Here is a 128,353-nt window from a genome sequence, read left to right on the forward strand (position 1 = left end):
ATTGTATATCGTCTAATTTAATCAATTGATGCACGAATGTAAACAATTTCAAACCGGTTTCAGTCGCGTGAAAACAATAAAGCTGTATAGTACCACCTGATAATTAAGATTTAATATAAAATCTAATAGTGCGTCTAATAATTTGGCCTAATTATTATAATATACTAATATAATACCTGATATAATAAAGACTCTCTCTATATATAAAATATACCGTCTGATTTATCCTAACGTCGTATTTGTATTGTATATCGTCTAATTTAATCAATTGATGCACGAATGTAAACAATTTCAAACCGGTTTCAGTCGCGTGAAAACAATAAAGCTGTATAGTACCACCTGATAATTAAGATTTAATATAAAATCTAATAGTGCGTCTAATAATTTGGCCTAATTATTATAATATACTAATATAATACCTGATATAATAAAGACTCTCTCTATATATAAAATATACCGTCTGATTTATCCTAACGTCGTATTTGTATTGTATATCGTCTAATTTAATCAATTGATGCACGAATGTAAACAATTTCAAACCGGTTTCAGTCGCGTGAAAACAATAAAGCTGTATAGTACCACCTGATAATTAAGATTTAATATAAAATCTAATAGTGCGTCTAATAATTTGGCCTAATTATTATAATATACTAATATAATACCTGATATAATAAAGACTCTCTCTATATATAAAATATACCGTCTGATTTATCCTAACGTCGTATTTGTATTGTATATCGTCTAATTTAATCAATTGATGCACGAATGTAAACAATTTCAAACCGGTTTCAGTCGCGTGAAAACAATAAAGCTGTATAGTACCACCTGATAATTAAGATTTAATATAAAATCTAATAGTGCGTCTAATAATTTGGCCTAATTATTATAATATACTAATATAATACCTGATATAATAAAGACTCTCTCTATATATAAAATATACCGTCTGATTTATCCTAACGTCGTATTTGTATTGTATATCGTCTAATTTAATCAATTGATGCACGAATGTAAACAATTTCAAACCGGTTTCAGTCGCGTGAAAACAATAAAGCTGTATAGTACCACCTGATAATTAAGATTTAATATAAAATCTAATAGTGCGTCTAATAATTTGGCCTAATTATTATAATATACTAATATAATACCTGATATAATAAAGACTCTCTCTATATATAAAATATACCGTCTGATTTATCCTAACGTCGTATTTGTATTGTATATCGTCTAATTTAATCAATTGATGCACGAATGTAAACAATTTCAAACCGGTTTCAGTCGCGTGAAAACAATAAAGCTGTATAGTACCACCTGATAATTAAGATTTAATATAAAATCTAATAGTGCGTCTAATAATTTGGCCTAATTATTATAATATACTAATATAATACCTGATATAATAAAGACTCTCTCTATATATAAAATATACCGTCTGATTTATCCTAACGTCGTATTTGTATTGTATATCGTCTAATTTAATCAATTGATGCACGAATGTAAACAATTTCAAACCGGTTTCAGTCGCGTGAAAACAATAAAGCTGTATAGTACCACCTGATAATTAAGATTTAATATAAAATCTAATAGTGCGTCTAATAATTTGGCCTAATTATTATAATATACTAATATAATACCTGATATAATAAAGACTCTCTCTATATATAAAAATATACCGTCTGATTTATCCTAACGTCGTATTTGTATTGTATATCGTCTAATTTAATCAATTGATGCACGAATGTAAACAATTTCAAACCGGTTTCAGTCGCGTGAAAACAATAAAGCTGTATAGTACCACCTGATAATTAAGATTTAATATAAAATCTAATAGTGCGTCTAATAATTTGGCCTAATTATTATAATATACTAATATAATACCTGATATAATAAAGACTCTCTCTATATATAAAATATACCGTCTGATTTATCCTAACGTCGTATTTGTATTGTATATCGTCTAATTTAATCAATTGATGCACGAATGTAAACAATTTCAAACCGGTTTCAGTCGCGTGAAAACAATAAAGCTGTATAGTACCACCTGATAATTAAGATTTAATATAAAATCTAATAGTGCGTCTAATAATTTGGCCTAATTATTATAATATACTAATATAATACCTGATATAATAAAGACTCTCTCTATATATAAAATATACCGTCTGATTTATCCTAACGTCGTATTTGTATTGTATATCGTCTAATTTAATCAATTGATGCACGAATGTAAACAATTTCAAACCGGTTTCAGTCGCGTGAAAACAATAAAGCTGTATAGTACCACCTGATAATTAAGATTTAATATAAAATCTAATAGTGCGTCTAATAATTTGGCCTAATTATTATAATATACTAATATAATACCTGATATAATAAAGACTCTCTCTATATATAAAATATACCGTCTGATTTATCCTAACGTCGTATTTGTATTGTATATCGTCTAATTTAATCAATTGATGCACGAATGTAAACAATTTCAAACCGGTTTCAGTCGCGTGAAAACAATAAAGCTGTATAGTACCACCTGATAATTAAGATTTAATATAAAATCTAATAGTGCGTCTAATAATTTGGCCTAATTATTATAATATACTAATATAATACCTGATATAATAAAGACTCTCTCTATATATAAAATATACCGTCTGATTTATCCTGACGTCGTATTTGTATTGTATATCGTCTAATTTAATCAATTGATGCACGAATGTAAACAATTTCAAACCGGTTTCAGTCGCGTGAAAACAATAAAGCTGTATAGTACCACCTGATAATTAAGATTTAATATAAAATCTAATAGTGCGTCTAATAATTTGGCCTAATTATTATAATATACTAATATAATACCTGATATAATAAAGACTCTCTCTATATATAAAATATACCGTCTGATTTATCCTGACGTCGTATTTGTATTGTATATCGTCTAATTTAATCAATTGATGCACGAACGTAAACAATTTCAAACCGGTTTCAGTCGCGTGAAAACAATAAGCTTGTATAGTACCACCTGATAATTAAGATTTAATATAAAATCTAATAGTGCGTCTAATAATTTGGCCTAATTATTATAATATACTAATATAATACCTGATATAATAAAGACTCTCTCTATATATAAAATATACCGTCTGATTTATCCTGACGTCGTATTTGTATTGTATATCGTCTAATTTAATCAATTGATGCACGAATGTAAACAATTTCAAACCGGTTTCAGTCGCGTGAAAACAATAAAGCTGTATAGTACCACCTGATAATTAAGATTTAATATAAAATCTAATAGTGCGTCTAATAATTTGGCCTAATTATTATAATATACTAATATAATACCTGATATAATAAAGACTCTCTCTATATATAAAATATACCGTCTGATTTATCCTCACGTCGTATTTGTATTGTATATCGTCTAATTTAATCAATTGATGCACGAACGTAAACAATTTCAAACCGGTTTCAGTCGCGTGAAAACAATAAGGTTGTATAGTACCACCTGATAATTAAGATTTAATATAAAATCTAATAGTGCGTCTAATAATTTGGCCTAATTATTATAATATACTAATATAATAACTGATATAATAAAGACTCTCTCTATATATAAAATATACCGTCTGATTTATCCTGACGTCGTATTTGTATTGTATATCGTCTAATTTAATCAATTGATGCACGAACGTAAACAATTTCAAACCGGTTTCAGTCGCGTGAAAACAATAAGGTTGTATAGTACCACCTGATAATTAAGATTTAATATAAAATCTAATAGTGCGTCTAATAATTTGGCCTAATTATTATAATATACTAATATAATACCTGATATAATAAAGACTCTCTCTATATATAAAATATACCGTCTGATTTATCCTGACGTCGTATTTGTATTGTATATCGTCTAATTTAATCAATTGATGCACGAATGTAAACAATTTCAAACCGGTTTCAGTCGCGTGAAAACAATAAAGCTGTATAGTACCACCTGATAATTAAGATTTAATATAAAATCTAATAGTGCGTCTAATAATTTGGCCTAATTATTATAATATACTAATATAATACCTGATATAATAAAGACTCTCTCTATATATAAAATATACCGTCTGATTTATCCTAACGTCGTATTTGTATTGTATATCGTCTAATTTAATCAATTGATGCACGAACGTAAACAATTTCAAACCGGTTTCAGTCGCGTGAAAACAATAAGGTTGTATAGTACCACCTGATAATTAAGATTTAATATAAAATCTAATAGTGCGTCTAATAATTTGGCCTAATTATTATAATATACTAATATAATAACTGATATAATAAAGACTCTCTCTATATATAAAATATACCGTCTGATTTATCCTGACGTCGTATTTGTATTGTATATCGTCTAATTTAATCAATTGATGCACGAATGTAAACAATTTCAAACCGGTTTCAGTCGCGTGAAAACAATAAAGCTGTATAGTACCACCTGATAATTAAGATTTAATATAAAATCTAATAGTGCGTCTAATAATTTGGCCTAATTATTATAATATACTAATATAATACCTGATATAATAAAGACTCTCTCTATATATAAAATATACCGTCTGATTTATCCTAACGTCGTATTTGTATTGTATATCGTCTAATTTAATCAATTGATGCACGAACGTAAACAATTTCAAACCGGTTTCAGTCGCGTGAAAACAATAAGGTTGTATAGTACCACCTGATAATTAAGATTTAATATAAAATCTAATAGTGCGTCTAATAATTTGGCCTAATTATTATAATATACTAATATAATAACTGATATAATAAAGACTCTCTCTATATATAAAATATACCGTCTGATTTATCCTGACGTCGTATTTGTATTGTATATCGTCTAATTTAATCAATTGATGCACGAATGTAAACAATTTCAAACCGGTTTCAGTCGCGTGAAAACAATAAAGCTGTATAGTACCACCTGATAATTAAGATTTAATATAAAATCTAATAGTGCGTCTAATAATTTGGCCTAATTATTATAATATACTAATATAATACCTGATATAATAAAGACTCTCTCTATATATAAAATATACCGTCTGATTTATCCTAACGTCGTATTTGTATTGTATATCGTCTAATTTAATCAATTGATGCACGAACGTAAACAATTTCAAACCGGTTTCAGTCGCGTGAAAACAATAAGGTTGTATAGTACCACCTGATAATTAAGATTTAATATAAAATCTAATAGTGCGTCTAATAATTTGGCCTAATTATTATAATATACTAATATAATAACTGATATAATAAAGACTCTCTCTATATATAAAATATACCGTCTGATTTATCCTGACGTCGTATTTGTATTGTATATCGTCTAATTTAATCAATTGATGCACGAATGTAAACAATTTCAAACCGGTTTCAGTCGCGTGAAAACAATAAAGCTGTATAGTACCACCTGATAATTAAGATTTAATATAAAATCTAATAGTGCGTCTAATAATTTGGCCTAATTATTATAATATACTAATATAATACCTGATATAATAAAGACTCTCTCTATATATAAAATATACCGTCTGATTTATCCTAACGTCGTATTTGTATTGTATATCGTCTAATTTAATCAATTGATGCACGAACGTAAACAATTTCAAACCGGTTTCAGTCGCGTGAAAACAATAAGGTTGTATAGTACCACCTGATAATTAAGATTTAATATAAAATCTAATAGTGCGTCTAATAATTTGGCCTAATTATTATAATATACTAATATAATAACTGATATAATAAAGACTCTCTCTATATATAAAATATACCGTCTGATTTATCCTGACGTCGTATTTGTATTGTATATCGTCTAATTTAATCAATTGATGCACGAATGTAAACAATTTCAAACCGGTTTCAGTCGCGTGAAAACAATAAAGCTGTATAGTACCACCTGATAATTAAGATTTAATATAAAATCTAATAGTGCGTCTAATAATTTGGCCTAATTATTATAATATACTAATATAATACCTGATATAATAAAGACTCTCTCTATATATAAAATATACCGTCTGATTTATCCTAACGTCGTATTTGTATTGTATATCGTCTAATTTAATCAATTGATGCACGAACGTAAACAATTTCAAACCGGTTTCAGTCGCGTGAAAACAATAAGGTTGTATAGTACCACCTGATAATTAAGATTTAATATAAAATCTAATAGTGCGTCTAATAATTTGGCCTAATTATTATAATATACTAATATAATAACTGATATAATAAAGACTCTCTCTATATATAAAATATACCGTCTGATTTATCCTGACGTCGTATTTGTATTGTATATCGTCTAATTTAATCAATTGATGCACGAATGTAAACAATTTCAAACCGGTTTCAGTCGCGTGAAAACAATAAAGCTGTATAGTACCACCTGATAATTAAGATTTAATATAAAATCTAATAGTGCGTCTAATAATTTGGCCTAATTATTATAATATACTAATATAATACCTGATATAATAAAGACTCTCTCTATATATAAAATATACCGTCTGATTTATCCTAACGTCGTATTTGTATTGTATATCGTCTAATTTAATCAATTGATGCACGAACGTAAACAATTTCAAACCGGTTTCAGTCGCGTGAAAACAATAAGGTTGTATAGTACCACCTGATAATTAAGATTTAATATAAAATCTAATAGTGCGTCTAATAATTTGGCCTAATTATTATAATATACTAATATAATACCTGATATAATAAAGACTCTCTCTATATATAAAATATACCGTCTGATTTATCCTGACGTCGTATTTGTATTGTATATCGTCTAATTTAATCAATTGATGCACGAATGTAAACAATTTCAAACCGGTTTCAGTCGCGTGAAAACAATAAAGCTGTATAGTACCACCTGATAATTAAGATTTAATATAAAATCTAATAGTGCGTCTAATAATTTGGCCTAATTATTATAATATACTAATATAATACCTGATATAATAAAGACTCTCTCTATATATAAAATATACCGTCTGATTTATCCTAACGTCGTATTTGTATTGTATATCGTCTAATTTAATCAATTGATGCACGAACGTAAACAATTTCAAACCGGTTTCAGTCGCGTGAAAACAATAAGGTTGTATAGTACCACCTGATAATTAAGATTTAATATAAAATCTAATAGTGCGTCTAATAATTTGGCCTAATTATTATAATATACTAATATAACAACTGATATAATAAAGACTCTCTCTATATATAAAATATACCGTCTGATTTATCCTGACGTCGTATTTGTATTGTATATCGTCTAATTTAATCAATTGATGCACGAATGTAAACAATTTCAAACCGGTTTCAGTCGCGTGAAAACAATAAAGCTGTATAGTACCACCTGATAATTAAGATTTAATATAAAATCTAATAGTGCGTCTAATAATTTGGCCTAATTATTATAATATACTAATATAATACCTGATATAATAAAGACTCTCTCTATATATAAAATATACCGTCTGATTTATCCTAACGTCGTATTTGTATTGTATATCGTCTAATTTAATCAATTGATGCACGAACGTAAACAATTTCAAACCGGTTTCAGTCGCGTGAAAACAATAAGGTTGTATAGTACCACCTGATAATTAAGATTTAATATAAAATCTAATAGTGCGTCTAATAATTTGGCCTAATTATTATAATATACTAATATAATAACTGATATAATAAAGACTCTCTCTATATATAAAATATACCGTCTGATTTATCCTGACGTCGTATTTGTATTGTATATCGTCTAATTTAATCAATTGATGCACGAATGTAAACAATTTCAAACCGGTTTCAGTCGCGTGAAAACAATAAAGCTGTATAGTACCACCTGATAATTAAGATTTAATATAAAATCTAATAGTGCGTCTAATAATTTGGCCTAATTATTATAATATACTAATATAATACCTGATATAATAAAGACTCTCTCTATATATAAAATATACCGTCTGATTTATCCTAACGTCGTATTTGTATTGTATATCGTCTAATTTAATCAATTGATGCACGAACGTAAACAATTTCAAACCGGTTTCAGTCGCGTGAAAACAATAAGGTTGTATAGTACCACCTGATAATTAAGATTTAATATAAAATCTAATAGTGCGTCTAATAATTTGGCCTAATTATTATAATATACTAATATAATAACTAATATAATAAAAACTCTCTCTATATATAAAATATACCGTCTGATTTATCCTGACGTCGTATTTGTATTGTATATCGTCTAATTTAATCAATTGATGCACGAATGTAAACAATTTCAAACCGGTTTCAGTCGCGTGAAAACAATAAAGCTGTATAGTACCACCTGATAATTAAGATTTAATATAAAATCTAATAGTGCGTCTAATAATTTGGCCTAATTATTATAATATACTAATATAATACCTGATATAATAAAGACTCTCTCTATATATAAAATATACCGTCTGATTTATCCTCACGTCGTATTTGTATTGTATATCGTCTAATTTAATCAATTGATGCACGAACGTAAACAATTTCAAACCGGTTTCAGTCGCGTGAAAACAATAAGGTTGTATAGTACCACCTGATAATTAAGATTTAATATAAAATCTAATAGTGCGTCTAATAATTTGGCCTAATTATTATAATATACTAATATAATACCTGATATAATAAAGACTCTCTCTATATATAAAATATACCGTCTGATTTATCCTAACGTCGTATTTGTATTGTATATCGTCTAATTTAATCAATTGATGCACGAACGTAAACAATTTCAAACCGGTTTCAGTCGCGTGAAAACAATAAAGCTGTATAGTACCACCTTATAATTAAGATTTAATATAAAATCTAATAGTGCGTCTAATAATTTGGCCTAATTATTATAATATACTAATATAATACCTGATATAATAAAGACTCTCTCTATATATAAAATATACCGTCTGATTTATCCTAACGTCGTATTTGTATTGTATATCGTCTAATTTAATCAATTGATGCACGAACGTAAACAATTTCAAACCGGTTTCAGTCGCGTGAAAACAATAAAGCTGTATAGTACCACCTGATAATTAAGATTTAATATAAAATCTAATAGTGCGTCTAATAATTTGGCCTAATTATTATAATATACTAATATAATACCTGATATAATAAAGACTCTCTCTATATATAAAATATACCGTCTGATTTATCCTCACGTCGTATTTGTATTGTATATCGTCTAATTTAATCAATTGATGCACGAACGTAAACAATTTCAAACCGGTTTCAGTCGCGTGAAAACAATAAGGTTGTATAGTACCACCTGATAATTAAGATTTAATATAAAATCTAATAGTGCGTCTAATAATTTGGCCTAATTATTATAATATACTAATATAATACCTGATATAATAAAGACTCTCTCTATATATAAAATATACCGTCTGATTTATCCTCACGTCGTATTTGTATTGTATATCGTCTAATTTAATCAATTGATGCACGAACGTAAACAATTTCAAACCGGTTTCAGTCGCGTGAAAACAATAAGGTTGTATAGTACCACCTGATAATTAAGATTTAATATAAAATCTAATAGTGCGTCTAATAATTTGGCCTAATTATTATAATATACTAATATAATACCTGATATAATAAAGACTCTCTCTATATATAAAATATACCGTCTGATTTATCCTAACGTCGTATTTGTATTGTATATCGTCTAATTTAATCAATTGATGCACGAACGTAAACAATTTCAAACCGGTTTCAGTCGCGTGAAAACAATAAAGCTGTATAGTACCACCTGATAATTAAGATTTAATATAAAATCTAATAGTGCGTCTAATAATTTGGCCTAATTATTATAATATACTAATATAATACCTGATATAATAAAGACTCTCTCTATATATAAAATATACCGTCTGATTTATCCTAACGTCGTATTTGTATTGTATATCGTCTAATTTAATCAATTGATGCACGAACGTAAACAATTTCAAACCGGTTTCAGTCGCGTGAAAACAATAAAGCTGTATAGTACCACCTGATAATTAAGATTTAATATAAAATCTAATAGTGCGTCTAATAATTTGGCCTAATTATTATAATATACTAATATAATACCTGATATAATAAAGACTCTCTCTATATATAAAATATACCGTCTGATTTATCCTAACGTCGTATTTGTATTGTATATCGTCTAATTTAATCAATTGATGCACGAACGTAAACAATTTCAAACCGGTTTCAGTCGCGTGAAAACAATAAAGCTGTATAGTACCACCTGATAATTAAGATTTAATATAAAATCTAATAGTGCGTCTAATAATTTGGCCTAATTATTATAATATACTAATATAATACCTGATATAATAAAGACTCTCTCTATATATAAAATATACCGTCTGATTTATCCTAACGTCGTATTTGTATTGTATATCGTCTAATTTAATCAATTGATGCACGAACGTAAACAATTTCAAACCGGTTTCAGTCGCGTGAAAACAATAAAGCTGTATAGTACCACCTGATAATTAAGATTTAATATAAAATCTAATAGTGCGTCTAATAATTTGGCCTAATTATTATAATATACTAATATAATACCTGATATAATAAAGACTCTCTCTATATATAAAATATACCGTCTGATTTATCCTAACGTCGTATTTGTATTGTATATCGTCTAATTTAATCAATTGATGCACGAACGTAAACAATTTCAAACCGGTTTCAGTCGCGTGAAAACAATAAAGCTGTATAGTACCACCTGATAATTAAGATTTAATATAAAATCTAATAGTGCGTCTAATAATTTGGCCTAATTATTATAATATACTAATATAATACCTGATATAATAAAGACTCTCTCTATATATAAAATATACCGTCTGATTTATCCTAACGTCGTATTTGTATTGTATATCGTCTAATTTAATCAATTGATGCACGAACGTAAACAATTTCAAACCGGTTTCAGTCGCGTGAAAACAATAAAGCTGTATAGTACCACCTGATAATTAAGATTTAATATAAAATCTAATAGTGCGTCTAATAATTTGGCCTAATTATTATAATATACTAATATAATACCTGATATAATAAAGACTCTCTCTATATATAAAATATACCGTCTGATTTATCCTAACGTCGTATTTGTATTGTATATCGTCTAATTTAATCAATTGATGCACGAATGTAAACAATTTCAAACCGGTTTCAGTCGCGTGAAAACAATAAAGCTGTATAGTACCACCTGATAATTAAGATTTAATATAAAATCTAATAGTGCGTCTAATAATTTGGCCTAATTATTATAATATACTAATATAATACCTGATATCATAAAGACTCTCTCTATATATAAAATATACCGTCTGATTTATCCTGACGTCGTATTTGTATTGTATATCATCTAATTTAATCAATTGATGCACGAATGTAAACAATTTCAAACCGGTTTCAGTCGCGTGAAAACAATAAAGCTGTATAGTACCACCTGATAATTAATATTTAATATAAAATCTAATAGTGCGTCTAATAATTTGGCCTAATTATTATAATATACTAATATAATACCTGATATAATAAAGACTCTCTCTATATATAAAATATACCGTCTGATTTATCCTAACGTCGTATTTGTATTGTATATCGTCTAATTTAATCAATTGATGCACGAACGTAAACAATTTCAAACCGGTTTCAGTCGCGTGAAAACAATAAAGCTGTATAGTACCACCTGATAATTAAGATTTAATATAAAATCTAATAGTGCGTCTAATAATTTGGCCTAATTATTATAATATACTAATATAATACCTGATATAATAAAGACTCTCTCTATATATAAAATATACCGTCTGATTTATCCTAACGTCGTATTTGTATTGTATATCGTCTAATTTAATCAATTGATGCACGAACGTAAACAATTTCAAACCGGTTTCAGTCGCGTGAAAACAATAAAGCTGTATAGTACCACCTGATAATTAAGATTTAATATAAAATCTAATAGTGCGTCTAATAATTTGGCCTAATTATTATAATATACTAATATAATACCTGATATAATAAAGACTCTCTCTATATATAAAATATACCGTCTGATTTATCCTAACGTCGTATTTGTATTGTATATCGTCTAATTTAATCAATTGATGCACGAATGTAAACAATTTCAAACCGGTTTCAGTCGCGTGAAAACAATAAAGCTGTATAGTACCACCTGATAATTAATATTTAATATAAAATCTAATAGTGCGTCTAATAATTTGGCCTAATTATTATAATATACTAATATAATACCTGATATCATAAAGACTCTCTCTATATATAAAATATACCGTCTGATTTATCCTGACGTCGTATTTGTATTGTATATCATCTAATTTAATCAATTGATGCACGAATGTAAACAATTTCAAACCGGTTTCAGTCGCGTGAAAACAATAAAGCTGTATAGTACCACCTGATAATTAATATTTAATATAAAATCTAATAGTGCGTCTAATAATTTGGCCTAATTATTATAATATACTAATATAATACCTGATATAATAAAGACTCTCTCTATATATAAAATATACCGTCTGATTTATCCTAACGTCGTATTTGTATTGTATATCGTCTAATTTAATCAATTGATGCACGAACGTAAACAATTTCAAACCGGTTTCAGTCGCGTGAAAACAATAAAGCTGTATAGTACCACCTGATAATTAAGATTTAATATAAAATCTAATAGTGCGTCTAATAATTTGGCCTAATTATTATAATATACTAATATAATACCTGATATAATAAAGACTCTCTCTATATATAAAATATACCGTCTGATTTATCCTCACGTCGTATTTGTATTGTATATCGTCTAATTTAATCAATTGATGCACGAACGTAAACAATTTCAAACCGGTTTCAGTCGCGTGAAAACAATAAGGTTGTATAGTACCACCTGATAATTAAGATTTAATATAAAATCTAATAGTGCGTCTAATAATTTGGCCTAATTATTATAATATACTAATATAATACCTGATATAATAAAGACTCTCTCTATATATAAAATATACCGTCTGATTTATCCTAACGTCGTATTTGTATTGTATATCGTCTAATTTAATCAATTGATGCACGAACGTAAACAATTTCAAACCGGTTTCAGTCGCGTGAAAACAATAAAGCTGTATAGTACCACCTGATAATTAAGATTTAATATAAAATCTAATAGTGCGTCTAATAATTTGGCCTAATTATTATAATATACTAATATAATACCTGATATAATAAAGACTCTCTCTATATATAAAATATACCGTCTGATTTATCCTAACGTCGTATTTGTATTGTATATCGTCTAATTTAATCAATTGATGCACGAATGTAAACAATTTCAAACCGGTTTCAGTCGCGTGAAAACAATAAAGCTGTATAGTACCACCTGATAATTAATATTTAATATAAAATCTAATAGTGCGTCTAATAATTTGGCCTAATTATTATAATATACTAATATAATACCTGATATAATAAAGACTCTCTCTATATATAAAATATACCGTCTGATTTATCCTAACGTCGTATTTGTATTGTATATCGTCTAATTTAATCAATTGATGCACGAACGTAAACAATTTCAAACCGGTTTCAGTCGCGTGAAAACAATAAAGCTGTATAGTACCACCTGATAATTAAGATTTAATATAAAATCTAATAGTGCGTCTAATAATTTGGCCTAATTATTATAATATACTAATATAATACCTGATATAATAAAGACTCTCTCTATATATAAAATATACCGTCTGATTTATCCTAACGTCGTATTTGTATTGTATATCGTCTAATTTAATCAATTGATGCACGAACGTAAACAATTTCAAACCGGTTTCAGTCGCGTGAAAACAATAAAGCTGTATAGTACCACCTGATAATTAAGATTTAATATAAAATCTAATAGTGCGTCTAATAATTTGGCCTAATTATTATAATATACTAATATAATACCTGATATAATAAAGACTCTCTCTATATATAAAATATACCGTCTGATTTATCCTAACGTCGTATTTGTATTGTATATCGTCTAATTTAATCAATTGATGCACGAATGTAAACAATTTCAAACCGGTTTCAGTCGCGTGAAAACAATAAAGCTGTATAGTACCACCTGATAATTAATATTTAATATAAAATCTAATAGTGCGTCTAATAATTTGGCCTAATTATTATAATATACTAATATAATACCTGATATAATAAAGACTCTCTCTATATATAAAATATACCGTCTGATTTATCCTAACGTCGTATTTGTATTGTATATCGTCTAATTTAATCAATTGATGCACGAACGTAAACAATTTCAAACCGGTTTCAGTCGCGTGAAAACAATAAAGCTGTATAGTACCACCTGATAATTAAGATTTAATATAAAATCTAATAGTGCGTCTAATAATTTGGCCTAATTATTATAATATACTAATATAATACCTGATATAATAAAGACTCTCTCTATATATAAAATATACCGTCTGATTTATCCTAACGTCGTATTTGTATTGTATATCGTCTAATTTAATCAATTGATGCACGAACGTAAACAATTTCAAACCGGTTTCAGTCGCGTGAAAACAATAAAGCTGTATAGTACCACCTGATAATTAAGATTTAATATAAAATCTAATAGTGCGTCTAATAATTTGGCCTAATTATTATAATATACTAATATAATACCTGATATAATAAAGACTCTCTCTATATATAAAATATACCGTCTGATTTATCCTAACGTCGTATTTGTATTGTATATCGTCTAATTTAATCAATTGATGCACGAATGTAAACAATTTCAAACCGGTTTCAGTCGCGTGAAAACAATAAAGCTGTATAGTACCACCTGATAATTAATATTTAATATAAAATCTAATAGTGCGTCTAATAATTTGGCCTAATTATTATAATATACTAATATAATACCTGATATCATAAAGACTCTCTCTATATATAAAATATACCGTCTGATTTATCCTGACGTCGTATTTGTATTGTATATCATCTAATTTAATCAATTGATGCACGAATGTAAACAATTTCAAACCGGTTTCAGTCGCGTGAAAACAATAAAGCTGTATAGTACCACCTGATAATTAATATTTAATATAAAATCTAATAGTGCGTCTAATAATTTGGCCTAATTATTATAATATACTAATATAATACCTGATATAATAAAGACTCTCTCTATATATAAAATATACCGTCTGATTTATCCTGACGTCGTATTTGTATTGTATATCGTCTAATTTAATCAATTGATGCACGAACGCAAACAATTTCAAACCGGTTTCAGTCGCGTGAAAACAATAAAGCTGTATAGTACCACCTGATAATTAATATTTAATATAAAATCTAATAGTGCGTCTAATAATTTGGCCTAATTATTATAATATACTAATATAATACCTGATATAATAAAGACTCTCTCTATATATAAAATATACCGTCTGATTTATCCTAACGTCGTATTTGTATTGTATATCGTCTAATTTAATCAATTGATGCACGAACGTAAACAATTTCAAACCGGTTTCAGTCGCGTGAAAACAATAAAGCTGTATAGTACCACCTGATAATTAAGATTTAATATAAAATCTAATAGTGCGTCTAATAATTTGGCCTAATTATTATAATATACTAATATAATACCTGATATAATAAAGACTCTCTCTATATATAAAATATACCGTCTGATTTATCCTAACGTCGTATTTGTATTGTATATCGTCTAATTTAATCAATTGATGCACGAACGTAAACAATTTCAAACCGGTTTCAGTCGCGTGAAAACAATAAAGCTGTATAGTACCACCTGATAATTAAGATTTAATATAAAATCTAATAGTGCGTCTAATAATTTGGCCTAATTATTATAATATACTAATATAATACCTGATATAATAAAGACTCTCTCTATATATAAAATATACCGTCTGATTTATCCTAACGTCGTATTTGTATTGTATATCGTCTAATTTAATCAATTGATGCACGAACGTAAACAATTTCAAACCGGTTTCAGTCGCGTGAAAACAATAAAGCTGTATAGTACCACCTGATAATTAAGATTTAATATAAAATCTAATAGTGCGTCTAATAATTTGGCCTAATTATTATAATATACTAATATAATACCTGATATAATAAAGACTCTCTCTATATATAAAATATACCGTCTGATTTATCCTAACGTCGTATTTGTATTGTATATCATCTAATTTAATCAATTGATGCACGAACGCAAACAATTTCAAACCGGTTTCAGTCGCGTGAAAACAATAAAGCTGTATAGTACCACCTGATAATTAATATTTAATATAAAATCTAATAGTGCGTCTAATAATTTGGCCTAATTATTATAATATACTAATATAATACCTGATATAATAAAGACTCTCTCTATATATAAAATATACCGTCTGATTTATCCTAACGTCGTATTTGTATTGTATATCGTCTAATTTAATCAATTGATGCACGAACGTAAACAATTTCAAACCGGTTTCAGTCGCGTGAAAACAATAAAGCTGTATAGTACCACCTGATAATTAATATTTAATATAAAATCTAATAGTGCGTCTAATAATTTGGCCTAATTATTATAATATACTAATATAATACCTGATATAATAAAGACTCTCTCTATATATAAAATATACCGTCTGATTTATCCTAACGTCGTATTTGTATTGTATATCGTCTAATTTAATCAATTGATGCACGAACGTAAACAATTTCAAACCGGTTTCAGTCGCGTGAAAACAATAAAGCTGTATAGTACCACCTGATAATTAAGATTTAATATAAAATCTAATAGTGCGTCTAATAATTTGGCCTAATTATTATAATATACTAATATAATACCTGATATAATAAAGACTCTCTCTATATATAAAATATACCGTCTGATTTATCCTAACGTCGTATTTGTATTGTATATCGTCTAATTTAATCAATTGATGCACGAATGTAAACAATTTCAAACCGGTTTCAGTCGCGTGAAAACAATAAAGCTGTATAGTACCACCTGATAATTAATATTTAATATAAAATCTAATAGTGCGTCTAATAATTTGGCCTAATTATTATAATATACTAATATAATACCTGATATCATAAAGACTCTCTCTATATATAAAATATACCGTCTGATTTATCCTGACGTCGTATTTGTATTGTATATCATCTAATTTAATCAATTGATGCACGAATGTAAACAATTTCAAACCGGTTTCAGTCGCGTGAAAACAATAAAGCTGTATAGTACCACCTGATAATTAATATTTAATATAAAATCTAATAGTGCGTCTAATAATTTGGCCTAATTATTATAATATACTAATATAATACCTGATATAATAAAGACTCTCTCTATATATAAAATATACCGTCTGATTTATCCTGACGTCGTATTTGTATTGTATATCGTCTAATTTAATCAATTGATGCACGAACGCAAACAATTTCAAACCGGTTTCAGTCGCGTGAAAACAATAAAGCTGTATAGTACCACCTGATAATTAATATTTAATATAAAATCTAATAGTGCGTCTAATAATTTGGCCTAATTATTATAATATACTAATATAATACCTGATATAATAAAGACTCTCTCTATATATAAAATATACCGTCTGATTTATCCTAACGTCGTATTTGTATTGTATATCGTCTAATTTAATCAATTGATGCACGAACGTAAACAATTTCAAACCGGTTTCAGTCGCGTGAAAACAATAAAGCTGTATAGTACCACCTGATAATTAAGATTTAATATAAAATCTAATAGTGCGTCTAATAATTTGGCCTAATTATTATAATATACTAATATAATACCTGATATAATAAAGACTCTCTCTATATATAAAATATACCGTCTGATTTATCCTAACGTCGTATTTGTATTGTACAGTGAACTCTCGCTACTACGATATCCGATACAACAATAACTCCCTCTATTGCGATAATGTTTTGTGGTCCCGACGATTTTTCATATCAATTAATGTTATTCTAATCTCAATATTATGATATTCTCTGAAGCAATAAACCTCTGTAAAAGATTTTTTTTTCGAATTTTAACCTCATTTTCTCCATTCATTATTGGTTCTCAAATGAAGTTAAAAATCTTATTTCATCATCTTTTACCGTTTTTCTATTTTTTTCTGTCAAAAGAAGATACTGCAGATGTAACATTCCTATCTGATTTCATTTACTTCATGTTAAAAGCTGATCATTTTATGGGTCACAAATGACCACAAGCATCACATTAACACCTGAAAGAGAACTTTTTCCAAAGAGGGTGGGTGTAGCACTATCCATAAACGAAAATCATTTCGTACTTTGTACTCAATGCATACTTGTTGGTTGACTTAACAGTCAGAAAAATGAATAAATAAACAAAAATATCAGATAATTTCCAATAAAAACGATTTTCAGGTATGTTTCTGATCTTATTTTAGTTTTCATTTGTTATTAATATTTAACAATAATTAACTCTCTGCAAATTAATTTTTTATATAATATATATAATTACAGTTAATATATATATAACATTAAAATTTAAACAAAAATCTTATAGTGTCCCCAAAGTATGTAAGCACTCGATATAACAATATATCCCTCTACAACAATAAATTTATTTGGTCCCAAAAATATTGTTGTAGTGAGGTTTTACGTCTAATTTAATCAATTGATGCACGAATGTAAACAATTTCAAACCGGTTTCAGTCGCGTGAAAACAATAAAGCTGTATAGTACCACCTGATAATTAAGATTTAATATAAAATCTAATAGTGCGTCTAATAATTTGGCCTAATTATTATAATATACTAATATAATACCTGATATAATAAAGACTCTCTCTATATATAAAATATACCGTCTGATTTATCCTAACGTCGTATTTGTATTGTATATCGTCTAATTTAATCAATTGATGCACGAACGTAAACAATTTCAAACCGGTTTCAGTCGCGTGAAAACAATAAAGCTGTATAGTACCACCTGATAATTAAGATTTAATATAAAATCTAATAGTGCGTCTAATAATTTGGCCTAATTATTATAATATACTAATATAATACCTGATATAATAAAGACTCTCTCTATATATAAAATATACCGTCTGATTTATCCTAACGTCGTATTTGTATTGTATATCATCTAATTTAATCAATTGATGCACGAATGTAAACAATTTCAAACCGGTTTCAGTCGCGTGAAAACAATAAGGTTGTATAGTACCACCTGATAATTAAGATTTAATATAAAATCTAATAGTGCGTCTAATAATTTGGCCTAATTATTATAATATACTAATATAATACCTGATATAATAAAGACTCTCTCTATATATAAAATATACCGTCTGATTTATCCTAACGTCGTATTTGTATTGTATATCATCTAATTTAATCAATTGATGCACGAACGTAAACAATTTCAAACCGGTTTCAGTCGCGTGAAAACAATAAGGTTGTATAGTACCACCTGATAATTAAGATTTAATATAAAATCTTATAGTGCGTCTAATAATTTGGCCTAATTATTATAATATACTAATATAATACCTGATATAATAAAGACTCTCTCTATATATAAAATATACCGTCTGATTTATCCTAACGTCGTATTTGTATTGTATATCATCTAATTTAATCAATTGATGCACGAACGTAAACAATTTCAAACCGGTTTCAGTCGCGTGAAAACAATAAAGCTGTATAGTACCACCTGATAATTAAGATTTAATATAAAATCTAATAGTGCGTCTAATAATTTGGCCTAATTATTATAATATACTAATATAATACCTGATATAATAAAGACTCTCTCTATATATAAAATATACCGTCTGATTTATCCTAACGTCGTATTTGTATTGTATATCATCTAATTTAATCAATTGATGCACGAATGTAAACAATTTCAAACCGGTTTCAGTCGCGTGAAAACAATAAGGTTGTATAGTACCACCTGATAATTAAGATTTAATATAAAATCTAATAGTGCGTCTAATAATTTGGCCTAATTATTATAATATACTAATATAATACCTGATATAATAAAGACTCTCTCTATATATAAAATATACCGTCTGATTTATCCTAACGTCGTATTTGTATTGTATATCATCTAATTTAATCAATTGATGCACGAACGTAAACAATTTCAAACCGGTTTCAGTCGCGTGAAAACAATAAGGTTGTATAGTACCACCTGATAATTAAGATTTAATATAAAATCTTATAGTGCGTCTAATAATTTGACCAGGGAGAGTAAATGTTTTATCATCTTGATATTTTCAGATGACGAAATTTTCTACCTTTACAAATCACGCCTTTTTTTTTTCATTCATGACACACAGCACCGCCTCATTTACTAGAAAACATTCTCACTGCTTAACTCAGGAATATGAACCAATCAAATCTTTCTTCCTTAAAAAAAGGGGGAGAGTTCTTTACATCAACCTGCATGCAATGATAAAAAGTTCGACTTTTGGAACTATGAGATTTCTGCTACCCCTATCAGTTGTACAAATTTTCTGAGTTTGAGAAAAAGTCAACGCCATAAGTTTCTTTCGTTATATCAATTTTTTATTATACTTATTATTTATATTTTTAAAAAACACTTTTTAAACCCAATAAATTATTTTCTTTTTATTTGAATGCTGTTATTTTTCTTTTTCTTTAAAAATTTTGATAAAAGTTAAAATTTTATTTTAAATTTCGCAAAATTTTCCCCATATTTTCTTTTGAAGGAATTTTAATTAAAACGTTAAGTAAACAGCTGGAGTCAAATTTATGAAAAAGATTTAATTAAATTCAGTCATAACTAAACTTCTTTTATAATTTTTTTTACCCTAGATAATTACTAAGAATTAGTTATATTAATAATTATTCAAAATTTCGTTAAAGTTCTCCCATTTCGTCAACCAATGTGTACTGGTTTAAAAGAACGTTTTTAAGTTTAAAGCACAAATGAAAAATTAGATTAATACAGTGGATTTAATTTAATAAAACCAAAAGTATATTTCCTTTAAAACTTTCTTACCTTTTATAATTATTTAGATTTAATAATATTTCAACCATTCTTAAAATTTGTCTCATTTCATTGTTTTAATGAATTTTAATTTAAGCATAGCGTTCTGTGCATAAAGTCTACGGTAATAATCAAACTAATGAAACGGATTCAACGAAATTAATTTAAATAAGCAAATAAATTAATTTCATTTGAAACTTTCTAACCTTAGTCAACTATTTCAAATTAACAAAAAATGAATGCTTTTTGTATTGAAGAAGATGAGACAGTTTCAGTTCGTCAAGAAAACGTGGCAGTTATTTCGGATTCTTCTTTTTATTTATCCGAGAATGTCCCACAGTGTATCCAAGTATTTGATAACTACATGAAAGATGCAACTACGTATACTGAACTCCAATCCCCGGATCCGTATATTCACCCGACTACCTCCGGATTGTGGTTTAAGGAACCAAGAAACGTTCGATTGTCTACCGTCACGAGCAGAAGAACAAGGGGTCGAGGATTTTTGTCAAGATATACCAGTTTTAAATCAAAAGGTTGGTACATGTCTTTTAAAATTAAGAAAATATTTCGTTGTTTTTCATATTTATTTGTTCTTAATTACAGCCAAATTATTTTATGCACCATTAAATTCTATGTAAAATCTTAATCATCAGGTGGATACTATGCAGCTGTATTGTTTTTTATGTGATTGAAACCGGTTTGCATTTGTTTACGCTTCTGTATCAATGGGTAAACATTGTAATGCAATACGTTAAAGATAAATACAAATGGGAAGTATATAAAAAATCTCCTGAATAAAAACCCATTACATGCATGTTTAAATATAAAAGTACTGCATACAAACTCGTTCAAAACATATAATTATTAAAACACTACAGTGCGCATAATAATTTGACCTAATTATCAAAATATACTAATGTATCTGATATTCTATATTCATGTAATATATCGTCTAATTTAACCCATTGATACACGAACGTAAACAAGTGCAAACCGGTTTCAGTCGCATAAAAACAATAAAGCTGTATAGTACCACCTGATAATTAAGATTTTCAGTAGAATCTTATAGTGCGTAAAATAATTTCGCCAGGGACTGCACGTATTTATTTTGTTAGTGGTTTTACTCCATTTCATTTGTTCTTATATTTGCTAATGTGAATGGCCGAAATTGGTGGTTGTTGACTTTCACCGGTAAATGTTGCATAGTTGCCAACTCTACTGGATTTTGCCAGTTTCTTCTGGTTTATTGGTTTAGTAAAAATTCTCCTCGTTTTTTAACATTTTGACAAAATCCCTAAAATTGAGTAAGTTTTCTAAAAAAATTTCCAATTGAAATAAATTTTTTGCACAGACTATTGCCTGCTGGACTATTTAAATAGGTATATATATAATGAAGCGATCCTCATTTTTAGAAATTAGTTTATTATTTTTTTTCTAAAATGTTCCAAATAATCATTTTTTTAAATTTATTCAGAATTCCTTTTGTAAACAAATTAAGAATTCTTTTAACCATTTTTGATAAATTAAATGGCTATTACTATTCAAAATTATGAGTAAACATAATACAAAACATTTCTGGCAAATTTAATGTCAATCATATAACTGGAAAATATTGCAGTTTTTCTGTTTTGAGGACTATAAAAATCCTGAAAATTCCCTACGCGTAAAACATTTAATACATAAAGCAGCAATTATCAGGCAATTCATATTATTTCGTAAAATTTATTGGAATTTTTCCTATGCATGTTGCAGCTATAAAGTTGACAATCCCATAGTCACTTTGGTAAATGTCCGAAATATTAGGTCTTGTTAATTGCCACTGTCCGGTGTGCATTTGCCCGGTATACCGTACAGTTTTTTTTTCTCTCAATCTACAAATACAAATTTTTTTAAAGATAGATTCTAACTTTTCCTATTTCATCCGGAAGATTTTATATTTAAAGTGGTAGTTATGCTTTGATATATTAATTTTTATTCAGTGATTTTAAAACGTACTTGATGGTAGTTATACTAGATTAATTTAAACTTCTGCAAACTAATTAATAAGCGTTGTTGTGGTTTAGGTATTTATGAAATTTAAGAATTTACTGCAACTTTTATTTCATTAACACTACAAGAGATCTTAAAGAAGTGAAGCTAGGAAAAAAATATGAATTATCTAATACAATATTAATAAATAATCTTATTTTTAAAAATCTAATTTGCAATAAATTCAACAACTGACCGCTGATATAATTTGCTATGAGCAAATTAAATTAAATTTTATGTATAAAATTGAACAGTACTATTAATAATTTAATTTAGTTATTGCTTGAAAAACTATAAATTTTTTGCGTAGCTCAACAAACGTGACCGAATAATCAATATAAAATTTATTGAAATTTTTTAAAATACATTAATTTGTTGAATTGGAAAAAGTAAGGTACCCTTTAACATTTGGAAAATAAGATGCATATAATTCATTTATTTCATTCACGTAATTCATTCATGTAATTAATTTGCTTCACTAAAAGAATTAAACTATTTTGTTACAAATATTTTCACATCATATTAATATTTCCAACAATATGTTACAAATTTAAAACTTATATACTTATATATTCTAGTCACTTCCATGCCTAATTATTCTAGTCAAGAGAATAAAGTTATTAATGAACCATTAGATAAAGAAATACTATATAAAAACGTATTATTTTCTGATTGGCAAATATCGTCAAATATCTCACGGAAATCGAATATTTTGGTAATAATAAATTTTTGCCAATCTGGTAAATAATTATAAATAATTTTAATATCTAGTTATAAATTTTTGAATTCGAGTAAGAAGTTCTAGAGATACGGAGAAATACGGAAAAAGTAATTTTAGCATTAAAGGGTCCAAAATTTCGATCGCTCGCCTGACCAATCTATGAGGACTTATTTCCCAAACTGCAGCAACCCCCTTTAGTTTGCGGGTGAAGAATCGTATATTCATGGAAAAATTTGTCTGTTTATTCGGAGAAAGTACATTTTTGTATATGATTTCAAAACTTTAAGTATCACCTGCACTAACTAATTAACATATCTTAAAATATTCTTCATTTTCTGCAGAATTGCGTTTCTGACTTTTTAAATCAACATAATTTAAGTCACCCCCTCCCTTGAACCATTAAGTCCTAGTGTATAGAAATACGGGAATTAGATCAAAAATTGTTCAAGGTAGTTTGCTTATTTTTTTTTTTGCACACTTTGCATTACTTTAGTTCTACTATAACCTTTCACAAGATGTTTAAAAATTACATTGAAAACTTGTAGGTAGGTACTTTATTTACGGCGCACTAGAGCTGCACAATGGGCTATTGGCGACGGTCAGAGAAATATCCCGGAGGATGATCCGAAGACATGCCGTCACAATTTTGATTTTCTGTCGAGGGGATAGCTCCCCATATTTGGTAGCCCGTGCTCAGTAACTCGTTTCTTATGCATAAATTTCCTTATGAAAAAAGCTTCCTATCTTTTTAGGCTCGACCGTTTTGCTTTATAGAACTAAAAAGGGGGTCGATTTCGTAAACTTTATTAATTAGCAATTCCACGAAAGTGTCAACTTTTAAGTGAAGTTAAGACATTGGCAAGTTAGATATAAAACCTCTTCAGAGACAACCTAATTTTCAAATTGCTGAAATTTTAACTGATTCTTACATAAATATTAATTCTGTTTATCTGTTACATTCTGTTTAAAATTTACATATTAATAAAACATTTTTTAAATGAAGACTTTCTTCCACTAAACTTTTTGTCATTCCGTCACGGTCATTCCGTCACAGCAAATAGATGTTAATAACTGCTAGCCAACCTGAGGTTAATTTTCGAAATTCACATTTTACATTGCTTACACATTATACTAAAAGTAATAACTAGTTCAGAAAAATAATACTTGCAAAATTTACAGAAGCTACCAGTTCTAAGCGGCATGCCAAAAGCTTGGTTGTCAAAATGTCATTCCGTCACACAAGTAAAAAGTTCATAAAGTTAAAAATAAAAAAAATACAAAATCCTTTTTTTTTAGTTTATGAATCTCATTATACCAATAATAATGATATGCAAGAGAAAAAATAATGTTTATTTGAAATTAAATGAATAGAAACTTCAATTAATTGTTATTTTGCAAGTCAAAATGTCATTCCGTCACATATGGAATTGCCCTAATACGACTATATAATAAAATATTTACCGATTAGTATCAATGGATAAATATTTTATGCAATTTTATATAATATTATAAAATATATATCTTCAAATATATCTACAAATATATATCTACTATGAAAAACTCACCAACCGTTGCTGCGAGTTAATTTTGTTGTTTTTGGCTTACGTGATATGATAAACTATTAGATATATCATTACGTGATAAACTATAAGCTAATGACAAATTATTGGGGCCATATATATTTCCGATTTTCTACCCTCGATAATTTTGGGGGGTCAAAAACGTCAATTTTTGAAACGATGGGGTATGCTTATTCGCAGCAAAAAAAAAAAAAAAAAAAATCACGTATGTTTTCTGATTTTGTAATAATTAGTATATTTGAGATCATACTTCGAACCATTGAGTCCTAGTACATGCATACCCAATTTTATAAGTTATTTAAGGTGTTTTGCTTTAGTGAATTATTTATTTTTTGCTCACAGTACATTTTCAAAATATGAGTCTTCAACATTGCCCCCACCCCCATAAAAGTTGAGTTGAATCGCAGAGAGGGAAGAGGTATTCTTAAAGTGTTCGGCGAAATTATTATTTCACTAACAAATAAATAATATTATTGTTCATTAATTCTTCTTCTAATTCCAAATTAAGAATAAACGATTGATTATGACTCTTTAAACAATTGTAAAATTTAAAAATTCTTTGTTTCACCCATCTTAACGGGGTGATGCGCGAGGAGGCTATATCACAAGAGAAACGCTTAATTGCAAATTCTCCTTCCACTACATTACTAACTGTATTATAAAACTGAAGTATTTATTTTAATTTTATAATCGTCGTTGAACGGCCGACCTAATTTTTGGAGTTCACAACTACTAATGTTCAACTCCGTAGCCTTGTAATTTTGAACCCGACTCAGAAGACAAGGGAACTCTTGGATCAAGTATTGGAAGAAATTTGCCTTCATGGAGTACTTCTTGATGTACCCCTCATTTGCGTTACATAGAGAAGGAAACCACGAAAATCTCCCATGGTTAGCCTGGCAGCAAGGGGACTCTAATCCCTAAATCCATCTACCACTGAAAATATTTCACGTTAGCAATGTGGTCGGTGCAAGCAGGAGGTGGAATTCCTATCGACCAGCCGTCGCTGAGATTCGAACCCGGTTCCCCTCATTGGAAGGCGAATGCTCTATCACCTGAGTCATTGTGGCTCAAAATTGAAATATTGAAAAAATTCGTTCTGATAAACCAAAAATAAATAATACAGATAAAAATGCTGGTATTTTTAAGGTCAAAATATAATTAAATTACTGCAAGATTACTTCCCCAAGTTCTTCTATCTTTGTATAAGTTCTTCAATATTTGCTACAGCATTTAATTCTTCCATGTAGTTAAATTCTTACATCTAACATCATAGTAGAATTAAGTTTAATTACAGTGCAATAATTTTTCTGCTGCTTGATACTCTTATGAACTAAGATAAAAAAAATAAATATTTAATCGACTGGGAAATAGGTAGAAGGGGGTATTCGAAACATAATTTTAAACACAGTTATTTCATTTTCACAAACTGATGTTGGATATTTATACAACCCGGCAAAATCTTTCGAAAAATATAGAATATGATGTCATCGTCCAGTAAGAATTTGAGAAATACAGCACTTGGTATCGTAGATTCTCTATTGACTTTTTCTGAGAAAATTATTACAATACAATTCTACTATCAACATTTTTAAAAGGTAATTTTGTATCATACCTTTATCTGTTTTTTATTCTTGATTAATATCTTTGTTTTTTCCGTAATTAGGGCTGTAAAATTTTTTTAAACAGCAACCAAATCAGTTTTTGCCTAATAAAACAATAAAAGTAATTTTCATAAAATATAAAAACAGACTAATATACAGAAATCAATTACCTTTTCAAACTTACTAAGCACACAATATTGTTTTATTTTGCTTTAGAAGTTTCAATTAAAAATTCCTTGCATTTCTAAAAAAAAAAAAAATTACCAAGTGCTTTTTCTATCTATCTAATAAAGAAGAGCTTTTATGTTTCATTCTTTTTAGACTTAATTGTGCTTTCGAATGGTTCTGTATCATAAAAAATAAAAAATAAAAACATACAGAAAGCGAAAATCAAATATAAAATCCAAAAAAGAAAATAAAGAAGCTCTCAAGTCACAAAAGTTAAAAACTATACGACCTTTAAAGAAAATGAGGCGCTATTCTATAAACCAGTTCATACCCTCTTCCATTCTCTACCAACTATTAAAAAAAAACACTGAGTTTACTTGCCAAGGGACATATTAGTTGTTTACACAATAAAATTCGCTAACACTTGCCACAGATTGTATAAATTGTTTGACTAAATTTACAGACTGGTAAAAAATGTGTTTAGTATATTCATACCAGATTGATATCATTATAGAATTCGTTGAAAACGTATGCGAGAGGGGGGGATCAACAGGTGGCAACGGCAGCTGGGACAGTCAGATTGCACCTAACATAGAGAGATTTTTAGATGAAAAATACATATAATAATAAAGACCGACATTAGAGTATTTGATTTAGAAAAATATGCCGAGTCCATCAGTGGTTCGATTTGCTTCGAGAACCGTTCAACACTTACAGAATCGCAGACGAAGCAAGCCGATCCTGAAAGGAATGAAGTACTTGTCCATTTTGAAAAAAAGGAACAGAGGTTAGTTTTGCCTGGCATTTTAATAACTTGAGATTAATAGTTTATTCCGTTTTTTTAAGCATTAGCGTATGTCGAAATTTAGCTACATTTGAACTCTTTGTTATTCTGTAAAAGTCAGTTATTTTTTTTTCGCAATTTCAATATCCCAACACCATTAAAGGGATTCTTCCACAAAAGCGACCTGATTCCTTAAGGTAAGTTTGCTATTCCGTAGTTGTAAAGTTTTTTTTAGTCCCGCTGTGGACTGATCGTAAAGACACGGTTCCTAGTAAAATACCCGAAGTCAAGCCATCACTGTCTGCGGTCAGTAAGCGGGTGGGTGACCACTTTGATCAGCTTGCGTAAGGACCGGATTGCGCGGTATCGGTCCTCGTTAAACTTTTCTAACGTAAAGTACTCGACTTCTCGCTCAAGTCGTTGGGCTATCAAAACAAGGGAGTCGTCCCCTCGGCAGAGGATCAAAATTGTGATGGCATGTCTCCAGAATATCCTCAAGGATGTTTCCCAGACCGTCGGCAGTAGCTCATTGTGCAATTCTAGTGCGACGTAAAGAAAGTTACTACCTACCTAAAGTTTTTTTTTTTAAAGTGTCTGCATACAGTTCATAAACTGAACCGTTTAATACAATATACTGACTAAAATTTAGTTTATTTATGTTTTTTTTTTTTTTTCATTCCCGAGAAAGTTACTTCAAAAATTTATCTTGCATTTTCGAAGAATAATGCTTCCTACAGGGAAAAAATGTAAAAGTTAAAAACAAAGTAAGTAAATTAAAATTAATTAAACTCAGAGGCAAATAAATTTTTATCTTAATTACTTATGATCAAATAGTTGATGAAATGTCGATTAATTTGCATAATTACTAATCAAAAGAGATATTGCATCACGTGCGAAAATTTCATTTTGTACTGAGCTAGTAGATTCTCTGCAAAAAACGGCAGTGGAATCGATTGAGTTTTGTCATGCATGTGTATCAAAAATTTACGTGGACAATTATTGGAAGTTGTTGCACTTGATCTATGAAGTCTATGCTTTTCCTATAGTCAACTATATCCCTATGTTCTTCAACAATTAAATAATAAAAATTGAATAAGAACGATTAAATATTAACTATTATATAAGAACAATTAAATAATAATAATTAAGCAATAACAAATAACAATGAGTTTTTACCGTAAGTGAATAATAGTTATTATTAATCTACGAAATCCATGTTTTTCCTATCGTCAACATTATCCCGAGGCTCTTCAACAATTAAATAATGATTAAATTATAACAATTAATTTTTACCGTAGGCGAATAACAATTGTTATTAATCTAAGAAATCCATGTTTTTCCTACAGTCAACTATATCCCGAAGTTTCTCAACAATTAAATAATAATAATTAAGTGATAACAATTAAATAATAATAAAGTGATAACAATTAAATATTAACAATTAAACAATAACATTTGAATAATAGCAATTAAATATTAACAACTAAATGGTAACAATTAAGTAATAACAATTAAATAATAACAATGAGTTTTAACCGTAAGCGAAAGACCATTATTATTAATCTAAAATATCCATGTTTTTCCTTCAGTCAACTATATCCCGAAGTTCTTCAACAATTAAATAATAACAATTAAATAATACCAAATAAATAATAACTATTAAATAATTACAAGTAAATAGCAACAAATAAATAACAGTAAATAATAACAAATAAAAAATAACAATTAATTTTTAGCGTGAGCGAAAAACAATTATTTAGTTAGTATTTATACCCAAAAGAGTTATTGCTTCATAGTGCTGATATTAGTGTAGTGTCTTGTGCACGTTACCATTAAGATTGTAAAAGATGCATCTCAAATCCTAGTAAATTTCTTTTTTAAGGGTGTGATCAATCAAATTTTTCTGTTACACAATTTTATTTGCCCCTTTTTGTAAAATGTTTCTTCTTTCTGATTAGTCTATTTCTGAGTTAAATCGTGTGATATTAATAACCTTCTGGATTTTTTTTTCTTTGTGTAGATTTTGCATTTTTCTGGACATGTGTTACACAGCAAAAATAGCTGACCACTAGCCTATTTATAAATTTTTTTAAACCAATATTGAAATTGTGCATGCTCGTTTACAGTATTAGCATGTAAAAGGAAGGAAGTAAAACTGGAAAAAATCTCAATTCGTTAATTCTTCTTAAATAAATCGTTGTTTTTGCAAAACTAGCTCAGTATTTTTTAAATATGAATTAATATTTATACTATTTTTTGTGCACTCACGATATGCTGTTCTCACTTTATAAGGCTCATTTTCGTTTTAAGGATCTACGATTCTATATAATATATCAACCATTGACAGTATTTAATTTTAGGTTCGGTTTAATGTTTTCGTCTGAAGTTTGGAACCATTAACCGTTGAACTTTATTGAAGATTTTCTAAGAATTTTTTTTTAATCTACAATATGAACAACACTATATACTGTGGGTATAAATACAAACAAATTTCAATTCTCTTTGAAAATATACGAATTTCCTTGTCGATTTGTCTAGATTGAGAAGTTGGTTGGTATTTCATTGATGATAAGAATACACAGGGAAAGTTATTCCGCACACTTATGTTATTTGCATATTAAATATATTAAGTTAAGCAGGATGGAATTTAAAGGACACATTTGCCGTTTAAATATATCTAGCCTAACACATAAAATATTCAAACTCGCACAAATCATTTGGTAGTAGAGGGTAGAGGATGTCCTAAACCTCGATGGCTGGACTACATTAATACAGATTTTATTTAATTTTATAACCGCCGTAGATCTGCCGACCCAATCTTTTGGTTTGCTAGCACTAATGTTCTTAACCTTGTAAATTTGAACCCAATTCAGAAGACAAGGGAACTCCTGGATCAAGTATGGAGTGAAATTTCCCCACGTTGAGGAATTTTTGATGGAACTAACTCGCATTTGCGTCACATAGAAAGTAGAACTACGAAAACCTTGCACTGTTAGCCAGGCAACAAGGGGATTCTAAGCCATGATCCGTCAACCACTGAGGATATTTCACGTCAGCACTATGGTCAGTGCGAGTTGGGTGCGGAATTCGTATCGACCAGCCTTTTCATTGGAGGCGAATGCTCTATCCCTTGAGCTACCACGGCTCAAAAGCATCCATCGAGCAAAACAATACAGATTTTGAAACAATCAGTGCATTGAATTTGCTAAAACGAGAAAGTAATGGAGAATTCTAGAGAAGGCCAAGACCCATCTCGAACTGCCATGCCAATGTTGAAAATGATAATGAAGCATGACTAAATGTTTTAAAAAAGAATAAACTAAGTTTTTTAAAAAAAATAAATAAATTCCTAGTTATACAGTTAAATTAATACTATTTTGGTTCAATCAAATATAAAATATTTGTTATTTTTTCTCCTTCCATTTTGATGTTGTTTATTCGCCCCATCCGACATCTTGGTGAATTTCGTAAAAATTTGAAAAGAGCTAAATTAGTAATTAACGATATTACTGATTGAATATGTCTTGCATAATAATATAATTCTTGAAACTTGAATCGTGATGGCTCAGGAGGTACAGCTTTCGCATTCCAATGAGGTGAACCGGGTTCAAATCCCAGCGATGGCTGGTCGATACGAATTCTGCATCCGGCACACGCCGACCACAATGCTGATGTAAAATATCCTCAGTGGTAGACGGATCATTTGATAGAGTCCTCTTTACCTTCAGGCTAACTGTGGGAGGTTTTCATGGTTTTCCTTTCTATGTAACGCAAATGCTGGTTAGGTTCTTCAAAAAGTCCTCCAAGAAGGCAAATTTCATCAAGTAGTTGATTCAGGAGTTCCCTTGTCTTCTGGGTTAGGTTCAAAATTACAAGCCTACGGAGTTGAACAATTCTAGCCGTAAACTGAAAATTTGGGTCGGCTGCTCGACCACGGTTATAAGCCATGGATCATGATAATGAACAAAAATTCAAAAACTTTGAATGGATTAAACAAACTTCGAAGCTTCGAAGTCATAAACATTCCCAATTTGATGATTGAAACTGCAAACTTTTAAACTTTTGAGACAGCTTACATATTTTTCGAATATAGCTTGTTCAAGTTTTTCTTCTTAATCATTAGTTTAGTGGACTCATTATTAGCGATCTATAAAATGTTTTTTTTTCTAATGTTCAATAACTATGACTCATTCGATTTTAGATCGAGGAAGGAATAATGGCGGTGGAATGTCCAGGGAAGAACAAAAGAGAAGTGCCTGCATTCGAGAAAGAAGTCGCATGCAAGAGATGAATAAAGGATTCGACAGATTAAGAGATGTTCTACCAACTACGAAACCTCCCGGAAAAAAACTATCCAAAATAGAATGTCTCAGGTATTTCTCTTCTGGAGATTTGGTTTAACTCAAATGCATTCCTATTACTAATCATTACACAAAAATTATAATTGTTACAGAAAAAAAGGCTGGATATATTTTTATTAAGTTACTGAATATTATCTAATGCTGAAGTCTTATTTGTTGAAAAAGTTGTTTAACCTCTAAGTATATAACTTACAAAAGTTTTTCTTCCTCTTCGGGATTTTTTTCAAGTTAGCATTTTAATGATATGAAATCTTAAAAACACCACGTTTATGCATAAACAAATTATACGAATAATAAGTAAATTAGAAGCAAATGTTATTAATATTTTAATATATTTAAGCAAAATTTGTATGAAAAAAATTATCTAACGCGTCCTTATTAAAATTATATTATTGAAATATTATATTTAGTAGTTTTGTTCGAAATAGAAAAGGTAAAAATATTTAAGTAATATTAAAATTTAAAATTTTTTTTCACCTCATAAAATTTTAATAATTTTATGAGGGCAAGAGAGAGGTTCAAAATCTTTAGCAGTATTTCTTCACACTAAACCTACCATAATCGGTCAAATGACCGTTTAAGAACTTTAGTATCGAAAATGGGCTTATCATCTTATCGTTTTTGCACATTTGACTTCATGACTTATTCTAACAATCATATACAGTTAATATTCTAATATTATTATTTTTTTTAATATTTTGTTTGTTTCGAATAATACATGTCGTATTCCTATTTTTACCATAACTGGTCATTTGACCGGGAGAACAATTTATTGCTTTATAAGGTTATCGGATCAAAAATGACGATGTAATGCGTGTTCAACGTATTGCATTCGATGAGTTGCCCATTTCTGCAAAGACTGTTGCGTAGTGAGTTCAATCAGAATAACTGTGAATTCAAATTTCAAGAAAGTACCTAAACTTTCAGATAGGCATTTTTTGTGAAGGAAAAAATGACAAAAACTTAATGTTTTGGCAAGTAGCTTATATTTTATTTTGATAGCTTTATTTGATTTCCAACTAACTGTTGGTTTTTACCCAGAAAAATGTCGAAACAATCAAGACAGCACAATAATGGTAACCGATGCACATTAAATCTGTCGCATCGCAAAGTCCTCCATGCGCCCACAACAAATCAATACCTCTAGTGGAGACGCGATGGCTCAGGGGATAGAGCGTTCACCTTCCAATGAGGTGAACTGGGGTTCGAATCCTGGCTATGGCTGGTCGAAGCGAATTTCGCATCCGGCTCGCACCGACCGAAGTGCTGAAGTGAAATATCCTCAGTGATCGACGAATCATGGGTAAGAGTCCCCTTGCCTTCAAGGTAACTGTGGAAGGTTTTCGTGCTTTTCCACTCCTTGTAAAGCAGGATTGGGTTCAAAATTACAAAGCTACGGAGGTGAATATTAGTACTCGCAAACTCAAAAATAGGATAGGCCGGTTAGCGACGGTTATAAAATATAAAATAAAATACCTCTGGGGGTAGGGGAGAGTGGGGTAAATTGTAACAATTTTTACTTAACTATTTTTAACTAACAAAAAATCCAAAATATTATTAGTATTAATTGACAGACGAGTTAAGTAGACTATCCTCTACTAGAAAAAAATAATAAATTCCTTATTTTAAATGTTATTATATTAGTTATTAACAATTTTTGACAGTCGTGCACTTGTTACAATTGTCCCTACTTACGGGGTCAATTGTAACAGTTCATAAATTCAACTAAAACATAGTTAATTATTACATATTATCATAGTTGCGATATATTTTTTTATTGATCAAAATAGTAGTGATATATTAGGAGTAAAAATAATAATAAGCAGAGACCTAAAGGGTTAAACCTTTAACTTTAAGGGGTTAAAAATTTTAATTTATGCTGTGAAAGGTGACAAATAAAATAATGCACATACAACACAATATAAATGATATAGGAAACTATTGGTGGTTCTTAAAGAGTTAAGTAATGGTTTGTAAACATAAGATTATTTATTTTCAGCTGTTACAATCGTCCCTTTACTTATTGTTACAATCGTCCCCAAGACGCCATTTCAGCTTCATTTGTTAAAAACAATGCTAGTTCATTAACAAAACTAATCTTTTTTTTTTGAAATGTTAATTAAGGTGTCCACTTACATATTCGGTTATTAATTTTTATTTGTTTAAACAAAATTACTTTGTTACAATATAATATTCTAATACCAAAATAAGTACTTACGTAGCGTGAAAATATCTTTTGTGATGTAACTCCTTCAAAAGTACATAAAAATGGTTGCCAGCAGGGGTGCTTATGTAGATTTATTAAATACACCTTGTGCGCCACCTAGGAACCAAATCTAGAACCCGACACTCGAAATTTTTGCTCTGTTACAATCGTACCCTGTTACAATTGACCCCACTCTCCCCTACTGATCCAGGAGTTTCCTTGTCTTCTGGATTGGTTCAAAATTACAAGGCTGCGGAGGTGAACGTTAGTTGTCAAAATTGGGTCGGCTGTTCAACGACGGACATGAGACATAAAATAAAACAGACCGTGGTATAATGGGCTCTCCGTTGATTTTTTTTCTGACGAAATTATCATGGTACAATTCTACAATCAGTGTTTTTTAAAAGGAAGTATGGAATACAAACCTTTCGGGAGCGACCACTCCTCCATTCCACAGTTGTTGATGGAGGTTGGCTGTTCTTAGCGGTTACGTCCATAGACTTCAAAATTGTTATCGAATGGTGCATAATTTTTCGCAAATGTTTTTAATTTTATTAAGTGTCATTTTCTTGGTGCGGAAACACCACTCTTATTGGCGTCGTGAAAAGTCGTATTGATGAATTAGCGTCTATAAAAATGATCCCAACTGATATAATTATGTGTAAAAACAAATTGAACAATTATGAATGATAAAGCTATTTTAAATAGATAAACAATCATGTTTTTTTTTTGTTTGCATTTAATTTTATATCACTTAACTTTATATCATTTGATATTGTATCATAGAAATGGGTTAGCTTTAAAAATGAGAAGAGGTTTGTCTGTTTTTTTTTGAAAAAACTCTTTTTTTCTAATTTAATTTTCAATTTTAGAAATAAATCATTGATAGCATGGCGCTCTGACTGCAACACGAGGTTGTATCTTGAATATGAGAAGCTCTCCTAATAACAGTCTCACACCAATATTTTTAATACTTTTTAATCTACCTATTTGTTTTGTTAAAGTTTTTGTTTCGCGTGTTTCCTTATTTGACCTTTTTTGGATTTGGTGCAGATGTTTGCCCCGTATTCACCGTTGACTCTGACCTAACGCGTAACTCCCAGTTCCAAAACCCCCGGTTTGGAAACTTTGACCGAGAGTTCAAAAGCGATTCCACCATTATTTTTTGACCGTCGGTTTCTTAACTGCGGGTTACTTGACCGGCAGTTACAGGCGGTAGATTTATAGCCGTATTAACAGCGTTTGTTTTCAATTTTCGTTGCTATTTTTTTAAAAAAATTTCTATTAGAAGAAGAAGAAAAAAAGATTGCATCGAGTAATTAAATTTGAATCTCTCTTTTACTGGTCAAATAAAAAATATATTTAGTTTCGTTTTCCTAACTGACTTGTATTGATGAGCAAAAGGATCCGAGCTTTATTATTATGAATTTAGATATTTTATTATTATGGATATCATAAAGCCGCAAGCAACCATAGAAATATAACTGAAATTCAATTAAAAATACTTTTATTTCACACAATTATTTAATACTTTTATTTTACACTATGATCAAGGGGATTATGCTAACATCATTATCATCCTTATTCGCGTATTTTTAATCTTTTTTTTTCTCCCCCTTCATAACATATTATCGATAACTTAAACCATTGAGAAGAAATTTTTTTTTAAAATTTGAAATAAAATTGTATGTAATAAACTTCTTAGTACAGATAAGCATAAATCAACACATTCATATTATTCAGAAGTTATAAATGACTACTATTGTGCTGCCATCTGCTGATGATAAGAGAGATTCGACGTCGGTGATATAGTGAATCAGATAACTATTTTTTTAAACGAAAATGTCATAATCGGAACAAATATTCCGAAACTTTAAAATTAAAAAAAAAAATATGCCTTTAAAAATTTAATTATTTAGATAATTGTATATGGAAATATATCAGTTGTATAAATGCCCCATACGTCATAAAGTAGTAAAGACGGGCATTTTAATTTCATATAGTTTTAAAGCGGCCGGCTAGGTGGCCGAGCGGTTAGCGTGCCTGACTGCGAAGCCTTAGGCTGCGGGTTTGAATCCCGCTCTGGGCATGGATGTTTCTCCCTCTCTCTTTGTGTTGTCCTCTGTTGTGTGTGTGTATGATGTGTGAATGTGGCCCACCCTGTAAATGGGTTTGTGGCAATGTGGCGTGGGCAATGTTGCTCGCCTCCGTGACTTTGGTTCACAGGTGCCCACTGGGTAACGCGAAATGAGCAGCATTTCTGGCATAGTATAGGCAAAAGAATCAAATTCAGTGCCTGCCATTGGTAAAAAAAAAGTTTTAAAGCAATAAATCTCTTCCAAATGATCCTATTTTTTCGAAATATTCAGCAGATTATTTTTTGCTTATAAAATTCTAAATTTCCTGAGTTGCAAAGTTATTTGATACAAATTATTGTGTAGTTAAAATGTTACCTCGGATCAAAATTTGCATTGATTAAGTAATATTTATTTCAGCATAATTTCTAATATATATTTAAAATAATGTATATGTTTTTAAATTTAATTAATAGCTTTATTTTATGGATTAAAAAAATTTTGAATTCTTTTCGTTACCTTCATATCTGAAGTTTTCTTCAACTCAAAATCTATGTAAAAAATTTCGTGCCTTCCAAAAGTGATCGCTACATAGAGGTGGTTTCACTGTATTATACATTTGTCTGAGTTTTAGAGTTTGAGTTTTGTTAGAGTTTTGAAAAATATTTCTGTTTTTGTATAATTAATCGAATTCAGATAATTTTTAAGCTTCATCCAAATCATTTTTTTTTGGCTGTTTAGGCAGTAATGAAATTAAATTTAAAATAATTCACTGCAAAAAATAAATAGTATTAAATTACCAAATTTGCCAACTGTAAAAATTTATTGTGTTGCAGTTTTGAGAGAAAATACGCAGAAGTTTTAAATTTTATTAAGTTTTACTTTTTTTTTTATTGTCTGATCAATCGGTGCCTTCATTTTCGATATCTAAAGATATTCTAACAACAAAAGTATGTTAAAATAAATAAACAAAAATAAATAAAATATCATGAAAACAAAATTCGAAAAATTCTATCAATAATCCCAAATAACAAAAGGAAGATGGTTCTTAATATTATGGGTAAAGAAAAAAAAGAAACTGACAACAACAAAAAAAATGGTTCGAAATATTTATGTTAAATTGCAGCTTTTCTTAGCAGTAAGAAACAGTAAAATCCACAATCATTAATCGAATTAAACCTTTTTCGATCTATTACGAATTTAAAACTATGAATTAATAAAAAAATTTTGCCTGCGAAATTGACTTTTAATTTTAAATATTCATATTATATGTGAGGAACATAAATTATTGTGCGACTCAATCATGCTATTATTTTTGTTTATTATTATAGTTTAATTGTTTTATTATTATTGTTTATTATTATAACGTAATCATTTTATTATTATTTTTCATTAAGTGAAAGCTGTTATTCGAAAGTTCTCGACTTTTCGCCAATAATGTACCATTTGTACGTTGCTATTCCACAATTATTAGATTATGTTTAATCTATATTTAGATTCTTTAGACGAGGAAGTCTGCATTAAAGATTAAAATAGCGAAAACTTCCAATTGATATGGATGTGAACTAATTCTTTTAATAATTAAAAAAATTCTCAATCAAATTCTCAACCTTAATTCCCAATCGCTTTTTTCATGCATAAGCATGTGAAAAATCTAGTTAATAATTTTTAAAATGTTTAAAATATTAATCCGCTATTGTCTAGATAATTGTTTTCGTTTCAAAATTAAAGATAAACTTTGAATTTAATATACTTAAACTGGGTCTTTCTTTATTTTTATTTAAGGAAAGATTTTCGAGAACTAGTTTTTATGCTTCTTTCTTATAAAAAAAAATTATTTTTCGGAAAATTGACTGAAAATATTAGTGCGAGTTGATTGAAAATTGAATAGTGCAAAAAGTGCACACACCTAGATTACTAATTTCTTTATTTTTGATAAGTAATAAACTTTATTTTTAATAAGTAAATTTTGAATTTTTGTTATTGTCACATTTTTTTTACAGTTATTAACTATAACTTGATTTTCTAAATTAAGACTTAGCTGACGAATATTAGCGAATCATCAAAGAAACTATTTTAAAACTATTGTAAAGATAATCCGAAAACTTGTAAATACCATCCTAATGGTTTAATCAGAATTGGACGTTTCATTGTAAATATTACATTTTAGGTATTATATCTTTTCTCTGGAGCTATTTACGAGAATAAAATATTTTTCATTCTATTCAAAAACTTGTTTATCAAAAGAAAAAGCTATTTAGCAGCTTTTCTTATATGTTTTTATAAAAACAAAAAATATTAATTTAAAAGGTCGAAATACTGATGACGAAACGTGCAAAGAAATCGGTCAAATAATGACAGAGAAAGATAAATAGAAAAAGACAAATCGTTCAAATAGTTGAATTCTAATTTTTCGAAAGCTATTTCAACGATTATATTCAAATTTTGAACTGCATTAAAACTAAAACAGAGGGGGAATCATATTTATGTAAGCAAGTTCGGAAATTGTGAGCAAAATTGATATATTTTTTTAATCAATTTTTAATTGATCAAAACAATTTAATTTGTTGATTTGTCTAAATAGTTATTACATAATTTAAATTTTAAAGTAGAGTCAGCGGTATGAAATAATTCGATTGAATAGTTTCCGATAAATAAAAAATTTGAAAAACAAATCGTTTTTATCAACAAATGTATTTTCAGAGCATAAAAATTCCAAATTTGCCAAAGAAATTTAAAAAACAAAGCGTTTGGTTAACCTAAATATTTATAACACAATTTAACTTTTGCTTTCAAATACGCAGTAAATTAAACTTTCTTCGTTTTCGCCTTCCTTTTTTTTTGTCCTTTTTGTATTGATATATATATATATATATATATATATATATATATATATATATATATATATATATATATACATATATATATTGGAAAGAAACATGTATTGTATTACTGAGATTTAACTGATTGATTGGGCTAATAATATCCGAGGTCAAGCTCGTCTACTGCTTGAATTCGTAGAAGCTTAATTATATTACTCATTTTTTCGTATAAAAATGCTTTCGATTCCCAGCATACAAAGTGTTTGGAGGAATAATCAAAAAAATAAATTTCAGCCATTATTTGGCGCAGTTAATGGAGGACATTCAGCAGCTGTGTCTGTTCGTCAAAAAAGATAACTCACGGGCTCTAATTGTCATGTCATCTTTGAAAGATATTTCGCTTCATTCGTTTTGGATTGTTTCCTGAAAGCGTTCCGAATTTCGGCGTCGCACAGGTGGTTTTTTTTAAAAAAAAACAGCTGCTGCGAGGACGAAAGTTGCATAGTTCTATGATGATAGACCCTGAATTCGAAGTAGAAATAGTTAGTAGAGCTAAAACAAGATATCAGCATTTAGAAAAATTACTCTTGAATCTTCACAATGATGTAGGATTACGTACTTTAAGCCTTAATAAAATTCAATTTTTAGATTTGCATTGAATGAACATTTGACTTAGCTTACATTTAGTCTTCAAACGATGCATCATTGCGTTTAAATAAAATTCAATTTCAGTGTTTCGAAACAGCAACATTTTTTGAAATTACTTTTGATTCTTCACTATGATTAAGGGTTCCGTATTTTAAGCTTAAATAAAATTCAATTTTTAAATTTGCTGTAGTTGTAGTTCATTTACGTCGCACTAGAGCACCACAACGTGCTATTGGCGACGGTCTGGGAAACATCCCTGTGGATGATCCGAAATCATACCATCACAATTTTGATCCTTTGTTGAGGGTATGGCACCCTCGCTTCGTTAGCCCGACGACTTGCACTCGAGCACTTTACGGTAGAATAGTTTAACGAGAACCAATACCGCACACTCTTGGTTCCAACGCAGACTTATACAAGTGATCACCCACCCGCACACTGACCACAGCGGGTGATGCTTGACTTCGGTGATCTGCTGGGAACCGTGTCTTAACAAACAGTGTCTTAACTGCGAAACTTTAAATTTTCATTGAATGATAATTTAGCTTAACTTTACACTTAGCGTTCGTTTTAGTTTTTCGTTACGTTTAAATTAAATGAAATTTTAGAGCATCCAAACAGTAAATTTACGAAAGCAACAAATTTAAACATTTAGAAGACTTATATTAGAATCTTCCCAATGATTAAAGATTCCGTAATAAGTCTAAATAAAATTATCCATTCACTTTTAATGGCATTAAATTATTGTTAGAAAAAATTATTCAGTAAAGTATTTGTAATAAATAAAATAAAATAATGCCATTAAATCTGGTGATCTCTCATTGTCGTAAACTAATATGCAACATTAATAAATAATCATTTTTTATCGCGAAAAGAAAGGAAAGAAATATAATTTATAATTAAAACCAATTTCATTAAATTACTAAATAATAATAAAAATAATTTAACTATTAAAATCTGTGAGAAAGACGGCTTTTTATACTTTGAATGTGATTTTCTAAAATCTGTGTTTTTAAACCTTTGATGTTTACATTCCAGCCATTTACTGTAGATCAGTTTAGAATTTTTTTTAAAAAAAACCTTCCTTCCGTATTGTTTGTTTCTGTAAGTACTGTTCGTTCTGTACTATTGTATGTTTTTTTTGTTGTAAAATATTTGTTTACGTTTTCTTAATAAATATTTTTTTTATTACTTGAAAAATTGAATTTTAGAATATTTTAATTTAACTGAAGTTTTTTTTAAAAATTTTAACTAATAATCTTTTTTAAAAAATAGTATCTTAAATATTTGTTTTACACTGTAACATTTCCTTAGTGTAGGCTTAACAGGTGTGTAGGCTTAACAGATTAGTGTAGGTTTTACACATTTCCTTAGTGTAGGCTTAACAGGTGTGTAGGCTTAACAGATTAGTGTAGGTTTTACACATTTCATTAGTGTAGGCTTAACATTTCATAAGAAAAGATACATGAAATATATCCATCTTAACATAAAACGCATACAGAACAATGAGTCACGCAATTTTTAAGGGTTCCGAGTCAAAAAACTTTGAAATTTTTGAGATTTCTTTAATAATTAAAAAAAAATAATGGGAATAATTATCTAGCAAATGGAGTAATTTTATATCCCTTGGAAAACGAGATTATATTTAGTTAGTTTTTTTTAAAAATGAAAATAAGTAATTTAAAATCAATAGCAATTTGTTAAAAATAAAAACAAGTTATATATTTAGAAGCAAAATTAATGAAGAAAAGGTTCGAGGTACCGTAAAAAATCGCCAGGTTAGACGCCAATTAAGCTCAATTAATGTTGGTAATATGTACTACTGGTATTGTGGTAATAGGTGTTGCTTTAAAAAGTGCCAAATGTACTAATAAAGGTATTTAATTTTGATGTTAAGGTGCTTAATATTGCGTACTACGATAATAAGTTTTTTATGGTATCTCTAAAGACATAAATATTGGAAATTTGTTTTTTAATTCGGTCAATGTTGATCATCACGAGTAAGCGTCGAGCAATAGCATTGTGTTTCGAGCATTTATATTCGAGCAATAGCATTGTGCCAAATGAAAACAGTTAAATTTTGTTTTGACGAAATGAACTTCCGAAAACGTGTTTTGCTTAATTTGATAACATAAAGTGATTTAACAAAAGTAAAATTAAAGTAAATTAACGTTAATTAAAGTAATTTAACAAATTATAGTAAATAGAAACAAACCGGAATTATTTTGGCTTTATAGATTATCTTGATGTTTGCTTCTAGTTTTGTCGCAGCTTTGATAAATACCAATTTATTAAGTATTTGCTTTTTTTTTATCCCGTATAAAAAGCTAGCTTTCAGCAAGTTTTAAAATAAAATAAACCTGACTCTCAGTTTAATAAAGCTTTAATTAACGACATTCTCTGTTTAAAGATATGTTACGGTCCCAGCTCTTTCGTACTTGAAAATATTTACTTAAGAACTAAGGTGTTTTTGTTAAGGAACAATATTTTTTAACGTGTAGAATTTTTTTTACACCCTTTTATCACAACATACCGATTTTCTGTGAGAGAAAACATGTTTAGTTCCAACTGTTAGAAATTTCTCGGAAATATGGTTCAATAACAATTTATTTAATTGTTATTTTAACATACACTCTATAACAAAAAAATATCGACGCACCAAGAAGCAGTTGTCCGATTGAAGCGAAAATTATTCGATTGGAAGACAATGTACAGAGTAGTAAATGATTAAAATTTCAGAACAATTGAATAATTTATTGCAGAGTTACAGTAACAAGTTCAATAAGGTATTGACCCGCCTCTAGCCTGGATACAAGCTGCCACACGGCGTGGCATAGACCGATAAAGCTCCCGGATGGTCTCTTGCGGTATTTCCTGCCAAATTCGATCCAATTGTCGAACGAGGTCATCAACATTCCGTGCCAGATGCAATCGCCCTCCCATCATATCCCAGACATGCTCGATGGGAGAGAGATCTTGTGATCTGGAAGGCCAAGGAAGAGTTTGACAAGCTTGCAGACAGTTCATAGCAACACGTGCCGTATGTGATCTGGCATTGTTTTGCTGAAGAACCAGCCCAGGGCGCTGCAAAAGGTACGGTAGCAAAACAGGTCTTAGGATGTCGTCGACGTACCGCTGTGCAGTAAGTGTACCTCTAATGACGACCAAAGGGGTCCGGCTGTCACAGGGAATGGCACCCCAGACCATAATGCCTTGTTAAGGGCCGGTATGGGGTGCAGTAGTGAGGGAAGGATCCCCCTCTGCCCTGTGCGTCTCCAAACACGTCTTCGATGATCGTCAGGACGCAGTTGGAAGCGGGATTCGTCGCTAGAGACTATACGTCCCCAGTCGGCATCATTCCAGCCTGATCTGTTCAAAACATTCATGCATACGAAATTTCAAAGCAATCGGATGATTGCTTCTTGGTGCGTCGATTTTTTTGTTATAGAGTGTACTTGAACAAAACTGTCATATTATATATAAATAATATGGTAAAACTGCTAACTGTGAAAAAAAATTTATTGACTGTTTCCACCTAATACGGCTAAACAATCTGAATTTTATCGCACCAACTAAATACACCTAATGAAGCCACTTAATCCCTTGCAGATAAGTGCTTATTATAGCTGAGAGGGGAAATCTGTCAATCTCATTACCGACAGAACAGAGGTTCGTGTCAAATCATTTTCACATCAACATTTCCTCCATTCTTATCAACAAATAAAGACTTTCCAGTGACATGTACTTCTCAATTCGTGACCCTGGAGTATAAAAAAACGATACTCTCATTCATACATAGATGGCAACACCATAAAGCTGCTGAACTATCTCCAATTTCCAGTTAATATCTTTTTTTTTGTGGCTTTGAAACCATGACAGTTGTAAATGGCTAAGGACCCGTTTAGTAACGGTATTCATGTTTTTTTTAAACCATACTAGTTGTAAACGGTTTCGAAATCGTTAACGTAAAGAATTTTCTTTACCAAATTATTCTATGATTAATTGGGTGGAATTATTTGACCATAATCTTAGAACAAAAATTCCAACAGTGCAAAGGGATTCCAAAAAAAAAAAAGAGAAAAAAAAAAGGACTTGGTAGGAAGATTTCTTTAACTTAGATAAAAACTGACTTAAGGGTGCAAATGAAAATTAAGTATAAAAAAAAAATATCGAAAATAGTGAAATTATAAATCACTGCTTTCTAATACAGACGTTATTGATGTTTAAGATATTAGCTCATCCAATATTGAAGATGGCCTTTTCAAAATGCTCGAAAAATTGAGGAAAAAATTATTATAACGAGAAATGTTATTATAACGAGTTATTATAAAGTTTATTTCCTTTTTGTACTATTTTACTTCATTTTGTTACGGTAATTTATTTTTGTATTAATGTAATTTGTACAAAAAAGAGAGAAAAAAAAACAGTTTCAAACATTCTAATTTATTACGCATTAAATTTGCAGACCTAAGCCAGAAAAAGTGGGAAGAGAAAATTTTCTCAACTGTAACGTTTTCACATAAGGCCTAAGGATGTCTAATCTAAGCCTAAGGATTTCTTTTTAAGGATCCCTTTTCAGACAGGGAAGGGATTTTACTTCCACTCTGTTAACATACGAAGAACTGAAAGTTTAGAATTTCCTTATTAATCCTATAACTAATTAATATTTTGAGTGTGTTTTGTTTCATTTTATTTCTTGAAGTTTGATCTATTGATCTTAGTTGCAAAAGTTTAAATATTCAGGTTGTAAGAATTTCAAAAACTTTTTCAAAGTTCAAGTTTCAAAAATACTTAAAAACTTTAAATTTAATATTCAGTGGCTGAAAATAGAACACATCAACAAATAAAATTAAGCAAATATTATTCAAAATTATTAATTAGTTTCTGAATAAATTAGGGAATTCCGAGCACATAGTTCTGCGTATCAGAAGTAAAATTCTCTTTTCTGTCTCAAGGAGATAAGGCTTTTCCCCGTCCCTTCAAAGACGTTAAACAGAAAGCCACAACTGTACATTTACTTCAATGCAAAATAGTTATTTTTCTAACACTGAGCTGAAAACTTGCCATTTTTCCATTTGCAATAATTCACACTATTTTACAGGCTTAAGACTAATACTTTTATTCTATAGAATTATAGACATATGAAGAAAAGGGGGGGGGGATAATAAGTAAAAAATAACAAACAACAGTTTATGTATATATATATATATATATATATATATATATATATATATATATATATATATATATATATATATATATATATATATATATATATATTAAAGAAAAGAGAAAAAAAAATTTATTGAAAAAACCGGAAAAAAAGATATTATCTTTTCTTCAGCCCACACGATTTGTTTTGCGGATATAATCGTGTGAGCTGAAGAAAAGATTATATCTTTTTTTCCCGGTTTTCTTTCCGGTTTTTTAAATAAAATTTCATTTATATATATATATATATATATATATATATATATATATATATATATATATATATATATATATAAACTGTTGTTTGTTATTTTTTTACTTATTATTCCCCCCCCCCTTTTTTTCATATGTCTATAATTTTTCTTTGTTTTATTCTTCATTTTGAACTTATATATATATATATATATATATATATATATATATATATATATATATATATATATATATATATATATATATATATATATATATATATATATATATATATATATATATATATATATATATATATATATATATGAGTTTACGACTACTAATGTTCAACTCCATAGCCTTGTAATTTTGAACTCAATCCAGAAGACAAGGAAACTCTTGGATCGAATAGTGGGAGAAATTTGCCTTCGTGAGGGCATTTTGATGAAACTAACCCGCATTTGCGTTAAATGGAGAAGAAAACCACGAAAACCTTTCACGGTCAGTATGACAGCAAGGGACTCTAACCCACAATCCATCTACCACTGAGGATATTTTACGTCATAACTGCGGTTGGTGCAAACCGTATGCGGAATTCGTATCGACCAGCTCTATCCTTAGAGCTAACACGACTAAAAATAATTTGTTATCAAACTTTCAGATTGTCTAGTGATAATTTGCTATCAAATTTTTACTAGATATTATGTTTTCCGTGCAAATTAACTAATTAATTGTAATTTTTTTTTCAGATTAGCAATTCGATATATCTCTCAGCTTTCTCACGAAGTAAATGCTCCAGCCTGCTCCAACGTAAGCATGGACTATAACATGCATTCTTCACAAATATGGGCTGCAGCACCCAATTACTATAACTGGATCAAACAAGTAATTTAATTTCAATTATAATTAACGTATGCCCTATTTGTGGTTTGCACTCATCTTGGTATCAAATATTCAATGTTGAAGCCGGTATGAATGTTGGACTAGTAGCGCCACCTACATTTATTTGATCAAAAAAAGTTAATTTTCAGTTGGTTTAATTGCCTGGACCAATGCGCTGTTCATAATAAACGCATTAATTACGAATTTTCATTTCTTTAATGGTCACTATTTTAGAAGAGAAATCTTCCAATTAACATTATTTTCATGAGTTCTGAATATCGAACCACGCAAAACCGTAAACGCAAATCAAAGATAAAATATTAGTATTTAACAAAATATAATTGAAAATATTTATACACAGGCACAAAAAGTGGTCTATTTACGACCGCAACGTTCGAATACACTATCTGGGGAGTAGACCGGCATTGTGACCCCTCTAATTTGTGTATAATTATGTCCTTTGATATGGTGGCATATTATGTCATAATCTAATACCTGACCGAGTTTGAATATTAGGAGCTATACGGAGCCTTTTATATGTACAGCTTTTAAAGTGTCACGCCCTTTTTTTCTTTTAATTATTTCCCGAGTTTCCAAATTTGTCTATAATTATTTTCTTTGGTATGGTAGTATAGTATGTTATAATCTAATACCTGTTCGAGTTTGAATGTCATAGGTTAATATTAAGGGGAGATATAGGCCCATATGTGTATACAGTATATAAGCAGCAATTTCTCCATTTTAATGCTTTAAAACGCAATTACAAACGCAATTTAAATGCGGTTCCATGTACTGACCCTTCCCTCTTCTTCTCAGTTGTATAGGAATGTACTACGATATTTTCCCTTTCCTTAATATTTTTCGTATTTGATTGTCAAAAATATTTTTTAAAAATTTCCCGACGCCTTCTTTTGGAACTATGTTCAATATAGTTTACAGTTCCATATAGCTGTCTAACTTGAAAGTATTTATTCTGTTTGAAAATCAAGACAGAAACTAACGTACTTACTTCTCCTGTGACTCTCCTCACGCTAATGGAGAAAGCAGGCGAAGTGTTGCCATAGGTAGAGAGTTCTGATTAGGCCATTTGTAGCCCATTTAGATAGCCAATATATGAAAAGCTACTATCTGGAAAAGGTTTTAGTACATATTTGTTTAAACCAAGTGGATATTTCCTTTTGTTACATACCACATTAACTTAAAAAAAAAAAAATGTGTTGAAAACCTCAGATCTAGTCTTATTTTATAACCGTTGTTTAACAGCCGACCTAATTTTTGGGTTTACGACTACTAATGTTCAACTCCGTAGTCTTGTAATTTTGAGCCCAATCCAGAAGACTAGAAAATTCCTGGGATCAAGTATTGGGAGAAAGTTGCCTTCGTGAAGGACTTTTTTAGTGAACTTATGCCTCTATCACACGAGAGAAAAATAATTGCAACCGTAAGTGTAACTGTAAGTGCAACTGTAAGCGCAATTCCTCCGTTCGGAGTTGCCGAAAGGGTTGCTTAATTGCCTGAACGGTTGCATGTAATTGGGTTACCATATTTTGTTATTTATCTTTACTTTTGGCTCTTATTTCATTCTATAATATGATTCTATTATATCATAGTTTCTCAACGACGTTCGTAAAGGGAGGAAAAAGAAATCACAGACGCTGTAGAATATTGATTGATTTTGATTTAATTTTTTACATTTGTATTTGTGTTAAATCTTTTTTTCTGCAGCAAATAAAAATTCTAAAAACTTTATTTCCCCATTAGTGAAGTAGCATAGTATAAAAAGGATTATGATTTCTACCCCATAATATGAGATGATATTTAAGATATCATTGAATTTCATGCTGCGTCCTTAAAAGGATAAGGGGTGAAAGGGAGATGGACTTAAATACTATCTAGAATTTTGACGATTTTTTTACGTTGATTTGAGTGACTAATGTATAAAACATGGTGCGTAGCGTTTTTAAAAACTGCTTAGCTTTTTTAAAAGGTGCTTTTTAAGTGAGGTAGCACGGTATAAAAAGGATTATGATTTCTATCTCATATTATAAGATGATATTAAGATATCAATGGTCCCGTAGTGGACTGATCGTTAAGACACGGTTCCCAGCTGATCACCGCAGTCAAGCATCTCTGGCTACGGTCAGTGTGAGGGTGGGTGACCACTTGGATCAGTCTGCGTAGGGACCGAGGGTGTGCGGTATTGGTCCTCGTTAAACTGTTCTACCGTAAAGTGCTCTACTTCGCGTGCAGGTCGTTGGGCTACCGAAGCGGGGTTGCCATCCCCTCTGCAGAGGATCAAAATTGTGATGGCATGTCTTCGGATTATCCTCTGGGATGTTTCCCATACCGCCACCAATAGCCCATCATGCAGCTCTAAGGCGACGTAAATTAACTACAACAACAAGAACAAGATATCAAAGAATTTCATGTTGCGTTCCTGAAAGGATAAGGGGGTGAAAGGGGGATGGACTTGAATACTATCTAGAATTTTGACGATTTTTTTAATCTTGATTTGAGTGACTAAGGTATAAAACATGGTGCGTAGCATTTTTAAAATTCCTTTGAAATAATTCTTTAGAAGAAATGAGGGTTTAATGTATGAAATATACAATTTTTGTCTTACCTTTTACTCATAAAATATTTATAACATCAAAACTGTTAGATCTATCAAATCAATTCTATTTTTTTAATTTAGTCAAAAAAATACATAATAAATAATGTCAGACTTGTCTATACTACAATGTCTCAGAATTTTATTGTCATCAAATTAAATTACATTGCATTAAGGGATCATCAATTTTATTCATTTACACATTGCATATCAGAAATATCACTTTTATGAAAATTATTTTTTCCAATTTCTTAGTAAAATTGTTTTTTAAATATAACAGGGTTTTCAATGTCGTACTTACAATTTATTATTGTAAAATTCAAAACATTTATTATTGGTATAAGATAATTTAATTACAAACTATAGGATTTATTTTAGGACAAATTTATTGTAATATACAATATATAAATTAAAATTTATTAATAACTAAGAAAAAAACAATATTTTATTAAGAACATACTTTTTATGTATCATATTATTTTGTTATAGCCTTTTACGTGTTTTGTTTTGCATTTTAAATAATACAAGAATCAATTTAAAAAATGAAACATTTAATATCAAGTGAAACATTTAGAACATTATTCATTTTCATTTCTTATTTTTTAATTTCTTTCATAAAAACAGTATTACATCTCTTTCCTTCTTCCCCAGAAAACCCTTACAGGATTATACGAAATATCTGAAATAAAGGAAAGAAATCAATTTCATGGTAAAATTTTACCAACAAATTATTAGAATAAGGGAGAATAAATACAATTAATTTGAAATCATTAAGTCCTTAGGTATCCCTTTTAAACTTATTTTAAGTTTGACAGATATTTTGATTATAGTTCTAAGATTATTCTATACACTAATGAAAGATGGCAGGCATATTTGGTTTTGTAGTCCTTATGTTTGGATTGAAATTTGTTTTAAGAAAAATAAATTGTATTTATTAACGAAGACTACTAAAAATTTAAGTATATTGAAAAATTAGTAAGGTACACTTACATACTTACTGTCATTGTGGAAAAGTTAAGGATCAAAAGATAAATGCGAAGTATAAATAAAAAGTAAAGTATCATTAGTTAACTTTGAATAATTATAAACAAAATATTATGCAAATCATCATACACCAAAAAAAAAAAAAATAGAGGGGATGAATGTAGAAACAGACAAGGAGATTGGAAATTTGCATTTTTAATAATTACTTCTTTTATATACTACCTTTTTTTAAATACTTTTCAATAATTACTGAAAAGTGGGATAATTTTGTGAGAGACAAGGTGAATATTTACCACACATATTTTCTAACTTGTTTTGAAATAAGATTTTGAAAAATTATAAGAATTCTTAGGGAAGAATAAAATAATGATTTCACAAATATTTATAATAATAAAAAAATTTCAAATAATCGGACACATGCTTTTACAATCAACAGAAATAAGGATTAAAATTTAAAAATAACGAAATATAATCATTATTATATGTTATGTTATAATAATGCAACAAAGTTTGGCGAGTTGCTTGGCGAATATTTCAAAGTAAAGCTTTTCGCCAGTATAAATCTTTACATATATAAAAATAGAAATTATTTCTATTTAAAGTAATTAAACATTAATCGGAACAATTAAACAGTAATCGGAACAAATTATAATAAGTTTTTATTTTATTAGCTTAAAATAAATAAATATTTTAAAAGAAATATTATCTAGAAAATAGTGTACTATACTCACCGATACTAAAATCGTGTGCAGGTTCCTGTTATGGTAGTACATCAACTGCATTGAGATGGTCATCTCATAGTGCGAAAGTATTTTTAATGCTTTCATTTTAAAGGAAATGTTATTATTAAACTAAAAAACTGTTCCGTCTCATCTATAAAAAAATTTCATCCGATCATCCTCTTCCTAACGTCGCCGCCATTTTTATTTACATTTGTATACGTCATCACATAAAATTGAAACGTCATAAAAAGCAAACGATCTGATTGGTTCACGTAAGAAATTGCCTGAACGATTGCAGATATTTTGTGCAACCGTGATTTCTATATCACACGAGGATTTTTCGAACAAATTTTGGAGAAATTACACTTACAGTTGCACTTACACTTGCAGTTACACTTACAGTTGCACTTATTTTCTCTCGTGTGATATAGCCATAACACACATTTGCGTTACATGGAGAGGAAAGCTTCGAAAACTTCTCACAGTTCGTCTGACGGCAAGGGGTCTCTAACCCATGATCCGTCTATCACTGAGGATATTTTACGTCAGCACAGTGGTCGGTGCAAGCTGGATGCGAAATTCACATCAACCAGTCATCATTGGGATTCGAACCCGGTTCACCTCATTGGAAGGCGAAAGCTCTATCCTCTGAACCACCACGGCTCTAAATCCAATTACAAACGTTTATATTATTAATATATTATATAAGACAGGGCTACAATCTTTCTGTAAAATTAATCCTAGCAATGAATCACTTGTGCTATGCCTTTTTTTTCTTCTTTAAAAAAAGTAACTCTCCTTTTTAAAAAGACTCCAGGCACGAATGGGTTAAATGTAATCACGAGTCTTTCAAAGTCAGTTTTTAAGCGTCAGTTTTTTCTTGATAACTTACGAATACAGTGCGTCCAGCTTAACTGATTTCAAAATTAAAAATCTCGTAAACAAAAGAAGACAGAAGAATGAAACAAGCAGTTTGTTTATTGTAAAATTTTCACTCAGAAGTTTCGGAATATGCGGCTACGTACAGAGTTCCTAAAAAGAGCATAAATGCCTTTGGACTGTACTCAAACCTGTGATGTTCCAGTAACAATTGTTTTTTTTTTATTAATTTTACTTTTGCTGTAGTAATCTGATTTTACGAATATTTTTTAATTGAATTTGAAATTCGAATGGAATATTTTTTAGTAATCTTTTGTGTTTTTCTTCTGTGGTTCCCAGCTAGAAATAAGCTGCAGAAAATCTACAAAAAAATGCAGTTAGAAGGCTGTGGTGATTCGGCCTATTCCGTTTCAGAATTTTTGAAGTGGAAACATGGCAAAATTACTGCAGTTTGCAAGCGGCAGTAATTTTGTAGTAGTACCGACATCAAAATTTTTACCCTAAATATGCAGAAATATCATTATTTAGTGGTGCCATCTATCTTGAGCAATAGGAAATGCTATGGTATTTGTTTTGGATTTTTTTTTTGTCACTTGGTCAGATGTATCAATTAAGGAGTATATCACTTGTGAAATTATCATACTGTGAATATGTTGACTCCTTGAATCTCGGGGTTCGAACTCCCACCCTGTCTGCCTTGAGAGTGACAAATTAGCCCTCACGGCTATAGCTTTGTGCCACTGCAGTTGCAAGAAACTAAATGCTTTCTTGAGGTGGGTTTTGTTGACCTGGAAAAAAGTTTTGTTTGTTTAATTATATTAGGTAAACACACAGCCAATAAATTTTCAGTTAACAGTTTGAATAGCGTCATTTTATGGTTAACTAATTGTTCTGATTGTGTATACCGTAAAATTATTACTAAATGAATTATGACCTAAAAAACTTGACCTAAAAAATTCATTTTTAATTACTTATATCGAATCTTCTCCCTTAACTTACTTCAAATTTGACATTTAAACATAATTTTAATAAAATTTAAATTTCTACTATTTCTATTTTGTCTTTAAAGAATAAGATAAGGATTTTTATACAGAAAATAAGTAAAACTCTTTCCAATAGATGCATACGTATTATTTTAACCTGCTTCACGTAATTGTGATTGCAAATAATTAAAATTTTGCTTGAAATTAAATATGTTACACATTCGTTACGTGATGGAATGTGCATTACTGTTGTTCACTATTTTTTTTAAAAACTTTATTTTTTATTTCTACAGGAGATGGATCAAGTGAATTGCAATCATTCAAGTGGGCAGTCATACATGCGAAGAGACTATTTTTGGCAATCAGAAGACCAACAGCAATCTTATCTTTATCCAGAAGTCTGAAGAATTTGAAGAGAAACGATTGTATTTTTTTCATCAGTTCTTACAGTGGAAGAATATGTTAACTGATGTGACCGCATCAGTAACTAAATACATTCCGAACGCAAAACTTAATTATCTGAAATCAAGAGGTACAAACTTTAAGTTGATATTTAGATGAACATTTATAGTCTGAGAGTTGATGCCACAGTTATTTAAAATTAAAAAGCTTACAGTGGATCGTTCTACTCTCGCTCTTTTGTAACCGTTATGAAAAAATTGGTATAGACGGTTGCAAATCAAAGAACTTCTTCAAACTCTTTTCAACTAGCGATGTAGAGAAATTTATTAAAATTTTCTCTGGGCAGCCATTTTTGTGACAAAATATCCTCATTAACTGTAATATTCTTTGATAAGATTTATGTAAAACAACTTAGAGTGATTTAATTTCAGACTAGTTCATCCTTTAGCAATCATTATCACAAATTTAGTCATGAGAAAAAAAATACTATAGAACTTTTTTTGTTTCCTGGAAAAAGAGAAGAATTTAATAAAATTTTACTGAACTGTGAATTTTTTGGAAAAACTGGAAAAAGAGTTCGCTTGCTGCAAAATTAGTGAATTTGGTGAAATCAACTTCAGAATTTATTTAAAGACAGGGAAGAAGTTCATAAATAGCATTAATGTTTGATTTTTCTATTGAAATCTTCTTTGCAGATTTTTCACAATGAAATAAAGATCTATATTTATATTTAGCATATATATTCTGAAATAGTATTAATAACCTTAATACTAAAAGCTATTTAGAGTTACTTATTACATTTAATCATAATCTGTTTGAAATTTTATTTATTTATTTATTTTACAATGTCCTTTACCTGCTTACTCGCATTTATTGGAGGGATAACAATTAGGAAGATTTACGCAAATTAAGTAAAAAGAAAATTTTAATAAATTTTTTACCTTTAATTTATTTAATTTTTTCTTATTTATCTTAAATATCAATTTATAAAAATTAGACCATTATGATTTTATGTTATATAGAGAAACGTTTTCCTGTAATACTATTTTTTTTTTTTAAAAAGTTGTTGTATGGATTTGAATGATTGTTTTTAATTCTTAGAATTTTGTGTATTTGCAATGTACCTAAGTAGTGGCAGGCGAAGTGAACTTGGTTTGCGTGGCAAACCATATAAGATTGCGTAGCAATTTTCAGGGGTTGGCGAGCGTTAGCGAGCAAAGGGGCGCAGCCCTCTAGGAGTATCAATTATTGTGAGAAAAGTCGCGATGGCTCAGGGGATAGAGCGTTCGTCTTCCAGTGAGGTGAGCGGGTTCGATTCCCGGCAATGGCTGGGAGATACGAATTCCGCATCCGGCTGCACCAATCACAATACTATAGTGAAATATCTTCAGTGGCAGACGGATCATTGGTTAGAGTCCCTTTACATTCAGGCTAAACGAGGGAGGTTTTCGTGGTCTTCCTCCCCATGTAACGCAATTGACGGTTAGTTCCATCGAAAAGCCCGCGGTGACGGCAAAAATTCTTCCAATACTTGATCCAGGAGTTCCCTTGTCTTCTGGATTATGTTCAAAATTACAAGGCTACGGAGTTGAACATTAGTAGTCGTAAACCCAAAATTCGGGTCGGATGTCGTAAAATAAGCGACGGTTGTAAATTTTTTTATTTCCAATGAGCTGCATAATTGGTTTTGCCGATGAACCACAATGGGTGAGGACCACCACAATGGGTGAGATACCGTTGGTCATGTTAATTTGGACGTCTAGTTTCTGCCACACTAGATGGCAGCACGGTTGTTAATTAAAAAGTAAAATAAAATTATTGTGAGGGAAAAAAATTTTCTAGGCCAGATTTGTTGGCTCATAAAATAGTCAAAATGTCAATCTCTTATGTTCATTATGTCAAATTGTTATTGTGCTTTTTTATTTTGACCAATTCCTTTTTTTTCCACATCTCCTTAGAGGCTTCCATCCTTGCTCACTCCGCTCAAAACCTCCACTAGTTTATTACCTTGTTCGTAAGCAGATTGTTACATTAAAATTATAATTTATTTACTTAAATGAACCTAAAATCTTTCACTCTATTGACACCGAGATTTAGTTCCTGATACTATCGAGATAAAATTTAAACCTGATCATTTTGCTCTGCTACCATTAACACTTCATCCCTCAAATAGTTTTTTTCCTTTCAATTCCTAGTATTAGTTCACACTCTCCCTATATCTTGTTCAAATTTTAAATCGTTAATAAAATACTTTTTATTCATCCACTCAACTTCAAATACATTTCTGTTTATACTTGTAGTGGATGACACTAGATGTTAATACAGTTTTTTCAATCATATATTAAATGATGATGAGCGAAAAACGAAACGGAATTTTCTGATGGGTTAAGCGTTAGTTATTGTTTTAAATTTTACTATAGGCTATTCAGTTTTTCACATATTTAAAAGATAACATCAGTGATATTGAAATGATCAGTGAACTATTTGAACAAGGAAACAGTTTATTGCGCGCATATCAATATTTTATTATTTAATATTCGCTGTGTCAGATAAATTCATTAAAGAACATTACGTGGTAGCACGTGGGGTCCACATCATGAAATTTAGACTTTTATCAGTTGTCCGATACCTGAAGCCTTTTTTCCCCATTACTACTTATCAGTTCATTCTTGTTTATCTAATGTATGCCTACTAAACATATATATTTTTAAATACACGCGTTAGAGAACATTTTAAAATTAAGTTGATATTGCCTGCAAAGTAATATTGCTAAATCAAAATTACTATGAAATGTAATTTTCGTTCAAATAAAAATATTTATTATGCTCACTTTATTTTATCAAATGCCACAGTTTCTTTCATTAAATTTTAAGCGAAATGAAGTAATGACTGTGGAAAAAGAAAACACCATTTCAGACTTTTAAATGCTCCAATTTTGTCATTGATTTATATTTGTACGATAAGTATATAAATATGACTTCCAAATTGATACAGCAACATATTTTGACACGATAAAAGTATTAATATGAACTTTTTTAATAGTCCAGTAAAATACTTTCATTTCTGAACAAAAAATACTCAAGATTTTTTTTTCATAGAAAGCTTCGTCGTGTTAGACGTAGAAGAATGGCATATTTATAAAAGACATGCTTGAAAACTCACTTTTATTTCCCAATGTAAGCTTCCCTCTTCTTTGAGGGAAATAAGGGTGATTTGAAGGGAACAATTAAATTTTTTCTTAACAGGAAAGCGTGGCATTGTTTCCGACGTATATTTTCACGCTGAATTAAACGAGCCCGATTCCAAGACGACTGAACAAACAGTTTAGAATTAATAGGTTATCTATGCTCCAAGAGAAAGTTTTTGTGCTTTGATTGGCAATGCTATCTAAACAAGTGATAAATTGATTCCTAAGTATTTTGTTAACTATGAATCAAATAAGATAATACCCGAGACAATCGAGCAAGAAGTTCGAAAATTGCAAGAGTTCTTAGGCATGTAAAGTATTTCTAGAGACTGGTGCATATGTTTACGCTTTACACTGCTATACAAGAACTGTCTGAACATGTACACGCAGAAAGCATTTCTCCAGACATGTACACATGTTTACTCTTTACATTGCTATCTAAGAACTATCTGAACATGTTTTTCTATGTAATTTTACATGCTGAATTTAATGAGCTAAAACAGGAATAGATAAAATAAAATGATATGACAGTTTTGTGTAAAAATAAAAAAAAACACAATTTTGTGATTATGTGTGCTTTTGTTTTTTGGAACTTATTCACTTATATTACATTTCTATACAGACAAGAGAGGCGTTGTTTACTATGTATATATTTTTTTCGTTATATCGAATGAGACCAAACACGTTATATATTTAATCGGCGAGTTAATAGTTAAGAGCTATCTGAACATGTAAGGTATGTTTTCCTATGTAATTTTACATGCGGAATTTAATGAGTTAAAACAGGAATAGATAAAATAAAATGATATGACAGTTTTGTGTAAAAAAAGCACAATTTTTTGATTATGTGTGTTTTTGTTTTTTGGAACTTATTCACTTCTATACGGACAAGAGAAGAGTTGTTTACTATGTATATATTTTTTTCGTTATATTGAATGAGACCAAACAAGAATTAAAAGAGTTTATATTTCATAAGTTGTAATGTTTCTTTTTCGTATAAAAAGTAGGGGAGAGTAGGGTCAATTGTAATAGGGTACGATTGTAACAGAGCAAAAATCTCGAGTGTCGGGTTCTTGATTTGGTTCCTAGGTGGCACATAAGGTGTATTTAATAAATCTACGTGTACACCCCTGCTGGCAACTATTTTTATGTACTTTTGAAAGAGTTACATCACGAAAGACATTTTCACGCTACGTAACTACTTTTTTTGGTATTAGAATATTATATTGTAACAAAGTAATTTTGTTTAAACAAATAAAAATTATTAACCGAATATGTAATTGAACACCTTAATTAACATTTCAAAAAAAAGAGATTAGTTTTGTTAATTAACTAGCATTGTTTTTAACTAATGAAACTGAAATGGCGTCTTGGGGACGATTGTAACAAAAAGTAAAGGGACGATTGTAACAGATGAAAATAAATAATCTTATGTTTACAAACCATTGCTTAACTCTTTAAGAACCACCAATAGTTTCCTATATCACTTATATTATGTTGCAAGTGCATTATTTTATTTGTCACCATTCACAGCATAAAATAAAATTTTTAACCCATTAAAGTCAAAAGTTTAACCCTTTTGGTCTCTGCTCATTATTATTTTTACTCCTAAAATATCACTACTATTTTGATCAATAAAGAAATATATCACAACTATGATACTATGTATAATTAACTATGTTTTAGTTGAATTTCTGAACTGTTACAATTGACCCCGTAAGTGGGGACAATTGTAACAAGTGCACGACTGTCAAAAATTGTTAATAACTAATATAGTAACATTTAAAATAAGATATTTATTTTTTTTCTAGTAGAGGATAGTCTACTTTACTCGTCTGTCAATTAACACTAATAATATATTGGATTTTTTGTTAGTTAAAAATAGTTAAGTAAAAAATGTTACAATTGACTCCACTCTCCCCTACTGTTTTTGAATCTCGAATTTTTTCTCATTCAGTTCAGTATTAAAAAATTGCAGCTGAAAATGTACATTACATATTCAGATAGCTCTTAGATAGCAAAGTAAAAAATGTAGTAACTCATATTAAAAAAAAAGTACATAGAAACAATTGCAACTTTTGAACTATACGTTCTATTGAATCGTGTAGCTTTTCATTCGATTCAACGTAAAGAAATACACAGAAAAATAATGTCTCACTTGTTTAGATAACAATGCCAGACTCGTATTTATTTTGGAAAAGATTAGATTTGTATTTATTTTAGAAAAACGCTTATAACTATAAGCTTGATAAGCTGAATTCAGTGCATTAAAAATATATATGAAACAATGTCTCACTTGTCTGGCTAAAAGAAAAAAAAAACTCAAATCCACCATCATTTGTCATGACAGAGAATATGGTTTTATTTGCATCCGTTTCAGATAGCAAAAAAAAAAAATGTTCAACTATCATCTGCTATCTTTCTCTACTACATTCTCCAGTAAATCAATAACAGCTGAAATCTGTGGATTCAATTCATCTTGGAAATTGTGACTAGTATTTTGCTCCAGAATTAGTGACTTTATATTTGTGACTGTATTTAGGGTTAGAGGTGACAACCACATTACAATTTTTTTCGCATTATTCCAGTCTACATATGTTAGTGATTTATTTAAGACTAGAAACTTCTTAATTCTTTTCTCAGAAAATATAATTTCGTTTTTGTATCGCTTTGCTTCATTGATATTATCAAAAGATGCATTCAAAAGCAAGGTGGCACTTTCGAAAAAACCTCTACTCAGTGCATACTCTATGCAACTACGACAAATAAGTCGAAATTCTGCAATGTTTTCGAGAGAAGACAAGTTGTAGTTTATGAATTTTTGTAGCACATCGCCTTCTGTTTTTGATACAATGAACGGCATTGCTATTAATTGCTTGAAATAATGATTATCAACGTTGCTCAAAAAATCTGCTTTAAATTGTTGAATTTCCTGTCTCGTCTGGAAATACCAATTCATGAATTGGTCCACATGCTCATAATTGGACAAGAATATTAACGCTAAATAGATAATATACGGAGAATATACAGTTTTCTGAAATGTTTCAGTTGACTCAGATTGATAAGCCCATCTCAAGAAAGATTCAACTGCTTGGATGTTGCCATCGCATATCCACTCAATACAAATATGCCAATAAATAAGTTCATTAATCCATGATGTTATCAGCACGTTGCGATTGATTTTATAGGGATAACATTGTGGTGGCAAGGTAGATTTTGATAATAACATATGGAGTGAATTCAGATTGTTTGAATAAATAGCACGCTTAAATTTAGGCCAACAAAACATAAAGCAGATAAATTGATTAAGCTCTTCTTCGGAAGCATCATTTAATATTCTAACAGCCATGTTTAGATTTTCTAATTTCAGCAAATTCAACAAAACTTCCTCGCAATGAAATTCATTTTTCAGAAGTGATCGTCTTAGTCTTAATGGACTGGCACTCCATATTTCTTCAAAAATCATTATTTCATTTCCACATTTACCCATGTTAGAACTAATATTCGCCATTATGCATGAATAAATGTTTTCTTGAAGATTATCCAATAGTTCAAAAATAGTGGACAAGAATATTCTTTGATATGGCCAACTCTCGAACAAAAACATTAATACGCGAGAATGATTCCGAAAATACTCGGTCATTTGAGTTCTACGATTGACATGAGATAATAAAAAGCATAAAACATCTAAAAATTCTGAAGTATACTGATAAAATGAATCATTTTCAAATTCCATACATTGAGTAGCTTGCAAAAGCCACTTACTCATATGATCGTTTTTCTCCTGCTCCGACAATTTCTTCCAAAAATACTTCAGAGCGACTAAGTTACCAATTTGAATCGAACAAGCAATCATATTTACATCAATACTAAGCTTATCATCGTATATGTTTTCATGATCTGTGAGTCTAGTTAGAAAACTCCCTAAATTATTCTCGAGGACACATGTCCAATATGTTATCAAATCATAATCGTATATATCTGTTACCGAAGCGATTCTAAATCGGTTTCTAAATTCTTCAGGAATTTTCTCCCACAAATTTGTAGCATATTCCCCTAAACAGTGAGAGCAGGCTATCTCATACAAATGGCCACTATCTAAGCTTCCATTATCGAATAGTTCAGTGAGGGATTTCACTTTGTCAACTGTCCCCTCAACTGTCCAATAAATTGTACCTTGCCTCATGTAATATTCCCTGAGATTTCTTTCACATCCTGTCCATTCACCGTAACTGCGAAGCGCTTCCCACAACTGCAACTCAATGGGTCGAATAACGTATGAGATTTCGGTCCTCAGCGATGTGGGCAAAGAGCTATTGGACAATTTGTGTAATATTCTTCTCCCTAACTTAACCATATTTCGAAAATCGTATAAGAAAGTAGACGCCATTTCATTCCTTATATCAGGCTCCGTCCATAGCCCAATTGCAATCGACACTACTGCAATACGCTGCAGGGAGGGAGGTTCAGAAAAATTGTTTATGAAGTCAGCTCTTTCAGTCGATTCTGTATTTGAAGTCTTTAGTGTCCAGCTTCCATATCTCTTCTCTTTGGCGACTCCTTCTGTAAAATAATATTTTTAAATTTAGTTTTGAATTAAAGATTCGAATGAAAACAGTTCAAAGAACATAATGCATACGTAATTTATCACGAACCTGAGTCATACATTTAATCTACATGTTACTGGTTAAGAAAAAATCAAGTATTGCTTTACAATACTCAGGTTATGTCTAATTCAATTTAGTTACTATTTTATGATTTTTTTTCTTCTTTTTTTGCTTTTAAACCCAAATTTGTATACTTTTTTTTAACTTAAGATATTTTTAACAAATCGGTTATTGAATATATTTTTGAATACCAATTATTAACTACTTCTTTGCGGTATAGTGCAGTGGTAATTTCATGTAGTTCAATCAGATGGTAGTTGCAGCTAGCTAGCATAAAATATGAGCAGTCGTATATTAAGGTCCCCTTAATGTTAATTTCCCTTGTTGTGTTTTTAGTCATATCTTAATAACTAAATAAGCAATTTATTAAAAAAAAAAACTTGCACTCACTTATGAAACCCATCTACCAAGAGATAATTTCACTCAAACAATAATTTTTAATAATTATTTATGAATTAATTTAATTGTGGATGAAAAAATTTTGAATTATGAGAAATAAATTTTTTTTATACCATATAACCTCACGTATTTTCTATAGCAAAATTAAGGTTTAAACTGTTTTTACTTAAAAAAAGGCGAGATAAATTAAATTTAATTACTTTTTAAAAAATGATTTGGTGAAAATGTCGAAATATTTAAATAGTGAGATTAATATTTAAATGTGGTTAACGTGCGAGGAACGTAACGCATCCTTACCGTAGAATTTCATTCGTATTTTTTCCGCTGAGAGCCGAATACTAATCTTTTTTTTTAATTATGAAATACGATGTTTCTTTTTAAGTCATTTGAAAATTTTCTCGTAATTTTGCAAAGAGATTCAAATAAAGCATTATATTTAACTAATGTTGAGTTTTATAAAATCATGTTTCAGCTAAATTTCGGTTATGCATCTGCTTTTTTTAAAAAAAATGTTCTAGTAAGTTCACTTATTAATTGATACAATTTCAATATGCATACGTATTAATTGAAATGAAATAATATATTTAATAATTATCAAGCAATTACAGCTTAAATGAAAATAAAAGAGCTATAAAATGTATCGAAGATTATGTTTAATCGTGTTTTGATATTCTATGTCACCACCAATAGAATAAAATTACCGAATCGTGCCAAGATTTATAAACATCTTAAAACTTCTCAACATGTTATATATCGTCTTAACCTTAAAATAAATTTTTTAATTGCCGGGCAGCGCGTGTTTCACGCGACTATTTTACCAGATATTTAATTATATTTTGTTTCATTTTTCAAAACTTTATTTAATACACTACCACGTAGATTTTATTTTCAATAATATACAATTTTTCAGCATTTTAATTTAGGTTTTTATCTTAAGTTAAATACTCAAATTATCATAAACCTCTTAATAAAAGAAAGCTAAGAATTGTTGATAATCAAACTTGTTACGAAATTCATAAACATCATTTAAATTACTCGATGCAAAACAGCAGATTATTATTTTTTTTGCATACTATTTTTTTCAAAAATTGACGAAAAATTAACGATTGTTTTTTTATTGACTCATATTTATTTGCAATAGCTGTCGTAGTTGTTTCATCCTTGAGTCCGGTTTTCATCTGCCTTTCCAATGGACTCAAAGCCTCTTGTGTTTAGCAGGTAAACTAAGCTCGACTCGATTTATCATCAAAGGCTTATTGTCAATGAAATAAATAGAACAAAATATAGAGGAAGAGCATCCTCATATTTGAGATGCAATCTTTTCAACTAGTTTTTAGTTATAAACTATCCAAATTAAAACTATGGAAGGTATTAAGATAAAAGAGATTACAAGATCATACATTTACGATGTTTGAAACAGCAAGAACTAGCAGAATTATATTTTCGACAATCGAAAAGTTTATGCACATTTTTCTTTAAATTTTATTTTTAAAAGCAATATTTATTTTTTAAAAATAAATGTTGGTTTTTTTTAAAAAAAGCATTTTTATTGGAATTTCTTATTTTAAAAAACATATGCATTCTTTGAAAAGGGAATTCTTATTTTAAATAGCATTATTTATATTTTTAAAAAATTCTTTTTTCCAAAAATCTAATTATTACTTATTATTACTAAATTATTACTTATTTTTTAAAAGAAATTATTATTTACAAAAATATTGTTATTTTTTTTAAAGAAAGATCTAATTTTTAACATTCTTACTTTTTAAGGAAATTCTTATTTTTAAGAATATTACTTAATTTAGAAAAATTCTTTGTTTTTTAAAATATTTAATTTATTTTTAAAAATTGTTTTTATTTTCGAAACATTATTTTATATATATATATAAATATGTATATATATATATATATATATATATATATATATATATATATATATATATATATATATATATATATATATATATATATATATATATATATATATATATATATATATATATATATATATATATATATATATATATATATATATATATATATATATATATATATATATATATATATATATATATATATATGAATTTAGAAAATTGTACTACTTATGAAAATTGTAAATCTTAAATTATGCTGAATTGCCCCTTTCTCGTTCGAGAATAATAATAATAAAAGAAAAATTAGTACTGAACAACACCACGAAATCATGCACAAATCTGAAACGCGAATACTGAAGAACTTAGTGGACGAACCAGGTAAGTGGCATGTTTAGGGTAACTTAAGAATCTGCGAAAATAAAAAGATGGTAGTAAAAAGATGGTATGGGTAAGTTAAATGCAGCAGAATTTTTTTGCTTACACTTTAATTTACACATAATTTATTTTATTTAATTTTACAACTGTCGTTGAACAGCCATCTCACGCCTACTAATATTCAACTCCGTAACTGAGCAATTTTGAGCTCAACACAAAGCAAAAGAACTCCTGGATCAAACTAGCTATCGAGGAAAACTTTTTGATGAAACCTACCCGCATATGCGTTATATGGAGTGGAAAACCACGAAAACCTCTCATGGTTAGTCTGATGGCAAGAGAACTCCAACCCATGATCCTCTACCACTGAGGATATTTTACGTCAGCACTGTGGTTGGTGCGAGCTTGGTGTGAATTCGTATAATTAACTACATTTAACATCACTTGAAGTGAAATTTACTATTATCAAGTAAATTTCTCATATATATATATATATATATATATATATATATATATATATATATATATATATATATATATATATATATATATATATATTAGCAATTGTATGGTTTAAAAGTGCATAAGAGTTTATTCATTAAGTCTAATTTAGTAAAGAATATTCCAAAATGTTGCTTTTAATAAATATTTAGCATACTTGTCACACATAGAACTACAAATATGTGATTGAAAATTTATTTTTGAGTTAAAATCTGATATATCCTTATCAGGGACAGCCCCCAAACTACATAAATTAAATAAATATCGTAATTGAGAGTATAACTCTTGAGAAGAAGGCCTTCAGAAACTATATTAGGCTTCACCGTTTAAATGTGAATGCATATTAAAAAACAAAAAAGTTCCTCAAAACTTTACTGAAAAATAAATAAAATAAATGAAGAAAGATGTATAAAAAAATTTACATTACATATGATTTATTTTCATTATTAAGTATCTTTTATTATTTGCCTTAAAAAAAAAATTTTTTTTTTCATCTTCAATGTTTATGGAACTTTAAATGGTTTTTCTACATAACATATATCTCAGTCAGGCATATGCTTTGAATATATGTTCAAGTACAAAAACATAAAATCATGAAATATTATTTCAGAAAAAAACAGTATTTTGAAAAAATTAAATGGTAATTAATTATAGGTCCAACTGTCTGAAAAATACCACATAACTATCAAGGAATGACTTTTCAGAAATAAAAAATTCCTCTTCGACCATATTTCATATTTTTGTAAAATACTCTAAATACAATGTCATAAGAGAACTTAAAAAAAATATAAGTTTTCGCATAGTTAATTACTGCGGCTCGAAGATTTTCATTTCTCTTCCTTGAATTAAATTTTTTCAACTAGTTAGATGAATTTTAGGAATGTATGGATTCTTCAATAAAGTATATTCTGGAAAGAAATGCAAACAACCATTTATAATGTCATGTGTTTGGATCATGAAGTACAAGCTTTTTACAAGCCTAGCAGATCGAACAGTTTACTCTTTTTAATTACCATCTAATACATCTATCAAACATTTCTTATTTTCACAAAAGGCATCATGTTTTATTTTAAACTTTGTTTCAATTTTAAACTTTTTCCAAAATTTCTACTTGTTTAAAAGTTATTGCACTTTTAAGTGCTGATTTTAGCCCTTTTTTCTCATCCCCTGAATGACTGTTGTTTTAGTAAAAAAGGTTTCCCCCTCGAGATGTTAATTTTATGAGCTCGCGCTTTTCTTGATATCAACTTTGATAGGAAAATAAATATAATAAAAAATTGGTTGGTTAGATGTTGCCAGGCATAAATTTTAACATATGTATTGAACTTTTTACTCCATATAAAAAATATATATAAATAAATAAATATCAAGAGAAAAGAAATATATAAATAAATATATATATAAGTAAATATATATTTAAATAAACATGAAGAGAAAAGAAAAACAGTTTTGTATTTGAATTGTTATATGATTTAAGGTAATCGTTACATATTAAGTACATATGTTATTTATTTTTAGCAAATGAAATTACTTCTTATCGTTCTGCATTCTTAAATTGTAATATTTTTCTCAAGTACAGTTGAATATTTTTTAAATCTAAGTATCCATTCATTTCGTTGTAATTAAGATGTTAACAAACTGCGTTTTCATGAAATTAAAATAATTATATAGTTTATAAACAAAATGATCATTTTTTCGACTTTTAAGGGAAAAGAGACACAATGATGAAAAATAATCAACCACGGGATCTGAAGAATTTAGAATGTAACACTTAAAAGAGTTATTAATGGGCTGGCTTGGCTTACTCGAAATAAAATAGAAACAGCAGTTGCTATCATAAATGCCTTGCTTGAACAACCAATCAGAATCGAGATACCCACATTACGTCACTTGTAAGTAAGCTATTGCTGATGTACTACAATGTTGACGACGAATCGAATACAAATATTGCAAAATTCATTGATGTACTTCATCACATCCGCAGTACGTGATGCATAAAAGTACTAATGACTCAATGATGACAACATGATTAGAATACAAATAAAAAAAAATTTATATATTCATTTTTACCTTGATAAGGGCTGTTATGTTTGAAACACTTTGGTAAAAATACTTGGTTTAAATAGGTTGACTTTAAATACAAAGCATATACTCGTATGTACATTTTTTTAAGCAACATGATTCTTATTTTCTCTGGGAGATTTTTAAAGAAAATTATATCGAAACGTCTGAATCTGAAAAAAAAAATTTATTTGTATAAACACTGTGTTCCAAGCAGCTTTGTTTTTATGTCTTATACATAGCACCGCAAAATATATCAGATTAATCACTCTAGTAAGTTGATCACCTGTCTAGTTGTCAAAGGTGGTTTTAGGAGTGCTATTTATCAAGTAAGTTAACAAAAACCGTTTTTATCCGTAAGTTAACAAAAACCGTTTATTAAAAGCAAGTAAAATCTTTGCAACCTCATGAAATAAGTCAAATTTGTCTGGGAAAGTTATTCTAAGTCCTAACTAGGAAAAGTTCTGAAGAAATTTTTTATGACATAAGTTTAACTATTCGAAATTTACTGATTTGATGAAATTATATAAAAAGATAAACTATACCCTTTTTGTGAATTGATAATATGGAAAACTATTAGGCGGTTTTGAAATTAGCTGGATTTTACGTACATATAACAACATCGATTTCAAGATGTTGAAATTAATGTAATGTTGAAGTTTCGTGCGGTATGTTTGAATCTACTATGTCAACCTTCATCTATCAAACAGAACCTCAATATAGAATCGAGTAAACAAGTTTTATATTCTACTGAATTAATATTCAATATTATTGGTGGTAGTTGCGCCACATTACTCCACTTCCAGAATTTTTATTTGTGATAGAATTCAATGAATGAATACCTCTAGTCGATTAATGATGTTTCACTTATTTATTAATTGATTTTTTTATTTATATCAATTCACCCATTATTTTTGTTTTCAATTTTATTTATTAGCTGGGAGAAACTTATTTACTTCCCCGTAAATTAGACCTCTAATTGGTGTGCAAATCAACTGTCTAAAGGGGATTATCTATCGATGTGGCCCAGTTCATATCACGTCTTGTGGCCACCAATGTGGGGAGCTTATTATCGACTATCATCTTTCATCTCTCAAAGAGTACCTCTATATAAAATCGAGTTGACAAGTCTTATATACTACTGAGTTGGTATTTAATATTATTAGTTGGAATTACGCCATATTATCTCATTACATATAGGTACTAGTGTACTGATATTTTACGAGATTTATTTCTAATAAATACCTGGTATGCATCATTAACAAAATATACGGATTTGTTTTTTCTTAAACTAATTAGTTTAATTTTAAATTTATGTCCCAAATTATAATTGATTCCGGTAATTAATAAAAGTTCTTAGAATTCATAGGGCATTTGATTAAAAAATATTTTATGTCATGAAATAAATTAAATGTATCTTTGTTTTGATTGGTAACAGGAACAGGTAAGATATAAATGCCCAACATGAGCAACGTGAATCACATGAAAAATGTAAAAATAACATAACATGTTGTTTTTGGTAGACGGAAAAAAAGGTCCCGGAAAAAAAAGGTCCCTGGAAAAAAAGGTACGGAAAAAAGGGTCCCTGGAAAAAAAGGTCCCGGTAAAAAAGGTACCTCCATAGGGAAAATCTGAAGGGATATTTCCCCTCTCGCTTTCTGGGCAGCATGAATGCTTCTCGCTGTTTCAATGAATATTCTTTTTTTTCTGTAATAATTAAGATTAGACAGCATGAATGCTTCTCGCTGTTTCAATGAATATTCTTTTTTTTCTGTAATAATTAAGATTAGACCATTGAGGTAAGGAGAAGGGTAAGGACTTATGGGCTGGTTGTATTACGCTTTTTTTTAAAATTTCGTATCATTTATTTATTCTTCTTTGATTATTTTTTAAAGCGGGAAGATACTATTTAAATTTTTCAATAATGTTTTATCTTTTTTAAAATAATTTTTTTAAGTGAAAAATGTGTCTTTTTCTATTTTAAATTATATTTTGTGAAGAAGTTGCTAATGTGAGGCTTAAAATAGCCAATCGGGACAGCAAAAAGCGCTTCAATCTAATCTTCTCATTTCAAATATTTTCCCCTACATAAGTACCTTTTTTAGCGGGACATTTTTCCGGGGACCTTTTTTCCATACCTTTTCCTCCGGAACCTTTTTTTCCAGGTACCTTTTTTTCCGGGACCTTTTTTTTCCCCTAGAATCGTTGTTTTTACTCTTCCAATGTAAACACGTGTAGTTTTGAGAAAATACCTATTTTAATACTTACACACCTGCATAAGCTATTTTATTTAAAATAAATATTAAATTTAAATGCTGAATTCTCTTCTCAAGTACTGGAAGTATAAAATAACTGCATTGGAAAATTAACGAAAGATAAAAAAGTTTTTATTAAAAAACTAGACACGGCTGTTGCTTCAGGATTGAAAAAATTGTTTTAAGCATATAGTTCTCCAAACAGGAAAAAAAATGCTAAAAATCTGAAAACTGTAAAATATGCAATAATCTCTTAAATAATTCATTCTTATATTTTCCATATAAACATGTTTTGCAAAAAGAATAAATGTTCTTTAAAATAGCAATTAATGAAAATAAATGATAAGTGTGAACAATTTGTGCAGTAATTATTCTTTTTTTTTATTTTAAAAAGTAAGATTTCTTAAAAAGTGTTTAAAACTAGATTTAAATAAAGAAACTATTTGCCTTTGTCTAAACTCGTCTCAATCGCTGCTCTTAAATCCACAAATTAAGAATTATAAACTATTTATATCATAATTCTAATGAAATTGGACTTATATATCTTATTTTAGTAATATTTCAAATATCACTTATGACTCTGAAGTTCATATTCAATGAATAAATGCAATTATTTTCACTTCTTACCAAAAAATTAAGATATTACCATAATATATTTACTTACGATGCAATTAATCTAATTGTATTGCCTACAATTTTTTGAAACCTAGTCGCAATGGTTGATGCAAAAAAATGGTGAACGCGTGTGTGAATAAATCAACAAATGCATATTTGCAATGTATTCACAAACTATTAAAAAAATCAATTGGCATTCCCGATTGCAATAAAATATTGCATATATATATATATATATATATATATATATATATATATATATATATATATATATATATATATATACATATATATATCCGATTTATATAAAAAAAAATTGAAAGATAATAAGGAAATACTTTTCCATTTCGCATTACAATTCAGTGCATTTCATTACCAAAAATAAATCTTCACATTAAAAATTATTTATTAGTATTTTATTATATTTCAGTTAGCTATATATAGAATGGGTATAAGTACTTACCATTATCATTTCCTATAGCATTACTTCCCATCCTTACAATTTTAAACACCAACTTCAAGTTTTCGTCTGAATACACTAAACTATGTTTCTTTTCTCGAGGAGAGTCTTGCTCATAGGTTTAACCCCTGTACATTTCAGAGCAGTTCATTCTTAAGTGCATATGTTGCCCATTCATCAAAGTCGAATACGAATTGTTCACTTCCTTGAGTAACCACACCTTACTAACTCTCAAATGAATCGTTTCTTATCTACTTTTTCTATTGCAGCATTCAAAAAACAACAATGCCTGCTTACTAGTAAAATCACATTCATTCTGAATACTTTTGAGGAATTACAGCTGTAACTGAGGAGAATCTTTTTATGGCAAATTCTCGGAAAATTGATTATTATTTGACTGTGTAGTTTGTTTTTTTAAGCTTAAATAGAAAAAAAGATCATTGATAGCTATCATAACTAGTTAATTAAAAAAACTATTTGCAATAAGTTGAATAACACTACGCTAATAAAACTATATATGGATATATATATGGATATATATATATATATATATATATATATATATATATATATATATATATATATATATTCCGCTTCAAATTCAGTTGATATTTTATCGTTTCAAAATTTTATTATTAATCGAATCGTTTGCATATCAGTAGACTAACATTCGGCTCTCGTGTTTATAATTCTTTACTAAATCTGAAGGTGTTAATCGCAGAACTGTTTCAATACTTTGGCATCACATCTTTTAAAAGATATTTATTAAGAAACAGTCAATAAACTCTCTGGTTATTAAATTGTTAACTGGATTATAAATAACTTTATACAAACTTCCAATAAAAGAGTAATCAAAATTTTCAAAACACATTCCTTCATCCATGGTTTGAAACAACATCTACTGCATATAGTACTGCATCTTCTAAAAACAAGAAAATCGAAAAGAAAGATACTAAATAAATTTTATCGAGTTAATTTATTAAGGCATTGAGTTTTTTTCCCCTGTAAAAAAATGGAGTTGTCAAAAATATTTTGAAAGAAAAAATTAGGTAGACTGGATTAGATACCCCCCCCCCCCTGCTTATTTCAAATTTATGAAAATGCAAAATTTTTATCTAAGTTAATTTTTTACTCAGATGCTTTTTTACACAATAATTATTTTTTAAATAAATTTAGAGCATTTCACTGGAAACTACAGTGGATTCAAGTCTTAGAATTACGCACAATAAAGCACACTGAAAGTTTTTTTACTTTTTTTTCCCTTCATCTTTAAAAGTGCAGTAATCAGTCATATGGGTAGAAAGGAAGTATCAATGATATAGTGACCTTGAAAGAGTTCACCTGTTGTACTGTCTATTGAAAATCTCAAGCAACCCCCACATGTGACATCACATATTCCTTGTTTCCAGCAACTCTAGGTCCACCCACTAAAACCGACCTTGAAGAAGTTCACCTGCTGGGCTAATTTTTGTGCCCCCTTGGAGAAGGAAAGCACCCCCACATATGACGTCACATAATCACTTCTCTTTTTCAGCAATTTAAAAGGGGTGAAAGGGTAGAAGCACCTGTCTTGACTTTTGGACCCCCACAGGTCTTTGTCCTTGTACTTGTTGCAGGAAGCACTGGAATTCCTATTGAAAAGTGAAATTGGTGTACTATCACTCATTTTTTGACAATCATATAAATAGAAGCTGTGTTTCCAAGAAAGCAGTGTTCTTGGAGGTGACATACTCAGTATATTAGTTCAGTTTATTTGGCTATATACCCTTCAGAACATGTTTGCTTTCTTTTCATTCATGCAGAGATGTAGCATCTAGGGTGGCATAGGGGGGGGGCACCGTTATGTTCTATTAGTTTCGTCTATTTCAATCCTAGTAAGCTACATTTAAGTTGACAATATCGATTTGTTAATTATAGTTATCAATTATCAAACAATCAACGAAGACGGAAAATTCTAAGCACGCTTTTACACCCCTTATTTCATTTTAACAAATAAACTGATGGTAAATATTTTCATTATTCGGCAGTATCTATCAATATATGTGAAATACGAGGTCACACCTTGCCACAATTTGTGATGTTAAAGCGTAATTTAGATTCGCTTTCAACTTTTTCTGATAAAAATAAACTTCTGCAATCAAGAGTTTTTGAAACGTGGTTAAATTTGTCTGTTTTAAATTTTGATATATATCTTCCTTTCTACGTAATGAGAATGTTCGAAAATTTTTTAAAAAATCTTAAAAAATTAACAAACGTGTATTTTAAATGACAGATTCAAAATAACAAATAGTAGATGATTGTTATTGCTTTAAGGTTTTAATCCAGGAAATATCTAAACAGTTCTGAAAGTGACCAAACACTATTTTTCATATTCAATATAGCAACCCCTTAACTTTCACCTTTTTTTCTTTTATTTTCTTCAGAGATATTATGCCGCTGAATAATACTACATCAAGAGTTTGTAAAGTACAAAAGAAGAAAAAAAATATTAAGAAAATGTAAGTCAAAGATTAATCCAAAAATCTAATATGGCGAGGTAGAGGCATAAAAGTGCAAATGAAATTAAATTGCGAAACCTACTACACCTTAAATGATGTTCCTGGCCATCTTATTAGCCGCACTATGAGATTTCATGAAAAATTATAATTATCAGGTGATTATCAGTATTGTTTTTACTCCGATGAAACCGGCTTGAGTTTGTTCACGCTTCTGTATCAATTGGTTAACATTGTAATGCAATACGTTAAAAATAAATACAAATGGGAAGTATATAAAAAATCTCCTGAATAAAAACCCATTACATGTATGTTTAAATATAAAAGTATTGCCTATAAACTCGTGCAAATCATGTCATTATTAAAATACTATAATGCGTCTAATAATTTGATTTAATTATTATAATATACAAATATAATGTTTGTTAAGATAAATATATATATTTATATAATACACCGCCTAATTTATCCAATCGTTAAATTTATATCATATATCGTCTAATTTAACCCATTGATACACGAACGTAAACAAGTGCAAACCGGTTTCAGTCACGTTAAAACAATAAAGCTGTGTAGTATCACCTGATAATTAAGATTTTATTTAGATTCTTATAGAACGTCTAATAATTTTGCCAGGGACTGTAAGTAATTTAGTTTAAGCACTTAAATGTAATTTTTGTGACATATTTGTGTATCAGATGTTCATAATGAATAGCAATATTTCGTAAGTTGGATATTTTTTCTCTCCACCTACCAGATTGCGAAATGTACAAATAGCAGGTAATGTTACTTTCTCCTTGAGATGGGTGATGCAAAGGAGAAATACTTCTACAGGCTTCTTGGACGGTAGAAAAAAATCTTGTGGGCATATTTCGAACGAAGTTAACCGTTATAAATAACGTTCGCATAACGCAACGTCGATACCGAACGATATCGATGTATCGAATAACGATAACGTCCCTTCGCAAACTAATATAAAAGAAATTACATTGAAAATAAAATTTTCGTTATTTTGAAGGGAAGAAAGGACAGTTTGGTTTGAAAATTTTATTATCATGGTTTCACAGTTATTTAAAAAAAAAAAAAAAAGCTATAATATTGTTTGAGTTATTTATATCTATTTATTCATTTTTTTATTTAATAATTATCATTATTATTTTAGGAAGTGTTCATCTGCATTGGAAACTTCTATCAGGGTTATTATTTTCTTAGGAAACTTTACTTTACGTCTGAACCCGTATCACTTAGTTTAAATTTCGAAGTTTTGGTACTGCATTATATACATTAGTCTTTTTTCCCCATTCCTTCTAGTTTCTCGGAATTTTCGATAAATATAAAATAATAAAATTGCAGTAAAATTCTGAATTTTTGCTTCTACATGCCTTTATGGTTTAAATTGGCTTATATTTAATGTGATAAAATTAATTTTAATTATGTTTTTGAAATTTTATTATGTTTTTGAATTATTAAATTTTAAAGATTACGACATAATTTAAGTACATATATATAAAATTGTAATCTTTCTGTCCCTTGGTATACAAGATTTATTTTGTAAGATCACGAATATGGATCATCAATTTTAGATTTTATTTATTACGTCAAAAATATTATTGATTTTTATTTCATCATTATTTTTTTATTTATTTTGCAATTAAAGTATAATTTTCTGCCACGATTTACATTTGAAAATGAGCAGTAAGCCTTAATTTGTTTAAATTACTTATTAGTTTTGAAGTGACTAAATTGTGAATATTTTTTTTACTAATGAAAATCAATTAGCAATCTACCCAATATAGTTATCTTGACAAATTTTTAATCATTTCTCCCACTGTAGACATGACTGATAAATACATTGAAAGAGGTTGGCTTATATCGCGATATAGTCTAAAAAGAACTTCTATAACCCTCAGTTATTTCCTAAATATATATTTCTTCACAATTACAAATTGAGCCGTCATAGCTCAAGGGATGGAGTGTTCGCCTTCCAATGAGGTCATACAGGTTTGAAAGCCAGCAATGACTGGTCAATACAAATTCCGCATCCAGCTTGCACCGACTACAGTGCTGATTTAAAATATTCTCAGTGGTAGACGGAACATGAGTTAAAGTCCCCTTCCCGTCAGGCTAACAGTGGAAGGTTCTCGTGGTTTTTCTCTTCATGTAACGCAAAGGCGGGTTAGTTTCATCAAAAGGTGCTCTCCTAACACTCTATCCAGGAGTTCCCTTGTCTTCTGGATTGGGCTCAAAATTACAAGGATACGGAGTTGAACATTAGTAGCCGTAAATCCAGGAAATTGGGTTGGCTGTTCAACGACAACTATTTAAAAGAAATAAAATTACAAAGCTAATTATATACAAAATAATTCTTATTAAAAAAAATTTTTTTTTTTTGGCGAAGTTTTGAAAATAATTTTGCCTTTTAAAACAAGAGGAATTCTCTGAATAACCCTATCTAGCTGAGAAAGTCATTGTAGTAACAGTAAAAAGTAGAAGCAAACTGACGAGAATATAGCTGCAAATAAGGACGGCACTCTGGGTATTTTATTGAAAATATTACTTAAAGCAATGTAGGCTCATTAAGTATCGTTATTGCTATAATTCCGCAATCTCTGACATTTGTCCTCCATGCGATTGTGAAGCTCGAAATTCTACATTTATTGTTACAACTGTGCCAAAATTCCTAAAAATTAAGCAGATCATACTTTGTGAATTCTGTTGTTTTTCACATCATCATACAGTTCTGTTTACTTATTTTACAGAAACAGACCCTGTTAGTAAATTAATTTAAATTAAAACTAGAATGAAGCTCACAGACATTCGCTCCTGAAATCCGTGTTGAAACTGACCGATTTAGAAATATTTTTTAGATAAATTACAGTTCTAGTTTATTTTTATTCTATTTTTACATTCATCAAAGTTCAATAGATAACATTTTAATATAGAAAACAACAGAAGTAATAATAATTGGATCGAGTGCTACAACTAAAAAGAACTTTTTTTTCTCAATTTTACTATTCTTTACCTTCCTACATAATTCTAGCTGCAGCTGTACTTCTTTGACCAAGATTATGTTTTTCAGCAATTATTTTTTCCCCTGACATTTTTCTCTTTTTCTTCTTTACTCAACTATCGATATATTACACTAAATAAAGATTAAAAAGAAAGATAAAAAAAGAATTGACATTTTTACAATAGGCACAAAATGATTGACCAATAATTTTTGCAAGCAAAAAAAAAAAAGGAGAAAAAAAAGTACAAATAAATAAATTAAACAATAAAATAAATGAATAAAAGAAAACAATTTTTTTTACTTGCTCGTGTATTTAATATTTTTTTTCAACAAAATAAAATTTAATTAAAATTTTGAAAAAAAAATATATGTATTTTTTACTACACGCATGTACTAAATTCATTATGCACTAATTAGAGTTTAAAAATAATTTCCTAATTTTTTTTTTTTAACACAGAAATAAAATTCTGAAGAGATTTTTTCTCCTTTACCATTCATCCATATAAAATTTCATGAACAACTTTTCATGGTAACAAGATGCAAAAGAATGTGACACATCCAATTTTAAAAAAATCTTCGACATAGATATTATCAGTGATAATGCTAGCATTAGTCCACTTACTGTCTTTCTAACCTCAGACTGCTTAAGGGGGAACCCCGCCCTAAGATGGTAAAATATTAACGTTTTTCTTGAATTTTTTAAAAGTAATAGAGACAATGCAGAGACTCCTTGTTTTTTTATGTTATTTAGCTACAATTTAAGTCTATTTTAAAAAATTTTCTTTTACAAAATAATAACAAATAAGTTGGTGGCAGCTACGTGTGTGGCTGGTCATCAAAAAGTAGCACCCCACTGGCCTCATGGATTTAGAAGTCCTGAAGCATAGGAAAACGATTTTGCTTCGATTTTCTGAAACATAAAGACATTATCTAAAAAGTAGCATAGCGGTTTTTTGATACTCGGAAAATTACCAAAATGGCGGCAACTTAAAAAAAAAGTTAAGTTTTTCATTAAAAAAATATTCATTAAAATACAAATATAAAATCGAAATATAAAAGTATCAAAATTATCCTAAGCTACTTTCTAAAGAATATATTTTTACGTAATTCAAAATAAGGAACATCTTATTTCGTTGTATAGATCATGAGAAAAACGTTAGGCCAGGTCAAAAAACAGCGTTTTGAGAAAAACGTGTTTAAAGTTTTGACTTATGGTAGGGGAAAACGTTTAATTTCACATATATAATGGTTGATAAATGAAATGCCTACAATAAGTTTGTATATACAGTCAACAGAATGGATGAGGCACAAAAAAAGAATGTCGCCTCTCCTAATCCGGCCGAGCCGTCCTTTCTACCTGCTTAGCAACGACACTCTATTCATCCAAACGAAGTTAGGTACCGAGAAATCGTTAAAGACAGACATTAGGAAGGGTACAAAGATTCGAAAAATGCAGTAAATTTTTTTTCGAATTTCTGAAATATTCAGGGTGGGGTTCCCCCTTTATCTCGAAATATTACAATCAGTCTCAATAAATGCAACCCCAATTCACTCACACAGCTTATACACCGGCATGTGACAAACCTGGTGAAGGAGCAACCCTTTATGCAGAGTTCCTTCACACTGCTGATCAAAATTCAGAATAGTGAGCAACCCGGCACGAGCGGTGACTACCTTGACGGCCGGGTCACTATACTAACAGAGGAACACCAACTTTGTACATGTAATGTAAATAACTGTAAATATACTATTTTGTTCATTTATACCTATTCTAGTTACAGTTAATTTTAGTGTTTGTCATTCTATGCATATTTCATTAGTATGTTCCAACTTGACAAAGGAGTTTTTTCCTATTTTTCTTTACATTTAAATTGTTTTAACCAACTTATGCCTAACCAATCTCACGTCTGCAAAATTTCGATGAATCGGTAGCCGAGATTTACATGTAACCGCTTAAAGCCGAGATTTCCCTCATTCCTCATACCATCATAAATAAATAAAAAAAAATCAAAGAAATAAAAACTAATTAAAATTTGAAAAAAGGAAATATGTATTTTCCACCACGTGTATGCATTAAATTCATTATGCACTAATTAGAGCTTAAAAATAATTACCTATTTTTTTTTTTAACACAGAAATAAAATTCTGAAGAAATTTCTTCCCATTTACCATTTATCCATATAAATTTCATGAACAGAAATTTTCCACTTTAACAATAACCATCATTCGAAATTCTTCAAAGTAGGGTGTCTGGTCGTTACCTTATCAGTTGTGTTTTCATCCTATTCAAAATTGACAAGCCTGTATTTAACTATTCATTTGTAGTTGAAGCAGTTTTATTATGATTTATTTTTACTATCACACCAGTTATTCTCATGGTTCAACATCTGTTTGCTATTGAACACGAACATGCATTGTTCAAATCACTACAGCACTCGTCAAGAATAAGAGATCTTACCATTCACTATACTCATTATTTCTACTCCTACTTGACCACCCACCTTTAGCTGACCATCTTATCAGCTGTTATTCAGACTGGTGCAGTTAACGGTACCACAGGTTCAAACAATTGTCCGAAACAAAGTTATAGTAGATGTGTAGTGAAGTTGATAAACTGGGTATTCCACAGAGAAGAAATATTCAAACTGCTAAATTGCGTTGTGGAATTTGAAAGTTTGCTATAAAAAGACTTGTGAAACATAAGGTAAGACTGTTTATTTATTTTATTTTTTTTTGTAATTTCTTAGAGCTTATATTATTTAAATATTTATTTCAAAGTGATTTTGAAATTTAATTTAATCGGTCACTGATTATGCTCACTGATTATATGTTATAGTGTTTAGCTGAGTTGTGGGGCTTAAAGGGATTAAGGCAGCGATATTCGTTCAGAAGTGTTGAGAACCCGGTTGAAATTCTTTACACGAATAGAAAAGCTTTTTAATTCTGTTTTTTAATTGCAGAGGGGAATTTTATATGTATTTATATAATTTTTAGTGTGAAATATGCAGCAGACATTTAGTTTTTAAAGGAATGTAGAAACGATCGCTGATTTCACAAACTTAAAATTAGTACTTTTTTATTTTTTTTATTTATCTATTACTCTTTTATTTTTTTTTTATCTATTACTCTTTTATTTTTTTATTTATCTATTACTTTTTTGCAGAGAAATCTTTTTATATTTCTTAGTAAATAAATTTTAATTTTCTTTACCTTCATTTTAGTTATTACAGTTTCATTTTTATTCATTGCTTAAATAATGTATTTTTTAACTAAATTTTTATATTTTTAATTTGAATGCGATATTATTATTAAATATTTCGGAATTATTCAAACTATTTCCTCGCTCTTTTTTTGTATGTAATATATTTCATGATTTCAATTACCTCTAATGAGTATAAAAGAAAATTTAAATAATTTATGAGTTGATTATCAGATGAAGAGAGAAATATTTTGCAAAAATTTTTTTTTACACATAATATTCAATTGTAATACCCTATTACCTACATTGCGAAAAAAGAGTGATCCTGAACCATACACCGAAAAGCCATTACATTATAACCATCCTCCATCTATAATAATGGGCTCGCCCAGGTCTTTGTGGTATCTCGCCTCGGAACAATATTTTCATGGGACACATTAGGACCCATAATTCTCATAGAACAATCCCTGACGTCTGTAAGTTACTTGAACATAGTAGCAGACCAGGTTCACCCATTCACGGCAACAGTTTTTCCTGAGGGGGATGGTGTTTACCAACAGGATAATGCACCATGTAATAAGGGTCGAATCGTCATGGATTGGTTCGAGGAACATTCCAGTGACTTTCAAGTCATGTCTTGGCCCCCAAATTCCCCTGACCTTAATCCAATAGAGCATTTAAGGTCCTACTTGGAAAACCAAGTTCGTGCTGCCACGCTACCCCCCTCGCAATGGGAGGGAATTGGAGGACCAGTTGGTGAGCGCTTGGTACCAGATACCTCAATCAGTACTTTGTGGAATCAATGCCAAGGCTGGTGTTAGCAGTTTTGAGGGCTAAAAGTGGTCCTACATGTTATTAGCAGGGTGGACATAATGTAATGGCTCTTCGGTGTAAGTGTAAACAGTAATTAAATGCTGACTATATACTAACAATTAATAATATAGACTAAAAATTAGCTAAATATTATAAGTTAATGGCAAATGATTTGTTATGTGAATTAAAATTTAATGATATTAAATTAATTAAAATTGATATTTATTATATTATAAAATATTTCATAGATATTTCAGCCTGAATGCAGATTCCTGGAAAAGTTTTTTATTGAGTGTATAAAATTTTTCTCGGTGCTTAGTAATAATTAATTCATATAGTTTAGCCATAAAGTATACATCAACTTCATTTGATGTTTGCTAGTTATAAGGGATTTCTAAAAAAAAAATTTCAGTTTTTCTTTAAATGTAATAATTTAATTAGATGTTTTTAAATGTAATAATTTAATTAGATGTTTTTAAATGTAATAATTTAATTAGATGTTTAGTACGTAATTAATTACATTTGATATATATTGAATAATCAATTGTCTCGAATTCCTTTTAATGCATGCTAGCTATTAGAGATTTCTAGAAGAAAATTTCAGTTTTTCATGAAGTGTAAAAATTTATTCTTAATGTTAAGTACATAATTAATGAATATAACTTAATTCTATTTCATATCTTTTGAATAATCTAATTTTCATTGCAATTTCCATTCGTATGCTAACTGTAAGGGATTTCTAGATATTTGTGAGTTTCACTAATTCGTTGACTAATTTCAATTTACGTTTCATTAAATATTCCTGACATTCAGCATTTATATGTTTATTAGAGAATATCAGTAGTTATCAGTGAGTGTCAGTAGTCAGTATATATAAGTTGTCATCCATAAAGTTATGTGCTATTATTCTCTAGTTTAGAAAAAATTAAGTAGAAAAAATTTATAAAATTAGAGCTTTTTAATACTTTTACATGCACAACAATAAATAACTGACTTACAATAGTAGTAACTACAGTGAACTTACTAAAAATACTAATTAAACAATAATAATTCAGATTTAAGAACTTTATAATGTAAATGAGTATATTAATTTTCTCTTCCATGTATAACTTATATTTATAAGCTTTATATCCTGATCACGTCTTTCCAAAAATTATGCTCTTTACTTTTCAAAACGATCTTTATGTATCTCAATTACTTACAACATCATAATTTTATAATATTTACTTGGATATATCCAATTCACCCTTCTCCGGTTCTTTATGTAAAATGACTTTTAGGAAAATATTTTATAATATTTACACATTACATTTTGAGGTAAATATTTTCTATTGCACTTGTTGTTCAAACTCGCACCATAGTTTAAATTTTGCTATTTTCAAAACGTATTTTTTCATCAGTTTTAACAAGAACTTCTCTATTTTCTCGTTTTTTATCACTTAACGTACCAGAAGTTTCTGTTGATATCCATTGTGACTATATAAATTCTTTCTTTTGATAATTTTATATGTTGCTTCGCGGCTCAGAATCTAAAAAACAAGATTTCGTTTTTTTCTATTTTTTAAGATTTCTTACCGTTCGAGAGTTATTGTAATATTAAGTGGGGTTTTTTTTTCAAGATTTGCTCAACTTTTTTGCTTTAAATATTGATTATTTATACATTGTTGTATAAAAATTCTTTTTCCTCCACGACATCTTTCTTTTTTTAAATCTCTTTCGAGTGGATGTTACTTAAATATAGAAAAAAAAAAGAGTGAAAGATTGCTTGTTGATGTGTATAAAACTTTACATTTATAGCAAAATTTTTGAAAAATAATAATGATTAATGATAACTGTTCTTTATTTTAATTGCTATGAGTTTCGTTAAACGATAATTATTACTTCTAATTTATTTCTTCGCATTGAATCACACATTCTGTGTTTTTCAAGTTAAACTTTCTTCCTTTTTTATGTTAAGATGATTATTTTTAAAATCCACGTGACCGTCCAATATTTTCTGATTAACATTTCCACAAAATATTTTTACGTAAAACTAGAATAATTGTATATTTTGAAACATAAATATTCCCTGACTTTTTCTAAACCGGTTGAGAGACCGGTTTCGGGGACTGGCGAGCTAAGCTTCCAGCTTCCTTTTTCAAAAAAGTAAAAAATTCTTATAATATGGCTTCGGTTTATTAAAACGAATTGATATTTTTCTTAACTATAGGATAGTGTGATTATTAATTAGAAAATGAACATTTGGTCCAAGACCTTTTCCCGAAGTTTCCCTTTCTTAAAATGTTGTACATTTGCTATAAGTGAATAATGAACATTATTTTTACTATTTGCAACGCTTTAAGCGATTTTTTCCCCTTCATGCTTAGCTTTCTCAAAATTTATCGTATATGAGACATGTTAAAGTTGCATTTGCCTTATTTAAATGCACTTGTTGAAATAGACTAAACATGATATTATTTTTTAGATTTGATTGTTACTTCAAAAATTAATAGCTATTAAACTTGTAGTAAAAATAAAATTTAGGTTTGTCTATGGAATGTAACTACAGAGTTGAAATTTAAAGTTAATGAGAACATTTCGCATTATAATTTTAACAAGAGTTTCTTTTTTTCTATTTTCAAAACTTATAACTGTTCGAAAGTTATTGCGAACTTAAGTGTTTTTTTTTCTCAAGATTTGTTCAGCTTTTTTGCTTGAAATGTTGATTCTTTATCCATAGTTGCATAAAGTTTATTTTTTTTTTCTCATGAGATCTATATTTCTTAATACCACGTTCTAGTGGATGTTGATTAAATAAAGGAGAAAAAGAGCGAGGTTGCATGTTCCTAGATATTACATTTACTGAAGCTTTACTTTTTTTTTCTGAAAATATTGTACACTTTCATCATAAATGCTACAAAGAGTAAAAAAACATTATTTCTGTTATTTATAACATTTTTAACGCCTTATTTTTTTCGTAAATGCTTAGCTTTCTTAAAATTTAACGCACAGCAGACATACTAATTTTTTTAAAAAAAATAATCTTATTCAAACATACCAAAAATTATTTTATTTTCTTCTTAAAGCTATGGCCGCACAGAATATGGCACCATTACAGAAAAAAGAAGCTGAATATACATTCATTGGTTCAATGGATGCTGTAAGTTTGTTTTGAATTTTTATTAAGATCAGTGTCTTTATTTTGTTTTTCATTTCAATTATATTCCATTCTCAAATTTAATAACTTATTATAGACATTTGTTTATAGTTTACTTAAAAAACATCTTTTTTTTACTCATTAACTTATTACTTTTACCCCAAGACTAAAACAATAATATTAAAATTTAAACTCCAGTTTTTTCAACCAAAATATAAGAAAAATAAATTTTGAAAAGTTGAGAAATGAATTTTTCTCATAAGTTCAGCACTGTACATTGTTGTATTGAACAGCATACAGTTCTTTTCTTACTTTAATTAGTTCAGACATAACAGCGTCGATATTTACTATCTTACAGTTCTAAATAAACGAATTTCAATAAGAGTAAATTATGTCAGATTCTTTATTCTATATTTTTTATTCTATGCAGATGTGAAGATCAAATTCATTGGAAAGAAACTATAAATACCTTAAATGTTTTATTGTATCCGAACTGTATCTGAACTTTTATTGTATCAGAACTTAAAGCAGTGTTTAAATTGAATTTTATTAATATGCAATTGATTTAAATGAAGATCTTTAGCAGTTGTCCTAATCTAGTTTTGAAGTTTATTTATGACACATTTTTTTTAAATACTCAATTAAAATTTTAATTTCATGTTTTATAAGCGGAAGTCCCAAAATTTGAAATATAAAGTTAATTTTAGAATTTTATAAAATAATTTTTTACAAAAATAAGAGGATATATTTAATAATAAAATTTACAATTTTTTAATGTTATGCCAACAGCTCTGCAATAAATTGGAACTCATAAGTTTCAAAATTCAAACTAGAATCTTAAAATTTATTTTAAACTAATCATAAAATACTACATACATGTTTTAATCGTAAAATACAACTAAATGCAGTAAAAAAAACGTAAAGTAGAACTTAATGCAGTGTTTGATTTTGAATTTTATTCACATGCAACTGGTGAAAATCTTCAGCAGTTATTTTAATTCAGTTTCGAAGTTTACTTATGTTATTTTTTCTGTTTTCAGCTCCCATTGGGAAATACTAAATCAAAGCATGTTAAAAGTGAACAGGACGAGAAATATACAGAAGAAATGGTTTGTGTTTTTTTGCAATATTTTTTATACAGTATAATCAAAAACTTGCAAATAAAAGTAATTTTTTATGTAATATTTTCTTATGCTAATTGCTTTTAAACAGAATTTGAAAATTAAAGCAATCCTCTTTAATTTATTTAAGTCATATTTTTGTTTTAATTTTCTGTAAGTATCAATTAAAGTTAAAAATATTTTTTAATTGACGAAATACGTATTAAATTTTTATTTTAAAATTTGAAGTTATTTTGATCAATTAGAACATTAAAATATAAGGCTCTTAAAACTACCCAAATTAACACTACTTTATAAAAAAGCCTCATTAGAAGAATTAAATATTTTAAAGTTTTGAAAACTTGATGAAAACATTGAAGTGAAGGTAAAAACAAATTGCTACAGAGGGAAATTTATTTATAAGTTTAAAACCTTGCACAAAGAAAAACATTAGCAAAGTCCTCTTTTTTTATTCAAAAAAGCATTGTCTACTTTTTTCTGTAGGATAATTCAAATTTTTTGATAGTAAGCAATTGTGTAATGGTGTTGTTAATCAAGTTTCCTTATATGTATTTTTAAAGCTTTAGCATGGTTAGAAAATCTTTGAAAAAGTTTAAAATATATTTTTAGTTTATAGTTATATTTTTTTTTTCTTTTGAAAACAATAGCATTTTAAAAATATTCAGAAATTTTTTAAAAACAAATCTTGAATTATACAAAAACAATCAGTGTATCTGATTATTTTAAAGTCCCCAACGTTATTTTTTAACTAGTTTAAACCAAAAACTTCCGGGATTGTGTTTTTCATCGACTAGGAAACATTATTGCCGATACCTAACCGAAATTCTTTAAATTCCTAAAAGTAACCTATGTTGCTAATACATATAAGGATATAAGAAGAAGGAAGGATATATGAGTTCCAACACTAACATGCACAGTTTTTTATTTGGAAGATTAATACATAAATGCGATAGTGCATAAGGGTATGTAATAAATACGATAATACATATGGATACATACTAAGTAGGATAATAAGTACAATAATGCATCGTACATAAGGATACGATAATGCACAATGGTGCATAGTAATCATGATAATAAATGACTAGTTTGAGCGAGCTTTTAAATTTCTGCTAAATGCACTAGCTGAAATAAATTTGTCTTTCTTTATAGATCAAGCTAGAAGAAGAGCTGGCGTTTTATGAGGAGAGGAATCTAATTCATCATCAGGGCATGAGAACAATTACACAGAAATTATTTCAGGATATTTCAAGAAGATGTAATTTCAGAAAGATGTTTGATGTGTGCTTGGAAGTTTTGAGCAAAATAAATTCAAAGGAGAGCATCACCTGTTCTCTTAAGCCTTTGCATGAAATCTGTCCATCAATCGACGAGAAGCCCACCGACAAGATCACCGGGGTTGATCTGAGGGCAATGCTGCTTGCTGAGAATATTCAGGAAGGAATTTTCAGGTTGTTTTCCAATCTTCAAAGATTGAAGCAGTTCCGCGTTGAGCAAGAGCAAAAGATAGCCACAGTCACCTCTGAAAGAGATTCTGCAATTGAAAAAAACATGTCCTTGCAGGAAGAGCTGTACAATTTGAGTACAAGCCATGCAGCTATGGATCAGGCTTTGAAAGCATCAATGGTAGATAAGTTGCAACATTTGAAGATAGAGGGTTTGCAGGAATCATTGTTTGAAAGCTCTATACAGAATGGTGTTCTGAAGCTGTGCGATCAGCTCATACGTTTATCTCAAAAATGTGATCTGCAAGAGAAGAAGATTGCAGCAATTTCTGAAGAGAGAGACATTATCGGACAATCGCGTGATTCTATGGTGATTGAAACGGGTAATTTGAGCAAAACCTATGAATCTGAAAAGCAGTTCTCCGATTATTCAAAGATTGATATTATGTCTGAAGAAATAAAAAATCTACATCTTGAACTGGAAAAAGAGCGTTCACGTGAGTGTCATAATTATTGCATTAACCATTGTTTACGAGAGGAAAACGGAGCTAATGAAATCGAAATCAATTCGTTGGAGGATGAATTATTCACAGAGAGGTTTCTGAACAAAGAAGAAACTAGTCGAATGGAAATATTACATCTGGAAAAATCAAATTCCGAAAATTTATCTGCAACGCGATTGTGTTGTTTGGATAAGAAGACTCAAATTCTTTTAGAAAAGTCGCATTCTTTCCAAGAACATTTGGAAAAAAGAGCTGATGATTGTGGACAATTTTTTAGACAAGTTTAACGCACCTTCTTTTGAACATACAGATCTCGAAGAAAACACTGTGGTTGAGGAGAACTCTACGCTAGTAAATAACGGTAGTTCAGAGGATTTGAACAACAATGAAATCCTCACTTCTGATTTGTTTCTAGATAAAACGTCCCCTGAAGAAGTTCATCTTGAAACTCCTTCTGGCTCTTTCCCCGAAAATGCAGAATCTTCTCCCGGATTTAAAGAAACGGGAGAAGTTACAGAGAATTTCAGGGAGGAAGAGTTAGTCATGCTAATCAAGCGTTTGCGTTTATGTTAATCAAGGTTGTCACTGAAATGTAGGGAGACAATGAAATCTTAAGAAGATTAATGGTTAATTTGGGAAGTTCTTAAAACATTCAGAATGGGCTGTATTGTACAAGTGATCACACTAAAATCTATCTCAAATGTGTTCAATCTAGCAATGGAACTATTAATTAAAATATTTTGAATTTATCTAATGGTATTTTTTGAGCTTAAGGTAACTAGATTCTTTTTTTAAAAACCAATTTTTTAAGTGATTTGAAAGACCGATTTGATTCCTTGATTTATAATTTTCTTTTATTAGATGACTAGTAACTTTGTATGAATGTTTAAAAGAATCTTAAAGGCATAAAATATACAATTTAAGTGTAAATTAATGAATATAGGAGAATAAATTTGAACTTTTAAATGTTAAATGTAATTAAAATAATTCTCTCTAAAATACATTTAATGAAACTCACCATCACATGATAAAATAAACTATCTGATAGGAATTTATTATTTTTCAATTTATGAAAATACATACACACTTGTTGGTTTACTACTTATCAAAAGTTTAAGATACGCATGTTCAGAAACAAATTTAAAACAACTGAGATCGATAAAGAATAATTTCTATCAAATCTAGAAAAAATATTCTCTACAACTAAGAATACTTCTTAGCAAACAGCTTAAAAGATGTTTACGTCTGCTCTTGTGATATTGATAAAATTTAAATAATAATTCAACAGAAACTAAAAAAAATACTTCAGATAAAGCTATAATATATTAAACATTTTTCTAAACTTTATTAAGGCATTTTTTTCTGTACAAAATTATACATTTTCTTGCTTTTTCATTTCTGTATTGATTTTTGAGGTCATTGCTCAGAAAATATTAATTTCATGGAGGCAAAATTAAGTAGATATTTTACTGCTTTTTCATCTTCATAATTATTAGAAATTCAAGTATGTCCTTTCCCGTTCTAGGGGAGACATTTCAGATACAACAATTTTATGAAAAAGGTATTCACAGAAAGTGTTTAAATTCTTTTAATTTCCTAATTTTTTAAAAGATGCTAAAATATCTATTTTTAATTTAATCTAAATTTTTCATATTAATTTAGTTTTTTTTTTATCTCGGAATTGTTAAATCAAATGACTTAAGAAATGGAAGTTGCATAACTGTTTGTTGCATAGGAAAAAAATGAAATTTCTTCTTTATGTTGTGTAGAGCTTTTCTGATAATAGTATGACTATAGAAAATGCAATACTTGCTACAGCATAGCTGCCAACTCTACTGGATTGTCCAATAGACTACTGGATTTTTCTAATTTTTTCCTGGTCTACTAGTTTAATTATAATTCTCCTTGTTTTTGCACATTTTAGAATATTCCCTAAAATTGAATATGTTTCCTAAAAAATCGCAATTGAAATAGAATTTTTGTACAGATTATTGCTTGCTTGATTATTTAAATAAGGTTTAAAAATACGTAATGAAGTGAACCACATTTATAGAAATCACTTTAAAGCTTTTTTTTGTTCTAAAGTGTTCATTTTATTTTTGTTCAGAGCTCTCTTTTCAAATTAAATAAAAAAATCTAAAATCTTTGAATTATTTTTAATGAAATAAATGTCTATTAATATTCGAAATTATAAGTAAGTATACATTTCAAGTATGTTTAATGTGCTTTCATAACTGGAAATTATTGCAGTCTTTCTATTTTGATGACTATAAAAATCCCTAAAACTCCCTATGTGTAAAATATTTAGTACATTACGCAACAAATATCATGGAATTTATATTTCGTAAAATCTACTGGATTTTTTTTCCTATCCTTGTTGGCAGCTCTGGATAAAAGAAGCCATTCTATTAAAATCGATAATATGTGAGCTTAACAAAGATTTTATTTAACATAAATGTTAAATAAGCTGAAGTTAAACTAAATTTCATGTTGAGGTGATAAAGTGTTATTATAAATATGTTTTTTTTATTTAAATCAGTAATATTTTTTCAAAAAGAAAATCTAAAGGAATGAAAATTGTTTTGTCTATTTTACTCGATGGCGAACTTCAGAACACGTATCGGTTCCTCGACGGTATTCTTAAGAACACGTATCGGTTCCTCGACGGTATTCTTCAGAACACGTATCGGTTGCTCGACGGTATTCTTCAGAACACGTATCGGTTGCTCGACGGTATTCTTCAGAACACGTATCGGTTCCTCGACGGTATTCTTCAGAACACGTATCGGTTCCTCGACGGTATTCTTCAGAACACGTATCGGTTCCTCGACGGTATTCTTCAGAACACGTATCGGTTCCTTTGAACCAGTTTTTGAAATGCAGCTAAATAGTATAAAGTTTTCTGCTTTTAAAATTTTGATAAGCATCTTTGTTTTTATGCACTCAGCAATAAAATATTTTATAAACATCGTCCAACTCAGTTTTTAACAATTTAAACTAAAAAAAAATTACATTTCAAAAAACTAGCAAATGTGTTGTTTTCAATAACTTACTCAGAATCACATATTGCTTATTTTTGTCACTTAAAGATTTCGAGGAAGAAAAAAAAATCAAAATTATCGAGCGTTTTCATTTTTAATCAAATGAAACGACCTCTTTTTCTCTGACTTCTTGTCAAGCATTTTACTTCTAAATCACCAATAGTCTGCTTTGTACAATACAAAATGTTGCGAAAGCAGAAACTAAAAATTTAATCAACGAAATTAAAAATCCAAGATAGGGATTTTATTTAGTACGGTTAAAAGCAAAACTGAGTCTTATTCGGCCTATCTTCATAGAAAGACAGTCCGACTTCTATTTAACGAACTTTAATTTTGCGAATTTCTCTATTTTGAGATTTTTGTCGAAGAACCAAGAACATTGTGGAAATTTCTTCGTAAAATAGCTTCCAAATAGCGAGGTGAATTTAATGAACTTTTCCTAGAGATTCACTTTCCCTATTTTCCGAAATATTTCAGAACATTTCATACTTGTTAACGCATTTTATGGGGGGAATGACCTTGAATTGATTTTTGAAGCCACTTAACTATTAAAGAAAGCAGTAAAATCCCTTTTCATTTTCGCCTGCATTTCAAGCGAAAAACTTTGACAAAATTAACGGATTTTATTAGTGGCAATTAAATTTAAGAACGCATATAGTAATTCATGTTTAAAATTACGTTTATGTTAAATGCAGCTACATAATTTTACACATAAATGTAGCTTTTTTTACTCAAAAATGTATGTGGCGTGATAGTGTAACACTGGATAATGTTTTGCTTTATTCCTATTTTCCATGCAGATTTCTTTCATTTTGAAGATTTATAAAATGAATCAAAATAAAGGTGCATCAATTGTTATTTTAGTTATGTCTAGTGCTTATGAATTTAAAACAAGTTTTGTGTTGCTTAAGTATTTCAGAAAGTAATTTTCTATTTAACGAATTTTCCATATAACGAACTTATTTAGCGAGTTCGTTAAATAGAGGCCCGACTGCATTTTTTGTTTTTCGAAAAGAGCATTGTAAAACTTTGTTTAGGAGAGTTGCATTCCCTAAAAACCTTCATTTATTCATAAATAATTATTTTTTGCATGCAAATCAAGAGTTGGATTCGGTCATAGAAAAGCTGAATGAACAATTCGAAGAGTTGAAGTTGAGACAATGTGAAGAATATTCAAATTACTTGGAGGCGAGGACGATAATCTATTCCCAATTAATTGATAGAGCCGAAAAGTCAATGGAAAGAGTAATTGTTGAACAATATCATGATCCTGAATGTTATCATAGTCACATGAAGATAATGCAAAATAAAGAAGAAACCGCGAAAGATCAATTAATTTTCAAAAATGAACAGCTTTCTGTAGAATTGAAAGCAAAGGAAGTGAGAAACAAAAAATCAGAAGAAATTGTTTGTGATTTTACTCATTTTCAGCCCGGTGAAATTTCTGCCACGTCTTTCGAAAGTGATGAAACGGATAAAAAAGATGAGGAATTATTGAAAATATCAGAGCAATCAAATTATTTTGTTGAAAACAAAGACTCCTGTGAAGTTTAAAACTCGGTGCACTTCCTATACAAAAAGTAGTGGAAGAATTAAAAACGTATTTTGCTTATAACTATGAAAACATACAGGAAAATAAAGGTATTGCAGATGAGCAAAGTTACGAAATTTTGCTTCAACAGCTCTTCTCACACGAAAAAATGCTAGAAGAACTTTTACTATATTTCAATACGCAGAATCAAACTATGCCAAAGGAAGAAGTGGATGAAAATTTAATGAACATTTGTCTATACAACTCTCCTTAAACAAGAAAGTGATGGTAGAGCTAAGTGATTTTTTTTCTAACAAGCACAAAAAGCCATCAGATGATACTGTTATTGATAAACAGAACCAGACAGAGGACTCAGTTGTTGGGGAAGAGAAAGATGATGAAATACTGGATCTCAGAAAAAAGAATCAGACTCTATCAGAAAGCACTGCAGTTAAAAACAGTGACAAACACTCAATACTTCCGCTCTCCAGGCACAAGAAACTGTTGGCGGAACTGAATCATTATTTTTCTACTAAACATCAAACAGAAAACCATAAAAACCCGGCCCTTCCCCTCTCTATCCATGAAAAAGATTTGAATGAGCTTAATGATTACTTTGGCAATAAGCATAAAACTCCATTAGATGTTGGTAAAAGCGAAGTTTACGATGCACTCTTAGACTATCAGCATCATTTACACTTGATAATGATGATTGAAATGAACTCTCTTTTCAATAAAGGGGTGGCTTGTGAATCAAATTGCACTTTGAAAGCTGATTCTTATCAATTCATTCAGAAAGGCACAGAAGTAAGACTCTGGCCTTTTCAGTAACAGATGAGACGTCTGTTACTGAAAAGGCCAGACCTGTTAGTGCAGCTATGAATGCTAAGCGATGGTCAACTTATTCAGAGTAACTTTCAAACTATTATTTCTTAATTTCTCACATAGGTCTCGTTAGGCCGGGAAAGCCTGGTTGGTAAGGCGCTGGGCCCATGTTCGAGAGATCGTGGCTTCGATATCTGCCGGCCGAAGACTCCCCGGGCAGTAAATGGTGACAGACGCACGTTAAACTTGTTGAGTCTCAAAGTCCTCCACTTTCTCACAAGAAATCATACCTCTGGTGCGTACTGATCTAAGACTTTTTTCTTCTCTTCTGTATTGGGTTCAAAATTACAAACCTACGGAGTTGAACATTAGTAGTCTTAAACCTAGAAATTGGTCCGATTGTTCAACGACTGTTATAAAATAAAATAAAATAGGTATTTTTAACTAGATCACATATTGAAAGAAAAAAACAACATGCATACATCTTCATTTTCTTTTTGAATGGAATTTAGTATTGAAAAGTCGTTTTAAATGCCCGTTTAATTCTTTAAGAAAATGAACTTATTAGAAGTGCTTTCATTATTTTATTTTTAATTTTCAAAAGATAATTGAATGATAAAATTAAACTTTACACTATGTAATAAGAAAAGCGAAATTATCTTAATAAATATATTCAATTTTGCTGTTCCAGTTGCTAATTTGTTGTGTGTGGAATACTTAATTGATATGTTTAAACTTGAATCCATTTTCCATAGGAAGTGATGCTGCCAGTATCATTTATCTGAATTTATATTTTCATATATGGAATTAGGAAATTTAACACTGTATTTATTTTTTTCACATTTTACAATTTATTTTGTTATGCTTACAAACTAGTTTCTTACACAAGCAATAGTATGTTTCTTTTGTGGTCAACTCAGAAGCTTTAACTTAACGAAATTAATTCCTTTTAGCCTTCGATAATATTTCATTCACTTAACGAAATTCTAATATGTAACCCAATGGCACAGAAAAGTTTTTGTTCGATCATTTTTTGAAAGTACTTCTTAATAGCAATCCTAAACGATATTTATTTCAGAGATCAACCTGAAATATAATCAAGTTATCAAGTTTTGCTCTATTTTAATATATAGGATGAATTTAGTTTTCATAGTAGAGGTCAACTGACGGTTTTAATTTTTTTTTTAAATGTCTCAAAGGAATATTTTTCTGTTTTTTTAAAATTATTTTAAAATTTTCTTGCTCTTCATTTATCGGTTAAGATTTAATTATCTTTTTTTGCAGGATTTGACTTTTTATTATTTATTTTTAATCTCACAGTGCTTTCGGTTTATCCTAAGACATGATGTTCATTGTGAATTTATTTGATTCTTTTTATTACTTTTAAGGAAAAACTGGTGTGATGACCTGGGCATACCATGGTGCCCTGAATGCGATGATAAAGACAACGTAATGCTGGTGCAGAACCATGAATCGCTTTTCTCAGATCTCCAAGAGAATTCACCTCTAAATAATGACAACCGAGATTGGATTCATAATTCAGAAAGCGTTTCCCAGACTATTTACTCTCAACCGTTGTCTTGCTGGGATCTTCAAGCTGATGATTGGATGAATTTCATTCAAAAGCAGGACATCGATTTCAACGAGAATGTTCGAGAAAGTTTAGTGGAAGAAAAAGGTAGTGAAGAGTTGCGTGTGCCAGAAAAAGTTAACACAGTTGACAAGATTGTTTCTAAAGACAAGCACATGACTGAGGAGCTGCTAACAGGAAATGAATTTGAGGGAAGGTTGGTTGACGAAATCATTGAATATGAAATTAATGCCACGCTTGAGGAGGCTATTCAATTTAGTTAACGAAATATTCTCCTATTTGGACGAACCTGATCAACAAGAAATTGCTCAAAAAACATTGATTCAGTTGAAGAAGAGGAGTTAGGCGATGTAACCGAAAATCATACGGACACACAGGAAGAGTTTGAAGATAGCATTATAATGAATCCGGTGTCTTTCGTGTCAATGTGCGTTTTGATTGTAATTTTTATTTGGCTTCATGTTTATTGTCTGATGTTTTCCTGATTTATCTCTCTGTCAAAAATAAATAATTTTCCTGTTATATAGGTGTTTTCTAGTTATTTCTTGTTATATTTATTTCTTATTATATTTCGATTATTTATTTTTCGTTTAATTGATATATTTTTTTAGTGGATAGTCGTCTCATTTTCGTGTTGTTTCATTGAAATGTTTCGTGAATTGGCTTGAAGAGCGTCGCAATAGTTTTCATGGTTTCCTAGATTTTAATTATAAACTGATTGATGTATTCCATAGAAACAGGCAGGGCTCAAAGTTGTTCTTAAGAAACGAATATGACCTTAAATGTTCTTAATCATTAAACATTTCCCTAAATGTTCTGAAATTTTTGCGATTTTTGCAAATTTTCGTTGAAGTTAACAGGAAGAAAAAACATTATTTACATAAAAAAGAATTGAGGAAATTTCAATTTTAGAAATTTCATAATGTTGCTTTTTCCATTTCTGATTTATTAATATCAAAGTTTTAATTGCTTCTTCTATTTTAAAAAGAGCCCGGTGTACCTATAATTTACATATAATGTTACGTTTGCTTTAACTATATTCGTAATGTATGATCTCTTATCAGCGAAATACAAGCAATGGACTAATTGATTTTAAACAAAAATTTTGTGATAGCAGCGTTCTCAAAGAATAATTGATACTTGTCAAATTTGGATTATTAAATTTAAAGGCAACTAATAGTAAAAAACGATGCTATGTTTTTTCGTCTCATTCCTGTATTCAATTAAATGTTTGTGCAAATCTACTTTTGAGAAAATACAATATTTACGACTTTTTTATGGTTTTGAAATTTAAATGTTACTTAAATTTTTCGGCTAAAATTGTTAGTTAGTACATAGTACTTTTAACTAATTATCGAGTCGTTAAAAATGCCTGATGTGTGAATGTAAAATTATTTTGACATTACAAAGAATTATTCACAAATCTTTGAATTAAAATTCATATTAAATGCTTGGTTTGATTTCCTGAAAATATTTCTACGGGTGCTTTTGGGTTTGTTTCAAGTGTTTTGTTAAGTAAAATTTCAGATTAGAAAATGATAAAGTTACGTAAGTATTTTTCCACTTAATATCAGTGAAAAAATAATTGAAAGAAAACTTATGCAAGTAAGTAATTTGAATATTTTTAAATTTTCTTTAAGGCCTTAATTATTACAAAAAATAAAAATTTAAAAATTTGAGATATAATTTTATTTTAATCCTTTTGGAAATGAATGACATATAGTTATATTTTAGGGGAATTTTTTTTTAAAAGTAGAATTTGAACTCAATTCGAATGTAAATTTAACTTTGTAATTATGTAGTGTGAGTTTTATTATATAATTTCAGGATATAAATAACGAATGATAATTGTGAAATTACAAACGGCTAAATTTATGACTTTTATATAGCATGTCTTACAAACTAACAAATTCAATTGAGATTTTGATATAATAGGCTCACACACATTTCTAAAAAAATTTAAGAATACATTTTAAAATTAAATACCTGATAATTATTAATGATATAAAATTCGTCAGAAAACCCATTGTATTAAAAAAAGAAAAAAAATATCAATAAAAGTTGCGATGTAGTATTATTTTTTAATTAAATTTGAAATATTCAAAAAAATCAGCTGAACATAAGATATACTTTGGAAAAAGAGGGAGGAAAATGGATGATAGCAAATTTCGATAATATAATTTCATTTAGTATTTCTATATTGCTAAGTAAGTAATGCATGAAATCACATTATTAAACTATTTTTTTCTATGTTTTATTTCAAATTATATCACCGAATTATTCAACTATCATCCCAATCTTCTTGCTAATTTCAAAAATAAAAAATGCCGCAGAAAATACAGAAAATATCAAATCCAATTACATATAGCATAAAACTAATGCAATATAATATTATAGTGAATGCTAGATAATATCAGTTAGCATAGAATCTAATAATCATAATGCAGAGCAAACAGCGATCTTTTGTTTCTTTCTAATATTAGAAAGTTGTGCAAGATAAGGATAGATTTTACTGATTTTCTGTTTTGTCCTACGTGCAACTTGGGTTATTCAGAATTTGATTTTATTACGAAATAATATTTCACAAACAAAGAAAAAAAAACTTAAAACATTAATTGATGCTAATAATTAGTAATGAATATGTCAATATCGAACCGAAAATAGTAAAGATCAAACTACGAGAAAAATAAAGGCTTTCCCAAGCAGATAATGCAGTGATCGGTCTGTCTGTTATCATTTGAACATTTTTAATCATAGACTCAGACATCTGCAATTTAGAATCAGTGTACTTCTCAATAAACCTTCTAGAAGCATTCACATTCCTCTGCGATTCCAAACTCACCTGGGCACAAACAACAATGACCGCGATCAAGAAAATCAGAGCACTCAGTGCCTTCAGGCTTTGAGTTAGAAGAATTTCGAGCGAGTAATCTCTGCCAATCAAAGCGTAAAATACATCAGAAATCAGTATAATTGAAGTTGCCACTATAAACATAAACGAAGGGGAAGAAAATATACATTGAATATGTTCAACCAAATCTCCTACAGCACTGATTATTTTTGAAACCTGCATTATTTGCTCAACAGAACCATCAACTTGAAATTGTTTCAGTATTTGTCTGTAACAATGATACACTTGGCACACACGATAGCATATCGTGCAGTATAGCACGGTAAACACTCCTGTCGCTAAAGGATGCAACAAAAACCAGCAGAAACGCTTGAATGCAATAATTATGGTGAAATCTAATTGATCAAACGCTATTCTTGTATTTTCTGGTACATGTAGAAGAAGGTATGCATTGTAATTATTGCTTGCCAAAAATATCATCAGCACAGGAATAGCAATACAAGTTAATAAAATGACGGTAACTGCAATGCTGCCATATGGAACATTATTTTGTCGTTTTACTTTCATAATTTTAGTTACTTGTTCCAATCTTCTAATAACTAACTTTATTTTCTTTTGCTTAATATATACAGAAAACCACATGACAAGAATCGATAAGTTGCTCAAAGTGTGAGCGATAACTGGTTTTAAAAACTCCAAACTGCTGTTAACAAATCGAATACCTGTAACAAGATTGTCTAAGAACATTGTGAGAATGCAAACTGAGAAAACGTACTTCAGAAATCGTCTATAAACTTTATTCTTAGTCCAGGCATTATCAGAAACATCTATACCAAAGATTTTAAGCAATAGCTTCAGAGATTTATAAATCAAGCGATTGTTCATCATGTGATTATTTGATATGACCAAGCTAAAATTTATAAGAATAAACAAATGACTAGTTTTTTCAATCACAATAAGTAATTAAATAAAATTATATCGCTTCGTTCTTTTTTTCGAAGAAAAAAAATTATGATTCCATTTTAAAATAAAACATTGAAAAAGGCATACAAGATTATTCGTTTATATTTCATTCACACATGTAATTTTTGGAAGCAGAATTTTTAATTTTTGTTGATTATTTTTATACAATACTTATTGATACCGGGAACTAACTAATATCTTAAATACGAACCTCGTGTAATGCTTTCAAACGATTTATAAATTTCAAGAAAAATTCTCCTAAAAGAGAACTATCTGTAAAAAATTGAAGTTAAAGTTCTTCTTCATGATAATCATTACTTAACGCTGGCAGATATAGATTATTTGGTATCTCAAAGAAACTGTACCGTAATAAATTATCTCCCGGTTTTTTAGAAGTATCAATAAAGTGAATATCGCAAAAATATTAAATCATTACAAATGTAACAAGAAAAAAAAATTATCATTAAATAATAAATTAATGTAAGGTGAGATAAATTAAATTATACACATAAAAGAAAAACTGTTTCCATATTAAATTATTTTCATCTCAAAAAGCACGTAAAAATCAATAACACTCCAGAAAAATATCCATTCAAATTTCTTTTCGCTCCTTTTTACATCTGATTAAATAAACAATTTTAAACTTTAAGAACATGAATTGTGTAGACAAGACGAAGAAAAGCATGGCATTGGATTGAATAGATCAATTTAAATGGGTACAAAAACTGATTTTTACCAATTTATCAAAAATACAACGCAAACAAGAGAGATTTTAATGTAAATAACAATCTAGTTGATGTGTTAGAATTATTTATCAAGATTCTTTTTTTCAACTCTAAATATTAAACTATATGAATCATTCTGTCAAGTATTAATAATGTAAAGCGTCAAAATTTTGCCTCTAAGTTTTTTTTCTATTATTGAAAAAATTTTTTTTAAAGTGATTTTAGTACGGTTGGTGACAATCCGATTTTCATGTTTATTATGATATATTTGTCCATGTTTGTAATCATATAACTAAATACGATTTTTCGATAAAGGAATCAAAAGAAAAGTCAGTAATAGTTAGTCAATATAATTTTCAACTGATGAGAGTGCAAAACATTTTAATACGTATTAAAATGAACTTACACTACTTTTAACAGTATCGCCTAAGTAGTCTCATTTCATCCTTTCATTTATTTATGATTAAGTTTAAGTTATTTTGCTTTGGTTAATGCTAAAAACAATCTGTAGCTCAATCAATCATGTTTTTTAATTGTTTCATTTGTCTAGAATTAAAGAGATATATTCTCTTACTTATCTAAATATTAGCTAATAAAGAATAATTCAGTATTTTAAAACCTCTAATAATGCTTGCAGAATAAATAGTCCCTAACGAAATAAAATGCATTTCATGCCTTAAATAATATTGTCAGTTATTAGAGAATAAGTGAATTCAGCACTAAATCGAAAAAGTTTTATCACAGGAAAAATAAATCATTTATCTGTATATAGTTTACCTTTAATCCACTGTACATAATTAATCATACAATCAGACAACTCTAGTTTAGCATTTGATTTAATTTTAGTTGACAAGATAGAATTACTTCTACTATAAGATTCTAATCTTGAAAACAAGCAATCAATGGATGAACGATTTCTTGAAATGAAAACAGAAACCACAAAATAATGAGTTCCTGAACAACCGAGTGATGAGAAAACACCTCACTTTGCTTACGATTTTGGTCCTAACCTCACGATCTGCTTATACTAAAACAAGTATTTTCTCAAACTTCAGAACGAAAAATATCGATTTTTTTCGAAAACTGCTTAAGCTATAAAGAGTGTTAAAACGTGTATAATTTTTAGTATTTATTCAAAGGAAATATATTTGATACTATACTATGCTGCAAATTAAGAAGAAACCAATATTCCCATGGAGAGAACCTGTTTGCATCTAAGTGAGCGCCAAATTTTTGCCAAGCTCCAAGCGAGAACGTAAATCAACATCGCCAACTCTTTAAGTGACGTTGCACAGCCCGTTTTTTTTTTCTTGCTTTCTTAAATCGTGTGAAATGAGGAAAACAAAACTTATTGAACAATCAATTAACAAGTTATAGGAATTGATAAAAATGATATCGAAAAATCAATCAAAATATACATCTTTCTATTCTCACAAAAAAAAAGATCATGAAAGAATGATAAATATTGCTTTTTGCCGACGATTTTCTTCTACAATGAAATAAAAGAAAAAATTCCTTACCTCGCATTTGATTTGTTAAGAGCATGTCAGCGTAAGACGGGTCATTTTTATTGGTCCAAATGCTCTTTCAACGTCATATAGTAGTTTCTTTTTCAAGAAAAAAGGTTCTTATTTTTTGAAATATGTCACCAAGTCTGGGATTCCAGCACGACTTCGAAAAGTATTGAAATGTAAAAGTAATTATAAAAAATTGGCTTAAAGTTTTAGTTTACAAATTCCCTATAAATAAATTTATACAAAAATGGATAAATGTACGTGATTACAGTGAATTTAACTCAACGGAAGTACCATTGAAAGGCTTTATGTTGTGGCCATATACTTTCCTTATGATAATTGATATAGATAATTTTATGATATAAATAATTTTACATATAGTTCTTCAATGGCTACGTATTGTAGACGCCAATAAGTGTTAATCATTTTGTTTTATAGAGTTTTTGTATTATTTTAGCTAGACAACCAGATAATAAGTAGGTTATTGCAGGTATATATGTGAAATTTTATGATGAGTACTTTGGTAATGCATAATCTAGGACATAGTACACAATACAATACAACTAAAAGAAGAAATACATTTTTTAAAAGTGTAGAATGGAATTGTAAACTTGTAGTTATACAATAAAAGTATGAAACAAGACTATTGAAGGTATAGAACGGGATTATTAAAACTATAAAATGGAATATTGAAAGTATAGAAATGGGATATTGAAAATCCGAAAATTTAGTATTATTAAATTTATAAAAAAAGGATTTAAAGGTTAATATTGCAAATTCACCTACAAAATAAAATTCAGAAAATATGCTTTAAAAACAAGTAACAAACATTACATTTACAGTCCCTGGCCAAATTATTAGACGAAATATAAGATTCTTTGTTAAATCTTATTTATCAGGTTTATCGTTTTTACTTGGCTGAAACTAACATGGAACCAGCAAGCGAAGTCGAGCACTTTACGGTAGAACAATTTAACGAGGACCCATACCGCACACCCTCGGTCCCTGCGCAGACTAACCCAAGTGGTTACCCACCCCTCACCCTGACCGCAGCCAGTGATGCTTGACTTCAGTGATCTGCTGGGAACCGTGTCTTAACGATCAGCCTCACTGTGGGACTGCCTTCCAATGAGACGAACCATGTTGAAATCCCAGCTATGGCTGGTTCATACGAATTCCGCATTCAGTTCGCACCGACCACAGTGCTGACGTGAAATATTCTCAGTGGCAGATGGATCATGGGTTAGAGTCCTCTTTCTATCAGGCTAACCGAGGAAGGTTTTCGTGGTTTTCCTCTCCATGTAACGCAAATTCGGGTAACTTCCATCAAAAAAGCCTTTCCACGAAGGCGTTCTTCTACCAATACTTGATCCATTAGTTCCGTTGTCTTCTGGATTGGGTTAAAAATTACATGGCTACGGAGTAGAGCATTAATAGTCGTAAACCCAAAACTTTGGGTCGGTTGCTCAAAGACAGTTATATTTTATAACCGTCGTTGAACAGCAGACCCAACTTTTTGGGTTTACGACTACTAATGCCTTGCACGAAGGCGAGGGGATACTTATCCATATTCCGAGAGCCACTGAGAATATTTTACGTCAGAATTGTGATTGGTGCAAGCCGGGTGCGGAATTCGTATCGACCAGCTGTCGCTGGGATTGGAACCTGGGTTACCTCAGTGGGAGGCAAGCGCTATATTCCTTGAGAAAAATGGTCACTTACTGATGCATTTTATTTCATAACCGTCGTTGAAAAGCCGACCCAATTTTTTTGGTTTACGACTACTAATGTTCAACTCCGTCGCCTTCTAAGTTTGAATCCAATCCAGAAAACAAAAGAACTCCTGGAATAAGTCTTAGGAGAAATTTGCCTTCGTGGAGCACTTTTTGATGGAACTAACCCTCGTTTAGTTTTATGGAAAAGAAAACCATGGAAACTTCCCACTGTTAGCCTGATGGCAAGTTGACTCTAACCAATGATTCGTCTACTACTGAGAATATTTTACGTCCACACTATGATCGGTGTGAATCGGATGCAGAAATTGTTTTCGCCACTACTGCGGTTCGAACCTGGTTCACCTCATTGGGAGGCGAGCGCTCTATCCTCTGAGTCACCACTATTGTATATAATAAATATTTTAAATGGAGATCTGATTTAAGTTATTTGTCTTAGGTTTATACTCAAGTTTAGATGATATAAGATCCTCTAACATTAAAATATCAGAATTATTACAATGAAAATTGGACTATAGAGATAGAGTTTTTGTAATTCTGATGAAGCAGGGAGTAAATTAAAGAAACTATGACTAAAATATTAACTTCAAAATTAATTTGAACAGATTATATTTCATTCAATAAGAAACTTTTGAAAAAAAGAACAGTTTTTCGAAAAATCGTGACCTATATAAAATCATCTGTTTTCAACTGTACGATAGAAATGCATAATAAAATATATCTTTCTCGTATCCAGTTCTGATTTATGCCAGTATTTTTTTAAATGGTAATGCATTTCACAACTAATTTTAATGTATTTCAAGAACATGTAGATGCAATAATTCTATCTAACATTTAGTTCAAACTTTTTGAATTGGCGACTATAGTCCGGAAGACTTGAAATAACTGTAATTGGGCAGAAATGATATTAGATTATGACAACCCTAGGAAAACAAATCACTATTCTCTGTCGTATAGTGTAGTAAAGAGATAAATTGTAAAGGCTTTGATAGTTTCTAGTTTAAAGATAATAAATATCAGTTATTTCACGAGATAATTAAGTGATTTCTGACAATCGGGAGAATTTCATAAAAACATGATAATAATAAGTAATTTCATAAAGATGCTAAATCTCACTCATTATGTACGTTTTTTCTAAAATTCTATGTGCAAGTTTTGCGTTACATTTTAGATAAAACTGTCGATGTACCAAAGTAAGTTTAAATTTTCGTTGTTACAATTATCATAGATTTTTATAATTGTTTATATATCTTATAATTTTTTATTATTTTATAACTGTTTAAGTTAATAATTGTAAATGTTTATATCAATAGTTTTGATTGAAAGAAATTCAAGTGTTTTAAATAACAATGGATTTTTTTTATTTATATTATATTGCGGACGTTAAGTTTCAATGGAAATTTATTATGCTTTTAAAAGTGTTGTGTATTGAATGGTTATTAAGTATAATATAAAGTTAATAAATTTTTATTTAGTTATTTCTGGAACATTAAACTTTAAAATATGTGTTTAAATTTGTATAAATTTATATAATTATCGGCTTGTATCTGACAGATTTAAATTGTTTCAGGGTTTTATGATCTTTCTATATCAATCCGGTTAAAGATTGTTTAATTGATTGTTCTGACAAAGAATTAAATATCTTCATGAGCAATCTTTTCCGGTTTTTAATCACTTAATAAAATTAACCGGCAATTTCGTTTCATATGTAAACAATACATCGCGTATTCAAGTGATATTAAATTCAAATATCCTGACTTGTAATTACGAAATTTAAAATCCGCACATCGTGATTTGAATTCACGAGATTTAAAAATTGCACATTGTGATTTGTTATACCACAGAATTTCAAAATTACACATCGTAATTCGTATTCAGGCGTTTTAAAATAACGCATCATGATTTATATTCACATGATTTTAAAACCAAACTTTGATTGTTATATTAAAATTAAACATTACGATTCGTAATCACGTGATCTCAACATCAAACATGGTGATTCATACTCCCGCAATTTAGTTTTAATAATTGAGTTTTCATGGTTTAAAGAAAAAGTAAATTTTACGTTTGCCTACTCATAATTCAAAATTTACTTGAAAATATATTGTGCTTATATTCAGCACATATTATTTAAAAATAATAGTTTTCAATGCAAACTGTGTATTTAATAAGCTTTTGCTAATTTTAAATGTTGTGTTTTTAAACAACGTTTTGTAAACTCTATGACTTAATCAAGTATCATTTGATTTTGGTTAAATGTCATGGCATTTTTTACACAACATGGTACTAGCACGTGAGATGTTTTAAATCACATTTATACTTCTGCATGCTTATATACAATTTTGAAGGTACTTTGCATTCAATGTCACCATTTTGTTAAAAATAATTGTTGACTGCCGTAACTCAATTCATAAGTTAAAAATTTTTTGCATTTACGAACTCATTCACTGATTTGACTTATCACTAAAATACCCTTCAACCACTGTATTATAAACAAATGCTATTGATTTGCTAACTTGTTGTTCATTCACCTATTCGGAGAGATTTCCATATCAGGATCTGTGGCAGAATAACCGCCAAGTCATAGCAACTTCCGGGCAGTCGTCAGCAAGAAACTAAAAAAACATACAGAAAAACATCACAATAGATCACTATACGGATTCACTGATCCAGTGATTGGTTTATTTTTTCATTCCTCATATTACTTTATTCACTCGCTATATCTTAAATTGTTCATAATAGCAATTCTAGTAAAGAGAACTTGTAAAAAATATTTATGAAGTATGCCATCTTAAAAATAGCCTTTTAAAAATAAACCAAAAATGACCGTTTACTTTAAGTAAATGTTTTTATTTTTTACTTTATTTAATAATATTTAAAAAAAATTGAATTGTAAGATATAAATTTTTTTACTCTATTTTAAAGAATGTAATTTTCTTATGGCGAAATACAAAATTTTAAAGAAATCAATTGAATAGTTTAAGATTTGATTTCTCTGGAACTATTCGACCAAATTTTGAATTATATATTAAATAAAATTCTTAAAAATAATGAATATTGACAAAAAGTTATTTTCTGAAATGGAAAAGAATTTTAAAATTGTGTGATTAAACTTTTCAATTCGCTTAAAAACTCCTCGAGATATGACGAAAAACCTGGAAAAGTAAATATACATTTTGGGGTTCGAACTGAGGATCGCTCTCTTGATCAAACTATGGGAATCACATTTCCCAGATAGCGACTATCCCCTATATTTGAGCCGTGTTGGCTCAAGAGATAAAGCGCTCGCATCCCAATGAGGTGACCCTGGTCCGATACCAGGTACAGCTGGTCGATTTGAATTCCGCACCCGGCTCGCACCAACCACTGTGCTGACATAAAATATCCTCAGTACTAGATCCTTAGTACTAGAGTCCCTTTGCCATCAGGCTATACGTGGAGGGTTTTCGTGGTTTTCCTTTCCATATAACGTGAATGCGGGTTAGTTCCATCAAAAAGTTCTCCAAGAAGGCAAATTTCTCCAAATACTTGATCCAGGAGTTCCCTTGTCTTCTGGATTGGGTTCAAAATGACAAGGCTACGGAATTGAACATGAGTAGCTGTAAACCCTAAATTGGGACGGCTGTTCAAAGACAGTTATACGCCTATATATATAAAAAAATCTCTACATTTTCGGATACAAATAAGTGAATTTGTTGAAAAATATATTTATCCTAATTTGTTTGTCCTAAGATATATTTATTCTAAGATGTCCAGTATATTAAGATAACATATTCGTTTATCGTGAGATGTAAAAAATAAATTTTAGTAAATATATAATATTTTTTATCATTTTATTTAATAATAGTTAAAAGATATTTTAATGAGTAAGATAGACAACTCTTACATCATTTTTAAGAATATAATTTTACATAGCAAAATACAAAAATGTTAGCGAAATCGGTCGAGTATATCCTGAATAAACAAATTTTCAAAAAGTTGTATTTTTGAAATTCGTTTTCCCAGGAACTATTCGACCGATTTCGTTCAACTTTTTTAATTTTATCCATCACATCACGTGTTTATTTAGAGAAAGTATGTTATTGTGTCTGGTTTCGTAAACAAAAAATATCGTCTGCACGAATAAATCTGCATATTTAAGATTAAGATCTGAAATAATTAGTGACTAATAGTGCGCAAAAATTCGATTATTAGATCAAAAGTTATTCTGGATGTTTTGTCCTTCGTACAATCTTTTCACATCAGTTTTCAAGTTTATTTAGCTAATCAATGTGTACAGTTAACTACTCATACAGTCCCGCTCCAAATTATTAGACGCACTGTAAGATTCTAAGTAAAATCTTAATTATCAGGTGATACTATATACAGCTTTATTGCTTTTATGTGACTGAAACCAGTTTGCACTTGTTTACGTTCGTGTATAAATGGGTTAACATTGTAATGCAATACGTTAAAAATAAATACAAATAGAAAGTGTAAATAAAATCTCCTGAGTAAAACCCATTACATGTATGTTTAAGTATAAAAGTATTGCCTATAAACTCGTGCAAAACATGTAATTATTAAAACACTACAGTGCGTCTAATAATTTGGTCTAATTATTATAATATACTAATATAATACCTGATGTAATAAATATTCTATATTTATATAATATATCGGCTTATTTATCCGATCGTGAGCCGCGATGGCTCAGGGATTACAGCGGTCGCCTTCCAATGAGGTGAACTGGGTTCGAATCCCGGAGGTGGTTGGTGTTTACGAATTCCGCATTCAGCTTGCACCAACCACAGTGCTAACGTGAAATATCCTCAGTGGTAGGCGGATCATGGATTAGTCGGGCTAACCGTGGGAGGTTCTCGTGATGATCCTCTCCATGTAACGCAAATGCGGTCCTTCAAAAGTCCTCCACGAGAGCAAATTGTTCCTAATGCTTGATTCAGGAATTCCCTTGTCTTCTGGATTGGGTGAAAAATTACAAAGCTACGTAGTTGAGCATTAAATAAACACAAAAATTGAGTCGGTTGTTCAACGACTGTTGTAAAATAAAAATGATACTATAATATCTAACATTATAAACTTTCCTTTGAAAATATTTAATCTATCTCGCAAGACTTATTGTTTTGTAACCATTCTATTTTGAAACCTGATGGAAAAAAACTAAACTTAATATAACTATGTAAAGAAAAGAAAAAAACCAACTTAACATGTCTGTAAAGCAAAGAAACAATTTACTTCAAATGTGATCTACACTTAACTACATTTGACGAATAATAATAAAATGTTTTTTTTCACTTGAAAAAAAAGTTGTGTGTGCAACTGGTAAGTTTATTTAAAAAAAAGTAGCGAGTGTTGTTAGATAGGTTTTCTCATAAAATTTATTAAAACATAGGTCTAAAATGTTACACTTTATGCACATGAAACACTCGTCTCTTTTTAAAAGTTGTAATCAATTTCATAGAACGAAAAAAATAAAATAAAAATAAGTTAAACATTTAATAAATACACTCCATTTTTATTTTAAGATAACTTTAGCAAAACACACGTTGTGTAAAAGCTCTTAACAACAGTTTGTAAATTTTGTAAAGGTTTAAATATTATTTTAAAAGAAAATTTTGTTTTAAAGCTGTAAGATATTTTCCCTTTAAAGTTAGATTTGGCGAGATGTATTAAAATTCGAATTTCAAAATGAACGTTTTAATCCTCTTTGCAACTACGATTGTAAACAAGGTAGTAGGTAGGGGGAAAGGAGATGGTCTCATTTTCTAATGAGTGACGGCTATATTGCGTCACTAACTCACAGCGAATCGAAAACCCGCAAAGAACTTAATTTGCATTTACTCTCTTAAATCTTTTGGATGTTCCGTGTTCTGAAAAAAGTTTTCAGTTTCTGCAAAAGTAATCTATGGGAGTAAAGATCCGCAGTTTTGTAGTAATAATTTAGTAGTTTATCTTCCATTATTAAGTAAGTAATCTTTTTTTATTTTTATTTTTATTTGTAGCGTTTTTATCTTATTTCCTGACTTAGTTAAAATTAAATAGTTTAATGATTTTTTAATTAAAGATTTATTTTTATTTGGGGTTTTAATTACGTGTGTAATTAGGCTTATACCTGAATATTTACTTAAGTTGAATAAGGATATGTTTTGGAAATAAATATTTTATTTTACAGTCGTCGTTCGACAGCCGATTCAATTTTGAGTTTACAACTTAAAGTTGACTCTAAAACTAATAAGAAAATCGAACGAATTTCTTTTTTAAAAGATTGCAAACAATTACAAGCTCTATTTACATGTAAATTTAATTAGTATTACTCTGCAAATATATTAAAATGTGATTTGATTCAACAGAAAAAATAATTTAACGATGTTATAAAAATTATCTTTGTGTTAATGTTTCTCAAGTTAGAAATCGATTTTGTTATATAATTACGCTAAAAATGCAATTATTACTCGGCAAGTATTATAACATTAAAAGTAATTTGATTTAACCCAAAGTACGGAATGCAAAACTGTAGTTTTATTAATTAGTTAGATTTAAAAGCAATTGAACTTTTTAATACATAAAACCTTTTTTGGGTGTAATTTACTGTTACATTTGAAAATATTTGAAGGTATATTTTAAATTATTTATATAAAAGCGTTAATGCAAAATTCAATTATTTTAACATTATTTAAGAATCATTATAATAATCTTTATTATCGAATCTTTATTATCGAATCTTTATTATCGAATCTTTATTATCGAATCTTTATTATCGAATCTTTATAATCGAATCTTTATAATAATCTTGATTATAAAATCTTTATAATATTCTTTAAAATAAAATAAAAATATTAACTGAAGAATTTTCGAGATTAAGTTGAATTGGCGAGTTTTACAGTCAAAGGGAAATTCAAAAGTGGCAACCCTACAATTCGAAGAGATGAAGAAACGTTTGTTTTATTTTTCATATAAAATATTTAGTTGAACGTCAACTAATCGTTCCTAGTAAAAAGAAAATTCATAGTCACATTGGAAAACTGAAATTGGCGTTTGTGAGTGTTAAAAGTTTTTTGTTATTTTTCTTTTTGATAAACAAATATTTTTTGATTAACGTCAGTTTTCATTTCATCACCGTTCACTATTTTCCTTTAATTCATTTGGTTTTACACTTAATAATTTTGAATGTTTTACATCATAATAACACATTCGAAAAGAATTCATGAATACAGTGAATATTTTCTTATGAATATTATGATGAATTCAGTGAATATTATGATGAATTCAGTGAATATTATGATGAATTCAGTGAATATTATGATGAATTCAGTGAATATTATGATGAATTCAGTGAATATTATGATGAATTCAATGAATATTTTCTTATGACTATTATGATGAATTCAGTGAATATTATGATGAATTCAATGAATATTTTCTTATGACTATTATGATGAATTCAATGAATATTTTATAATTTTCTTATATTCTATTTACAGTTAGTTAAATTCTGGGGAAATAAACTAAAATTTTTCCGTTTAGTTTTATAATCACGTTTATTTTTTAGAAATGATTAAATACATGACTTTGTTTGTTACTTATGTATTACGGTATACTCTCGATATCTCGAAAACCTTGTTTTGTCAAAAAAAGCCTTTTCCTTTACATTTTCACCTAAAATAAATTTGAATTCCATGTCGAAAAGTTCCTTGTCAAAAGCTTGCTATATCGAATTATTTTCGCAGTAAAAAATTTATTATCAAAGCGAATAACAATTATCAAATGAATTTTCAATTTTGATGAACTCTATTAATACAAGTTTATTGTAAACGAATTTCTTTATATTTTCGTAATTTTTAAAAAATTCTAATAGCTGTATTTAGACTTATTATCTTTATTATTATTCATTCTAATGTACTATGACTCTACGTTTTAGAATACTGTATCTAATTTTTTTTTACTTTTCAGAGCATCTGTTTTTGAACTTTTATTATCTCGAAAACTCGCGATTTCATTTTAGTGTCCCTTCAACTTTGAGATATCGAGAGAAAGAGAACTTTTAGATTTATATTCATGTAACATCATTAAAAGTAATATTACAGGTTAAACTTGTTATTTTTTTTAGCAAGATAGTTTCTAAATTTTATTTGCTACCGTTTTTATTTAAGACTGAAGTTATTTTTATTTAACGCAAGCTTAAAAATTCAATCTGAGCTTTATAAATTTAAAATAAACTATTAACTCATTATTGATAGATATGATATAAATTTTACATCCATAAATTTTCCATAAATTTAAATCTAAATCTTTCTCCATAAATTTAAATCTAAATTTAGATTGTTGTGTATATAATATAAGTATTTTTTTCTGTAATTGTTACAAAAATAAATTGGCACTTAACCATATTTCGTTGTCGCACTTAGAATTGCTTATAAAACAAAATCTTCATTTTGACCATTTACTATTTCAAAAAAAAAAAAAAAATTTAAATTTTTAAGAATTATTCAAAGTTTAAAAAATATCAAGATCGATAACTATGAAAAAGAAATTGCTGTATTACAACTTCATCTATTTTTTTTACTTCTGAATACCTCAGGTCTTTACCGTACAGTCAATCTAAACAAAAACATACATCTTGATGTTGTAATTTTAAGAGTCAAGTTCACTTCACGAGGAAAAACGTGGTTTTTCTAGTAGTGTTCGAAATGTGTCAGTGTGAACAAAGTTATTAGAAAAGATTTTTTTTGCGAAATACTTGCGGTTTTTTTAAGCTGCTTCCAGTCAACCGGAAAGCAGCAAAGTATGTCTATTTGCGTTTTGACTCAAATTATTTGGCACGATAGCCAAAGGTGGGCCAGAGCCTTCAGATCCAGATTCCGCCAGGACAACTTATTCTTCGACCTGGACAGCATACTTTCATCCCTGTCACTCTAAGTAACGTTATTGGACAACATAAGGTTGTGTTATTTCGGAGAAAGTTTCTCCTATCAGTTCTTTAACACGTTTTATTTAATCTTTGTATTTTCGGTTTGTTGTAACTATAAATGTTATTAGGCATGTTTTTTTTCTCTTTTAATACAGATATTCCCTCAAATAAGTTGTGTTTTCCCTTATATATTTCGAGTTTGGCTTAATAGAACATTAAATAATCACTTTTATCTTTCAATGGTAAATTATCATTATTTTTTAGGAATTACATGACCTTGCTGATCTTGCCAAGGTACCCGATTGATCTTGCAAAGGCGTCCGATTCGACTAGTTATTTTGCCCCATCGTTTACGCTACGGCGCTTGACTGTATTTGCTACGACGCTTGACTGTATTTGCTACGACGCTTGACTGTATTTGCTACGACGCTTGACTGTATTTGCTACGACGCTTGACTGTATTTGCTACGACGCTTGACTGTATTTGCTACGACGCTTGACTGTATTTGCTACGACGTCTGATAGTATTTGCCTACGACGCCTGCTGTAAGTACTCTCTGTATTGCTTTATTTATTGTTATAATGGTCTAAGATATTTTTAATTGAAAATATTCGAAATTAAATTTTTAATCTAAGTGAGTTAATGATATTCTTATCTTGTATTGTGATTTTATCATCCCTTTTATTAGATTAATTTTTTAAACCTTTTTTTTTTTAAAAAAAATGTACCACTTCAAAAATAATGCTAAATAATGAAAAGTGTCAAACGTTTTCAAAATGTTCAAGCGTTGTATATCTTTTTCATGAATTCTAAAATTATGCTGCCCTGTTACACGAAAGTTTGTACTGGCTAAAGAAAAAAGGGAAAAATATTAATTTTATATAACAAAAGAATTGATGGCAATGCAATTTATTATTTAACATTGACATTTATGAAGAAAAATGCTTACTCGTAGTAGAACATATCAGTAGTTCTGAAGTAGAACATAAAGCACTCCTTTATTTGCATTTAACATTTAGGAATTATATTTTAGTTTTCGCGCCAAGTGCAGTTGTAGAGTAATGTTTATAGAAATATATGTAACCATGGTTGAACAGCCGACCCAAATTTTGAGATTACGGCTACCAATGCTCAACTCTGAAGCCTTATAATTTTTAACCCAATCCAGAAGACAAGGGAACTCCTGAATCCCCCAGAGGAATTGATTTGTTAAGCCAACTTGGAGAGCTTTGTGACCCTGGCAGATTTAAAGTGCACCAGTCGCCATTTATTACACGGGGGAATTCTTCTGCCATCTGAGTTCGAACTCCCGTTCTCACGAACACAAGTCCAACGCCCTACTAATCAGGCTATCCCAGCCCCCGAGTAATGTATATTTTATAACCGTCGTTAAACAGCCGACCCCATTTTTTGGGTTTACGACTGCTAATGTTAAACACCGTAGCCTAGTAATTTGGTACCGAATACAGAAGACAAGGGAACCGCTGGATAAAGTACGGGGAGAAATTTGCTTTCGTGGAGGACTTTTTGATAGAACTAACCCGCATTTGCGTTACAAGGAGAGGAAGACCACGAAATCCTTCTATGGTTAGCCTGACAGCAAGAGGACTTTAACCCATGATCCATCTACCACTGTGGATATTTTTACGTCAGCACTGGTCGGTGCATGCCGGAAGCCAATTTCTTTTGACCAGCCATCCCTGGGATTTGAACCCGGTTCACCTCATTTGAAGGCGAACGCACTATCCCCTGAGCCACCACGTTTCCAGAGTAATGTATAATTTATTTTTAGATCCGTTTGCAGCAGCTGACCTAATTTTTTGAGTAAACCACTACAAATGTTCAACTCCGTTGCCTTGTAATTTGGAACCAAACCCGGAAGACAAAGGAAATCCTTGATCATATATTTGGAGACATTTGCCGTAGTGGAGGACTTTTTGATGGAACAAACTCGCATTTGTGTTTCAAGCAGAGGAAACCCACGAAAACCTCCCATGGATTGCAAGACGGCAAGGGGACTCTAACCCATGATCCGTCAACCCCTGAGGTTATTTTACGTCAGCACTGTGGTCGGTGCAAGACGAATGCGGAATTCGTATTAAGCAGTTTTCACTGGGATTCGAACCATTTTCAGCTCATTGGAAAACGAACGCTCTATCCCCTGAGTCAAATTAAATCCGTCACTTAAGTGTACCGTACAAGTTACTGCATTTTGTTTTGAAGGCATGTTTAAATGATACTACAAGTTAAAATTATGAAATCAAAACCATCTGAAATATAAACAATTAAATAAAGCTCTCCCCTTTCAACGGGTAGCGATAAAATTATCAAACGAAGATGCAATACCACTGTTTTAGAGCACTGACTCATGGTACAAAAGAAAATGTTGAGTCCTTATGTGTCAAGTTAAAAATTTAATGTGAAGTAAGATCATGTTAAAATAAGCAATTGTGTCAACTTGTAAAATTTTAATTTGAAAACTGTCCTAGCTATAGATAACTGTAAAGCTAAATTTTTCATAAAAATATCACTAATTTGCATACAATTGCACTAATTTGCATCCATAAATACTAATTTGCATTCGAGATACACAAGAGTATTTCAAACATCGCTACAAAACTAAGGAATCGATTAAAAAAAAATATCGTCCTCTAAGTCAAAATATGAAGGTAGTATTCCTTTGATCTTAAGCATCTCGAAACATGTATCCTCAAAAAATTACGAAAGAATATATAGATATTTTTTACTACAACGTTCTTCTACCCCTTTATAAATTTGTAGCCTTTTAGAAAGGCTTTTGAGGGATTAGAAAAACTATATGAAATGTAACTAAACACTTCCACAGCTAACGCAAAAACTGAAGAAGAGACAAAACCTACAATTTTATAAATTGCATTAAATCCTATTATTTTTTGTCTTTAAAGATCATTTCTTACAAAAATAATTTATCACTTTTTGCATTGACAAGGCACAATAAAGCAGACATTTTGCTTTTGAAGTGTATTTAATTCAATTCGTACTATTAGTTCACGCTCTTTCTATTATCTTGTTCAAATTTTAAATCGTTCATAAAATATTCTTTATTCATCCATTTATGTTCAAATACGGTTTTTTAAACTTGTAGTGGATGACACTTGATGTTAATACAGTTTTTTCAATTATTAATTCATTCATTAAATTTAATGAATTAATTTTAGTATTATGTGTGATAAAATTTTTCAATTTAATAAAAAGCAACTAAATAAAAAATTTCTTTATTAACCTAAGTAGCAATTAAATTTTTTTTAATATTACTTTCTTCTGCTATCAATAAAATGTTTACATCTGGTTTTATGCAAAATAATTGAACTGGTTGCATTATGTTGACCACACTTGTTTTGTAGAAAATATATTTTTCAAAAATTAATAGGTCTATATTTTTCAAGACAATTTGTTCAATTCCTGAGGAAACATAGAGCTAAAAGATAATTGTCTGTTTTAATTGTTAAATAGAATCTGCAGTTTATGTGAAACAAGCACAACGAGTAATGGGAGAAAAAAGAGAAGGTGATGATGTTTTTTTGAGAATCACCTTTAGTAAAAAGAAGTAATAGAAAAAAATAAACTTTTTTGAATTCAATTCCTACTTAGACCAACAAAGAAATATTTTATTTTAGTTGCTTTCTATAAAGCAATTAAATATTTTTCTTCCATATGAAACTAAAATTAATTAAATAAATTTAATGAATGAATTAATATTTGAAAATTTTTTATTAACATCAAGTGTCATCCACTACAAGTTTAAAAAACCGTTGTTGTTACATATGGCTTTATTGGAAATATTAATCCATATACAATGCTCAACTTTAAGTGAACTTAAACAAGGAGTAAAAAGGAACAAAATTACAATAACAAACACAGAAAACACATGACAAACACATAAGAATACAAAAAGAACACATAGAAAAAATTAAATTAATAAAAAAATATATAAAATATAAATAGTGAAGAATGAGGAGTAGTCTTTACAGAGAGTTCATGTGATCTCTGGCATCCCAGTAAAGTTTACACAGATCACCCCGCTCTTGGGATTGTTTGTCCAGTAAAGGGCATTCTAAATTGTAGAACTTCATTTTGTCTTCTGTAATATTAGCTTCTTGAACGACCAGGATGTCGTTGTTCTCCTCTGCGACTACTCTCTTAATTTCTGAAAACTTTGCAGAAGAAAGCCCTCCGGCATTCCACTGCAGGATAGAAAAACTAAAACTCCTTGCTCTATTTGCACTTATCGCCTTAGCCATCGCCATTACTCATTTAGCACCACCCAGGAGGCACGTGCGATTTAAGGATATCACGGACGCGAGTAACTTTGGGGTATTTGAACTTGAAAATTTGAACAAGGTATAGGAAGAGCGTGAACTAACAGTAGGAATTGGAAAAAAACGCTTAGTTTCAAACGCCTAGTTCAGATCGTCCGCGTTCCAATGAGGTTAAACCGGGTTCGAATCCCAGTGATGGGTGGTCGATACGACTTCCGCATCCGGCTTGCACCGACCACACTGCTGACGTATAATCTCCTCAGTGGCACGCGGATCATGAGTTAGCCCTCTTGCCGTCAGGATAATTATATTAGGTTTTTGTGGTCTTCCTCTCCATGTAACGCAAATATGGGTTAGTTCCATCAAAAAGTCCTCCGCGAAGGAAAATTTTTCCCAATACTTCATGCAGGAGTTCCCTTGTCTTCTGGATCGAGTTCAAAATAACAAGGCTACGGAGTTGAACATTAGTAGTCAGAAACCCAAATTTGGGACGGCTGTTCAACGACGGTTATAAAATTACAAAATAAAGTACACAAAATATCGGTCGGTCAAAAACAAGTTTAGTGGTCACCACTAGCTACATGGGACTAAATAAAATTAAGTTTCAACCAAAAAAAATTACAATCATTTGCCATTCACTCACCTCTGCCTCTTTTTTTAATTTGGTACCCCTATCTCTCCACTCTTTAGTACCTTTCTAGTAATGCAGCACATAATGCGTTTAATTTTAATAGCCTTTGTTTATTTTTTTCTTCTTCAATTTAAATGTTTGACAAGTTGAGTAATAATTGTAAAGAATAATTTATTTCAAAGAGTCTTTAAATAGGAGCACAATAAAGTTCTAACTTTTTTTTTCAATCTTTTTGAATGGAAGGGTTTTATGTCTTCATTATCATCTGATGTGATATTTGTTGACTTTTTCTGTCCTTTTTTTTATTGACAATTTGTTTCAACATCTTTTCAGATTCACCTAACTTATTTTTTATTGAGGCTTTGAAAGTAGAATTAATTAATGACGTGAAGAAACTTATCAAAAAGTCAGCAGATTTTGTTTCTTTTTGCTGGAAGATGAAGTGGGGAAAAAACCGGCCAGTACAGTGTTTAGCGCACATAACATTAGGAATTTTGAAACCAAAATAGCAATTTTCTGTTCAACATCAGGTCACGTATAATTTCTCACAGATTAACGAAAGGTTAGAGATCGTGCCATGTTGGATATCATGGCACTTAAGAAATGTAATATTAGATGTCATGTCACTTAAGTCATGTTAGGTACGAAGTTATAGTTTGATTAAAAATTAAGGTCTGACAAATAAAGCGCTTTTCCCTTTATATATCATCATAATATTAAAATATTTTTTGAAATATCCTACGTTTAACAGAAACTACATTAAAAAATGCTATTGAAAATTCAAATAAATTTAATTAAAAATTAATTAATTATAAAATCGACAGTTAGCAAATGTCTCTATTTCAAAGCAAATATTTAGATTGATCATCCAGTCATCTCAAATTTTTTAGAAACTTTTTCTTTAAAAAAATTTTTTTTTAAAAATTAAGAATTTTTTTTCTTCCTTTTTATATATGTGCATGATAAACTTTCTTAGAACTCTATCTTGAAAAATATGAATTCGACGGACAATTCCACGATTTTTATATTTTATTTTATAACAGTCGAACAGTCGTTGCGTTTAGGACTACTAATGTTCAACTCCGGAAATTTGTACTTTTGAACCCAAACAATGGAACTCTTGGATGGAAAGAAATTTGCCTTCAACGGATGACTTTTTTGATGGAATTGACCCTCATATGCTTTTCATGGAGAGTAAAACCACTGAAGTCTCTTACGGTTAGCCTAACGTCAAAAGGGACTCATGATCGTCTACCACTCAAGATATTTTACTTTAGCACTGTGGTCGGTGCGAGCCGGGTGCGGTATTCGTATCGATCTGCCACTGCTGGGATTACAACCCTTTTCACCTCGTTGGTAGGCGAGTAATCTATCCCCTGAGCCTCCACGACCCTTTATTGATGTATTGTATGCATAAATGCTTTAATGTGAAGCTGGGTACAATGAACAGATCGAGTTATAAATTAAAATTTGACTAGGTACGCGGAATCGGTCCGGTGACAAATAAAATTTTTACCGGGTACCCCAGAACCGATTCGGTAAGATTCGATTTTTTCCGGGACCCAACGATATTTCAGTACTCGGTACATCTCTTCTTGAAAAAAAAGTTACAATCTTTTATATCTATGAAAGTTTGTCATTTTATAGCTTGAGAACTTTGTACTTGAGTTCATTACTTAGATGATTTTCAAGTAAAAAAAATTTTTTTTTAAATTGTTGGAATTACTTACTTAATCATGTGTGTTCACATCTACTAAGTTTTGCTAAAATCAAAGGGGTCAGGCTAAAAGTGATCTGACAGGAGAGGACTGTTTTGAATTGTTTTTTGAAAATGGTCGTTAATAATTATTAAACTTTCCAACTGTTTAGTTACTTAACAGGGTGAGTAGTGTTTTAATAAGTGCTTGAAGGTGCTTATTTTGATTTACATTTTTTTAAAATCCCTTAAAAGTTCTTTTTTATTTGGGGTTTGTAAAAAGTGCTCAATTTTCTATCTTTTAAAAAAAGATTGTTTTCATTGTCGTTCTAAACTACGAAAAATGCATGATTTTCGCAATTTTCACTGAAATATTTATCAAACTAGTTGTTATTTATTATAGAAACTAGTTTAAAATAAATTATTATTTATTATCGTGACTAGTTTAAAATAAACTATTATTTATTACGGAAACTAATTTAAAATAAATTGTTATTTATTATAGAAACTAGTTTAATAAATTATTATTTATTATGGAAACTAATTTGAAATAAATTATTTATAATAGGAACTAGCTAGTTGGCTGAGTATGTGAAGTTTGAAATCTTTTAAAAAAAATCTTATGCGAAATGTTTTAAAATTTTATTGATTTTATGTTCTTAAATTAAGAACTTTAAACAATAGTGAAAAATAATTTTTATTACATTTAATTTTATTTACCTAATTATGAATTTTTTTTAGAAAGTGATTAAAAATTTTTTTCCCCTAAAAAGTACTTAAAAGGGGCTTATTTTATGTTGATAAATCCATCTACGTACCCTGTTTAAGTTTGGGACGTAAAATATTATTCAATCCGTAGTTTTAAATAAACCGAATATAAATCCTATTTAAACCGGAAAAAAAGTAGTTTGTCCTTTTAGTTCTGTAAATTAATTTTTTGTTATATTTTGTGTTTTTGTGCGAACAAGAATAATCTCATGAAAGACGTCTCCCTGAGGTCAATCTTTTTTAAAAATGATTCAATAATGACCATTTGAGTAAAACTCAATGGTGCGTAAATAGTGAAACTGTTTATCGCTAAATAAACAAACGAATATTCACATGGAATACAAATTTGAACTGACAATATTGCTTGTTGGCAAACAAATATTTGAATAAGGGATGCATTTTATAGAGGACTGAATTCACATTAAATACGAAATGAAAATCATTACAGTCGGACCTCTCTTTAACGAAGTCGCTAATTCCTGATAAAAAATTCGTTACATGGAAAATTCGCTGAATAAAAAATCATCATTTGAAGACATGCTTTAAATCCATAACAGTAGACATAATTAAAATAGCAATTGATATACCTTTATCTTGTAAATTATTATCTACTATCGAATTATTTCGAATGATTTTAACTTTTTATCATATAAAGGTTTTGTGATTTCTTCATCTTCGTCGTATTCCTCACAATTTATTGCTGTATTGTTTTCATTTTTTAAACTGTATAAAATATCCGATTCAATTAATGTTTCTGTGGTTGCCACTTCAGAATCTATAAAAAGAACATCCTTAATTAGTCATCGTTGATTTCGTGGTTCTTTCTTAGCTCTACCCACATTTTTTTATATGTTCTTCCATAGTAATATCACCTTAGTCCTCCGCACTTTCTAAATTCTTCACGCAGACTAAGAATCCAGCTTTAGCAAAACTGTTACGAATAGTAAGATTTGTAACATCATAGTTCATGCTCTGGAAATTGCTGTTATGCTTTCTCTTAAATTGATTTTTGGCACGGATTCCTGTATGAAACGCAAATAAAAGGGGAGAGGGATTTTACTGATATCTCTGAAAAGTAAGTAACTGCGAAAATCAATTCAAGATCCCCATAAAATGCGTTAACGAGTTTGAAATGTTCTAAAATATATTGGGAAATAGGGAAAGTCGATCTTAAAGAAAAGTTCGTTAAATAGAAAATTCACTTCGCTATTTAGTTATTTTGAGAAGAAATTTCTAAAATGTTCTTGCTTCCTCTAAACAGAAAGCAAAATAGATAAATTTCGTAAAATTGAAGTTCGTTTAATAGAAGTTCAAGCAATTTATTCGCTGACTTAGCTTTGCGAATAAAATTTTTTTATTTATGACGTTGAGAATTAGTTTCTCCCCCCTTTACTCTTATTTCAAGTTCTATGTGCAGTTTGAACCATGATTTTTTTTTGAGTAATGTGCTCAAGTTTTAATTTTCTATTTTTATTTCTAGGAAAAAAGAGCCACAAGGATATCGCCTCATGTTCCGTCAGACCAAGTTGAATTTTGGGCCACCATGGCCTAAGGCACCTAGGCCAAACCTTATAAAGGACTGGCAAGACTGACTTCACGTCACAGAGGATTGAGCCGGAAATAGATAAGTACATTTTTATACATTTTTACATTTTCGAAAATGATTATCATAGCTTCCGTCATTTATCACGGAATATTTCACGCCAATTACCATTGCAAAGGAGCCAAAGGTATTCAAAAGTTGAAAAAAATATATGTAGATATCTGCCCGACGGTGCTATGATATATGGCTCTGTGAGTTGGTTTCTTTTTTTGTGTTTCTTGTAAGTTTCTTGTGAACTACACCCCAGAAGTCACCAAAACGTGGTGATAATTTTTACGAAAAATCTCCCCTTCACTTGCTACGAACTCCATTGCAGCGTGATTATTAAGTAAAGCCTCTGTTATGAAGCTCTTTGGAATACAAAACATTAAGGCGCATTTCGATTAAAATATTTTATTCAAACTGACTAACATATACACAGTCATCAAAGTACCATTCAAAGGATGCATGCACATGCACAGGTGGTAATGTCATGGAGTGAATCGCCTCGATTTTCCAAGCTAGTCTCCTTTTCTATGACTGATCGCAGACATAATCTTTCGAACGAGATAGTGCTTCCTCAAGAACATTGCTACGCCTCATGTAGCCCAGAATACTAGAGATGGTTGTGAAATTTCGATGATAGGTCCTGTAACCATCCTTTACCGTCCCAAATTTTCTCTATGTGGCTTTTATGTTTCAGGCGCCTTAAAATATTATCATGATGGGCGCATGTGTGAAGGTCGGACCCGGGAAAGAAAAGTGCAGGTCACCGGGGAAACTGGCTAAGACAGAAACTTTGGAGTTCTTATACTGTAAGAACTTCTATGGTAGATTTGATTTGAGTTTTTGGAGCAAGAGCCAGTTTTGGCTATATCACGTCTCCAACTTTGTAGATATTTTACAACTAGATTCACCAATCTGTTTTGGTTTAAAACCTAGATAGATGTATAAATTCCAGTGTCCTTAAGATATGAGATTATCTCCTATGAGGGAAAATAAAGACGGATGGAAGCTACCAAAATGGCGCAGTCTCTGGTTTTTAAATTTGCTACCCTCTGTTAAAATATGTACAGCAGTTTAATGTTCTTTATAATTGGTGCGTTCTGGTTCATTTACAAAAAGGTGTTTATGAGTTTTTCGTGTGTGGCCAATGCGCAATCAGTTAAAGGAATCAGTTAAAGGAATCAGTATTCTGTCATTAGCGATTCTTTATAGTTGTGCTGGTTACCACATGAACTGTTAGATTATTTTTGTTAAAATTTTGTTGTATATATTTTAACTGCATTTTTCCCCATTCCAAAAGTTGTTCCCGAAATATCGAAAAGTAATTTATTTTTGCTGTTACATTATGTGTGAACTACCTCTCATTTTCAATACATCTCCGTTTATTTTTCTAATCGTTAAAATGCAAGATGCGGGACCTGCAATATCTTATTACGTCCCGTAGCTGTTCGTTAAGTCTGCCTCTTTCTGTGTTGAACAGTGCACAAAGATATCACCCGGTATAACTTTTGGTCTAATGATCGAATTTTCACGAATTAAATGCCGATCATATTGGTTTAAATGACTGCCTAAAATATCAAATTTTTGCTAACTATTAAGTTATAGAATCAGACACCTAAACTCATTTTCTCTGAATAAACATATGTAACAAAAATAAATATTGTTTAGATTGAGTTTCACATATTGAAATGGTGCTTATTGAAATATTCAAGAATTACTTATAGTTATTTGTAAATGTTAGAAAAGACAATTAAAATGGACAGTAATTACAAGTATTAGTTTAATTAGGCACGTGATTAAAATAAAAGTAAGCTAAATATATTGGTAAATATTATTGCAGATTATTTGGCTTAGCTCAGCTAATCCGTCGCATTGCTCAGCTGTGTTAAGAAAAAAGGAATGAATAACTACTCTTCAAAATGTGTAAAACATAGTACAACAACAGATGCATAATATTTTCAACTCTACCATGTTAATATTCGTAAGAAATTTGGCTAAATGAAATTCATTCTATTCACCCTTTCATTTCTAACTGCATTCGAAACCTGGAGAAGCTACTATTAAGAATACTGTCGATGATCTGACTGTAATAGAAAAGAATACTGTACTGAGAATACTGTAATAGAAAACTGTCGATGATCAAAATCGAACCATTTAACTTACCACAAAATATATTTAAATTAACGTAGTTAATGGTGAAACATTGTTTTATATGAAATCTGAATCAACAAAAAATATTTAAAATTTATTCTAATAATATTCCAATTACAATATAAGTAAGAAATGAAAATTATAAAATAGAATATACCGTATGGATAAACGTATTCTATAATTGAGTGCAATAATTTTTAGATTTGCTTAAAAAATCTCTTATACTATATGGCTAAATGCACTAAAAGTGAAATAGTAAATGTTCAATCCACCTTCTTTACAAAACCATAGGGATGGCGTTCACCAGATCACTCCCAGATATGGGTACCCCCCCTCCCATAATTTAAGGGTCAGAAATCTAAATCTATCGAGAGAAAAGTGATTATTCAGAGTAGGAACGTTTTTGTCTTTGATTCTGTAACTTAATTGCTAACCCTTATTTAAAATCACTCCTTTAAGTGATTATGGTTGGAAATCAGTTCTTGAAAATTCGATCAATAGAACAAAAATTATTCCTACTGATATATTTTTTTATTTCGGGCATTGAAGATTGGTCGTGAAAAGAAGCAAACCGTTTTATGTGTTTCCTCAAAATGAAAATTGTAGAGAAGTATGTATACTTGATAGCAGTATCATATACAGGAGTATATTGTCGCAAGTTGTTCGGCGGTGATGTTTGGATAAAATTCGTATAGTTTGTCTGCGGTAAGAACACCTCCACCCTCCCCCACTTCAAAGTTTGAGGCCGTCTGCTGCTATGGAAACAAGAATAACGCATCTCAGGGAGAGTAGCATCTCTTAACTCTAGGGATAACACGATAGACTGAAGAAAAAGATTCCCTTTCTCTCGCTGACCCGACCTAAAACCTTTCCTGAACAGTGACCCTCCACCCCTACTTATTGTTACAGCTCGTTACCATAATCACCGCCATTGGCCCAGACGAGGGGAGTTCTTACTTTAGACAAACTTTGTTATTTAGGTTTCAACCAGAACTGCTTATTAAGGAACCTTTATTTACATCGCACTACCGCTGCACAAAGAGCTATTGAAAACGATTACGAAGACTGCGTTGGAGAATTTCCGAGAGATAAACTCTGCTTCTATTTCAAGTAAGAGTTGAATTAATTTAAAATGGCTCCTACTTGATCATTTGACTTACTTGCCTACTTAATAAGATATTTACATTGATCGAGAGGGCACGTTTAGTACAAACGAGTGAGGCTATCGGCTATCTCTGCGCTGTCATATAGTGGAAAATAGGAAAACTTGGAAATATATCTGAAAAAAGAAGCAAGTTTAAAAAACAAGTTTAAGAAAAAAAGTACACAAATATTACTCCAAGTCCTTATTTAGCAAAACTTTCTATGATTAAAGCTTGAGAATGATTGCTTACGGAAATAAATTTTCCAATATAATTTTTAAAGAACTATCAAGAGAGTTTGTCTGAACATTTAAATCTTTCGAAAAACTGAAATCAGGAAAAAAATTTACGAAAATGATATCCAAAAGAAATAAGTTCAAAATATCCCTTCAAATTCATGCTGAATTTATGGAAACGAAAGGAAACTGTAACTTATCGATATCTATAATCGAACTTCGCCACTATCTCACAGAACTATGTGTCAACAGAGAAATCACTTTTAGATCAGACAAATGAAAGGAAGTCTTAACTGGACTGGAGAACATGAGGATTGCACCCGTGATTTTTATTTAGAGTCAGAGTCATGAGTAGAGTCAGAGTAGTTATCAGTCAGTCATGGTCCAACTCTCTGCTGCCAGAGTCATCACCGGTCTCCGCAACAGCTGTCCTAGGGATATTGTATTGTATGAAGTTGACCTGCAACCTCTCAGTTTACGAAGCAGATACCTTTTGATCAAATACTTTGCCAAACTCATCAGTTATGGTGACGAGCACAGAACCTCTAGTTATGTGCCCAACTGGAAAAACAATCGTCGCCTTAAGAGAGAGAGAGCCCGCTTAGTCGCGCTGAAAGCGAGGGTTGGCTGCACAATAAAGTAGAATGTCTCTTTGGCAGGTTGCATGAATGTTGCTACGTCGTTCCACGAACGCGTCTTTTTTAGAACGGATTTATGCTCTTATACCAACAAGGGCTTACAGCACCCAGAGTATCTAAGATGGCTTGCTCTGGAAACTATTCATAAAATTCCAAATGATGCCTCACAGATCTACACTGACGGTAGCATGGGTGCTGGTGCTATATCGGGTAGTGGAATTTTCATCTTAACTCTTTCATTCCGGTAGGATCTGAGATTTTGAGTTCCCCTGTTACGGCAGTTCTCAGAAGGAAGGTTTTTCACTTGAACTCGACCACGGTCCCACCCAGTGAGATAAGTAAAAGGGGTGTAAATGATTCTCCTTTCTCTTCATTGAAACTCAGTCAAGTGGGGAAAAAATGCATGCAGCAACAAATTGTTGGATAAGTTTAAAACACCCCATTTACCAAAACGTTAGTTCAGCACTTTTTTGGCGACGAATAACTAGAATTGTAAAAGTTTCCTTCCTTCTTTTTTTGTTTTCTTTTTACATCTTTTCTATTGTTTTTTTTTTTACTCGATTTTTTTCACAAAATCATGAAATGTAAAAAGTTTAGATAAAAATTGCTCTTCAATAAATTTTTTATTACATTGCATTATTTCAAATAATTCCTGAATAATTAATTTAGCTTTAAATAATATGTATACCATACCTCACAAATTTCTCTGTTTTTCCACTTCCGATATCGAATCTCGAGACTTCTTTACTCACATTTTATTTAACTTAAAAATAATTTGAATAATCTATTATTTTTTATTAAATGGAGATTTTTATTAAATAGTTTTTTAATACGTAGTATATTGCATTAAATTTTTCAGAATCTTAAAGATTAAATTATAAAATTTTGCTCAATCTTAAAGATTAAAGTTTAAAGATTAATATTTTGCAGAATCTGAACGATTTAGCTATCTTAATTTTATAAATGAGAATACCCATGGCTCGAAATGATCAGTTGAACAGTCCCTAAAAAATACTAGATTTTATTTTTTAACCGTTTGACGAAGATGAGACACCGGTGTTCCTTTTATATATACTTTTTCTTGCACTCAAATTACCATCTATAACTTATTTCAGTATTTTTTAATTGTAAAAAACAGTATGATAGTTTCTAAAAAACTCTGTTAGATTATCAGAATTATATTTATACTAAAATATGAAATATGAATATAATAATTTGAAAAAAAATTTTATTTTCATACATGTAAAAAAGTTATCCGAAATTGATTTTCAAAATTAAAGAAATTGTAAAAATTGAAAATTAAAGAAAATTGTTTCTTTTAGATCAAAATAACTGTGTGTGAAAATAAAGGCAGACTTTAAAAAATATATATATATAATGTTTGGAAGTGATCTGTGTTTGGAAGATTTTATCTAACTCAGAAAAAGATACGGGTGTTTCATGCTCTATTTCATAACCATAAATTATTAAAATGCTAAATATAATATTTTTCACTTATTTTCAACCAAATTGTCTTAGTGTAAACAAATTTTATACTATTTGAGTAATACTTTTTGATCCCCATAATTAGATTCAGAGAGAGTAATAGAAAGGCATAATAGTTAAAGGTATAAGTTTCAATATTTCTCTTTACTGATCTATGAAGGCCATATATTCCAAATTATCTTTTCCTTTCTGACAACAATATTTTGAAAAATATTTATTTTCATTCTGAGGAATCACCTGTGTATTGAATTTTTCATCGAAATGAATAGTTATATGAAATAATATGCATATTCTAAGTGGACCTCTTAAGACAAAAATATTATTTCTTTTCATTAAATAGAATCATCACTCAAAATTATTAAATTTTGAGTGATAATATTTAGAGCAGCATTTTATTGCAGAGCACATCTTATATTGTTCAATAAATTAGTAATAAAACTGAATGATATCAAGACCTGCGTTTTCATCTTTAAGAACTAAGCCTTTACATAACGTGCTCGCTATCTTGTAGGCAAGAACATTCGGATAGTGTCATCGGCTTCATTAACTTTAAATTAAATTATAACAAAAACTATACCCGCATCTGGTGGCCACAAGTTATCACATTTTATTTGTGTGTATTATTATAGATATATGGTTAGTTTATGATTGAAGAATCAGAAAGATGGATTAGTCTGTTTAGTATCTTTTTTTTTTTTTTTCAATGAAAAGAAATCTGTGAAAAAATAGAATACTATCATCTTAGCTAATTTGTATATAATTATCAGGCATACTTTACTTTTAACGGTATAAGTGTAATATTAAGCAATTTGTTGACATTAATATTTGATAATGGAGAATTTCAAAGTTGTTAGAATTCCTTAAATTCATTTTTTAATAAAAATAAAAGAATTTTCTTTTGTAGTTTGAAAGTATATTATTTAGTCTAAGTTTTAAAATACAAGTCTAGTTACAGATTCTTTTTTTTCTCCCAATAACCACTTTTGACGTCGAATCGGAATTTGTTTGCGTAAACGTTCAACAATAAATTAAAGAATGTGGTTAGTTCTTCATGGTTAAATGCAGCCCAACTGTTATTTTTCTAAGAAAATGTTTCTTGCTGGTTGCAATCCTTTTCAGCAAAAATGGCCAAAGTAAAATAAATTTTAGCTTTTACTATCTTATGTCAAGAAGTGTTTTGCATAGTATATTATTATATTCTCATTACGCAGCAGGTATTCGTCTTACACGCCTCAACTCAGTACCCTTTCCAACCGGCTCAATCATTCACAACACACATCGGGAATTCTTTCCCTTTTGTATAGCGATTGACACCACTATATTCTTCGATCAAGGTGTGCTGGCCTCCTTCTCCGAAAAAAAATAAATAAATAAAACGGAAACTGTATGTGAATCCTTCTTGCTCGTATATTTTTAGAAACATTTCGCCCTAGATAATTTTAAAAAAAATAATTGCTGTCGTAATTTTACAAATGTTATTAATTTATCTATTTAATTATCTTTTTCTTATTTATTTCTTACGTTAGAATGCTTTAATAAGTCACATAGGTGCTAAGCATTGTTTATTGTTGCAAAAACAAAAGTTTATACAAAACAGAACTTAAGTAATTCAGTTGTTTTTAAATTTTCTCTATAGAAAAAAAGTATAAACGATAAAGAAATTAATGCAATTAAAGATACTATCTGATTAATTTTAATATTTTGGAAGGCTTTTTCTAAATTTTAAAAGTATTTTTTATTACACTCAGTTTTTTAAAAAATTAAATAAATGAATAAAATAAACAGCACATTGGAGCGGGAAGCGGGAAGGTGATAATGTCCATTCCGTTATATTAACATTTTAAATAAAACCTGTTGATACTTGAGTTTTTTTAAAAGTAAAATGTTTCATTTATGCTCTTTTTTTCAATATTAACGTGAATAATTTTAATAAATAGAAATAGTAGTATGTTGCATGGTTAATAGCATTAAAATAACTTAAATCTTGAAAGAAAATAATAATAATAAATAAACACACTGAATAATTTTTTTTTAAATTTAATTAATGAGGTAAAAACATTTCTAATTTCCTAAAACAAAATAGGAAGAGATACATGCAATGTCAGAAAAATCAGTGCAAGATTAAATTTGCTACAACCGCAAAGAAACATCAAGTTAAGCCATATTTTCTATTCAACTCTAGCCAAAGTATTGTGCGATTCAAAATTTGATTGACGCAAAATGAAATTCATTTATACGTTGCAAAAAAAAATTACAATTTTTTTATAGAAATATATCACTTTTTAGTCTTAGGCTTACTTTGAATAATTATTGCTAAATTATTTGAAACGTGTACCATTGTTTTTTTTCGCAATAAAATTTAAAGCATAATATTTACTTCACTGATAATTTGAATATAAATTATTATATTATACTCGATATGATTGTTTTAATGCAGACATGTTTGTATATAATAATATTTTTTTATTTTATATTTTGCTATATTGGAGACAATAGTTACAGACAGAAATCATACGTTTTGGGTCGGAAAAAAATAAGGCACAAATCGTTAGTCTAGAAAACTTCTAGAAGTTTTTATTTTATACTTTGGTTGATTCCAGGCGAAAATCGTTTAATATTTGAACGCGTAATTAGTGATTCTAATCAATGACATAGCAAGGTTTTTGATTTTCATTCACAGATAGGTAGCGTCTTAGGTACAAATTGTGGATTTTTATTAGATAGCTCAGTTCTTGTAAGTATTGCGGCAAAACTTTTCGTGAATATTGTATACAAATTCAAGAAAATTCAGTTGGGAGCAAAAAATAATACACTAAACTCAGCAACCACCAAAAAATAAAATGATTGGTAGAACAAACTGGAAGATATTTGGGGAAATGATAAAACGTCTATTGGTGATGAAGGAAAATGCCCAAATATCATTTTAATTACTCACAAAAGGTAGATAAGGACAGAATAAGATAGATAGAGGAAGCTACGAATAAGAAAGGGATGAAAAGGTTTCTTTCCTTGTTTTTCAGGAATACGAACTTATAGAATGCATGGTGTCATAAAATTATCCCCGCTCGTTCTTCCAGGCTAACAGTAAATACTTTTATACGTCGTCTAGAACAATCAAACTTTCAAAATATTTTTGAAATGGAAACGATTTTTTAGAAATTTTATCCATTCCTCATGTAAGAAGAAAAATTATTGCACATTCTCCTAAATTAGAACACATAGAAAAACGGCAGACCACATTCATTCATAACGAAAATTACTAGACTTAATCCCCCTCGTTTCCTCCCTCGTGAAACAGTTGATTTTTATTTATTTTTTAATTTAAGCATACATAGACAAAGAGGTTATTCAAAAGAAAATAAAAGGAAAATTATGACTGACTAGAACTAAAGTCTTTTTCAAATTGTATTCAAATGATTAATTTATTGACAAAATTTGAAATTTATTAAAATTGCTAAAATCGAAACAGAACAAAAAACTTAGGTAACTGTTTCCAATTGCGTTATTAGAAAAAAAAAAGAAAATTTAAAAAGGAGAAAAAAAAGCTGAAAAGACAGCAAAACAACTATTGTTTTCTTTTTAAGAATTTTCTTTAATGAAAAAAAAAAAGATTTGATTACATAAAATATGATAGAGTTTTCTTATGTCTACCAATATTAATCATCAGATCTTGAATAAATTGTTTTGAATTAATTTCAATTGAATGGTACCATTGAAATAAATTTATTTTATGAATATGCTTACATTTATTAAATGGTTGATTTTGTGAAGTGATTTAAAATTTAAATATAACTATACAATGTAATTTCTTATATCATTAAAATCTTTAAAGTTTTAAATTATAATTTCTGCGCAATTAGATTTTTTTGAACAAGTATTTTAAATTCCTTAAAAGTTCTGTTTTCAAAATCTTTATTAAATATTCTAAATATTGTTAAATCTGTTTTAAGATTGGCTGCCAGCAAAGAAAAAAAAATGCCCACAATATTTAAAATCTTTTAATTTTTAAGTATTAGTTTTTAGACATTAAATTTCATTATTTCTAATAAAAATCACATTTCTTATTTTGAAAAAAAAAAAAATTTAAGAAGAGAGAAAAATAACTAAGTAGAGGAAGTTTATTTCTTATAATTTTCTGTTTCTACTTTGCATTAGTAACAATATATGTCTCTGCTTAATTCTTTACTTACTTAATTATATTTTTGTTTTTGTGTGGATTAAATTTTTTTCTATTTTTTTTCTTAAATCTATGGGAAACACCATAAACTAGGGTACGTAGTCGATCAGAGAACGTATATATGAAATTGAAAATGCATGAAAAATTTGCACTTAATAAATTGAAGTATATATTATTTTCCCCTAATTAAAACAATTAAAATTTAATTAACTCATGTTATTGTTTAAAGAGAGAGAGACCAACAGTTGAATTATTAGACATTATTTACTAAAAGAAACTAATTAAATACAATAGAAAAAGTGTAATAGAAAAAAGGCTAGATATCTTTAATTTTATCACCATAGAAAAACCTACAGTACTTAGTTAATATTATATTTATAAATCTGATGAAAATTGCACGACCTTTTGGTGTGACAATGTTTGAATATGAATTTCTCTAACTTTTTTTCTCCAATATCAGTTTTTTCAATATCTTTTTCTTAAGGTGTTCCGTGTTTTTTCCTTATTTTTTACGATGATCGCTAATCTCTCTCTCTCCCAGAAAAAAAAAATATAGTATAATTTTTTCTTGAATTTAAAAAAAAACCCAACAGAAAATGAAGTGGTTGAATTTTGTGTATTTTTCTTTGGTGACGTTTACCGTGTGCAATACCTTACAATGCCTTTCCGCAGCTATTGTAATTCCACAAGTAACAATGAAGAAGGAATAGATAAGTATTGAAAGAATTTCTGCCTCTGGTAACTGTGGGTTAGTAGGA

At 29.4% G+C, this 128,353-nt stretch overlaps 4 protein-coding genes and 1 long non-coding RNA gene across 8 annotated transcripts; 4 read left to right on the top strand and 1 right to left on the bottom strand.

Annotated features, from left to right (window-relative positions):
* Window positions 1-20,580: 20,580 nt before the first annotated feature.
* On the top strand, window positions 20,581-54,642 carry LOC147806568 (myogenic factor 6-like). Of its 2 annotated transcripts, none has more exons than XM_087169479.1 (4): window positions 20,581-21,656; window positions 32,210-32,381; window positions 46,273-46,408; window positions 52,878-54,642. In XM_087169479.1, the coding sequence occupies exons 1-4, from the start codon at window positions 21,356-21,358 to the stop codon at window positions 52,986-52,988; spliced, it is 720 nt and encodes a 239-aa protein (XP_087025605.1). In that variant the 5' UTR covers window positions 20,581-21,355; the 3' UTR covers window positions 52,989-54,642. The 2 variants fall into 2 exon arrangements, with proteins under 2 accessions (XP_087025605.1, XP_087025606.1); XM_087169480.1 differs by lacking the exon at window positions 20,581-21,656 and adding an exon at window positions 27,819-28,011.
* A 3,868-nt stretch (window positions 54,643-58,510) lies between these two features.
* Window positions 58,511-69,677, bottom strand: LOC147806569 (uncharacterized). Its single transcript, XM_087169478.1, has 2 exons — window positions 69,384-69,677; window positions 58,511-60,736 (listed from the first exon to the last, which is right to left on the bottom strand). The coding sequence occupies exons 1-2, from the start codon at window positions 69,412-69,414 to the stop codon at window positions 58,581-58,583; spliced, it is 2,187 nt and encodes a 728-aa protein (XP_087025604.1). The 5' UTR covers window positions 69,415-69,677; the 3' UTR covers window positions 58,511-58,580.
* A 7,303-nt stretch (window positions 69,678-76,980) lies between these two features.
* Window positions 76,981-85,851, top strand: LOC107457388 (uncharacterized). 2 transcript variants are annotated; one of them, XM_087169482.1, is made up of 4 exons: window positions 76,981-77,589; window positions 81,963-82,036; window positions 83,074-83,142; window positions 84,307-85,851. In XM_087169482.1, exons 2-4 carry the CDS (start codon window positions 81,965-81,967, stop codon window positions 85,387-85,389), a joined length of 1,224 nt encoding a protein of 407 aa, XP_087025608.1. In that variant the 5' UTR covers window positions 76,981-77,589; window positions 81,963-81,964; the 3' UTR covers window positions 85,390-85,851. The 2 variants fall into 2 exon arrangements, with proteins under 2 accessions (XP_087025608.1, XP_087025607.1); XM_087169481.1 differs by lacking the exon at window positions 76,981-77,589 and adding an exon at window positions 78,426-78,974.
* A 4,146-nt stretch (window positions 85,852-89,997) lies between these two features.
* Window positions 89,998-92,612, top strand: LOC147806570 (uncharacterized). Of its 2 annotated transcripts, none has more exons than XM_087169483.1 (2): window positions 89,998-90,584; window positions 91,888-92,612. In XM_087169483.1, exons 1-2 carry the CDS (start codon window positions 90,553-90,555, stop codon window positions 92,351-92,353), a joined length of 498 nt encoding a protein of 165 aa, XP_087025609.1. In that variant the 5' UTR covers window positions 89,998-90,552; the 3' UTR covers window positions 92,354-92,612. The 2 variants fall into 2 exon arrangements, with proteins under 2 accessions (XP_087025609.1, XP_087025610.1); XM_087169484.1 differs by having other exon boundaries at window positions 90,552-90,794.
* A 16,155-nt stretch (window positions 92,613-108,767) lies between these two features.
* Window positions 108,768-126,366, top strand: LOC147806571 (uncharacterized). Its single transcript, XR_015435967.1, has 2 exons — window positions 108,768-109,330; window positions 117,659-126,366. It is a non-coding gene; the product is annotated as an uncharacterized LOC147806571 (long non-coding RNA).
* Window positions 126,367-128,353: the final 1,987 nt, after the last annotated feature.

This window comes from Parasteatoda tepidariorum, chromosome 8 (assembly GCF_982258835.1).
Source record: "Parasteatoda tepidariorum strain Cologne lab strain chromosome 8, Ptep-v5.0, whole genome shotgun sequence".
Lineage (NCBI taxonomy): Eukaryota > Metazoa > Arthropoda > Arachnida > Araneae > Theridiidae > Parasteatoda > Parasteatoda tepidariorum.

What these genes read in the sequence shown, in the direction of transcription:
- LOC147806568 (XM_087169479.1), top strand. Translation starts at nt 21,356, where the DNA reads ATGAATGCTTTTTGTATTGAAGAAGATGAGACAGTTTCAGTTCGTCAA. An exon ending in TCCAAAATAGAATGTCTCAG is followed by an intron (nt 32,382 to 46,272) that starts GTATTTCTCTTC and finishes TTTTTTTTTCAG; the next exon opens with ATTAGCAATTCGATATATCT. An exon ending in ACTATAACTGGATCAAACAA is followed by an intron (nt 46,409 to 52,877) that starts GTAATTTAATTT and finishes TTATTTCTACAG; the next exon opens with GAGATGGATCAAGTGAATTG.
- LOC147806569 (XM_087169478.1), bottom strand. Translation starts at nt 69,414, where the DNA reads ATGGGAAGTAATGCTATAGGAAATGATAATG. An exon ending in TGCTATAGGAAATGATAATG is followed by an intron (nt 60,737 to 69,383) that starts GTAAGTACTTAT and finishes ATTATTTTACAG; the next exon opens with AAGGAGTCGCCAAAGAGAAG.
- LOC107457388 (XM_087169481.1), top strand. An exon ending in TCATTGGTTCAATGGATGCT is followed by an intron (nt 82,037 to 83,073) that starts GTAAGTTTGTTT and finishes TTCTGTTTTCAG; the next exon opens with CTCCCATTGGGAAATACTAA. An exon ending in AGAAATATACAGAAGAAATG is followed by an intron (nt 83,143 to 84,306) that starts GTTTGTGTTTTT and finishes CTTTCTTTATAG; the next exon opens with ATCAAGCTAGAAGAAGAGCT.
- LOC147806570 (XM_087169483.1), top strand. Translation starts at nt 90,553, where the DNA reads ATGAATGCTAAGCGATGGTCAACTTATTCAGA. An exon ending in CGATGGTCAACTTATTCAGA is followed by an intron (nt 90,585 to 91,887) that starts GTAACTTTCAAA and finishes ATTACTTTTAAG; the next exon opens with GAAAAACTGGTGTGATGACC.